Source organism: Patagioenas fasciata, chromosome 4 (genome assembly GCF_037038585.1).
Source record: "Patagioenas fasciata isolate bPatFas1 chromosome 4, bPatFas1.hap1, whole genome shotgun sequence".
NCBI classification, from domain to species: Eukaryota; Metazoa; Chordata; class Aves; order Columbiformes; family Columbidae; genus Patagioenas; species Patagioenas fasciata.
In genome coordinates, this window is record NC_092523.1 from 41,174,789 (window position 1) to 41,277,179 (window position 102,391).

Here is a 102,391-nt window from a genome sequence, read left to right on the forward strand (position 1 = left end):
AAAACCTCCCTTAAATCACCTGTCGTAGAGCATATGCTCTGCATGGACTTCAAAATTGCTCATCTAGAAAGACTAAAGGGGGTGCTTAATATGTTCTGAAGACCTATTTGGTATGAAAATGCAGAGAAGTTAGAGGCTCTGGCCTGCTACTTCTTGGAGGAAGCTTTTCTGAGGATAGGACTCTGAAGCTTTGGCCAAGGATGTTTGCTCAAGGAAGGCTAATTTGAATGCAGGACCCCTCTAGATAAAATAGCACAGTGCTGTGAATTCTTCTCTATTCATAAAACTTATGAACTAGCTTTGTCTGTCTCACAGGATTTGAGAGAGTGAATGAAGCTGTAGTGCATTTCTAGAAACATAAAATACAACAAAAGACAGGATCTAGGAATTGTAGACCTGACATGATGGACACAGACTTCTCCCAGTGCCTGCAACCTCCCTCCCTCTGCACAGTCCCCATGCTGAAGTTCCTCTGGCTCTCTTCAGCAGTTCCACCTCCTGCTATCCAACATTTTAATTTTTTGTTCAAATAGCAAAAATGCCAAGTATCCAGTCTCCAGACGTTCAGCTTCTTTCAGATACTTTGGTAATGAGGTGTGGTAACGAAGACTAAGTAAACTTTTATGACTGTTGAATATCCTTTATGATATTATGGTTTTGTTTATTTTAAAAGGAAAAAAAAATATTTGGGCCCCACAACTCATCTAATCTGTTTGGTTTTTGAAAGCTCCAAACATTTGCCACAATGTTCCTCAAGGATAAAATTAGAGTTTAGTCACTCCAGCCCACTATCATTTGAAGAGGTTGATTACAGTTCTGCCTGATCTCATTTGGTAACACAATCATTCTACTTAAACAATTACATGATTAGCAAGCTAGTTCACAACTTTAATACACAAATGATACTTTCCTCAAGAAAACAGGAAACTAAAAAGTAATCAAACCTCAAACGGCATTTCTGTCTCATCAGGTTTGAGATGCAGCCAGGCAACTCTTGCCTGTAACTCAAGCTAGATGCCTGGAATACAAAACAAAGATGTAAAGCTAGAAGCCAAAATGTACTGAGAGCACAACAACCCATTTTTCCTGCCTCCTCACAACGCAAGAACAGCACAGATCCTTCTGGCAGGATGCAGAAGACTTAGAAACACATTTGTGTTACAGTCATTGATTTAGTTATGACTAGTTCACAATGGAGAAACTGTAACAGGGGCAGGACAAAACCCGCTTTGCCATCAAATTGACTGGGTCAATATCAATCATGCTGAGCTTTGAGCCGCCAGAATTCCACTAACAGTAACCACAGTAGGCAACTTAAAGCTAGTACTAACTGTGGCACAGACATCTCGTTGTAAAAGAAAACAAAACAAAACACCAAACCCAAGACCAAACCACAACCCACTCAAGCCACCCAAAATAAAACCACAAGTCTTTAATGAGAAGGGAACAGTCATTGAAGAAAGTCCTTGCTCATTTCCAGCAGAAACTGCAGAAAGTTCGCCACACTTCACTACGAGCTGTACTTGCAAATATAAAGCCAGCAACACCAGCACGGCCATCCCTGGCAAACTCTTACTAAATTGCTGTCAGTGGGAGTTTTGCATGGCCCTCGAAAAGAAATCACTACTGTATCTCCAGGGGTCATTTTACAAGGAAATATGATTAACCTAGTTGGTCTGTGCTCCAGATCTATATTGCATGGGAAAGATAGGCTAATGTAGACATTATGAATGTGGAACCATCATCCTTTTTGACAAAAAAAAAAAAAAACAGCTATAAAAATAGTTTGGTACAAAGAATGCACCTTAAAACAAAAATACGCTTATTCTTCTCAGTAGAAATAATGTTGCAATTTATCCCATAACATATAAATTTTAAAAAAAGACTATGATTGCCACAAGACACTATCTTCTGTTACATTTTCTTTCTGATCAGACATAACACCTCTTGTTCCATGATTCTTATTATCTTTGAGTCTTTTACAGTCATCTCAAGATTTCAAGGATGGAATTCACAAGTTAAATAGGCATTCATATGTTTATTCTCACAGGCCAGGGTGTCTCTACTCAGTATTCAGTTACTCAGTTTTGGACAGACTGCTAACATGACGTTTTCAGGCTCGCTGGTTATCCTGCCACCAGGGGCACAGTCTTCAGGGACATTTTGTGGTATTAGAATGGAGATTGGACCTGGTTTCACTTTTCAGTGCATTATTGTATTTTAGTACGTTTAATGCTTCTTCTCTTTTAGTGCATTAGTTTACAAATGTCTGTATGTTTCAAAAGATTTGCACACTAACAAGTGGAATCCTATTCTGAAATGTTTCAAAAAGACGGACCAAATTTCAAAGACATAGTGATTAGTTAAATTTCCTAAGGAACTAGATGTAAATTATTATAGAGCACATCTGTCAGCCTCTCTTCCAATTATTTATAATTTATTGGCAAAACCTCCCAGAATATTTGTAAAGATATTAAGATTCTACAGGTTTTATGAAAAACAGTGGCCATTTACAGAAAAGATCTAAAATTTAATGTCCCCCCTACAGAAACGGGTGTAGCAAAGGTCAAGTTATCTATCTCGCCTGCCAACTTACCAATTAGCCAGTGTTGTTCAAAGCCATGCACAGTATACACTGCCTCACATCTTAAAGACAGAGGAAAAACTAAAGATGCCTGGAAATGTGATAGAAACATGAATTATTGCAGTAACATTTAAGGAAGATGAGGAAGTGTGATTGTCTTGACAGAGTGGCCTGAAGACAGAGGGAGGCCTGCAGGTTGGCTGGCCCACAGAAGACAAAGAGGGTATTGGCAAAAGGGACAGAGAAGCCCAGAGGACATAGTGGTTTGCAGCACCAAGGATGCTGGATGCAGAACACAGGAAAAAGAAACCAGGTGTTACCAGCTCCTCTACTGACATTTTGTCTTTTGCTCTTCTGCCTGTCACCCTTTGCTTCTTCCTTCCTTTACCCAACGGCTTCCAGATTAAGAGAAGAAGTATACGCTAAGAGAAAAAAATATAAAGTTTGCTGAAAATCAACTTCGGAAGTACAATTTATTACATCAAAAATGTGTAAAATATTTTTTCACAAATATGAACAAATATTAACACACATTATAATAATAGAAATCCAGGGAATTCAGTAATTGGAGGGCATCTTTGGTCAAATGTGTTTTTGATGGTTCTTTTCCCTGTGCAACTTCTCCTTAGTAAAAGTTGTGCAAGGAAGCAATGAAATGTACGTAAGAATGAAATGGCTTCAAGAGGGGGGGGTCTTCTTGTGTAAAAATGTGCAAACCCTACAGTTTCCTGCTTGTGGCTGGAAGTGAGAATGAGTAAATGCTTCGATGTAACTGCAAATCTGTTTGTTTCAGCCCTGGTGCCAGCCTATTCCAGCCGCTCCATGTCAAACACTTCATCCGTAAGAGGGCAGTGCCGTACATCAGCACATATAACCCATTTTTTTTCACAGACATTATATTTGTTTGAAAATTAACTACTGCTGCTGCTCAGGAAGTAACATATTTATCTGATACTCTTCAGAATGTTTACTGCTTTGGCTAGTATCCCAAAATATATTTAGTATTCTACAGACTTTACACAAAACACTATCAAAGACCAGCCCTGATAAAGAGCTGATCTTTTTATCCTGCTTCCCTGAACTTTCATCTTGCTGCCCTGGTACACCACATGTATTATAAATTCCTCTACCATTTTAATAAATATTTTACATTCCTTAGGCAGCAAACTAAGTTTAGACAACATTAATTGTGTTGCTTACAAAACTATGCTGGAAAGGTTGGCAAATAACCACCATCCAACCTTGAAGATATCTTTTGGAAAAGCTATGGCCAAAAGTGAAATCCAGTTGCAAGATGAACTTTCGTTTAGATTCAACAAGTCCCTGTTTTAAATGTACTGATTATCCTTCTTTCTGTAGCAGCAGCGCTCACATGGCAAGACAGAGGAATACTATGAGATGTGGGAATATACTTACGCATCAGACGTTTATACCCTTCTCTTCTATTTATGTTAAAATGCTCCCTGGAAAGCACAGACACAGACCAGAACCCCATCTGTATCAGTTTTCCTAAACTCCAGAATTCACGGGGGAGGAAACCTTATTTCTTAATGAACTGTAGATATTTTGCACTTTCAATATTTCTATTACTAAAAAGTGAGCACATATTCAGAAATCCTAATAATCACAGAATACTATTACCATAGGAAACAACCAAACTAACAAATCCAGAAAGCAAGACAGAAAAGCCTGTCATGCAATCAACTTACGCAAACCTACACAACAGATAAAAAAAGAAAAAAGAAAGGTTTTTATATACACATGAAGTTTGTGAAGAATGATAAGAAACTTGAATAGCGCAAAAGCACACACAAGAAGGAAGCTTTTGGATTGCTTTCTTTTTGAGTTGCAGCTGACAAGATCTTTAACTGGAACTTACACATTTGTCTAGATTTTTTTTCACCATCCATGCACAAGGTGCCTCATCTGATTTTAAAAGTGCATTTTAAAAAACAGAGTTTTGTTGTTTTCTTTTGTGATAGTTTATCTGTGCCTCTGGGTTTACTTCCCCCTGAATTCCAAGTCTTGTAGAGAAGTATGTCATTGAAAAAATGCCTCCAAAGCAAGCACTTCTTGCATGTGTGTGTGTCTATTTTGGGGCAGTTTCTAACCTCAGCTGATTGTTTAATTGAGCAATAGTAACAAATTAACTCTGTGTCGTCCTGAGAGAGGCACAACTCCCGAGATTATAGCTTTATTCCGCATTAAACCTTATCACAGAATGGTCTGCCAGGGCCCGGGCAAGCAGGGCCACACCCGCGGGCCCAAGGGCTGTGCCAGGACACCCACCTGTTTGCCTCCGCCGCCTCACGCAGGCCCACGGCCGCCCCAAGGTCCCGCGCCCCTGCCTCAGCCATTCCCACCGACCAGCTGCGCCCTTCGCACCGGGAGCAGAGGGCGCACAGCCGGGGGCCAGGCCCGGGTGACCCGCCGGGAGAGGCTCCCTCGCCCTACGTACGCCCGCTCCGCCTGAGGAGCGTACCCTTGGCCAGGCCGCCGCATGCTCTGGGCACCCCGGCTCCTCCTTCCGCGGGGCCTGGCAGCCGCAGACCCGCACCCCGGGACGCATTTACGGACCCAATCACCCGCCCTCCTCAGCCCCCTGCCACCCCCAGGCTTTCAGCAGGAGCCCCAGGTGCCCGGCCGGGCCTCAACCCTCAGGAACCAGGCGGATTCCCCGTCAACAGCCACCCCGAAGCACCTGGCTAGGGGGGATGTGCGGGAAGGTGCGGTCGCCACGGCCCGGCCCCGCCCTTCCGTGAGGGGAGGTGCTGCCGCTGAGGGGAGGTGGCTCGGGCTGGGGGCCGCCCTCCTCGCGGCCCCCTCGGCGGGGCGGTGCCGGGCGGGGCGGTGCCGCCCCTCGCGTCAGCCCTGCGCGGCGGGTCGGGGAGGGGACGGGAGCCTCCGTGCTGCCGCGGCGGGAGAGGCACCGGTGGAGCCGCCGGCGGCGGCGGCTTCTCACGGGAACAAAGCGGGGGCGGCGTAGTTCCTCCGGCCCGCTGCGGCGCCGCACGGTGAGAGTCGGGAGAGGGATGAGGAAGGGGGCGGTGTTCGGCCTCCCCAGGGACCCTCCCGCGCCCCCTGAGGGGCGGCTCAGTGCGGCGGAGGAGCCGCAGGCCCGACCCCCCTTCCCTTCAGCCGCGCGGGGCGGGGTGACAGCCCTCCGCCCTGGGCCTGCCCCCTCTCCCCCGCCGCGGGATGCACCTCACGGGGGTGTCGGCCCCGCTCGCCCCTGTGCCCGGCGGGCCCGCGGAGGGGTGCGGACAGCCTGCCGCGAGGTCTGTCTGTCTGCGAATCGCTTTTAAGGGAGGGAGTGGGGAAGCAGAAATACTTAAGGGAGCCGCTATGGACGCGGAGCCCGAGCGCAGGTGGGTGCAGGGGCCAGTGCCGCGACACGCGTCCGGCGCCCGGGGAGCCGAGCGAGCCGCTTCCGCAGGCCGGCGGCGGGGGCTGGGCGGAGGCACTCAACTTCTCCCGGAGCCTGGCTCCGGCAGCCCCCGGGGGGTCGGACGAGGCTGCGCGGCTGACCATGGCTGTGCCGCCGCGGGAAGCGCTGTGGCAGCGGCCGGGCCCGGGCTGGGGCTGCCTGGCTGCGCCGAGTCTGCGGGCGCGTAGCGGTGGCGACGGCCGAGCTCAACAAGCCGTTCTCTTCCCTGCGGAGCAGCCTGGCTTGACTTCCCATAGAATGTTGTGTTATAGGAGGCTTTTTGGTGGCGGTATTTATTTTCCCTCCCTTTTCCCAACCCCTCGCTGCACACGGGCTGGCCGGGGGCTCGTCCCTGTGCTGTGGCCGCACACGCAGCGCTCGCGTTGTCCTGACGATGGGGCAGCGGCGCTTCCTGCTGTAAATCACTTAGCGATAGTTTTTGAAGCGCTTCCTTAAAGGCGGCACAGGAATGAACCCTCTTGTTAGTGTCTGTGGTAAGCTTAAAGCCCTGTGAGCTAAAGGCTGTTTTCCACGCTGATGTGTGTAATGCGCTGTTTTCACAGAAATGGTATAAATGTAGTCTGCTCTTCTTTGCTTACTTTTGGCATAAATGTAATTCCCCTTGCTATGCCCCGTTGGTGTATGCTCTGTTTTGGACCAGGTTGTAGTTACCTTTACTGTCTTGTTGTGGAAAAAGCTAGTTTTAAAAAGATGTTCAGCAATACCAGTCTATTAAGCAAGAACTATGAAAAGTAAGATTTGTTATAAAGGTGTACTTGGGATAGCTCTTCATTCTGGAGTACTTTAAGAAAATAGAATTACTCAAGATTAAAATTTATGGGGACTTGTATTTTAAAATCTTAGCTGTTAGCCTTTGTTCTTATGTTTTACTTAAATAGATACTGTAGATTGCTATTATTATTGCTATTTTTATGTCTCTTGTTTATTGAAAATATCTACTGAATTAGTCTAGGGACTTTTTATTTTGCTCTTTGTGTGAACATCTTTATATAAGATAATCTTGTTAATTCCTTTTCCCTTTGATTAATGCTTTTTTCCCCTCAAAAAATTTCAGAGCACGGGTAGAAGAGGAATGGATGTAACATGATATCCTTGGAGTGCTCAAAACACACAAATTCTTCAAAGATTTGTTTTTTGGTTAAGTAATACAGAGAAAATGGATGAATCAGCTTTGCTGGATCTGTTGGAGTGTCCTGTGTGCTTGGAACGCCTTGATGCTTCTGCAAAAGTCTTGCCTTGCCAGCACACATTTTGTAAACGCTGTCTCCTGGGCATTGTGAGCTCTCGAAATGAGCTTCGATGCCCGGAGTGCAGGACTTTAGTGGACTGCAGCGTTGACGAACTGCCCAGTAATATTTTGCTTGTTAGACTACTGGATGGCATCAAACAGAGGCCACGCAAACCCGTTGCTGGTGGTGGAACTGGTAGTACAAATGCTTTAAGAGTCCCCATCAACACTGTAGCTAATAGCGGATCAAAGGACCTGCAGAGCTCTCAAGTTGGACAGCAGCAAAGGGTGCAAGCACGGAGCCCTCCTGTTAGGGTAAGTACCCTGTGATGATGATGTTTTGTTGCAATCATACATTTCCCTGCCCTGTTTCAGAATAGTTGGTGGCCTCTGCTTCAGGTTAAGGGTAGTCCTTATGTAATGGCAACACAGGGTAGAATTGGTTTAGAATTCTAGCAGCTTCAGCAGCATCAAAACCAGTCTAGCCTTCTCCAGAACCTTAAGATGTTTACCATGAAACCTTGCATTTGCAAGAACTCTTCAATTGAAACCAGAACAAAGTACCCATATGACTTGTTTAGGTATTTTTGTGTCAACTGTTGTAAATAACTGTATTTCAGAGATGACTTCCCCAGAAAGGCTTCTGGTGCAGCAATGTACTGCATATGTGTATGACTGCACTTCAGAGTTTCTCCAAGCCTTATTAGAAAAAATAAAACTGAATATGGAATATTCTGTCTCTTCTTTTTTTTTTTTTCTTTCCAAATGTTCTATAATATCCTGTTGTGCAACATTTGCATTTCCAGATGTTGTAGAGAGTGGAAAGTGATAACATATGGAATGTTGCTTCAATTTATTAGTTATGCTGTACCGTGTACCATTAAAATTGTGACCATGTGCATTCCTCATGCAATTAACTGATACTCAGTGTATATTAGTGATAGACTTCAACATTTGACAGTAAGTCTGAATATATCTTTGTTCCTGGGGTTTCATAACCATTCTTGTTTTCTTTCCTTTGGGAGACAGGGAAAGATGATATTCTCATCTTTTCTCCACTTTGTCCGGAGCCTTTTGTACTAGGAAGGCAGTATTTTTAAGAACATGAGCTTACTCTGAGGGATTAGGAGAGAGATAACATGAACGTTTATTTTTCTCTATGAAAAATCTTCTTATTTAAAAAAAAAAAAGTCCAGAAAGCAAAATACTAATTTAATGGACAGCGTTGGAGTGAATGCCCTTTGTGTTTTGCTAACTATAACATCAAGATGGTTGCAAATACGGTTTCTTTCTGGGAATTGGAGAGGAAAATCTGTTTCTAGATGAGTGGCAGAGTCAGATTTCCTAAACTAATTTTGCTGAAGGGGAACTAGTAAATGAAAGTTGCTGTTATGTTAAATGAAGTGAATGTGGATGACGGCTGTCAAGTCATAAACATTTTGCTTATACCCTGAAGTAATACTAAGCTCATAATTGCCCTTTCAGAGGATGCCATAATTTTCAGAAAAAGTTAATACAGCATATACTGCAGCGTGACTTCCTGAACTGTATCAATGACTATGGAGCTACCAGCCCTGTTATTGCACAGTGCTATGTACATTGCATTTTCTATATATATGTGGTGACACATGGCAATAGACAAACAAATGGTTCCTTGAATCTTAAAACTAATGAAGCTGGCTGGGTGGTGGGGATTAAAAAATGCTGTGCCTTATATCTCCCCCACTGCAATAATCCTGTTTCTTCCTGTAACCTCTATAATCTTTCACTCCTGTAACAGTGGCAATTTCTCCCTGCAAGTTCTTAACCTCTTTCAATTCCCTGCTATTTTGATGTATAAAGCCTTCTGCTCTACCTGATGGAAAACTCTGATTGCTGACTGCCCAGCTCTTCTGTTCTGAGCAGCCAGTTTGCCTGGGAGAACAAATAATAGTTACGGTCATGTTGCAGCTTTCTCTCTGTTACAGATGCTAATTTAATGCTTTTCTCTCTTTTTTTTTTTTTTTTTTTTTTTTTTTTTTTTTGTTCAAGTGAAAACCTTCGGCTAGGTTGACAGTTTGGAAGAGCTGTAAGAACAGCAGCCTGTGCTGTCAAATCTGCTTGGGACTGGTCATCAGGAGCAAGTTATTGAGGGCTGTTGAGGGACTGTGACCACATGAGTTCTTGTTTCCTTCCAAGGAGCTTATGAAAATTTTAGGGAACTTACTTTGAAATTTATGCTCATACTATTCATCTTGTCATTTTCACAAAGTATGTCAAACAGGTATTATCTTAAGTTCCCTATGGCAGTTTTATAAAGGTATGCTTATTGCAGGAGTCTCTGACATAGCTGTGTGCATAAGTTGATAGATGTTGGAGGGCTGTTCTAATTTCTCTGCTGGAGGATAGATTTAAGGTGATAAACATTTAACTTTTCCCTTGAATTTTTATGTGTCTAAGACATACCAGTTTTGCTAGTTTATTTATAGTTGGAGTTTCTGAAGTTAGGGTTGTCTTCTCAGCAGAACTTAGAGCAGAGTTGTCTAGAAAGTCTGAAATCTTATCACTGTTGAAAATACTTTTTATTAATGTTTTCAGCTGTTCACTGGACCGAGCGTAGGCAGGAAAAGATAAGCAAAGGGTTCAAATTATTTCCCTTTCCAAAATAAAAGCTTGAATAGCTCAAAACTTGGCTATGCCTAATGGAGTTGATGCTTATGCTGAGTAAGTATTGATGGTGTAATTTGAGTATATTATACTGTATATCAGTGGAAAATCTTATTGAGAAACGATACAGTGCAGACAATGGAGAAGTCCTAAATATTTTCCCTTTTTTCTTGTTTTTATTCTGGAAAACTGATAGAAACACCTGGTAATATCACTTGTCGTGAAGTCGTCTTGAAATGAGAGGGTAAAAGAACATTAAAGGCTATTAGAAGATGCTCATTTAGGTGTTAAAGAGGGCTTTCTGACTGCTTCAATAAATTCTTGCTCTGTGCATTCCTAAAACTGTTTTTCTGTCGAAAACTACTGCCATCTGAGATGTTTGCAATTAATTCTTTTAAACTGAGGAGGAAAGAAAACCACACAAACAGAAGATTGTTCCGTGAGTTTTCTGCTAATGCTCAACTGTGTTGCATTGTAACATAAACCCACATGTCCATGTTCATGCTTGTGTAACACAGGAAAGCAACAGTAAAATTTTAAATTCTCACATCCATAGTGCTGCAGCAGCAGTGGTCATTTGTGACCCAGTAGGCTTGCCTGGACACTGCCCAAGTGCATCTGGGTTCTCCTGCCCCAGCTGTGATGTTTGAGCTGAGCACACAACTTGGGACAGCAGGGATAATGGGCCACCTTCTGGTCTGGGAGAACTTGAGCAGGTCAGTCTTCGCTGGCTGTTGGACTCAATGCATGATGTTAGCAATTTATTTTATGCTAACCAACCTGGAGAAATCAGCTCACACAGTTTGACTGTCTAGCAGGATTCAAAAACCTGGTAGGACCTAAACAAGTGCTGCTCTTATAGCAACGGCACTCGCTACCCTACTGAGATCCTAGCAGAACCTAGTAATCAAACGAAACTTCTTAATGATCAGAAGACATCAATGGGATGGAAAATGTGCGTTCATAGACCAATAACTTTATTAAAGGATTGAAAATAAATATGGAGATTGCCGAGCATAACAGCAGGTGTAGATTAGAACAGATATTTAAATAATCTCTGAACAAGGGTTAGCACAATAAAGCAGTACATAGAAATGTCATATTAATAAACATCTGCTGGTCAGGTACTCTTAGAAAAGGCTTGCTTTGTGATAAGGTAAGTCTTTCTAAATCGCATACGCACGCTTTTGTTTCCTCTCATACTTTCTGAAATAGCAGATTCTACTTCTACATTTACAATTGCTTGTACAAATTTAATTACTTCTCTGTAACACTTTTGTATCCTATGTTAAGCTAGATAAAATTTAATGGAGATTATAAATATAAAAGGAAAATAGACCATCTCTCATGGTGTTAATGTGTTTCCTCTCTGAGATAAGTAATTAAGTAAAGAGAGGGAGGATAAGCAAAAGGAGGAATTGTCTCAGTATCCAAAGGCATTGGTCTGGGACTGAGAGCTTCCGGGCCCGATTCCTGGCTCTGCCACAGACATCCTTTATAACCTTGCACAGAGGCATTCAAAGCTCTTTGTGCCTCTGTTTCCCATCTGCAGATATGACTGATAGTACTTCCTTTGTTTGATTCTCTATTTAAACTGTATACTCTTAAGGGCAGAGATTGACTTCTTTATTTTGGATGGATCTGTAGGGTATTTTACAATGGCTCCACAGTCTCAGTTGAGCTCAGTAGATACTGCTGCTCACTCTTTTAATTGTCGACTTCCACATTACTGGTGAGCTGTTCATAATCCATTTCCTGTACCAAAGATGTGCTTAGTGTTACATAATTAAAAGGAGTTAATTTTGTGTTTGGATGTTTAGTAGGAAATCACACAAATACCTCAGTGAGGAAAAGCCAGACACTTAAAAAATCTGTGCAACTGATGTTCCATTCTACAGCTAGAAAAGTCTGCATCCAACTGGCACACTACTGTGTAGATGTGGACTTGGATGGGTTTCGAAAAGAATAAAAAGAGAATATCTAACATGAATGGTGTTGGTAGTACATAAATATTTAGTTCCATACTTTGAACCTCGATAGCAATTTTTAACCTGCCAGCTAACATTAATCTGCTTGATAAATTAGTTGTGAAACTAGTATAATCCCTTTATTTAGAAAATAAATAGGTTTTGAAGTAAGTTCATTTAAAAACTAAAGCCCAAATCCACAGCATTTGTGATACTTAAATATTTTCTTCAATTTTGTTTCCAATAACTTTTTTCTGGTGTATTAGTGGAAGATACTATCGTATGATTACTTTGTTTTCAGATGGAAGGGGCCGGGGGAGGGCTGGTTTTATTTCCTTTCATTTTCCAGTTTAATATTCCTTCATTTCTGTAGATTTGTTTAAAACGGCCTGCCTGAAATAAATTGGTGTCTTTTTTTTTTCCACTGTAATTTGGCTGATGAGTTACAGGTTATTGCTCAAAAAGCTTTGATCATTCAGAAAATTTAAACTTCTACACAAAAAGGAAGTTTAAAGCCATTACTTTTTAACAGGCTTGTGAAGGGGAGCAGGTTTTTTTACGAGAATAAAAATATTTTAATTTTTCTCTTATTGCCACAGAAATGAAGTACCAATAAAATTACCTTACATAGGTGGTTAGCAAAGTCAGTCAGCAGTGCTGTTGCTGTGTTTCTGTAGCGTGGTGCCTGGCCTTCTACAATGGGTACCTCTTGCTCAGCGGCTTCACAGCCATCCTGTGCGGCAGGAGGAGCTGAAGGGCCTGGTTGGGCTGGGGTCAGCTGGAAATCCTTCTCCCCTCTCCTTTACCTGAGTGAAATGGTTTCCACATGGTACTTCCTTTTCTTACCCGTGTTCAGTGTATTGATAGCAACTGTGGAAAATGGCAAGCCTGAAACTGCAGCTGTGATAATAAAGCTGGAAACTTGTTATGTTCAATTGTTTGTCTTCCTTTTGATGGACTTGCCTTTGTAGTGCATTTGGCCTTCTCCTTATGATATGCTTAACACCTTCCTTGGTCTTTTCCTTGGCTCTGTTGTTGTTCTGTATTCAAACATTCTCTTGCCTCTGATCTTAGTGTACTACTTCCAAGAAAAAGAAAACATATCTTTCTTCCCACTTGTGTCTAATTTGTCATTGACTGTGTCAAACATAGGGGAAAATAAAATACTCAATAAGAAAGAAAATGGTCTATTGAAGTATCTGGACTACAGACACTCTTGTGATATTTATGACTAAATCTGCTGAATGAATGAGGAGCATAAAGTGTAGGTTAATATTACTGTATTGCTTAGCTTCCTTTGGTTCAAAAGTTTATTTTATTTTATTTTTTTCTTCTTTAAATTGTTGCTTATATGCACATTCTACTATGGGTAAGAATGCATCTCTGTAATTAAAGCTGAAAAGTCATCTGGTCATCTGGTCAGCCCTGTTCACCTTGTACACCTTGTTACTGGTTGCAGGAAGGAAAAGTGTACATCTGTTATGTCTCAGTTCCTGTCAGATGCCTCTTTGTTAACAGACAAAAAAGCATCACCTCAGAAAATCAGCAGTAAATTCTTGGGTCAGTTGTATTAGATCAGTTTCTTTGCTTTTTGTCATATTACCGAATCAGGATCTTTTTGGAGATCAGGGCTTTTTGGACTGAGAATGGCTGCTTTGAGGTGAGCTGGATAATTTTAGGAAGCAAGTGGCCTTGAGGTGGGACAATCGTGCATCCCAGGGAAGTAGTACTCCTTTCTGGTCTTTTCTTTCTTCATCGTCCAAACTCATGAAGATTGCTTCAGCCTTTCTGATCTGCCTGAACAAGCAAACAGATGCCTTGACTCTGGCATGGTGATGTCCTGTGTGTTACTTACGTATTTCCACCTTCCTATAGATCTAAGAGGGATGGGGGAAAAAAGCTGCTTCAAACGCAGCTTCTGAGAGATGATGTGTGCTCTGTTAGGAGCGCCATGTTACGATTTTGTGCAACTAGTAGACTTCAGTTATACTTCAGTGTCTGCAGTCCAAGCCTGAAGCGTTAGGACAAGGAAGTAATAGCTTCACTACCCTAGAAGTCATTTGTTCTGCTCTGGTTTCCAGCTGTATCAAATTCTGGCCCAGCAGTGCTGACAGTTGAAGTTATCATCTTGGCAGACATCTCCTAGACACAGCACTGTCTGTGCAACCAAAATCCTGCGTGTAGAGGGGGAGATGGCAGCACCGTCCTCTGTTTGATTGTCAGACTGAACAGTGGGGCTAGTTCTAGTTAGAGCCTTGCTGGCACTGAGAGTGCCTGAATAACTGCTTTCATTTATCCTCATCCCATAGATGTTGCTGGGGCTGCCATGCAGTTTGGACATGAAGCCCCTAGCTGGTCTTGGTCAGCACAGGGGCAAACAGTTAAGCCTGTTTTCTCTTCTGCATGCTCTTAAATGCCAGGAAATTGTCAGGACTGGGAAGATGCTCTGGAGATAAGGCCAATCACTCCAAAGAGAGAATTTGGAATTCTTTGATATATGATGCTTATATGCATATCATTAAAATGTCATTCAGTGTTTCCTGGAAACGTGTATTTGGATTCTACAGTCAAGGGGAAGATGAAACACAGAAGTCAAAGTCAACTCTTCATGTTTCATTTACAGAGACTGTTGCCAAATTGTCTCAGAATCTGAGCCTGCTAGGTACATGAAAATCAACTGTGGCACATATGAGCAATCCACCATGGAAATAACTTATCCTTGTACCCTTAGAAGCTTAGGACTGTGACACTCATTTGACACTTGTGGCGCTCAAGCATGTGATTTGTTATCCAGAGTTCAGTTGTTGTAGCATAAGAGTATGAAGACTTCAGAATTTTAAGTAATTTAATTTCTTGTCTTGGTCTTCATTCCTGTCTTATTTGGCCCTTGATTAATTCCTCACCGTGAACAACTATAGTATATGCACTTAAACTCTCAAGTATAAAAAACCAGAACCTGCAAGAAAGTGTCTGGTGTCCTAAAAATGAGAACAAGATTCTCTTGTCCACGTGTGGTTGCTTTTTCTCTCTTGCACAGTGACTTTGTTTAAAACAGTACTGATAGACTCAGCCTTCCATGTATCATTTTTAAATTTTGGTGTAAATTGGTGTTTGCTTTTTAATTGAACTAAAAATTCTGGTCTGATATTTAACTGTTTTTTCCATCTTCCAAGTTGCCATGATTCTTCAGAGTGGAATATAGATTGTCTGGTTTTATTTTCTGTAAATATGCAAAGTATAATTTTACAGTTCCTAGCTGGGAAGTATGCTACTAATCATAAATGCATTTTGATCAAAGGTAAGTATTTCAGTGTTGCTTAAAAATTAATACAGATCTCATTTTCCTCCTCTCTGAAGTGAAGGGATGCTCCTAGTATTGCACAGAAGATAAACCAGGCATCAGAGAGTGTTCTGTTGGACTTCTTAACACCTGAAGTGCTCATTCCTCAGTCTTCAGTGTTCCTTTCCTAATAACACTGAGTTTGTTTCGTGGCATTAGTGTTGCATTAGGGTGAGGCAACTCTGCTCTTGTTTTTATGAAGAAAAGATGTGCATATTACCTTCCTCTTCTCGCACCTACACTTTCAAAATATACATGTGCATTAAAAGCTTTTTAAAGAACTGAAGCTCTGTTATATCTTGTGTGAATCACAGTTTTATAAGATGAGCTTTTGAAAAGCTCAGGTTAAAGGAAAAACTATTCACTCCTACCAGACTTCCAAGCTGCTGAACAGAAGGAACATAGTCTTACTTACACAGAGGAGCGAGAAGATCAATACTGAACAATTTGAAATAAATCTTTTTTATTATTCTTTACTAGTGTGCTATTTTAGATCTTTAGGCTAAAGTCTGCATTTTGTTTCTATTAAAAAGCTGGGGAAGAATGAGGCACTTGTGACTGATTAAAAAGTGTTAAGATGAAAAGTATTCAAAGATAATCAGATGACAATCTGAATTGGCATATATAGGTCATAGCTGTTCTAGAAGCTTATTTTAAACGAATCCAGTAAAGGTGAGTTCCATGCACTGTGGTAATGTGCCTCTGAGTAAAGATGAAGCTTTTATTGTGAAGCTGAGAGCTTGCTAAACGAAAATCAACATGTCATGGACCTCTACAGGTTCGTGGAGGTCAGTGCTGTACTATCTCACGTGGTCTTCTTTTTCATGAGTTAGATAAAGATTCGAGAGGAGACTCTTAAATCTTATCCACACTAGCAGAGGTAAGCCATTTTCAAAACCTGTTTAATTTAACACAGTTTAAAATCCACAGCCTTATTAAGTAAACAAGCCCTCAGCCTTGCTGCCAGGTTCTGTAATCTTCTTAGATCTTTGGTCTAAGCAGGGCAGGGATAGTCAATAAGTAGATGAATAGATAATCTTTCAGAAGACATATAGCTCTTCCAGAAATACTTGTTGATATCTACACTGAGTTTTTGAGAAGTTGGGAAGTGCTGATCTGAACTTTCATTGTGTACAAGGCACACTACCACAGTACCTACAACTAGAGAAAAAAGTTGGAAGGACTATCACTTCGTTGTGTTGAGGGGGGAATGAAGGATTTTTATTTTTTTTTTTAATGCATTAATTTCTGGTTTACAGTCCAATAAAATTAAGTTTGAATTTTAATAAAAATAATGGTTTGTTTCCTTGCCATTATGCATATGAAGACTAAAAGCTGCTTTGTGGTTGTTTCACAAGCCATCTTTGAGAATCTTTCAGGCAATCAGTAGTCTGTGGACCAGAATTAAAAGACATTGGTGCAGATAATGTGGTATTGGCCACCTCTATAGGCTTGCATACTACTTCTGTTCAGTTTTGGCTCTTCCAGTTTTTTTGAACTTAAGCTGTGTCAGTCTCCTGAGCAAAGCTGCTGAGGTAGCAGAGCTGAAGGAAGGGAAAAACAGTTTATGGTGGAAGAAGGCTAACAGCAGGATCCTTGCCAAATGGGTTCAACACAAGCATGGGAGCAGAGGAGGTGGATGTGGGGTGCAAGCCAGGTCTGGGAGTTGCCAAGGGTGACCTTTGGGTGGAGAGGGAGGCAGAAGAGCTGAGCACAGAGCAAGTAGGTGACTGCTTTCGTGCCTCATGTCTCATCGAAAGAATGGGAGAAGGCCTCTGGGAGGAGATGACTGAACAGCAGGGAAACTTTAGTAATGATGGGTGATAAAGACATGAAAGGTCAAGTAATAAGGGAACAGAGGATAGTGAATTATGTTGAAAGAAAACTGTGGTAGGAGATTTGGGACATAGCAATGACGGATTGGATAGAAAATGATAGAGAGGGAAAGTGAGTTGAGTGAATGAGTTTCTGCTCACTGGAATTGAACTAGAGACCTGATGAGGTGGAGGTCCTGAAAGAACAACTTGAAAAGATAGCTTAATGTTTGAGGAAGGTTGTGGACAGCATCAAATAAAAATGTTGATATTGAGGAGCTGGCTAGACAAGAGGTGAGAACAACAAAAGTTAACTGTGTTGACTCACATGCTGTCTACATTCCTCCAGTATGTGTGTATCTTAATTTCAAAATCACAGAATCACAGAATGTTAGGGATTGGAAGGGACCTCAAAAGATCATCCAGTCCAAGCCCCTGCCAGAGCAGGAACACCTAGATGAGGCTACACAGGAAGGTGTCCAGAGTAGGAGACTCCACAACCCTCCCTGGGCAGCCTGTTCCAGTGTCTGTCACCCTCACTGTGAATACAGTGTATTTTATTTTTCATTGTTTATTTTGAAATAGTGTGTGATGTATTATGTGACACATAGAATATTTCAGTTCCAAAATGGTTGAAGAACTTCCTGTTCAGGACTGTGGGGATTATTTCTGGCATATTTCTCAAGCACTTTGAGATTCTTCACTGGATTCTAAAAGTATGAATTTTACTGCCAATAAACTATTCTCACAGTTTTTATAGAACCAATAAAGCTACAAATTTAGATCTTCCATTCAATAAAATAAAAAATATTATAGGAAAAGGCAGGCCAGTCTCCTTGGAATTGCTTGGAAACCAGAAAAGATTCTCAAAAACGAAGGGGAAAAAAAGAAAAAGAACATTTGTGATTATTCTGATTTGGTGGCATTTTCTTTCACCTTGCTTCTGTGTTTCCTCAGTCTTTTGTGTAGTCCTTCAGTTAGTAATAGCTGAAAAAAAGGATGTAAACATCCTGCCAGCATTACAGAGAGAACATGGCTGCAGTCTTACATACCGGTCTTCAGTTGTGACAGAGAAGAATAATAAATTTCGTGGGGCAGATTCTCCAAACAAAATAATAGATTATTTTCAGTATGTTTCCAGTCCCTTGGAGCAGCTCACCTTTCTGTAATATGCTTAAAAGGAGAACTATCTTTCTAGAATTACTTTTTCAAAATACATTGTTTTTGTTCAGTAAGGGAGATTTTTGTTTATTTTTACTTTTGCTAATAAGTGAAATTGTTTTTTCAGTGGAGAAATAGAATAGCTAGTGGGCTGTTTCTGGAAGCAGATTCCCAAAGCAGTTTCAAGAAATGTTTCTCTTCTCATATTGAAACCTCTGAGCCCAGGAAGAAACATAGGAGTCAATGAAAGCTGATTTCCAACTTCAGCTCCTGTTGTGGGTAAATGCTCTTCACTCAAGAAATCGTGCTTTTTCATATACTCAAGTCGGAATTATGTTGCTTGCAAGAGGGAGCTGATGTAGTTTATACTTCTGTGTTTGTTATTTTACCCGCTCCTTACCTTTATAAGGAACGGCATAAAAAGCGGAAATGGATTTTAAATGGCATAGAACCATAGAATTCTTTTTGTTGGAAAAAGTCTTTAAGATTGTAAAATCAAACTGTTAACCTAACATTGCCAAATTCACCTCTAAACCATGTCCCTAAAAACCTCATCTACTTGTCTTTTAAACACCTCCAGGGATGGTGACTCCACCACTTCCCTGAACAGCCTGTTCCAATGCCTGACAACCCTTTCTGGGAAGAAGTTTTTCCCCATATCCAATCTAAACCTCCCGTGGTGCAACTTGAGGCCATTTCCTCTTGGCCTGTCACTTGTTATTTGGGAAAAGAGACTGATGCCCACCTCACTACAACCTCCTTTCAGGTAGCTGTAGACAGCAATAAGGGTTATTCTACTAGAGTATTACGCTAAGAAACAAAAAAACAAGCAAAACCCACCACCAAAACACTAACAATACTATTGTTTCAAATTTTATGAATTTGCACTAAAGGAATCCAAGAAAAAAGAAGATGTGTGTTAAAGCAGCACAATTGACGAGAAGTGTTTGTGCCCTTTTTTTCCAGCATCAATCACACAATTTTACGTGCACACTCAGATGCCATTTCAAAAATACTCTCTGAGTAAAATTTTATGTGACATGGCATCCTTAGTCCTTTAAAAGCTTTTGAAATGTCTGCAATGCACATGCAATTAGGCTATACCACACAATTCTTCATTTTTTTAATGTTGTTGGGAATTGCAACAGTTCATGAGAGAGATTGGTTGATGGAATTTATGCCCTTGTTGGTTGGTTTTTGTAGGCTGTGTTTGAGTGGATATATGTTTTTGTCTGGAGTGTACTGCTCAGTTCACACGTAAAGAGATCAGATTAGAAATGGTTAAAAAAGAAGAAATTATTTTAGAATAATAGTAGGGTGTGGATTTATGATATTCAGAGGCACAGTCCTTAGAAGAACCCATATGTGTGAAATTTTTTCTCTGCTTACAAGAAGATTTTGGTGCAGCTGCACTTAGAGAATAGTCAGGTTCAAGCCCAGTCACATGTAGCCAGAATGAAATCGAAGGTAGTTTATCTGGGCCGAACAGAAGCACTAACTTGGTCGTTGTGATTAGGCACATCTTGTGGCTCAAAAAATTTTAGTCTAATATGCAGTAGTTGCAGCAAATGTGATGGCTGGGTTTGGTTAGTCTTGCCTATAGTAAATGGAAAACAAAGTATTCCAAATCATGTGTTTCAAGCAAATGTTAAATAGTTACCTTCAGGAATTCTTAAGTTTTGTTTGCATAAGATATCTTATGATGTTGGAGAAATCCTCTTCATGCTTGAACAGATAACCTCACCCTCAGATCTTGATGCTGGCTCCAGTCTCTCTCCACTAACTGCTATATACAATGTCAGGTTAGGAACCTACAACTTCCTAGAAACAGCATTTCATTCCTGGGAAGTCAAATACCTCTGGTTCTCAAAGCTAGAATATTAGTAAGAATCGGAAAGATTTCAGATGAGCTGAATGTGTTTAAAAACTCTGATTCACCTTCTTTCCATGTGTTTCATTTTGGTGAAAGAGCTAGAGTCAATGGAACTTTTGGTAGAGTGTGACTTTCTGGCTTGGGGAAAACCTTTGCTTAGTACCAAGGCAGACCGAACTGGGAACAGAATTCCAGGGGCAGGGCTTTGTCAGTGCCACAGAGCTCTGGTTTGGGGTGCAGACTCCAGTTACTGAAGTCTACCCTGAATATACTGTTAGAGGCCACACTGTGCTTTGCTTTTGGAGAAGGCTGTTGATTATTATTACGGTAAATGAATCTGAATGTCCTGGTGGTGATAATCAGTGGATGAAATGACATTTGATTTGTACTGTATTTTGAAAAAATAATATCTTTTGCTGTCTTCTTTCTTCTATTTAGCATATTAAATTTAATAGAAGAAATCTGTTCAAAGTGGTCTTATGTAAATGCTCACTGTGTTTATAGTTTTCAAGGTCTGGTGGCTATAGAAATAAAATTACAGTTTTGAACTTTGCTATTAAAATATACATTGAAAAATATTCCGTTGGAATACAGAAGAGTGTTAATGGCTTCCATGAAAACAGATCTTGTAAAAATGAACAAGAACAGTAGCCAGCCTTCATAGAGGGACACTGGTCTTAGTGTTCTTGTGGTAGCTGGAGCAATAGAAGCTGCTGCTAATGGCACTGATCAGCAGAATAAATATGGAACAGGGGAGATGACCATATGAGGACTGATAAAACAGACCATGAATACTGGAGCTGGGTCATGGGTTAGTGCCTGAAGAATGGTGGATTTTCTGAGAGAGGGTTAAAAAGAAGGAAGAAAATAAGCTGAGCTGTGTGTGACCCAGCAAGGCAACAGTCAACACTGTGGAGAGCACAGGACTTGCTGATAGCACCGACAATTGCAGAGTATGTGGGTGCTGGTTCTTGGTCATGTTATCGTCAAAGAATCATGATTTTATAAACGTCATCAGTAAATACTATTTTGAATTCTCATTTTGTCTTTCTCATGAATGTAAGCCAGCAAGGACCTATGGATATTGGCTAGCTGTTGAGATCAAGGGCTAGCAAATACTTTGTATCTTACCTTTTTTGCTTTTTGTTTGTCTTTGCACATAAGGTTTTCAAAACATGCTGGAAAAAATATAATTGGATGCTGAAGTCCCGTGTTTTTTTCTGTTTTGTCATTTTGTCAGTACGCCTTATTAAATCACCTTAATTAAGGTAATTCAGCCTTTGGTTCAGTATTTAGCGTACTGTGAAGGTTGGTACTGGTGATCTTAGTGGCTTAATCATGTAGGTTTGGGCTCCTTTTTCTAAAACGGAACTTGTTCTGCTCTGTGAAAATGAAATATCCACTGGAAAAAGAATGAAAACCCGGTTACCCACATCCCAAGTGAGTGCTTGGGTCATTGGGCTGGCGAGTTTTTTTGCTGTCCCTTTCTGGGCTGTAACAGAGGTCAAGGGAAATCCATTTCAAAACATCTGTGCTTTGGTGTTTGGATCTTATGTCATGTTGGATCATGTATTGCAAGTCCTAATGACACTTTTAATGGAAATAGCACCTTTTTTTTTTTTTTTTTTTTCTTAAATCTCTTTGTTAGTGTCCCCAGTGAATTGTTTTGTGAGATAAAATAATTCTGGTTGTATATTTTGTCTGGAAAGCACAGAATTAAGTATGGCTTGAAGTGTGGTTTTCCACTGTTTTTTGACTATCATATGGGGAATGCAACAGTTGTTTGTGTTGGCTTAGCTGTGATATTTCTCTTCTCATTTTCCTTTGTAATTTAAAGATTAGATTAATTTAGGAGAAAATAGTTTGTTTCTGACTTCTGTTTTTAATGAGAAAGTTGTATCTCTTGGGATACACTTTCAGATGTCGGAGCATTCTTGTTTTGAAAGAAATTGATGTTTATCAAAGCATAAATTAAGGTTTTTTTCACAAGTTAAATTGCTTTTAAAAAGACAGCTTTAACAGCATACATGACTTTGAATATTACATTTCAGGTTAGCTGCATCTCTCTGATTTTGTCAGGATTATATGTCTGCTACTGAATTTGAAGGAAAAATAACAAAAATAGTAATTTCATTGTAATATTATTCCCTGAAAAATAATAATAACCAGCAGATTGCATTGAGATGTATGTGCCCTTCAGTTTTTCATATGACCTAACACATTGTATCTAGCCTCTCACTTTTTCCAATGCAGTGTTCTTCTCTACAATAGGAAATGAGTGTCGGGTATGTTCTTTGTAGGTGGTAGAAAAACTGATTAAATATTATGTGCTTTATGTGGTAGCACAAAGTGTTTGGAAGCCCGAGTAGTGAATCTGTATCTAAAAAGAATCACTAAGCAATGTAATATTCCTTTGCTTCCTTTTTTAAAAAAGCAAAATAGAACCACAGACTTCTAGCTCCAAGGAGAAAGAACAACTGAGGCTGTTCAAATGTAGTATTACTGGGAAGTACAAGGATGTGCTCGTATTACGGCTCTAGATGAAGACTAACTGTTCTACTTGACGCATGCAGATGAGGGCATAGAAGTGACTGTAACGTGCTATATGAAATATTGGCATTAGAAAGCTGAACTGCTGGTGTGTAGAAATCATCCCTTTGTGCTTTCCGCATTCTTCATTTACTCTGTGCAATATTTCAAATAGAAAGCAAAACTAGGATTTTTATGGGTGTATTTTACTGTTTGCTTTTTAAAATAAAACTACTTTATATGTATCAGTTGATTATTTTATATGTAAATTACTTTAATGTATTGCCCAAGTTTATTTTTTTAATCTCTTTCGTATTCAAGGTGCTTCAGTGATGATTGTCTTATTGCAGCTATAACCATTCTTGAAGTCATACCTTTGTTGCAATTTGTGTTGGTGTCAACCATTTAATATAATTTTGAATTTAGGATTGTGCTCATCCAGCAGACCATGCACAGAAAGGTCTGCTGGGCTGGCTTGGCACCCTCTGGTATAATCTATTCAGCCATAATTAGTACAAGCATTATGGATAGTTCCAGCCAGGCAGCATTAACACCAAGTTTCTAAGAAACCTCTCGCGTCTGGTTGTGTTTCATTAGTGTTGGCAGCGCTGGGAGCAGAGGAGTGAGCTGCCGGGGGTGACCCAGGCCGTTCTTGGCTGGAGGGAACCCAGAACACTAGAGTTGAGCTTACATCAGCAGTCTGCTTTAGATGTTCCTTAGACCAAGGGACAGAATTAGGAGAAATCCTTACTGTAAATGAAGTTGTGCTGGGAGCTTCTCTGAACCGAATCATCCCTTGAATGGACAAGACCATTAAATGCCAGTTCAATCTACCAACATTTTCTCGTGTGTGTTTTTAGTGTTTGGATTTTTCAGTTTGTAACAATAACACTGAAATGAAATGTGCCACCAAGGCATATCAAAACTGCTGTGACTATCAAAAACTAAGTGTAGCCTTTAGCACTTCAACAGTAAAAACAAGCTGTTCATTTATCTCTTAGTCTAATGTGTTGCTGAGATGAGAATGAACTGTTAATAAGCAGTGTAGTCTTTGTGGGTATAGACTTAATACTAGTAGATTTAATGATAAAGTTTATTAATGGAAGTCTTGCCCCATGCTTGGTCTTGTTAAAATTCAGCGTGCTTTCCATGATAATTATTGGTGAGAGAGATCTTAATTTAAATGTTATTTTCTGAAACTAATTTTAGACACTTTTTTTTTTTCAGCAGACGTATGTTTATCTCACATACTGTTCTGCAGAAATCTGTTGCGGTCAGGTGAACGATATCAAATTTGGCTCTCACCCAATTGTTTTTATATTCTTATATTCTTTTGCTAGACTGACAAAAAATTGGCTGTTAAGATGCTAGATACTGCAGCTTTGCTTGTATAGCTGAGCTTTGATTTACGTTTCCCAGTGACTGGTATTCCAAAAGGGACCCACTGCGGGTAGCCCGTAGGTAGCACTGAAAAGCAGCATGTGTCTGAAATTCTGCCCCTTCGTAACTGAGTGGGCTAATTCTGGGATGTGGAGGACTATTTCACTGCTATTGACAGTTTGAAGTCTTCTAGAATTGAATGGTTATGTTGATGATTCCTTCAAAAGTTATTTTTTTCTTTAAGAACAAAAACTCCCCCCAAAATAGGGCACTCAACGACAGCAAAAAAACCCACCCGACATTTCAGTGATGTGAGCACTTCCCAAAATAAGTTGATCTTTTCTCAGTTTGTGGAGCTGTAAGCTCTTCTGCTCCTGCTTCTGGAGAGTGGGCACTGTCCACCCACCTACAGGCTGAAGAGCTGTAAAGTGTCTTGTTTGGGTCATGGCAGAAAAAAATATTGATTGACTCGCTTACTAAAGGTCAGTAAATAATGAACAGGCAGTAAGGCAGCTCCCAGGGCTGATACGTGTCTCTGCTCCAAGAAGATCTTAAACATTTAATATTGCTTGAGAACAAACACCTTCAGATCAGCACAAGAGATGGTATTCAGTCCTTGATTTCTCAAAGGTAAAATCAAAGTTTGCTTTCATGTTCAGTGTGGTGAGTGTAGTAAGTGCCGCTGGTGGCAAGCTGATAAAATTCTGATACAATACAGTTGGAATAGATATAAGGCAGTAAAAAGTGGATTTTGAAATCAGACACAAGAGCATGAAACAGCCATAGCTAAAGATTGCCTGTAGACCGAGTACTGTATTGTAGGTCAAATGTTACCAAATCACTTGAATGTTAAGCGGATCTCCACTCACAGTGAGAAAAGTATTTTCCTTGAGTTTCTACAAGTTGTTGTTGTTGTTGTTGTTTGTATCTTTTTTGCTTCTTAAAAAACATCTCGGTTACTTTTAGAGGTCAGAGTTTTAAAAACAAATTTTAAATTAGTGCCTGACAGTACTTAGAGTAACCTGGATTTCCCAAATGAAAATCAGTTTATTCGATTAGCTCAAACAGAAGGTGGAAGGGAAAGAGGTGCCAGCATGCTGATGAGAGTTGCCTCTAGTCACTTCACCGTCTTAGTTTTTTAAGATAACTTGTATTTTCTTTTAGATATGGTGTTTGTATTCAACAGTAATGTTTTGTTTCAATACTCAAAATTTTGACTGAAAACATATTTTACTATTCACCTTTTAAAAGTCAATACTGGATAATATAAAATAATGTGACATTAAATATTTATTGGCATAGATGATGTTCCATGCTACTAGTGGTACTCAGCTTCCTTTCAGATTGTGTGAGAGAGAAAACCTAATGTGTCAGAAGCTTAGAGAGTTTAGGATTCCAAGCCACTGTAGAAATTGCTGCTTTTAGTAGCATTTCTGACTCAGGAATTATTTGGTGAATTACTGGGTCAAAAGCTAGGAGCTATTCTGTCATTCCCGCCCCTAAATCATTCTGAGGTGTGGCAGTGATTGAACTATCCACATTGCTTTCTTCATCTTGATTGGAATGGTCTCATTTATAAATTAGTATGTGGATGAAGGAGCCTGGAACAGTAGGTTAAATTGTAGTCTTAAGTGGTATAAATAAGGGAAGAGCTACTGGATCTATCAAAATTTCAGATCAGTGTCACGTCTTACTACATATCTTAAACACAGCTCTTAAAAATATATAACTTGAGTAGTAAGATTACAAAATTATTAACAATTAATTTCTGCTGTGACAAAATAAGTATTTCTTGTTTTCTATAAGTGTATAAGTGAAGATACTGAAAATAGCATTTACTGTGCTAGTACTGCACACAATTGTTGAAAAGGCACAATAAGCTGTTATCCACTTGCTGGATAAACCTATGATAAACTACATTTCTTTATAGAAGAGGTGATGCAAACATTCCCAGGGTTTTTGAATTGAGGTGTAAGAAATAATATTTTACTAGTTTCACTTAAGAATACATCTGCATCTTAAGAATGACCTTTTTTTCCTGGTGTGTTTGTTCGTTTGGTTTGGGGTTTTTGTTTTGGTTTGTCTTTGTGTTTTGTTTGTTTGTTTTTTCTTGCCATTGGATTCTCCATCCTAGTCTGAGTCCTTGATAGAAAGATCATATTATGATACCAAAATACTTTACAAAATATATTATTTAATGAATTGGATTGCCATTTAGATTGTGTTTCCAGCAGATGGGGAGATGAGAGCTGTAATTCTCAACAAGTACCTCCAAAGAAAGTCAGATTGAATGTGATTCACAAGACTGTGCCCGTAATCAAGATGTGTTTTAAATACCAGTCATTTTTTTTAAATTTTCTTTCTCTGTTAAACCTTCTTATCAGAGTAGTTTATCTTACTGTCCATTGTGGTAAGTATAGCAAGCTGTGAAAAGAACATGTTGTTTCAGAGATATGATTGAAACCCATTATTTCCTTTCAAACAAATAACAGATTGTACTAGAAAGTTGATTTCACTTCAGTATGTGAGTGAAGGTGGAGGCACAGTGACACGGTCAGCTTACTCCTATACTCAGTAGTCAGTGTATCCATACATTCATAAATATTGGCATATTTTTGTTTTCAGCCAACGTTACATATTCATGATACCTGTTAATACATTATCTGTCCTACACTCATGTATTTCTTACTATATTGGCAGTTACCTTTGGTTTTACATACATGCAGAGATCTTTCTAGTGCTACACAGTGTGGTTGGGATCTTTATAAGGTGCTTTTTTCTTGTATCTTTCACTGAGAAACCAATAGAGGTGAATCACCATCTCCAGTATACTTTTTGCTGTGGTAAGCTCAAATACACATACTGAATAAATGTGGTTTGTTTTTTGAGCAAATAATGTTATATTGTGAAATTAGATCGTGTGATCTGTTTATCACAAAAAAAAAAAAAAGCTGTGCTTTTTATTTCATGGGCAGATGAAAAGAGAAATACTGGGCAAGGTTAATCTCTGTCCAGTACTATTTCCAACAAACTCTTTCATGGTGGTTGTATAACTTCATTCTGTTTATTCACAGCTAAGGTTATTGGTTCTTTTTGGTTTCTATTTATCAGTTTTGTTTTGTTTTCATTTGCTGATGGACTTGTACTTTTGAAAGGAAAAACAAATTAAATGTTCTACTTTGGGGAAAAGGAGTCAACTCCAGCTGAATTTGCTGAATGAGATGGTCTTCTATTGCAGCTTTGGAGTGAATCTCACAGTATTCTTTCAGTTCAGGTTCATGTGATCAAGGTTGCTCAGCCATATTAAAGTATGGCAGTGCTTGAATTTGATAAAATTTGTATCTTGCAAGAGAGAGTGTTCTGGGTAAGCTGTGGAGGTTTTGCAGCTGTTTGAAGGCTTGGGTGGAGTTCTGCATTATGGAAAAGACAAAAAAAAAAACCAACCTGGAAGCACTTACAAAATCTGAAAATTATAGGATGAATTCAGAAACATTAATTTTTTTGCCCTCAGTAATAATGAATGTCATGTTGTAGTTAAGACTATGAGATGCTGTTAAGTTCCAGCTCTTAAGCTGAAATGTGATGTGGGGCAAATCGCTGAGTCTCTCTGTGAGCTGAATCATGATCTTTGACAGGTTTATCTGTGGCAATTTAAACTGTTATCACTCCTGCCTTCTGCTGAAGGTTACGGACAAAGGCAATTCAGGCCCATTGGCAGGTTATGAACTATGCCTGCTGATGAGCTACCACAGGGGCTTTTTTCCTCCTGTCCTTGCCAAATGTACAACAATCTTCGGCAGGGAAGTGAAGTAGAAGATAGAGGCAGTAACATCTTAGGTGCTGGAGTTATGTCTTCCAGAAGGGATGAATTAGTCATTAGTTCTTGATCTGAGAAATTAATATAATACGTCTTTTTTTTTTAACTTTGTCCACTTCTTATTTAATTTCTATCCAAGATCGACAGTGGCCAGAAATCTTCTTGTGCTGCATTTAGCTATTGGAGTGAGGGTACATCCAGGTGCCCTAAAAGATAAATAATGCATTTCTTTATCTTTTGCAATTAAATCTATCAGTTGTTGTAATTTGCAGAAGGCTTGCTGAAGTCAATTATTTTTCATTTATTAAATACATGAAATGTGCTTTATTTTATGCTAAACTTTTAACCAAAAAATGATGACACCCAAAGCAAGTCATAAAAGTAGTACAGTTTTACATAAGAAGGTATTTGTTACTGAAATTGTAATTTACTGATGGCAATGGTGGACTTGCATTGCTAAAGCAATTAATTTCATTACTAGTAGGAGCAAACGGAAGTAGAGCTGGTTTGTTTGAACGTGATTTTTCTAATTGTATTTTGAGGTCTAACTTGATTTTTAAAAAAATCTTTTTCCAAGTAACAAGTGGGGCAGATCGTTTTCTATTGGAAATTTGTCATTCAAAAGCCCCTGCATATCTCTTTCTCTTTTTTAATGAAATGAGCACATATAATTTGTATACTTACAAAACATTTTGTTTCTAACGCATTTAGATTTCCTTTGTGGGTACAATAGATAAGAAATCTCAAACATGGAAGTACTGCATATTGATGGTGTTTATGCTAGAATATTTTGTGGTATTTTTCAGATTATATATCTTGCTCTTGAACTCTGTAACACAAGAAATTAAGGTTGCTTACTCATAAATGAGTTCTTAAAGATTGTATCTACATGCTTGTTGAAATGGAAACCCTCGTACTGATGAAATGGAATGAACAGAAATTTCCCAATGGCAAGCAGTTTCAAAAGAACATAGGCAAGTCTTGACAGAATTGGTTACAAACCCCTTGTAGATTATAGCAATATAAATCAGATTTTTTTAGCATAAATTAGATTAACTGTATAGGGTGCTGTGTTTGTGAATGACTTTGTAATTAATGTTCAAGTATTTCTATTATACATTCAGTAAACAGAAAAATGGTCTCATTCTTATTCTAGCTGTATGTGTACAGCTTTGCTAATATGCAGTTGAGTATTCACCTCAAAGTTTTAATTAAACTTGCATATGGTCTTGTCTTTGGCCTTTTTCCTCTGTAATTCTTAGTTTCTTGCATTATGTAATCTTACAGTACAGTTTTTAAAACCTTGGATACATGTGTGTTTTGATTTACTCTGCTTAGATTGGTAAAATCTTAATTAGTCACATGACAGGTAGATAATCACTGCAGAGCATGCGATGGTTTAAGTAGGGTACCTTACAGTAGCAGTAAAAATCTGAAAACAGACTAGCAAGTTTTGACATAAAGTTTTCTGTATGTTATAATACATAATAGCAAAGAATCAAATTTCTCTGCCTGGTTAATTTCTTTTTTTTTTTTTCTTTTTTTAGGGTTTAGCTGTACAAATTTAACTTTGATTGTTTCCTAAGATATGTGGTAGATAAACAAGTTTACTCTAATTGGTTTGCTACCATTTGCAAAAATACGATTTGTGTTTTAATTCCCTTGGCATTGTGCTTTTTTGAAGGCCAGATATTCTTGAATTAATCAGTAATAACCATGATTTACCCACAGAGCTTGGTGCTTTATTTGTGGCTAGTTAATGCAATCTGGAGGATAAATAAAGATAGATTTATCCTGTGGAAGAGAAAGAGTTGAAATAACTGTTGTGTATGTTATGATCTTAGTTTTAAAAATTCTATAGTATAATCTTTCATAAAAGTCATTCTGTATTCATTGTTCCACAGTATGGTATTAAAGATGATACAAAATTTTGCTCAAGTGACCAGGGAGAGCACAAGAAACATGATGCCTGGTCACTACTGATGATCCTGGGACTGATAAAATTCAGAGGTTTTGCTTTCCTTATTTGAAGTGTAGCTGCTGGTATCTCATGCTATCATGAATAACTACAAATATCTAAAATAGGAAGAAGAGTGAATGTTTCGGGTACCTCTAGGCAAATTTTGATGTGGTAGATGTTTAGCATGAGCTGTGGCATCCAGTATTTTTGTTTAAACTGAGGGTGTTTTTTCTTTAAGCTCATTTGCTACTTGAAGTAAAGCCCCTAAATCCCCAAAGTCAGAGATTTCTATATTATGTGAGAACCTTTTAAATGACCCCCTACTTTTTTTTTTTTTTTTTAGATAAATTTCACTGTTGAAACAAAAAACTAAAAAAAAATAAGGATTTTTCTTGAAATTTCCTCTTCATTCTTCATTGAAAAATTGGAAAAGTCTTTTGGCTGTATGGCCCATACTGTCATCTTGTCCTTCAAAAACAGACTTCTTTCCTAAGTACTGGGGACTTCCAACAGGCAAGGCTAAAGTAGATTTACTTTTTAGGGGTTTTTTTTTGAGTTTAAATTTGTTAATTGTTGTAAAACGGCCTGACACAATACAGTTTATTTTTACTTCTGCCCAGTGTTTCGCCTAACAAAAGTACCTGTTCTAGTAAAGGACTAAAGCAAATTGATGGGAGTTCCTTCATTTCCCAGTTCTTCTTAATTGACATTCTTGTGGTTTTAGTTTGAATTATTTGTCATCCGGTAGAAGGCAAAAGTCTTTCATTGTTAGAGGTAGTTAAAATAAATGTGGTGCTATAATGAGAAAACTATATTAATTGGTTATAGCTTTTGCAATCTAAAAATTGAGTGTAGTTCGAATCACACTAAATACGATTAGAATTACTGCTTGTCTGATGTACTCTGTGTGTGTTACCTTGTGTGTAGGGTTGTGCTGAAAATAATTAAAATTATTTTTTTTTAAAGTCCCTAATTTTTTATTAAAAGCAATCACAACGTGTAAGCCATATCAGTTTGTAAGAGCAGTATTACTCAAAGGGAGTTTAGTCCTCCCTCATCTCCATGCCAGAAGGACTAACACTTTGGTTTTAACTAGTTAGGCAGAGTTGTCTTTAGTGGAGGAGTGGGTATAAACCACCTCCTGAACCTCCCTCCTATGCATCGTTTGCACTGTTTTGCAAGCATTGAGGTCTGTGCACATCTAACCCCAAATTTTCATGTATGAACATAAAATTTAAGACTGTAACTGTAAAACGTGATTTTTCCTTGGTTCCTACTAATTTGAAATGAAACGATGCCCTCGAAGAGCGTGACTCACATTGTTGTGCTACAGCATTAAAACGCTGAGCAGTTTTCCGGAGAGAAAACTTGCAGAAGAGCAGGTTTGTGTGCTGGAGAGAAGCTGCACGCCGCTGTCAGGCTGGTGGCTGCTGCTCCTCTGAAGTGGCTGGAGGTTTTCACTGTTGTGTCTAAAAGATTAAAGCTACGCTTACGTCGAGTTTTGGTGAATATGTAGGAGGCTATTTGAATTTTTCCCCTGAAGACAGTGGTTCAAATACTCCTGTTGGAATGGGAATTGATCCCCTTTTAACTTGCGCTGGTGTTTGTTGCCCTGTGATTGAAGAGTAAGACGGTAAATACCACTCACCCCGGCGGGCAGCTGAAAGGCAGACAAGAGGAGCAGCTCTGCAAAACTGCCAGGGGTTTCAGGCTGAGGAATGAGGAGCCGGTTGGCAAAGCTGTCAATTATTTGGGCTGATCTTTGCACCTATTTGTTTGCAAAAGCTGAGATGTTCTGAATGGATTCTGGATGGATTGCAGGGGGCCCATTTTAAATCTCAATGTGAGCTTCAGCAGCGGGAACCAGCTAACGCGGTTGTGTGGAACCCTCTCACTGGGGACTCTGATACATTGACTGGCAGCTGTGTTATTAAGTGAGATTGAAAAAAGCAGAACAGAAAAAGGATAAAGAATGAAATACCATGTTCAACATATCCTTTCATAAGAGAGGACTCTGGTTTTCCACAGCAGGCGTTTTGACGTGATATGGAAGTACCTTGTTGTGTGATTTGACGTGATGTTGTAATGTTTCCAGTGGCAGTTCTCATTGCATGAGGCTGCGAGCTTTTAGAGCCACAGAACTATAAATAAAAGGCAAATGGGAAACAAAGACTTCATTTTTCTTGCTGGTGTGTAGCATAGACATGGGGAAAAGTTATCTGGAGAACTGAAAGAAAAGGAGAAGAAACATTTTTCCCTCTGGGGTTGCTGGTTCACAGTAGATGGTTGTAATCCTGATTCTTTTCAGTGTCTCCTCATTCACATCTTTCTTTTTTTTTTTTTTTTGGCACAGATTTCAGTCATGCCTTTCTCACTGGGTTGGCTAAATGTCAGTGCGAACAGTGTTGTTAATAATGTTTTGTGTCATTTTTTGTAACTGTATGTAATGTTTATTTTTTTAAAGGTTTATTCAAAACACTTACTGCAATCTTTATATCCCTACTTGATATATTTCTGTTAGTTAGGTTTGATTACTGAAGGATATTTCAATATGTAGGAGTTCTAGGCTAGTTTAACATTTTGAGCTTTTGCAGCTGCCATTTTCCTCTAATCTCTGGATGTTTTTGTATTTTAGTGCTAATATCTTTACTACTCTTAGGCAAAGAACTGTGTTCAAGGAGAGTTTTATTAGCCTGTATTGCTGGCTGTGAAAATGGCATTATTATATAGTAGCTGAGGAAATTGGAGGTCATTTGTATTTTGAACTCTTAAGTTAAAATTATTCCTTTCAGGTACTTTTTCAAAGGCATTTTCAAAGAAACACGCTGTACCTCTCTGTAGATGAGGAGTGGTTATTAAAAAAAGTTCGGTCTTTGCTAATACTGGCTCAGCTGCATCAGTGTGATACGGAAGCAGGAGCTCTGCCTTTGTTCTTCAGTGCCAGTATATCCAAAGTAGCAATAGCAATGGTGCAGATATGTTGTGAAAATTCTGTTAGCGTAGGTAAGGGTTATGTCTCTACTAAATAAATTTGGAGTTCCTAAGGAAAGGTGTGAGTGTTTGAAAATCACATACAGGTTGGTCTGGGATTGGTGGGGGAGCAACCCTTTATCCCTTAAGAGTGTATGATGAAATGTTGATGAAAATATAGGAACAATGGTAAAGAAGAAATAGAGAAAATAGAGATATGCTTAAATTTTGTATTTTAATGGGGTATTTCATTATGTCTATGGTTAGTTCATTAACTGCCTTTGCTAAGTTTATGAGTAAAAGCTCGTTCAGATTACGCTGGAGTACAACACGAATATTCGTCTCTGAGCGTTCTCCCAAGTCCTAATGATTTCCTCTTCATTTTTTTTTGTCTTAGCCTGAAAGAGTGTGTATGTTCTTTTTTACAGACCAGAACAAAAGTGACAGGAAAAAATAAGGCCATAATGAGTTGCAACGTGTTACAAAAGGATGAATGACATTCCTAAGGGAAACAAAGTAGGAGGGCAGGGCAAAGGTCATTTAAACGCTGGACAGTAGCAGCAATTGTCTGCTGGGAAAAATGAGGACCAACAAAAAGGCATATTTCTTCTAAAGAGCCTATATTCCCTGCAACAAATATTCTGAGAAAACAAAGTCTAACTTTCAGCATTCTCCGAGTGCTTCCTTCTAAGATTCAAAGTTCTTAATGTGTTTACTAAAGAGAAACCTATTCCCAAGAAAGTTAGTTACATATTAACTTGTGTAATTTTTTTTCTGTAATGTATCCTCAACAACATGCTTTGAGGGATCAGAATGGAAAATTGTGCATTTTCTAACTCGTTAAAATACACCCTCTTTCTGCTGTGTCCAAAACACACTTGGTATTCAAATAGCACAGTAGGTCTTTATTGCAGAAAGCTGCTGTTCTGCTTTAACTATGAAGATTCTAATGACCTATCTTGTGCCAAAATATGATTGAATACTAACACTTGTTCACCTAGAAGTCAATGTTCTGTCTGGCTTCAGGTAACACCAGCTAACTTCTAAACTGTAACCTTACATTGCTTATTTATTTTGAGAAACAGAAGAAAAAGAGTTAATTTGTTTTGTATGTGTGAGTAGAAGGAAGGAATAAACTACACAAAATCTGCTGTGGTAGGGATGCTGACTACCCCTGTAATAACAAGCAATTTCTAAGATGAGTCTGTGTGCATTGCCATAAGTATAGATGTGTGTGTGAGCATTTTTAAATCATAACTTGTGATTTTAAAGAGCATTTTGCAAACTATAGTAACATAGTCATTAACCATTGCATTAAATATTTTTTTGAAGCACTGGTTAGTTTTTCTTGGATTTCTTTTTTTTTTTGGGGGGGGAGCAACCAGAGTCCCACTGTACATCTGGAGATGGCTGATTTCTAATTCATAGATCCTTTGAAATGCTAATATACAAACAGTATATAGAAAATAGCTAGACTGATAGGCATTAGCTTTTCCGTTTTCAGTTGCCTGTCTCAAATACTGTAATCATAACTGTTAGTCAGACTTCAGAATACTCTGTCAGAATGGGAAAGTATTTAACATAATGAATTTAGATAGTCCATTTAAGAGGACTATTTATCTATCTATCTATCTATCTATCTACCTATATATATATATAAAATGTTAATTGTAGTAGTTTTCTGGGTTTTGTTGATTATTCAACACTGGAAGATATATTTGCAGAGCATAGTTTTTCAACGACCTTTGCTGACAAGTAGGGTGTGGAGGATGAGGGGAGGAGTGTGTACATTCACTTTTTTTACTATTATTATTTTCTACAACTAGGAAGTGTACCACAGTTATAAAATTTTTAACTTTTTGTGCTTAGACTTTGAAGTTTAGATCACACCTGAGTTTGTACTGATGAAAGTACAGATACTGATGGTGTGTAAATCCAGTCACGGTATTTGAATCAAGTCTCAGTTGCCCACATGAGGGAGTGGAGCTCAGTCGGCTTTGAGGAAGGAAAGAATGAGATTCTCCGTAAGAGAAAATGAAGTATCTTGGCTGGGAAGGGAAAGGTAGAGAATAAGAACATAAAAAATTTAAGTCGGTAAAAATTGCGTATTGCAGCTGGTTGCTCCTGGGCAAGCTGTATTTATATGAGGTTATTTATAGCTAAGTAAAAATAAAGTCTTGAAGTCAGGAGAAAATAGATGTTATAGGTCTCAAAGCAAGGGACAAATTCTATTATATAATCTGATATGTACCTATGGGATGTAAATGTTGCCTTGTTCTAAAAACTTGTGTTTGTGTTACTTTAGTCACGCAGGGGCTTGTAAGCTTCCTTTCCTCTTCTCCAAGGTATTGAAGTGGTAACTTAGCTGGTCCACTCAGGCAGGCAGGGCCAGGAAAATGCTGCAAACCATAAATGCAAGGAAGAGACTGTGTTTGTGTTTTGTTTTGTTTTGTTTTTTCCTGCAAAGGCCAATACTTTCTCCTCTCTCTATTGTCAAAGAAGATTGAGCTTAATAGCTGCTTCACTTTGGACAACCACAACACCAAGGTTGGTATGGCAGTACTTCTTAGTGTGGACCCGATCAAAATACTGTCTCAAGTGTTCTAGATAAAAACTGCTTTCCTCACCTCTTTTGGTTTTGAATGTTTAGCAAGGAAAAGCGATCCTCCAGTTCACCTATGGATATAGCATCATTTGGTCTCTTGGTAGCTACATGAGTACTTCAGGTATTCTGTCCGAAGTAGTGGTTGCATTATGTTTTTTCTTTTCCCTGGACTTTGTAATCAAATTTCAATATTAACTCATAGCATGGTATCCATTCTTAGCCATGCAGTAGTTTCCTGTATGGAAAAGTGTGCGTTTGTGTGTTTTAGCGTGTTAATGTTTGCCATCACTGGTACCTATAGTATGAATTTCCCAAGTACAGAACTACACATCTTCTGCTCCGGAAAGGATTGCTAGAGAGAAAGGAACAAACCAAATAAGCTAGAGGGAATGAGGACTTTTAGTTGTTAACCTTTGGCTGCTTTTGCCGCTACCTCATCTCACTGAAGTGATTTCGAATATTTATGAGTAACTATTGTGCGTAACACAATTAAAACCTTAATAAGGGAAACTGAAAAATAAGTATTCTGGGTTCGTCAAATGAGTAGGACATGGAGACTTATCACTGATTAATGATAAGAAAACAATGTAACACAGTCTCATCTCTAGAAAGTTGAAACAGTGATCATGTAATTAGAGACTGCATTATGTTACATATATAGGGAGATAATGTAAAGTTCTGCAGGCAATTTCAGCTCAGCGTTTACTAACTTCGAGGACTTGAGTATATAATGTTACTGACTTTTAACAGAAGTTGTATTTGAAAGAGAGAAAACAGTAGAAGAGCTACCTTCTGTCTAAATATCAGCTGGTTCCACTAACAAACTATAAGACTAGCTTTTCTGTATTGTTGGAGGAGCTGCTGGGTTATTTGACTAAAAAGCTTTTCATCTTCAAATCCCAGTACGACACCAGTAGGTAAAGTATGATCTCTGCACTGTCTGCTTTTTCTCTGTCTCCAGAGAGAAAACTTTTTTTTTTATTATTAGTTTTCCACTCTTGCCTGGATGAATAAAGTTAAACGTGATATCTTACAGATATTTTTTTAATTAAATTTTTTAATTTTTTATCCTTTTGGTAAAAAGGGAGTGAGGAAGAAGAGCTACTGAGATCCTCCATGGGATGACACTTGTTGAGCCAGTTATGTGGCTGTGAGAAATCTGGGATCTTAGTTTATGAAAATTATTAAACGTTTGCATAATTTGTATTTCACTTAGTAACCAAGGCAAAAATCTAACACCTTGTGAAGCTAATGAGAAAAGTTGTCTTTAGATTGAATCTTAATTGTGTTGCAATATGTCTTATCAATAGCCTTCCATTTGAATCTGAAAATGCTGTATTTGTGATGGGATCTCCTAACTTGCACAGGGCATGCCTTTCCTGCCTTCACCCTGTCGTTTTTCCATACTTCCTTTCCCATCTTTCATTTCTTTACTCAAGTGCTGGATGAAGTTCCTTTATTGTAAACATTTTAATAAAATAAATTAAAATGATGTTTGGCATAACACTTTCTCTGTTCATAGTGCAGGTTTCTGTGGCCCTGTAACATCACTGCTCCCTCACCTTTGGACAAAACACAACAAAATAGAGCTTTGATGCTTCTGGAAGGGACCGGTTAAGCAGACTAATATCTGTCACTTTCTTTATCAGAGGTATTGCTGAACTCCCTGAGGAGATGGCTTGTTGCTCAGCTGATGTGGGAGGTGTAGGTCTGGGTATGGAGCACTTGTGCTATGGAAGCCTTTTCAGAAGCCTTTTGTTCTCATCTCAGATAGACTGCTTGTCCAAAGCCTTTTCCCACTCCACTTAGTTTGACGTAGATACGTGCGTGGAAACAAATCAGGTTTCAATGGATTTAAAGAAATAATAGTTGTAGGGAGTAATAAATGCAAGGTGGTAGGGATCAGCTAATGTTTGGAGAGTTAATGATGTGGAATTGTTGTCTTTGCTGGAATAAAATAATTGCTGGATGTAGTTAAACAAACCTCAAAATATCGCTTTAAGAAATTGTTTGGCAAATGCTACAGAAAAAAAAAAGGGGGGGGGGAGTTAATCCACACCCTTAAAAAGTAGAGAGTTAAACTAACAGTCCTCGCAGCTAGGAGCTTTTTTTAAAGAGGCTGGATTTGTAACTCTCTATCGAGGTAGACAGTTTTATATAACAAATATATAACAGGTATGGACATTACTCAGCGAATGAAGAGAAGTGGTTGCTGTTTGCTGGGTTAATCTGGAAGCACAGGTCTGTTCTTTCCCTAGAGAGACGAGGTAAATCCTATTGCCTCAGTTTGCTTTGCTGAAGCTGTGGTTATGCTGTAACTGTTAGTTTGGTATCTTTCCACAATGTTTACATTCTAGCAATTTTCCATTTACTGGCTGATTGGTCTTTGTTCCATATATTGAATATTAGCTAATGATAAGCTGCAACAGTCAACCCATGTACTCAGGTAAAAGAAAGTGCTGGTTTTGTTCCTTTGATTCTTTAGCTAGGAGAGAGTAGAAGACCTTCTACATTATTTCTCCAATTTGTGCACATGTAACTTTCTTGACAGACATTCAAATGTGGAAGTCCTCTCTGGTTAGGAAGGCTGCTTATTTTCATTAGACGAAGATTTAGGCCTGTACCAACGCTGCAGTGATCTGTGATGCCTCTTCATGTCCTCTATGTTAACTGGTCCCACAACCTTTGGTGTTTGCTTGTATCCCTTATCTCTCTCATGTTCCCTCTCAGCCAGCTGGAAAAGGGATGCCTGTAGCTGGTGTCAAATTGTAATTGTCCTCGGTGAGCAGCCAGCAGCCATGGAGAACCAAGCGGAGGATGGCACTAACATGGCACTCTGCCTTTTTACGTGCCAGCTTGTTTTAATGCAGCTTGATAGAGAGGGAAGTGGAGCTGGCCAGGACTGCAGGGATTCCTTTTCGAATGTAACCAAGCTAAAAATTGCCTTTGGCTCCATAGCAGACATGGAACATTTCATACAAATTGAATTTTTTCCGTAAAGATATGATCAGATCTTGGAGTTTTCATTCGCATTATTAAGGTTATAAACCTTCTAGCTCATGTTTAAAACAGATGTTAACAATAATTGTTTAGAACAAGTTTCCAAAGTATGTGAGGCTTTTGTTATTATTGTCTTCAATATTTTAAAAGAAAATCAATGACATGATTTTGAAATATGTGCTAATTTGTAATGATGACAATGCTGATCTGAAAAATACAATTCCTTCTGATATGTTTTTATGTTAAGCTCCTCTGTACACTGTCCGAAGACTCATGTTGAATTTAAGTAGAAGACTTGTGTGCATGATTAATTCTAGGGGCAATGTTACAGATGTTTTTTAGTAGTTTCCTATATTTAAGTAGCGTTTCACACAGAAGCTTGCAAAGAGAATTTAGGAAACCAAACTGTACTACATTTTACACATCTGGGGAAGCTTTTACTTGTACCTAGTTAGTAGCGTATTTGCAGAAGCCGTTTAAGCGAGTGCTGTGTTTACCCTCACAAAACTATTTAAGTGCATTTTTTTAAGCAGAGGAGAGACAATGCCTGACCTGTAATAACATCTAAATAATTTAATTGGAAAAACCAGCTGTCAAACCTTATGTTACTAAACTATTGAGTAGTATAGCTGTGCAGAAATAAATAGAAGCATGTATTTAACACTCCCAACTGGAAGTTTGGGAAAAACAAAAATAGTGTGATGCAAGGAAGACTGGAGACACCATCTTGCCAAGGTTGACCGTTTTTATGTAGAGCTAATTATATACTGTTCATCCGGAAGTTTAAACTAAATACAAGCTGCTAATGAAGATTTTAAAACTGCAAGGAAACTTAATTTGAGCACTTGAATAATGGGATAATAGGTCTGATTTCCTGTAGGCAATGTAATAAATATGCAATGTATTTTGTTTGGTGCATGGATGATAATGAGGTTTGCAGAAATGTGTCCACACAACACAGCAGTGTACTTCGAAGTGTGGTGCCATACACATTTTTTCTGAAGGCTAGAATTTTGTTTGTGCTGCAGGATGATCATGCTAATGCCTAATCAGCATGGAGGCAGTTTACAAAGCAAATGCCTTCATATGTACCAGGAGAGACTTTTCTTGAGGATTGCTTTAGAAATTATTTTAGCTTTTTTCTATGCAAACTTTGTACATTCTTAATTTTTTAAATACTGTTAGGAATTTCTGATGAGTAGTCAAGATACAGTTTAAAAAATCTTATGCTTCCTTGTATTTGATTTGATACTTTAGAAAAAGAGCTGCAGTAACCTTGCTTTTGCATCTTAAGATGCATTTAAATAGATAATCCATAATTAATTTTTTTTTTTTTTAATTTAGATTTCCTCAGTCTGCAAAATTCGCAAGTTGAATCCAGGGAACTCAAAAAAAGTAGTTGCACGTGGAAAGTCTTAGAATTTTAGTGAATAAGGATTCCTGTGTTATGATCATTATCACAGAAAGTTATTCCTTTGGCCTTTCCTTTCTAAATTAAATAAAGACTATTAAGGGATACAGAGAAAACTTCCATCAAGCCCATTAATAGGGAAGATTTGAGTTGCCTATAGAGAAGACAAAGCATGCTTTGAAAGGTACTGGGCAGTATGTGGTTTGCTTGTTTCTTTCGCTTTCATAAATAATGTTAAAGACTACTTAGTCTTTGTTACCAGCAACTCAAAGCGCTCAGGATGGTGCGTCAGAGGAGGTTGATGACTTCCAAACTGATGTTTATAAGAAAAGAAAGAAGTCAAGTTTGGAGGTAACTTTAATTTAACTTTCATATTTTGAAACTGCAGCACTACCTTTTTGGCCTTTTTTTGTAGCTAGAAGAGTTTTACATTTATTTGTGAATATATCAAAGCGTACATTTAAGTAACTGTAAAGTCTGGAGTTTTGAAACAAATACTAAAATCAGTAGACTGGAAGTCACAGAAACTGGAAAAATGTGACCGAATTCTGGAAGCACATGAAAACTGGCACAAGTCTAATAATTCATATGCCAGTTCTGTGTAAATGTTGTGGAGCTGCAGAACTTGGGCTCATGTGACACAATATTTCTTTGATATTGAGATCTTTCTTCGATCCAGTACCGTGACATTAACGTAACCATTCTGGTTTGGCAAGTCAAACTTCAGAATACCTTCTCAGAGTTTGTTACTGATATAGAGAATACTGGAAATATATTTCTTTAACTGGACTTACTTGCAGATAGCTGTAAACAACAGCTTGTTCTATTGGAAGGATTTTTAGTGCATTTAGGAATTGACCTTCACAGGCTCTCTAGATTTATTCTTACAGTCTGACTTGTCTCCTTCAGGATTCATAACTAGTATAGGTGATGAAGTAGGATCAGTGGCACTTTCTACTTGAGAAAAGTTCATCTATTGGGAAATGTGAGAAGACCTTAAATGGTATTGGAAGGAAGGAGAGAGCAAAGAGAGATTACATGCAATTAGCTGTCAACTCTTTAAATAATTTAAAAAAAAAAAAAAGCTTAAAAAAGAAAAGAATTATTTATTCCTCAAGCACTGAATGTAATATAAAGGAAGAAGTCTCTCAAACTAAAATTCTTCTGTACAATAGTCTTATTCTGAAGATCTTATCCAGCTTGTATTAACGTAATATGAGTTTCTAAAAATATAGGTAATTCTTTTCCTTTGCAGAATACATTGAAATATAAAAATATGTTTGAAGTATGATTTCCTATTGCAGGAATGTAGTCGTTTTTGGCTGTCATAATGAGGTTCAAGACAAAGTATTAGAAAAACAGTCAATTATGTTCGGTATAAGTAACCCCTGATTTATATGTCCTGTGATTCAAAAGGGCTACTTTCCCAAAGCTGAAAAAAATAACAAGTTTAGCAAAAATCGTCTCATATAACAAGTGGTGGAAAAAAAAGGAATACAAATTAACATGAATTATAGCTTTATGTAATCAGAAGAGTGGTGGTAAATAATGGGCTAAAGTTACACAGAGTTACACAAGTACTTTGAGTACCATCTAAATCTTTGTAATGCGGTAAGCCAGTGGAAACCTCCTAATGGGAGGGTTAAATCATTCAACTGTTGATAATTTCAGTTTAAGGCTTTGTGCATCTCTGGAGTAAGTGATTTTCTGCATTGCAGGCTTCATGGCCTCTTTAGAAACAACCTTAAATGCTGGTGTTCAGGCAGTGCAGGGACAGACTCACAAGCTACCTCTGTTGAAAGCAGCAAATATTGGACAGAATATGTTATGTTATACCTCAGTATTTCCATAATATGCTTTCCAAAATTGTGTCTGGGGTCACATCAGACCCTAAACCTCAGCCATCCTGAAAAGAGAGGACAGAGTTCAGTGAATAAAGAGGAAAAACTGGAACATCAATAAATCTTGAGAGGGGGGACAGTCAGGAGAACCATGAGGCCTTGTTGCTTACAAGATAATTTATTTCATTTTGAGTTCAAGTCAGTGGGTTGAAGTGTGTTCACCTTACAGGAAAGTTGAATGTGTGTGACGAGAGTATGTACAGTGGCTTAATATCAGTGTTGTCGTACCATGTGCAAATTTTGTACCTACATGACCTTATTATATTCAGGGCTTTTTATTCAGGACAGTATTTCTGTGTCAGCACCAATTCACAGAAATGTGCTGAGCAGAAGAATTAGAAAGCCAAGGGCCATGCCAATGCAATTGTGATTCGCAAGGCTTTTACTATACATTTCTGTTTCTTTTAAAGGCAGTTGATTAGTTTGGTTCTGTATAAATAAGACACAGTCTCATACAAGACCTGAGAAAGACCAGCTCCATTTGTGGTGGACTTTAAGCTACAAGCCCTCCTACCAAGGTGACAAAAAGGGGAGGAGTTGCAGTTTATTTGATTATCCTGCTCGATGAATTATCTTCCATCAGCCTTTGCTAGAATCTGAATCAGAGAACTCTGAGACAGGATGAATGAATTCTGCTTTCCAAATAGATCTCAACCAGTTTAGTAGCATGAATAGTTAAGAGAGAGAATTAAAGAGCTGTCAGCTTTTAATTATCCTATCTGATTCTTAACTCTTGGCTCCAGAGCAGTGCTTTCCCATAATAATACATTATGATTGAACCACATAATTAAAATACTTTTTATCTAAATGAGAAAGTTGTACTTCTTATAAGTTCTTCTTGAGAGTTTATTTGTGGAACATAATTATTCTGTGCATTCCCTGTTCATGTAAGTAGGTGGTTATTAATTGGCTTAGTGTGGAGTCTCAAGGGCAGGAGGTCCTTATGCAGTGGGAGCTTACAGGCTCCTTCAAGTTTGAGAAGTTAAAACTGCCCAAGAAATGCATGATCTCAGCCCCCTGGAAGAGCTTACTATCTACTACAAAAGAATTTCTGATATCTAGTCCCTTGTTTGTGATTTTATCTGAGCAGTTAGGAGGCAGGTTTTGGAAAAAAAAAAATCTATCTGGATATCATGGAATTAACTTTCATGGAATAAACCTTTAGTGGAAGTAACCTGGCTGGAGTGAGAACTGTTTTAATTATGTCAAAGAAAACATTGAGATCATGGCATGTATCACATTTTACAACCAGAGGACTAAAAAGGTTGGGAAAAAGGTTAGTTTGGGAAAGCTTTGGTTATATCTATGTTAGCAAGATATCTGCAGTGGGAATGGATCCATAGAAGAAAAACAGTGGGTGCTGAGGACTTGGTGGCCGCAGCCTGTATTTTTTCAGAGCTTGTACTTTGAGTGGACTCTAATTCCAGGAAATGCTGGAACAGTAAATCATTTTTGGAGCATGTATTCCATGTTGGTTTCATCAAAAAGTTGTGCAGTTCATATACTTTAAGCCTGTTCCTGAATGGAAAAAAAAGCCAACAAGAATATGCTACTTATTAAACTTTGTCATACATATAGCTATTTGATTAAAATAATTATATAGAAGTATATGATTTCATTTATGGCATGAACACATAAATTAAAATTATGAGCAGATCTGAGACAGTAACTAGTATAAGATATAAACAATTCCCCTTTGTTGGGGAAGGAAGATGGTCATTTTCCTTGAACTGGATGAAATAATGGTTTGTTTCTTTTGTGTTTATATCCAAGACAAATGGAAGAACGTTTCCAAATACATGAGAGTACAGGAACTGGTAAATTGTGGTACAAGTCCAAGAGATACTTCAGATGTTGTTTTACAAAATTGCTATGAAGTTTTCATAACATTTGGGGAGGCGAAGGGCTTTCAGGAAAGCTCATATGCCATGAGGATAGAATTGCTATTAAATTTTTGTTTGAAGTACAAAGGATGTGTATTTTGAAATAAAAGACTGCTTTCAAGAAGCAGCTTTCTGCGTATGATACTCAAAGCTTACGATTTTGAGGCAGTGTCTACCAAATATAAAAAAAAGATGTGGAAAGAGTTCCAAATTAAATCACCTGTAAACACAGGGATTTAATCTGTGTTATGACAGCACAGTAATGATCGACTTGTTACTTTCAAATTTCCTCTTCTTTCTTCTGTGAAAGTAAATGCAGTTATTGAAAGACCATTCATTTAAGTAGTTTAAATGCATCTGTGTTCTGAGACACAGTGAAATTTGTTTGGTTTGTTGTAACCAACTGATAACATAATGTCAACTGTACAAGTGGACTAGAGGAGCACAACTGCTGTAAGCAACACAGACCAATTAGACCTCCCTGGACCTAAGCTCTGGTAGCTTTTCTGTGGTAAAATACTGAGAGGTAAACAGGTTATCCTTTCAATCTAAGCCACTTATTGCCTGGCATTTCTAACCCTTGCTCATCTGTCTTGCTTAAAAACAAAACAAACCTCTTGGATAAACAGCTGCATTTGAAAGCAAAATGGAAAATCCTTTCCTTTCTATCCAATCTGGTTCTACTTCGTGTATTCCTTGTGCAACTCTCCCTGCTTCAGACAGTGGAATTACAATAGTAAGACATTTCACTCTATGTGAGCTAGTATGTTTATAAAAATTAAACACTCTGGTACAATGAAGGACAATCTAGAGCTGGGTAGCTAGGGAGAAAACTTGGCCGAGATCTGCTGGGGTTTGACACCTTGCTGGAGTTTGACACCTTGCTTAAGTAATAGCTCCCACCTAAAACCAACAGCAACTCTTAATGGAATAAGGGATAATTACCATAAACAGGTAAAATATGGTTTTCTGCACAACTTTACGGAGAGGTAGTCACATATTGCTGGAAATTTGTTTGCCAGTTAAGGGGCAGAGTAATGGTGGATCCCAGGAGAGCCAATTCATCTTCAGGGCCAGCCGGAGGTGGAGGGCAGTGGAGTGGCCTTGCATGGAGGTTGGGGCGGACAAGTGGGGAGCAGAAGGGAGAAGCAGGGAAGGTGGAAGTAAGGGCGAATGAGATGGGAGGAATTTAGAAACACTGAGCATGTAGGCATGGAATTAAGAAAGGCAAAGCTTGGGCAGAATGGAGGCTGGGGAGGTCATGGAGACCAATGGGAAAGGCTTGTAAAGGCACAGTGACTGTGGGCGGAGCGTGGTGATGTGAGCTATGGCTAGGTAATGTCTACATACCAATTCAGGCCCAATAGACTCAAGACACATGGACCAGTTTTGTTTTCTACACTAATACATTTATGCTAAAATGTATTCATTTGAGCAATATGAAACGTGAAGTGTAGTACTCTCTGTAGGCATCATGGGTTCAAGCCTGTTCTGGCAATACAACACTGAGCGGAAGGCTCATTTGCGTCAGGCTGGTTGTCTACTTGTCGCTGCACAAGAGATTGCATTCTTCTGGATCACTCAGCTCTTTTGTTATAATAAAGACTATACAGGAACATTTATCTTACAAGAAATTGCATCATTTCAGCTAGGATTAGTTGCCTTTTCAAAAGGCTAACCAGCTGCTTCAAGTAGAGTACCATAAAAATGTTTTGGAAAGAAAATAGATACTCCAGGAAATTGTGAGGCATGAAGAATTTAAAGGATAGGTAAAAGTAAATAGCAAATGTACTTTGTCATTTACTCTGTGTATGCAGTGGACGTACATCTGTGTATACTATAGTGACAGCCAAAATCGGCATCTTTTCCACAGTAGGCAAGGGGCTGTTTGAAGTCAGGATATTAAAGGAAGTAAATTGATTCCAAAATAATTTCAGGGGAGTGAGGGAGATGCGGGAGGAGGAGGACACGGTACCAGTCCCAAATCAAGCTCAGCGAAAGTCCCTGCAGATCCTGGCAGCAGGATTTTGCAGGAAATACCTGAGAAGTGTGTGTGACAGGGGTGTTGTGCTCATCCAGAAGGTTGTACAAGCACCTAAACTTTTACAAAATAGCAGAAGTGACAGAAAATAAACCTAAACCCACTTTTTCAGCAGGTAGTGGTATGTCAGATGCTGTTTCAGATTTTTAGAATCACATTCAGATAGGAGAGCTGTGCGTGGTTACGCTCTTTTTAATATATCATTGTCAGGGTAATTTTAATTCTGGACCTTGCCCTGTTTTGACAGGGAATACATTAGAACTCGACGATAATTGAAAACCAAGCATGCTCAGATGAAAAGTCCTGCCTGTCAACCTTGATAGTTTTTCATCAAAAAGTGCAGCAACCTCTTCATTTGCAACTCTGTGTTTTGCCATTGCCCAATTTTTGGCAGCAAAGTATTTGAGAGATTAAAGGAACGTTTCTTCATGCTGATCTCATGAAGAGTAATCTTCCCAAGTCCCTCCCTTGTTCAGTCATTTTCTGGCTTTGCTCCTGCTGTATCATGTTCAAACTCCTCACCTTCAAAGTGCAGTAGGAGTTTGCTCTTGGCAATCTCATTTCTCATTTATTCTTTTCCATTTTTTTTCAATCTGTCTGCTCACCTGGAATTCCCTCTCCTTTTCTTGGTACAACAAGTAACGTATTCATTTTCACATCACAGTGAGAGAAGCTTGTTTATGTTCATTTTCAAAGTGTAAAAACCTTTAGAACAATAGAGAGTATTACTCAAACTTTTACATTGTTGATAAACCCTGGGGAGCTTTTGATACCTGTGTTAAAATATCAGCTCCCTGAAGTAGGGACAGGGCCTCCTGTGTTCCAGTGTTTTGTTGATAAACCAAATGTTCCAGTCTTCCGCACTAAGTAGATTAACCTTTTTAAAGGAGCAAACAGAATGTGTTATGTAAAGTGGTGTTATTAAAGTGCAGATTTGTGAGAGAATTTTTAACGTGGACAGTAGAATAGATCTGCTTTTTCAGTATTGATGGCTTATGTTTAACGCAAAAAATGAAAGAGAATGTATGTATTCTGATTAGCATATTAAGGCTGGTGGACAGCACAGATATTTCTACTTATTTCTTACCTTTGTTTCTCCAGCATTGCACAATCATGTGTACCACACTGGTAATGGGATCTTCTCTAGCTCTTAGCAATAGCCTCTGGGGTTATATGGACTCCCTTTTACTTCTTTTTAATGCACTGAGGCATTGTGTTAATGTGTTTAGAAAAAAAAATGAAAGAGACTTTATTGAATAAAAGAAGGGAGATGTTTCTTGCATTGCAATGTGTCTCCTTTCTCTGACCTTGCTGTTGACTGTGTCCCTCTATCTTCATCAACTACGGCATATGCTGCAGAAGTTATCATGAGCTGTCATGTAAAATATGTCTGCCATACTGGCTCTAAAAATTACAGCAAGATGGTTTTTGAATATTTTTCTTTTTCCTCCTGGTGACTGATAAAAGTTGTTGCAGGTTTCAAATTATAAAATTATAGTTGCAGTATTGATGCTTTTTTTTTTGTTTGAGGAAGGGTATGCAAAGGCCTGTGGCATCTCTAGCTGTCCACCATTAAGCCGATGGGAAAGCAGAGTATTCTGAGTTTACGTAAAATTCTGTGTTTAATCTAGACTTCAAGCTTAGAATGGCACACATCTTGCTTGGAAGTTATTTTTTTTTGGCTCTTTAAGCAATTAACACATGTGGCTTTTGGCAGGGAGAGTGACTTCCAGATAACTGTATTAGAATGAGAGTATGACTTTGGGGAGCAGCAAAATGATGCAAAAGATGTGTAATTTCCAGTTTGTGTGGACACTAAAATGTAGAGTGAACAGGGAAGGCCATGCAATAGCCAGGTAAGAATGAATTTAGGGAAGGAATTTAACACTCAATTATGGTCTGTATTTTGGTAGTTTTCAGAGGGGTGTTTTTGCCTCTTCTGTATTACTGGTTTGTGATTTTATGTTCGTATAAAAAGCAAAAAAACCCAAGTGATTCTTAAGAATCTGTATCGGCACAGGAAAGTTGCCACACTTTGCGTAACAGATTTTGGATGTGGAACGAATAGTTACGAAAGGTGTTTACTGGGTGACTACGCAAAATGAGCCTTCTTGCTAAACTCAGAAGTACTATCTACAAAATTGGTATTTTGAGCAGTTGAATAGTTCTGTATTCTGAGCTACAGTGATACCTATCATTGAAAACTACCTGAGATGCATCATTTCTAAGTCTTTTATTAGGTCTCTGACAGGCTTATACTTAATATTATGTGATTTTTTAATTTTTTTTTTTTTGTTTTCATTTGCTTGCTGATTCTTTTCTCTACATTTGCCTGATTTGCTTTCTTCGTTTCCTCCTGTCCCTTCTCCCCAGAGGGGGAAAATAAACAGTCTTATGATTATAAAGATAAGTCACTTTTCTCAAGCTGGCTAGAAAAATCAAAATACACCAGTGGATCAGTAATGTACTGCATCTATTTTCCATTTTCCAAAGTACTCTTCAAAAAGATAAGGTAAATAATGCCTGTGGGGTAAGATTCTTGCATTTTATCGGCGTATATAAAGAAAGTGGAAACAGCAACACTTTCCAAAGCACTTATTTTTGACCTCCCATTGTAACTTTGGGTGTCCATAGGGATTATATTATTGACAGATTGGATATGGTTGGGGAACACTAGATAAATTTTTGAAGTCTCACCCCACACTGAGACTTCTTCAGGGATATGCAAGTGATGAGTAGCACTTTGTAGTAGTCCCACTAAAAAGTCCCACTGCCTAGTCTCACAATTGTACTGCTCCTCGCCGAGAGGGGTGAGTGGCTTTCTTTTGCTTTCTCCTTGGGGTGTGCAGTATTCTGGTCTTAGAAGCCATAGGCGGTGTTTCGTGAAAGCAGAATGCATTGGAAAATTTGCTGGTAGAAGAGTTTAAGGAAAAGGGAATGAACTTAGGCTGTATAACACCTTGATGTGTTCAGAGATCAGGAGATCCTCACTGCTGTACAGTGGCACTGGGACAAGAAAAATTAACAGTTTTATGGAGACATCAAATGCCAGTGGGTTGTAACATACCAAGAGAAAATTGATGAGAATAGTACTTTTTCAAATTGACTGGTGAGGTTGGTATAACAGCTTATAAGAACAGATCTTTAAAGCAAATCATTGCTTTTGAAAAGAACTGGTTTATCTAAACATCTTAGCTCTACATAGTGCACACTTCAAAGTTTCGGTTATATTCTTACATGGATCTGATGTTTTTTCAAAGCAAAGTGGCTTTGTAGTAAACAATTAATCAAATGGTTTTCAAAAGCTTGAAATGAAATTGTTTGATATGCTTTGGCTTTCCTTTTCAAAATCAACAGGAATATCTTGAAAGTCACCTTTTTTTTTTTTTTTTTTTGCCTGTGGAAAGAAGCAATCCTAAACCTGTCAGGGGCACACAGCTAAAATATTTGGGGACATGCATGTGCAGGATATAACTATTTTTTCCTCTCAACTTTTTTCTATTTTTTTACTTGTTTGGTTATTTTGAGAACTTAGTTTAGTGGAAAGTGTTCAAAATTTTCTTTACTAAACAAATCTTGGTAAAGTAAGTATGTGAGAACTTTGTATTTCAGATAGGCAAAGGAAGGAAGGTGGCATTCTGAAGACACTATTTTTTCATTTGGAAAAAAGCTTTCAAAAACACATTTATTCAACAGAAAGAGACTGAACTAAGTGCCTTTGGAGAGCTTTGCAAATGTCCTTTTCTAACCCTCCGTATTATTAGTCTGATTGCTTAGGCCTTCAGGCAACATTTTAAAATTCCTTTCATTCTCCTGTATTCAAGCTTTTAATTTCAAAACAACTTTGTGCGAGATAGTTGCTCATACTTATATTAAACAACCTTAGATTTATTTCTTGAAATCAGACAAGAAAGAATGCCAATTTTTTTTCTTCTAAAAGCTGTTATGACAGAGGAAATAAAAAAGAACTTTCATAAACTGGCTACTTTAAGTATGTCATTGATGGTTTACCTCAAAAGAACACACAAAAGTTGTTTACATGAGGAGAGTTGCTGCCCTTCTGTTACAAAACCAAAGGTTTCTCTGAGCCTGTGCTATGAAGTTCTGTAAGTTACCACAACCAAAGTTAAGTGATAAAGTCCTCAGAAGAGTTAGGCAAAGAGCTCTAGGAGTGCTTGGCATTTCAACCTGTGTTAGATGACTGAAGCCTGGAAATTTAAAGAGTATTCTGATACGTCACACGCTATTACATTTAGAGCTAATACTGGTGTTAGTTATCATGTGTAGACATTAGAGAAATTTTACCATTTTCTATAATATTTAGCTACTAGCACAGAAGCTTTATAGGTGTACTAATTTAAATAATTGTGAAAATATCATCCCATTTCCTCATTTATCAAGAACCTAAAATTTTTACTGATTGCAGTTGTTGTATAACAAATATGTTGGCTTGATTGTGTTTTTTATCCTGCATCCTAATTTTTCCTACAGTAATCTTTCTTCAAAATTATTATTGTTATTATGTAGGTCACTGTTAAGTTATACACAAATGGATTTCAGACCTGGTCTCTTTAATCAGGGTAGCCTGGCTACCTAGTTTCTTCTCAATGCACAGCTTCTCCTACTTGGTTAAAATCCAAAACTATACCAAGCTGTGACTAACCATATTTGAATATGGCATTTCAAAATGACTGGTTTTTTTTTTCTGTTTTAAGTCAAATATGTGGTTATTTATTTTATGTGTGCTAAGAACAGTGAGATCTAGTACAATTGTATCATTACAAACTAACAGAAATGAATATACTTACCAACATTAACATTGCTCACTTCCATAGGCTAGTGAGCTGTCAAACAAAAATACTGTTTCCCTGTATTCAGTAGAGCAATAGTAATTCATATCAGACGATACCAAAGGTTTGGTTTTATGGTTATTACAGCATACTGGCAACCTGATACAGCCTCCTGACATAAAAATATCTTACGTTTTTATCATTCAGATATCAGGAACCTCAGAGGTGTTGTAACTAGAAATAATTTAGTTTGTACTGTTGACCTCTGCAGTCCTCCAAGATAGTTCTGATGGTAGAAGTATGTAATATTGATTCCACTAACAGTTTAGTGTCAGATGCAGATTAATAATGCTTGAGTTAACCTTTCTTTCAGCAAATCTGACCTAATTTGTATTGTTCCTTAGATGAGAAAAATAAGCGCAGGGAGCCAGCTTTTAGCATTCTTCTTGGGTTATGGAGACACTTTGTGTTCTAGAACTTGGAAAAAAATGGGGAGACCTTTACCTTGGTGTGTTCTGCAAAACAGAGTATTTAATTCATGTGCCAGCAGTATACCTATAGCTTAACACATGGAGCATGTTTCCTTCCTTTAGAAGAAAATCCTACTCAAGGAGACACAAGTATTAATGTAAGCAGTTTAAGAACGTCTTCGTTGAAGTGTTTTTATAGGCTCTGTGTTAAAAATATCTGAAAATTTAAGTGCGGGTGCAGAAAGTACAAAGGAGGCCGAAACAAAGAAAATTGAACTACGCAGATCAGATGGCTTGAAAGTCAGACTTGAAAACAGGTACTGGAGCCAGCAAGATGAGAGACATGAAAAAACTGTAGGTGCAAAATGGGATCTTCTTGCACAGAAGACTGGACAGCTTGGTAAGGCCGAAGAAGACAAGCAGTACATAATTAAGGAAAAAAGTAGTAAACAGTATGCAACTGAAAGTTTTGAGTCAAGAAGGCAACAATATGAGAGCGGACTAGAAGATTAAAAGAAGCAATATTGTCATTCAAAAGGTTGAGTGACTTGAAGTCTGAAGAGGAAATCTCAGGGGTACGTGTGCCTACTGAAGAATGTACAGGTGAATAACTCACTTGACACAAATCCGACTTGCAAACAAGTTGACTGCAGCATATTAACAAACTCCGTTGCTTATGTAAAGGCAGCTTTTATGGGAAACCAAGTATTCCTTCCAGTACTGGTTCTTTGGGGAGGGGGAGAAGAGACTGATAAAAGCACCTCTGTAGCACTAGACTTTCTGTACCTACAATTGCTGTATAATTGGAGCATTTTTATAATTATGTCTTGATTATTAATGTAACTGTTGATTTGATGTAGAAACTACATGGAAGGAAAATAAAAAGATAGATTAAAAATATTTCTGTCTTGTAAGGAAATTGCAAGTAATGATATTTATTACAGATGCTCTTATGACATGGATAAACATTATAGTAGCTTCCAGTTTTAGACTTTCTGTAAGGAACGGCAGAAGTTATTTAGGAAAGCTGGGCATGATAACTGCTGATGAGGTGTCTGAGCTGACCACCTTTCTTGGAGGCTGATAACACTTTGGTTGTACACATAACACACTTTCAGAAGTATTTTTTTGTCTGTCCTACTAACGTAAACAGTACTTGGGTAAGAAGATTTCTTGACCTCTAGAAGATACTCAGTGTCTGGCAACCTCAAAGAGGTGAAAACTGCATAGATATTTGGGTAAATTCAACTGTTTCTAAGGGGAACTCGTGCCACAGCCCAGTGTCCCAGCTGGAGCACAGGAACGCCTCGCTTGCTTGGGAGGGGGACAACTGGGAGCATGGCGACCGGGGAAGCTCAGAAGGACAGAGATACAGACGACTCAGTATCTGTTCCATTCATTTCCTTGGGAGGGAATTACTATTTTTGCTACTTTAGCTTATGCTGGTTCTCCAAGTGCAGTAAGTTACACAATGAACACTGTTTAATGCCAGTGTAAGCATATTTACATTTGGGCTTCAGCCACAGAAACTCCTTTTTAGAATGAAATTGGATCTCGTGTTTCTGTGCAGGCGTAAGTTTCTCTTGGCTGAAACTCATAAAAAATACATACGGTTGCATATTGTCCGTTAGGAAAAGAAGAGTAAAGTTCAAAATAAGGTGACCGAAGGCAAAGCATAAACCCAAAGAGGAAAATTTTAAGTGAATTCTGTAGGTTTCTAAGACAGAATATCTGGGCTGAGAGAAGAAATATGAGGGACTTGAGCCTCATGTATATGAATGAATGTGCATTTTTTTCATATTCTTTTTAAGCTGTTTGTTTTGATGTCATCATATGTTATTGGTTTTATTTTCTTTTAAGAAATCTAGCATGTGAGATGTATGTGTATCCATGCCTTAGGCAAAAATGAATTTTGACAGTTTATGCATCGGCAGTAGCATTAGAAGTTCAATTATTTTTGCAAAAGGATTTTGCATAAGGACCTAGGAAATAATTCTAAGAAACCTATTTTGTGTGGAGTCTTCCTGGGTTTTATATTTTTATTTCCTAAAATGTTTTTTGTCTGTGTGGTGGTGGTTTTTTTGGTTGCTTTCTCTGTGAGCTGGCAGGGTAAATGTCAGCTGTAAACCTAAGGGTAGGCTGCAAAGTTTTTCTCCCAAAGCCTTCCTTTCATGTTTAGCCAAGTGAGAGACACAGAGTGAAATGTAAACTCCGGCGCAGCATTTCCTCATGGCCTTCTCTCCCAGTGAACAGCTTGGGGCAGAAGGGGGGCTGAAGCCGCCCAAGGCTGCTGACTGCGATGGCCTGAAAGGCACCGGCCCCGAGCCGCAGATCCTGGGTTACTCAGAGGAGGAGGCATGTGGAGATGGTACTTCAGGGCCCTTGATACCGTACTCCTGAGAATGGTGTTCCCCATTGCACCAGGGCCTTCTCGCTTCATCCATGCCCCGGGACAGAAGGAAAAGGCATCGGCTTTGCTCCTGTGCAGAATTGTTTGACCATTTCTCTTTAATCCCTGGCATCTGGCTGAGAACTAAGTCTGTGTTTTGTTGAAGTTTGTTCTGTTTGAAATTATGGACTGGAACCATTTCTACTTAACGTGGGAAACAAGCTTTGCAGGAACTCAGCCTATACACTGGGAAAGGAACATCCTGTAAAATATAAACAGATGTTCGTACGTTTGAGTGGTTCGTTCGTGGGAGGCTTTGTGATAAACTGCGTAAATGTAATATCAAGTTCTAACAATGAAATTGTGGGTAATTGATGAGTTTGATCACTTTGACATGATCTGCCATGCTGGCACTCCTGGTTTGTTTTGGCTTTGTTTGGTTTTAAAAAGATATTTGTTTTCCAACTGTGTTTTATACACACAGTTAATGGAAATTCTTCCTCAGTCTGGGGATGTAGTAACGGGGTGATTCCTGGGAGAACTCCAGCTTTTCCCTCCTGTGCCAGAGATATGCATATGTCTTGTAGTAGCCATAATAGCTTGGGGCTCTTTTTCTGCCAAGTAATTCTATGACTTGTAATCACTGAAGGGCTGTACATTTTTTAGTTTGTTTGTTTTTTATTGGGTTGGAAATGGATAAGAAGGCAATTTTTCCTCTCTTGTGTAGACTTGTTTCCCTTTGCTTCCAACCTGCCACCTTCTCCCCAGTTCTCTCTGCACTTGTTCCTTCGTTCTCTCTTTTTACTCTGCTGAGAGCACATAGGACTAAAAACACATACACACAGTATATTTTCATTCTTATGTTGTGGCTGTGAATTCCTCTCTCAGTCAGCTGGGGTCCAGAAATTCTCTAAGTGATGGCTTAGTCTTTTTCCCTATCCAGGTTTGGTCAGAGTATGCCGGAGGTGTTTGCATTCTGCACTGGTGAACTTAAGTGTGATCATGGAGAAAAATACTGTAGTATTGTTTACATCAGTCTGAAGATCAACAGTTTTTGTGAACAATTGCATGGATCCTGCTAACATAATAGTTTCAGTACTCATCCCAGATGTAATAGAATGAACTGTGTTCCTCCTGCATCCATATGTACATCATGCTCATTTGTACCTGTGTATATACATGTGGTTATCCTTTGACTGATATGGAAAGAAAATTATTAAATAAGCTAATCTTTAAGATATAATTTATCCATTCATGAAAATTAATCTGTTTATAAAACCATACACAAAATTAAAGATGTCCAAACAAATTGGATTATAATGAAAGACAAAATTTTAAGTGTTAAATGTGAAATAAATTGTCAGGCACTCTGTCTTCTGACCACAGACTTGAAGTGCTAATCCTTCTGAGAGTTTCCTTGTGTTGTGTGCCTGCCTTTTGAGATACTGCAAGTGCAACTGCATTTTACAGTCTGAGCTGGTAGAAGACTTTAGAGACATACCAGGGGGTACATGTGGTGAATAATATCACCAACATTGAATTTCATTTAAATTCACCTTTTCCATAAGGGATAGCATTAGGGATGTGAAATACTGTGTCTAGTTGAGTATAAATGCTGTCTTTGCTGTGGAAAGACTGTTTTAGCAATGCAGGTCACTGCTGATTACATCAGTGAGGGTGTCAGCTCCCCTCTAGGTATTTAAAGTTGGAGAAAAAAGAGAGTTTTGAAGGCAGGAACCCTAACACTAGAGTTGTAGAGTTTTATGGCTGACCCTTGCGAAATGTGGAGGCACATACTGAGCAATTAAAAATTTATACCTGCAGGGAGGATGACACAGTATGATGTTGTAATCCTTCTGACATGCGCTCCAGAGCAGCACCAGTGACCTGTAGTATTCAGATATTATGGAGGAACCAAGTGAAGAAATCCAAGGATACACACCTTCCACAGATTTATTTTTTTCTCCAGTAATTCTTTTTAGCTGTGCTTTTAAATGAATTAATTAATTTAAAGGGTTGTTCCAGGATGAAATATCTCACATTTAATAAAATGAGATTTGTTTTTCAAACTGGAAAACACCTCCCTTATGTCCACATCCTTAGCATTCTATACCTGTGAAATAAATAAAGTGAGGAAAATAATAAGTTGGACAGAAAACATGCCTTAAAGGCCTTATAGCATGTTTGTTATTCTAGTGCTGTGTTTTCTTGCAGCATTTTTCTGTTAGATCTCTCAAGTGGTCAGGATACTTTTCAGTTAGTTTGGGTTTCTTTTAATGTTTAAGCTTAGTGAGTTAGTACATTAAGATTAAAGTGTGGTTTGCTTTTTTTTTTTTTTCCTGTCTTGTGTCTAGCAACATTGTAGCATTACTGAAGATCATAATGACTGTATAGAACCAAAGCTCTTCCTACATGTTTGAGTAAAATAAGTAGAATCATTGCAATAAAATAATTTCTTGTGTAGAATTTTACTTTTCAATTTTGTATAGTTTCAGTCATCACCTTCAAAAGAATGTAATATGAATTCTATTTACTAATACTGATCTAATTTTTGCTTTTTTTTTTTTTTTTAATTCTTTAGGGTGTACCTCAGTTACCATGTGCCAAAGCATTGTACAACTACGAGGGAAAAGAACCTGGAGATCTTAAATTCAGTAAAGGAGACATCATCATTCTGCGTCGACAAGTGGATGAAAATTGGTATCATGGAGAAGTCAATGGCATCCATGGCTTTTTTCCTACCAGTTTTGTTCAGATTATTAAACCTTTACCTCAACCTCCGCCACAGTGCAAAGCACTTTATGACTTTGAAGTAAAAGACAAGGAAGCTGATAAAGACTGTTTACCATTTGCAAAGGTAAAAACAGAATAAAATTATTTTCTTTCAATAATTTCCTTCACTTGGATAAGAAATAATAAGATTGTTGTGTAGTCTAGTCTGCCTTTTTTTTTTTTTTTTAATGGAGCTGTACAAATATGAAAAGGACAAGTAATTCTGCAGGTATTTCTCCTGTGTCGCTTAATTTTGCCTTCCATTTCTGCTCAAATTACACACAGTTTCTCTGAGGTTTTATTTTTGATAGTGCAATTTTTCTTAATTGCAGTAGTACTGTTCTTAATTAATGAGAAATAACCTATGTGATGAATGAAAAGTGTTCCATCTTCTAAAGAAACACTTATTTTAAATTGTTGAAGTTGGTAGAAGTTGGCTTTGCACTTAGTAAGCGACATTTTTAGGATCTAGATACTAGACACAAAGTACTACTAAACTTTGTAAATCTATAATATTACTAGTAGCCTTTTGAAAAATAATACTTTATTCTTATATTGTTAGTTTCCTGTCTTGCAAGGCACATAATGATACAGAGTTTTAACAGGAATCAGAGCTGGTCCTTTTTGTTCAATTTCTGATTCTTTAGTTTATCAAATTGCGCTGGAATGTTGCAAGATCAAATGTGAGCAAATCTCTTTTCTACGTTGTCTATGAAAATGAAAAGGATGGTAAAATTCTGAAAAGAAAGGATATTAATATATGGATGGACAATGGTTATTACAACACCGAACAGCAATACTGTTGAGGAAGATTTACATTAGAACGTGTATTTTGATTAACTTGTTGGCAAACTGTTGAGGTTTTTTTCAGTCTGCAATCTCACTTGAGTAAACATATGTTTCCAAATACTTTAAACTTGCATATAAAACAACTATGTATCTTGGTATAAGCAAGAGCAATGTTTAACGTGCATGGAATCCTTTTTCATGTAACGTTCTCAAAACCATATCTAAACCAAATGCTACATGTAGATGTGAAAGAAATCTTATCACTCACCAGCATTTTTAAGTACTTAAGTAGAAAAGCAACATGTAGGGAAGGTTAGGTAATAAGTCAGTTGTGAAGGAAAAAGATTGCGGTTCTCTCGATTAATGCCAAGCACTTAAAGGGAGGCTGATGGATGCCCTGGGCTGAACTTGGCAGGAAACCTGGCACTAAGAACCAAGTCAGATGGCTAAAACTGGCTGTGGACAGTTAGCTGGACTCTGACAAAACAGGAAAAGGAGTAGCTGGAGCCACCTTGAGCCCCAAAAGTGCCGTGTTCCTGTCACGGAGTGCCTTCTCTGCGGTTTTTGTCCATGAGCCGCCTTCTTTGATTACCTGTGCATTATGGAGGGAAATTAAATTACAAGTTTAATTAGAGCTGGGAGACATAATCACTGCATGTTCACACAGGATGATGTTCTGACTGTAATTCGCCGCGTGGATGAAAACTGGGCAGAAGGAATGCTGGCTGACAAGATAGGAATATTTCCAATTTCGTATGTTGAGGTAAGTAAAGCTGGGCCCTCAGTAAGGTTGTGCCCGTTGTATATTTCATTTTCCAAAAGGAAAAATGACCAGTACTGGTGATGATTCTAAAATAACCTGAACTATAAATAGTCTAAGATCTGTGTGCCTAGTATGGGAAAGTTAATTACCTCAGCAGTTGAAGTGATTTTTACTTAGCCATTTGGTACCTGTTTTCATTGAATGGAATTGGAATGAAAGTACTTGGAGGCAGTCACTGTGGTTTCTTGTTAATAATGGAGTCATGCAGTCAATCGCAAACTACACTGAACTGCAAAATGAAGGCAATCAGCAGGTCAGAGAAATAGTGAGCTTTGCACTGTCCCTAATACCTGCCTATCAAAACTAAATTAGCACAACTTGAAAGTCAGAGAACATAGGTTGTTCTTAAACAGATAGAGCATTGACTTTTACACGTGAAAGACCCTTATGTAAAATCTTGTCTATTTTCCTGCGTATCTCATATCTGATATGAAAATTTACAGTGAGAGGTAGCAGTTGAGGTTTCTCCAGCCTTCTAAGGTTTGAGAGCTGTATCTTCTGTACAGAAAGATATAGGTGATTAAGAACAGTGTGTACAGCTGCAACAATGATTATTAAAATTTGCGATATATAAGGATATAGAGGTTTGGAATAGTGTTTGTCTTTTTCTGGTAGGTATGCTATGGATACTTGGTAAGATACACTTCTCCTGCTGAAGAGATTTTTTTCAAATGAGGCAGAACGATAAAAGAAAAAAATATTTTCCATTACCTGTAGGATATGTACCTCAGGTCACAGAAGATATCTGTAACCATATGAAGAATCAAGTCAGGTTTTATTAGTTCAATTTCTGAATGCTCTGATGAGATAGGAACTTTTTAAAAAAATGACTCTGTTCAACCAACATACAAGGTGGGTTTTTTTCAAAGGGAAATGATATATATTCATCTTTATAGGTTGATGTAAGGGTCTGTATATCTGGGGATAAAAAATTTCACATAACTGAAAAAACAACAACAAAACCAAAATAGTTTCAACGTGCTTAGTGCAATTCTGGCTTCAGTTTATGAAGTTTTTAAAAGCCAATTTAAGAAGTTATTGCCGCTGGCTGTTCATTCCTAGCTCCTTCAAATTAACTGCCCCTTCACTTCAGCCGGTAAACATTTTTGTGGTGCTTTTTGAAACTTAAATCACTTAACTTAGCCAACTTAGAAAAACCACTTTCCTAGGCCTGCCACTTGAGCTAACTATTTAGGTAACAACTCTATTTCCATCTCTACAAAATTTTGCAAAATGGAGATACACTGTTGAAAAAAATTATACTCAATCACAAAATGTATTTCACCATTGATGTTTTCAGACAAATTCTATCAACTAAGGAAATGTATTTTCAATTAACTCTTTTAGAACAGGCACGAGAACTTTGGTACGTGCTTGTAAATCCCCACTGAAATGATGTGCAAAATCTAGAATGATAAATAATACCCAAAAAGGTACTTCAGGTCAGATAAGTGGTTTTTTTTTTCAGTATGTACTTAACTGAAACACATGCTGTGGTGAAGAGCAGTGAGATATTCAGAAAATACCAATTTGTATTTTGAAATAGCTGTTCTCTGAGATTTATATAACTGATGTTCTGGAAAATATACATGCAGTTGATATACATAAGTACATAAAAACTATTCTTACGTATGTATTAAAGACACCAAAGTTGAGAAATAATTCATATTTTTGAGATATTTTTAATATGGTATTTTTAGTTATATTTCTCAATCTTGTGATCATTGCTTGTTTTTGTCATAATGATAGACATATCTTTGCCTTGTGCATGTTAGTCCACGTTTTTTTTTCTTTTCCTTGAATAAGTGAATCGGTAGCTGCATTTACTGGAGATCTTCTAAAGTTGTTACCTTTGAAATGAGCATAGTCTGTGGTGTTTATTCTGTAGTACAGGTCTGATACTTGCAATGTCTCTTGTACGATGAGATCACGGGAGAAAATTTTAGCTATGTTGTAGTCCATGAAAAACTCTGGTTATATTTGAGGATAACTTTATTCTTGGAGGAACATTTTATTATTCTATGATTGCTAGTCTGCTCTAGTCTTTTATATGGCCTTCATTTATTAAATCTGTGGTAATAATAAAAGGTAAGATTCAAAACACTTTAAGAGGAATTTTAATAGCGATTCCATTAAAAGTAGAGTTTGTTAACTGACTCACAAAACATTGTTTTTATCTGTAGACCTATAGCACTGCGAAATAATTACTTCTTTCTGCAAATGAAAAATAAATAATGCAAAACGTTGCAAGGAATGAAATTCTGTTTTCTAAGAAGTGCTAATACCAAACAAACCCTCTAGTTCTACTTGAGTAAGACCTCATTAACATATCTAAATTACTAGACTTTTGACTGCTGAAATTACAATGTGCTTGCATCAAAACCAGGTCAACCAGGTTCTTACACAGTGACAAAATAAAATGCAGTGTGTCTAGAAACTGTATGGTTAAATTCATGACACTAATGTTTGTCTCTGTGCCAAAAAGAAAGATTAATCAGAACTAAACAGATATAATTTTTCTATATAAAATACTTTTCTGGCTACAATACACGTTTCTTAGGAAGACCTCAAATTTGGCATTTTGATCTGGTGTAACACTTAGTAAACATATTCCAAATATAAAAAGTATTTAAAATTTTACAAGCTAATTCAGCACTTGTGCAGAACAACTAGAAAAATACAAACACTCAGAACAGGAAAAGAAAAATCAGGGGAAAGGAATCACTTTTCAGTCAAAATGTCAGTAGAAACTAATGGCAGCTTTTGTTTTCCCAAGTTAACATGAACAACTGGGAAACATCTCTGTATTAATCCAGCTCCTCTAGCTTTACTTATAAACAATTTTATAGAAATGTAGGGGAAAAAATACCCAAATGATCTAAAATGTTCACTGTAGGAGAATTTTAAGTTCATTGCCATTTGATACTGCTGCATCCATCAGTTAACACTATATTTTAATCAATGAGTGAGATTTTATGTACCTGATATGTTGGTTCTTTTCTTTCATTAACATCTCCTCCTGTACCAAACAGTAGTGTTTCAAAATATATTTACCTTTTATTGTGTCTATGCTTTTTAGATTGGATTTTAGGCTGGATTTCTATCATGGTCTTTTCATCATTGTACTTATGAGGCTAAACTTTTTCTATCACTGTTTGGTAATGTGATCTGATTTAAAGCACTTGGAAAAAAAAAATCAGACTTCTGTAATAATACTAACTCAGAAGAATGAGGTAAAACCTTTCATGGAAGTTTTCATCTACTTTTTGACTGTTTTGCCTGCCCAGAACTTAAAACAGAAAATTTATGCGAAATGTGGATGTTGTATATTACATCTGAAAATATAGAATGTTAGTTTTGAGTTGAAAATCGTAGTCTCATCCGCACTATATTTGAGTGAAATAATCTCAGTGTTAACATTCCAACAACAACTTCTGAGTGTTATAGTTTTGATTAATTTTCCTAACAAAAACTGCAATACAGAACTATTTCATTTGTTTCAAAAACAGATATAAAGGCAGCTTTGCTCATGATTGTGATCTGTTCAAGATTTGCGAGATGATTCTTCTACTGGTTAGACAAAATGTATTTATTCCAAAACTTTGATAACAAAGCTGAGTTTAGGTTTCTAAGCTATTGTCAATCCTCCAGGATGATGTGTAGCAAAAATAATAACATCAAATAAAGACAACGTTGGTGTTAGTTCCACTTGCACTTTACTCCTTTGTTTCCAAATATACGTGAAAGTAAACTGCTTCTAGAAACTGGAATTTGACGAATAATAGTGTTGGTAATGTGGGAAAAGAACTACTTGACAAATGTCGATGAAATCAAATTGCATAAATAAAAATTTTGAATGAACATAAACAGAAAGATCTCTTGTATGTATGGTTTTCACTTAATTTCAGGAAGTGATTACATTTGAATTCTAACTGAGTGAAGGATGCCTGAATTAGTATGTAGAATAAGTACAGTAAAGCACAACTATAAGAGACCTTGGAGCAGATCTTGCACAGGAGCCTGCTTGATAATTTCTCCAGATGGACACAAGCAGATGGGATCCCGTGTGCTGCCCTCAACCCCTGCTTGGTGCTGCTGCCTCTGCCTCCCCCCACTTTGGAAAGCTGTTCTGTTTCCAGGGGTTTGTTGGGAAGGGGAACTTCCGGGCTCCCTGTTACAGTGAAGATTTTGTTGAATGGGAAAAAAAAAAAAAAGTAAATGTAAAAGTTAAAGAAGCTTTCATTCACATATGTCTGTTTAGGAAAACAACTGACGTAGAATGTGGAAACAGATACAGGGGTATTTGTTGCAGCAAGGAATGCTGTATTGAAACACTTCATAGCAGGAGTGGGCTGCATTCCCACGGTGACCTTGAATGGTTTCTTGCCATTTCATTGGAGAATGCATGCAAGTTCTTAATTTCTGTTCTCAAGGAAGATGTAAACTGCACTCTGCAAAATATTCTGCAACTAATGCAACCCTCAGGTTGCTTCTAAGAAAAGGCCAGTAATCAGTTCACTTCCACGTTTAGGTTCATGCTCCTGTCTTATGCTTACTTTCCTACGTAAGAAAGCTCAGTACATTGCTTATGCTTGAATCGGTCTTGAATCAATCCCATGGGCAAGTCCTCACTTTTCTGTAATAGGCTGTTCACTGTACAGAATTAGCCAAATTCTACAGGCATTAATAGATTCAGGAGGTAAACAAACACAATTAGGTGTAACAGGTACCTTGGGCTTTTAGCAGAGTGGCTTTTGGGTTTGGTTTTTCCTCCTGGGAGATCACTTAACTTTTCTGATTAGGTAGTGCTTGTTTCAGAAATGAGTGCTGCTTTTTTTCCTCTGATCTGTGTGATTTGTGAAGAAGCTGTTTGCTGAGTAAAGAGGTGTATTAGATAAGAACAGAAGTGGCAGCAGCCATCATATAAAACAATATGGAGGACATAGATTCTCAGAAACAATGTGAAGAATTTCAGTCTGAGTTGGAAAAAAAATATGCAAAATACATGAAATTATTTGTCTTTGAAAAGCCTGCTTGTTTTTCCATCATGAAGGATAAGATCCTGACAGGATGAGTAGCAAAGTAGGCTTTTTTTGGTCTTATTTTCTACTTGATTCGTAGAATTGTAGAATCATTTTGGTTGGAAGAGACTCTCAGGGTCATTGTGTCCAACCATAACCTAACTCTAACCTAACACTAAAATACCATATCCTTCAGCCTCATATTAGTGTTCTGTGATAATATAACATTGTTTTTACTAGTCTGTTAAAAATGTTTGCTCTAAATTTAAAATCTAATAATTAAAACCCAGATAATGGGCTTGCAAGTTAATTGGAGAAATCTGGATGGTTTTGTCTTCCGTACTACACAAGTGGTACAAAAGTGTTTTGTCTGTATGATCCATGTCCAGTGTTAGCAGAAAGGAAAATCTGATGTCCACCTTTTTCTTAGGAATGTTTACTACTGTGATGTTGTCTTCTCCTATCCTTCCTTTTCTCTTAGCTGCCTTCTAAAGGACCAACAATAAGAACACTGAGGAAAAAATGCTATGTCCTCATCTTAGTGTCCTTTTTCAAATCCCCTGCTGTGCCCCTCTTCCACTGCAGTGTGTTCTAGGTAGTGCTTCCTCTTCAAGCATTTCAGAATTTGAATTTTCCTGCTGTTACATCATAGTAGGTTTTTTACATCAATTCCTCATTGTTTCAGTAGTTCTAGTTTTGAACTTCTTGTATTTTTTTGTATATGCGTGGAATTTCCTTCCAAGTTCTCATCTTCCAAATACTACTCAAAAACCGTTTTTATATTAAAAAAAAAATAAAATTTTATACCGCTTTATACATATCTGCTTGTCCTCAGAGATAGGACAGTATTCAGGGTATAAGCTGTTCTTGTCTGTGGAAGCTGCATTTAAATCAGTATTGATGCTACCATGATTAATGGCTTATTATTTGTCTGGTAAAGTTTTGGGGTAAAATACTGCTTTAAAACTGCGTAGTAGATATCTTAAGACTTGTGGAAAAATGGATAAAATAAACAGAAAAAATAATATGGTGAAGAACAGAAATAGTACTTCAACAGTAACTGATTCTCTTCATCCTGATGTTCTTCAGAAAAGATATTTCCCTTCTTCATAATTGGCTACACTTATCCAAGTAACAGTATTCATATTTAGCGCTACATATTAACATTAGTTAACTTGTTCAGAAACCTGGTGCTGGTTTTACTTCAGCTCATGCATAAATGAGAGTTCTGACATTAATATTCCCACCTGCTCTAAAACATGAATAAGATTTTCTGGAAATAAAGGCTTTGTGAAAAATGTAGGACTTTTTGCTTGTTTCCCACTCCCTCCCCCTTACATAGTTTACATTTCATTGTAAGAAGAAATTGTGTGTGATTCTATATTCTTCCATTGGAGAGGAAGGATTTGTTTGCATTTAATATAATATTGTTGTAACAAATTAACAAATAGAAAATTTTGTTGTGAACAAAAAATTCATTATATAAGCTTAAAAAAAAAAACAAAACAAAACATTTGAGTGTTCTTAGGCACAGAGATGCTACCTCTGCATTAGGAAATTCAGAAGCTGAGGAGGTATTTCCACAGAATTGCTGATATATGTTTCTTTTCTCTTTATAATGTCTTATGCTTGTATCGCTACTCGTCAGGCAGTATATTGGTATAGCTGGATCTTTAGTCTGTCCTACTATGTTCTTCAATCTGTGCTTAGGAAGCCTGTTTTTTATTACTGGCAATGATAAAAATGTGTGCACACATACCAAGGGATACTAGGAGGAATGTCTTCAAGAGCCCACATGCAAAGGTGTGGGCTTATGTCATACTTGAAATCAAAACAGAAAAGGCTTTAAATGAAGTGAACATTCAAGAAGCTTTGTAATACAGACTTTTATAATATAAAGTCAAAGGGAAACACTGTGATTTATCTGACTTCTAGATAACATAGGCAGCGGATATTGTTGAATTAATCCATGTCTGGGCTAGAGCATGATGTCCTTTCTTGATGGAAATTTTACCTTTGATGGATAGCCCGTGCCAGCCCAACAGTGTGTTGAGTTTGAGCTTGTAGTGAGAGAGTAGTCACTCTGTAATGATTAATTTATAGAATAGGTCAGTATGTCACAATTTTAAGTTGCAGGGTTTAAATTCTTTTATGAATGAAACAGAAATTTTTTTTGTTATATTCAGCTGATTTTTATAAATACAAAAATCCTAACATGTGACTGTCTTTTGTAGTTTAACACAGCAGCCAAGCAGCTGATAGAATTGGATAAGCCCTCAGGTTCTGCCGTTGACTCTGGAGAAGGTACCTCTGGGACAGCCCACAACAATTCAACCCAAAAGCACACCGATACCAAGAAAAACACCAAAAAAAGGCACTCTTTTACCTCCCTCACCATGTCCAACAAGTCTTCGCAGTCCTCTCAGAATCGCCACTCAATGGAAATCAGTCCTCCTGTCCTCATTAGCTCCAGCAACCCAACCGCAGCAGCCCGCATAAGTGAGCTGACAGGTCTTTCCTGTAGTGCCCCTTCTCAGGTAATTTACATGAAATAAAAATAAATCATGTGTGCACTTCTTAAAAAATAACTATAAAGGCTTCTTATCTTGTCAGATTACTTCAAATTATTAGTTTTATGTAATTAATACTAACATTATTTCACAAAGTTTGTCTTCCAACATGAGAACATGTAAGGAAAACATTTTACAACGCCTCTTATATAATGACAGCAAATATTTTTGGTCTTGCAAGCTGATTTTTCACAGTTGTTGACCTCTTAAGTGCAACAAAGATTTTTAAAATGCGGAAACTAGAAACTGGAATGGTATAATTTATTGTTGTTTTTTGTTTTGTTTCTTCTAAATTGAATATAATAGTGGATATTAATAAAGTGCATGCAAGTAAAAGGTAAATTTTACTTAAAAATTACATGATTTTGAGAAATGTACCATATTAATCTCAGTGTGATAAGTACCGATATTTATCTGGCTTTATTTATTTGTTAATCTCCAAAGCTTTTAGTTACAAGCTACAGAAGTTGGTGAAAAATTGTCTGTTTCACATAGGCATTACATTTGAGGAGAAGAGAGAGAAATGGAGACTAAGAAGTGTTGGCATTATTTTATGTGAGCTAATAAATATGTTTTATTTGGGATCTGACAGCCTTTTGTGGAAAAAAAAAAAAAAAAAAGACATTGGTAAAAGTGCATTTGACATTGCTAGTTCAATATATCTCCTAAGTTTCTGAAATGTCAGGAAAAAAAAGTGAGCAGTGTGATCCAATACTGTAAGTAACTAACAAAAAATTACTTGCAGTCTGAAGTTACAGATAGTAGAGTACTGATAATTTTGGCTATGAAGCTTACAGCTCTGTCAAAACCAGCTCTTATTAAATTACTCAGAACTGACCCTGTTTTGTTTATTTCTTTGCCAGGTTCATATCGGTACTACAGGGCTAATTGTGACTCCACCCCCGAGCAGCCCAGTCACAACAGGGCCTTCATTTACCTTCCCATCAGAAGTTACCTACCAAGCTGCTCTTGGTGTAAGTACCGTTTAAGAAAACTCAGCTTTCCCATTTATCTTTGGTCTGTACAATCAGTTTTTTCTTGAGTTCTGATAACACTCATTTGAAATTATGGGTTTATGATGATTGTCTATGTGATACACAATAGTAAAAATTGAACTATAACAAAAGCATTGCTTCCTTCCAGAACAGTATTTATTTTCAGCATGAATAGGAGAAAGATTGTGCTGGGGGGTTGAGAGGGGAGGTTAGGGGAAACAAGCAAGATCTTACAAAAAAATATCAACTTGAAACCACAACTGCCTGATATTTTTGTCTTACTTAATATTATCAAGATCCTCCAAAGCAAGTTTACAAACTCCGCTTCCTTATAACTGAATAAGGTTATTTTAGTTGTGTGTATGCCTGTGGCCTAAGGTGTAAGTTAGGTTCTTGGAGATAAATATGAAAAACTGTTGCAAATGACCATCTTTTAAAAGAACAAGTACATGGGAATGCTGTTTCCTTTGGACAAAGAAAATGACATTGTCTTCAAAAACGAGCAGCATTTCATTCCAAACCAAACTGAAATTCTTTATTTTGCTGTGCTTGTGGTGGAGAAGCTCTGGAATGTCCTATATCATACTGCACTTAGGAGAACCTGACTTTAACTGAAGTAAAGATTGTGGATACCAGTTTTCACAGATCTTCAAGATAACTTAATGAGTCTTTATTTTGAGCATAGGAATTCTTGAAATTTCATTGCTGTTTCAAGTGCAAGAGTTGTGCCACTAACCTTTGGGGGATGGGAAGATAGTTGAATAATAAATCTCCACTTAGTTTAAAACAAAACAAACAACCCAAACCCAAACAAAAAACCCCAAGGCTTGATCTTCTTTATGTGTCTAGTTATTCTTGCAGTCTTCTAAGGCAAGTAAAACATGATAAATAGTCTTTCTGCTAGATATGTCTGGTTTTGTTTTCAGCTTTCACACTGGCATCATTTTACACATTTGTCTGCAAAATCAAAGGCAGAATTGTCTGTCTTCTATTATCAACTTTTTGTTGTTCCAGTAAATGCTTAGGTGTGGCTCAGTCACAGTTGACAGGTTGCATTTTGACAGCTTTCTTTAGGACTCCGAATTATATTCTTTCAGTCCTTAAAATTATGATGCTGTTATTTTCTGAATTATCTCTAGTACTTCTGGCATGTTAAGCACATGGTAAGCGTGTTCCAGAACTGGGTACAGTAATGCACAGTCATTTTTAGTGATGAAAATATTGATAGTATGAGCTTTTTACTTTTATCCTGTCAGTCTTGAGAATTTGAATCCATTCATTTGGCCTCAGTGTAGCACAAAGTTTATGTTCAGCTAAATAAATTTTCATCGTCAGTAGTGATGGAATAATTGCTCTAATCCAAATAAATGTATTTCGCGTTCTTTGGACAGATGACCTTGTTATTGACAATTATACAGTGTGCTTTAGCCCTGCCTTATGGAGTAATGCACATTGCACTGTAGCAATGCTTTATTCTTTCATTTTTAATGACTCCTGCAATCTGTGGGTTATTTGTTGAGTCCTACTGTTGAATTTATGTTAATCTGGAATGAATTAATAATCTCCTGATATTTACATTAATATTTTTGTGTCATAGAGTGGTTGAGGTTGGAAGAGACCTCTAGAGGTCATCTAGTCTAACCTCCCTGCTCAAGTAGGGCCACCTAGGGCCGGGTGCCCAGGATGGTATCAAGGTAGCTTTTGGATTTCTCCAAAGATGGACTCCACAACCTCTCTGGGCACCCTATGCTAGTGTACAGTCACCATCACAGTGAAAAACTGTTTCCTGATATTCAGACTGAACCTCCTGTGTTGCAATGTGTGTTTCACTGGGCACCACGGAAAAGAGCATGGCTCCATCATCTTCGTACCTTCCCTTCATGTACTTATATAGATTGATGAGATTCCCCTGAGCCTACTCTAGGCTGAACAGTCCCAGCTCTCTCAGCCTTTCCTTAATTATATTAATGGCCCTGTGCTGGGCTCTCCAGTACATCCATGTCTCTCTTGTACTGGGGAGGCCAGAACTGGACACCAGACTCCAGGTTTGGCCTCATCAGTGCTGAGGACAGGGGAAGAGTCTCCTCCCTTGACCTGCAGGCAAGACTCTTCCTGATGAAACTCGGGATACCTTTGCCCTTCTTTGCCACAAGGACACATTCTCGACTTGTGTTCAACTTGGCATCCACCAGGAAGGACTCCTAGGTCCCTCTGCATGTGAAGTGTACATCTAATACTAGAAACAATTAACTGCTTATATACTAATCCATGTAGTCTTTTATACTTCTTTCATCCCGTCCTTCAGAAAATTCCTGTGAGAACAGAACAACAAAATCAGTTTTGGAATCATTTGTGCCGTCAGGCAGAATACAAGTCTAGCTAACATATATACTGCAAGCATTGAGTAATTGGTTTGATTTATGGCCAAGATAAGTTTTGGAGAGGATGGGGTAGGCAGCATTCAAAGCATAATTTCAAAAGTTCTGTCAGAAGTTGCCTTTTTTTTTCCTCTCAGTAACAAGCAGTTTTGTTTGTTATTAAGAATCAGTAGTTCTTTGATGCCAACATAGAGAAATACTTCATTTTGGTGTTGGTGCAGAGTCATTAAACCACCTCGGGTGCTTTAGTTGCATAAGCTTGTTCAAAAGCAATCTCACCATTGGTACCCACAGGAATTAAATTACAGTGCTAAATGCAGCATGGAGTGCAACTCCTGCCACCTGATCATCCTGTATCCTGGAGTGCTACTTTCTCTTTGTGATAACCATGTTCCTGGTTGTGTTTCCAATTAGGCTTATAATTCCCATTGAGAATGTGAATTATTCTCTACTACCCTCTTGAAAAGTCAATAACCTTCTGTACATAATGTTCTCTTTCTTCTTGACTTGTTTTCAGCATGACTAAAATACAAGCTACTTGCTCAGGCTACAATCAGGTCGTTCCTGTGTTTGTTTGCTATGGATGATATTAGATGATGATGCAGTTTATAGTCACAAACTCTGAAGTGTATCTTTTACATACACTTTCCTCTTGCTTCGTAAACTCTTGTTTTCATTTTAGAAATGTGCAAAATGGTTCTGACAGGTCAAGGGAGAAAGGAATGTTCTTGTCTCTCTAGATGTTTCCCTTCTTTAAATACCGTCCCTGACATTTTGAGCATTAATTTTAAGCGATGGAATAACTGTGGTGGTATGACTTAATACATCAGAAGTGGTTGGCTTGAGTCCTGCTTTTGTATAAAAATACGAATGTATTTTGTATGAAAATACAAACGCAATAAAATTAAAATATATAAATACAGATGCTTTTGTGAGCATATACTCCTTCATTTCCCTAAGCTTCTCCCTTTATATTTTTCTTAATTTCTGAATACTAAGCAAATGACGAGGGAGTTGGATTGTAACAGAATTTCTCTTGAGTATGAAGATGGATTAATTGTATCTTGTTCCTGTCAGTCATTTTGGTGTTTACAACACTATTTAAAGTAATGGATTGTTCTATGAGAGCAAGCCATTTATACAAATTTCACTTCATGCCAAACTCAGATTAAGGGAGAAAGAAGTAATCAGAGAAGACGAGCATGATTCCCCATCAGCGAAGAAGAGAAGAATATATGCCTTCACAGTAGTCCTGAAATTATGCAACTTTGCATTTTAATGTCCTGAATCTAGAAGCAAAGAAAAGCGAGTGTCTTCTCTTATTTTCTGTCAGAAAGATAACTGCTGCTGTTGTTGTTTTTAAGAGCAGATATTTTGAGCTGTCTTAGTGGGTAGCAAGTTTCTCTTAAGACAGTGGAGATTACTTCCTAGCCCAAAGGAGCCTGTTAGTCTTTTTCTGTGTTCATGTGTAGGATCACATTTTTAGTGTGTTACGTTATTTTGTGAAATATTATGGTGGTTCAAAAAAATGACATTTGTATTAATTTTATTTTGTCCATAATAATATTTTCTAGATGCTATTTGGTACCAGATGTTGTATGAAGTAAGTAATTTGCAGTCAAAATCACACAAATAACACTTGGGAATGAGAGTGCTTTTGTTGAGTGACCAAATACATTATCTGTCCCTTGTATCACTTAAGCAAAATTTAATTTACATTCAAAAAACCTATGACAATTTATTTTAAAGTTTTATTTTACAGCAGCAGTTCTTTAGCCTAGTTCTTTAGCCAGCAGTATTCTTTTTTTTTTTTATGTTTTGAGGTTTGATTCTTTGATATTAAGGAAGCTATGAACCAAGACAAACTTCTCACAGCTGAGGCTGATATTATCACATACATTGTTCTCTGGGACTTCAAATAGTAACTTTGCCCTTAATGGGGGCATTAATTGGTCTGCTCTTCTTGGCCACTGACAATTTTGAACCTTGTAGGTCCTTAATATATTTGAAGTTCTTCATCAAATATAAATAGCAGATGTCTAGTTCAATAGTTGTTGGGTGAAAATATGCACATGCAATTTTGTAAAGCTCATTTACCTGGAGGAAATTCTTGGATGTAATTTATAAGGTAGTTATCTAATGGAGGAGATCTAGTTTCCATAGATTTTGCTGAATAAACTCTTAAAGGAATTATGTGATTTGAACCACGATATGGGAAAAACAGAGACAAAATATACCACATCAAAGTTAGAGTTACATTCAAAAGCAGCAGAAAAAAAACCAGAAAGTACCAACAACAGGTAACTTTCCTTCAGTCTGCCTTTACAGTCTCTTGATAAGTTAAAAGCTTTTTGGACTGCAGTCGACCTAGATATCCATATTTCTACTTCTGCACATTGAATATGTTGACTTTTAAATAAAGTCTTGTTATGTGCACTTAACTAGCAGAAATAGGTGGTCTATATTTGGATGGTTTATGTTCACTTGCATGCTCAAGGTTTCAAAAATTAAAAAAAAAAATCCTGTTTTTTCTGGTCATACTCTCTTGCCCACACACACACACACACACACACACACACACACACACAAAATTGCTCTTCTATATTAAAGCATATAAGGTAGTTTAATTTATTATTAATGAGGCACAAGCTGTGAGGGTTATAGTATACTGATGACATTTAACTCTCTTTCATGTAGTTCCAGCTGATTAACTAGTGTAACTCAGGAGGAGGTTTAAATAAGAACTATCTGAGTTTTAACCAACAAAAATTCAAATCAGCTTTTGTTGGGAAGAGGAAGCAACTGAAAGAAAAGATAAGGTTTTGTATGAGAAGCTTGTTCTTGATAACATATAGTTTAGGAATTTTGTTAAACATGAGCTTTAATTTGTTATCCCTCAGGGGATTTTGCAAGTCTTATATTTTTTCCTAGACCTTGTGGGAGTGAAGACAGTGAATTAATTTTTTTTCCACTGCTGTACCTTTTGTTATTCTTTGGGTGAACTGATTATTGATCTTCAGTTGACTGATACGGGAATGTAGCCTCATTATATTTAAACTTAGTAATATGTATGAGTTTCTAGAGCATGAGTGTAGGCACTGTTTGAAGTTTTTACATAAATAGAGTATAAAATTATGTAATATTTCATCTTTCATTAAAAAATATTACTTGTTTGCTGATTTATATGCTTGAAAGTACACTTGTCTGAAAAGTAGCCATAGAAACTTTCAGTTTTCCCCCATCAACTACCTAAAATAAAAATACTCCTACTTATTTTGATAATGTTATTTTACTAAATCACATGGGATTTGCAGATATTCTTCCACAGAACATTGAATATGGGAACCCTCAAAACTAGCTCATGTGCTGGAGATAGGTGTGTTTCTCAATAGCTAGAAAAATGGTTGCATGCTGGAAAACTTCTTGAAAACTTGGCTAGAGCATTTGGATCTATTTTATCAAGTTGTAGCAGTGCAAGCTGAGGAGTTAGTCCTCTAAAGCCTATCAGGTAGTTTATTTAGATTTCTAAGTACTTGCCAAGTCTTCAGGAGTTTAATTGGGCTGTAGCTCACTGCAGGTTTCATTACCATAGTAATAGACACAAGGAGGGGAACAGAACCTGAATAAAGCAGAAGAAACTAGAGCTGGGAAGATGCCTGTTTTGCAGCTAAAATTTCAATGTCTGTTCTGTGTTCAAATGAATAAAATACAACACCCAGCATTTATATCTTTGGAGTTGCTCGAAGTGTGGAATCGTGACAAGCTTGATGTTGTGCATGAATAGGTTTAATTTTAAAGTTTCCAGCTAATCGTCTCCTAATGTGGATTTACAAGTTCCATCATGTATAAAGGAATCTAGATGCCTAAAAAAAGTTTGAATTTATATTCTGTAGACAGGTTGCCTAAAAGGTAGATGCTCATGTTCAGCTTGGATTCAGCTAAGACATTTGTTGAAGATGACTGGGAAGGGGAAATAACTTCTGCTGTAAAGCAACTGAAAAAGAAATGTTGGTATTTTGGTATGAATTATCGATATATTTTAAAGTTTGTTAGATGGATAGTGATCTGGAATATGAAGTAAATGCAATTGCTGTTCTTGTAAATAACTAAACTATTAGTTTCAGAGCTTACAATGATATTTCTCAAGCAGGTCATCTCTGCTTTGTGTTGGCTACAGGAGGGCTGTTTGGTCTTAAGATATTGTTAAAGTACAATCAGAAAAAAACTTTACGAAACAGGAGTATTTCACAATATACTGTGCCATTTCTGTCATAAATAAACATGAATTTTGACTGAAAAACTGTAAGAGTTAATTAGTTTTTTTCTAGATTTGAAAGCTTTTGATCATGCCTTTTTTACTGTGTCCTGGCAGCGTAACACTAGTTCTGAGAGGTGCCTTTTTATTAACATTTTCACCAAGTGCAGTGAGGTAATAGTCACACAGTGTAGAACTAAAACTTATTTTCCTGTAAGGATTTTGTTTAGAAAACCAAACAACAACAACAACAAAAAAAGCACAACAAGAACAACAGAAAACCACAACCACCTTTAGAAGCAGAGTATGTGAGGGGTATTAAAATGTCTTTCAATTATATTTTCCAAACTGATAATGTAGTGTTGTGCATTTATATGCTGATGAAGAGCCAGGCAGTACTTCAGGACATTTTATTAATTTATATTTTTGTTATGTGGTTTTTAAACCTGAAGAGGCATGGTTTAGAGTTTTGTTTCAGTTTCAAAGGATTGCATTAAATTCATGTTTTAAATTATTTCAGTTTTACATTTACAAATGTTGGAGGTTTTTTATTACTCTTTTGGTGTGCATTGTAACACAAATAATTATTTTTGGAAGGGGGGAAGGAAAAATTCTCCTTTTGTGAGAGACTTTTCCCAGGAGTGTCAGTACACAAGGTTCTAAAGAATTGTCTGTGGCTTTACAGAGCAGAAGGTAACAATTGCTCCATTGATTCTCAAAAGGCATAAAAGCCTGTAGGCAGGACCCCCATTATGATCTGCCTGTAAAGGAACTGTGATTTTTTTTTGCTGGGGTGTTTGTTAAAGATTACCAATCTCCAGAATACTGAATTTCAAAAGCTAACTCTTTAAACTAGAAGAATAGAAGAAAGTGGTAACAATAGCTCAGTGACTATAGTCTGGTATTGTGCTTGCTTTTCTAACCCATACATCAAAAGAAAATTTCCCTCAGAAAGGGTGGTTTTGGGTGCACTGCTGCTGAGTTGTATATTATGTTTCGGCTTCAGGTTAAAAAAACTATCATGTTTTGAAGTACAGTCAGCAATAGGATGCAAAATCTGCCTCCTGGAAGGCTTCTGAATTTTTGTCGAGTCCTATCCTAAATATGTTATAATTAGAAACAATGCTTTCTGTTTTTCCTGTGCTGAGAAATTGCTTGTCATTTGCTTAATTAGCTGCCAAGTCTTCAAGATTTTAAACTGGAAAAAGAGAGTTACAGACAAACCTAACTCTCCAGTTCTGTAGTACCAGCAGGCAAAAGAATACTGAACTCCGCTGTTTTTTTTCACATTTCCTTAGACTATCATACATATTTTTTTCAGCTGATTCAACTCATCAAACAATATTGATCATCTGTTGCTGTTTTTTCTGTTCCCATAAAATCAGAATATGAATCCCCCACTTCCGCCACCACCTCTCTTGTCTGCTGCAATCATTGCATCGGCCTCTGCTGGGCCACAGTCTGCAGGTGTAATGCAAAGGCCTCCATCAGGATCAGCTGACCAAATGGCACATTTACGACCACAAACTCGTCCAAGTGTGTAAGTAAAATTGAGACTTTTTGCCAGTCAGAAAAATGGAATAAGATCAGGAACTTCACACGTGCTTATATTGTGCCAGCTGGCTGTGTTCCGCTAGAATGCCCAGAAAGCTAAGCATACAACCCAGAGCAAAAGCAACAAAAGATACATAAAGGTGATGACCCCTAGAAGCATTCATACTAAGGGATATTTATGTCTCAGGTAAATATAATCAACTGTTGCTGTGTATGGAAAGGACTTGCTTCAAAAATATAAAGTATTTATCATGCAGAAGATGAATGAATCCTCAAGTTAGTGATGAAGACTGTGTAACTCACAAGTGGCAAACTCTGGAGTGAATTTATTCAATATTTTCTATTATGTATGGAATGAAAAGGCTATTCTCTTATGCCAAAACACAGAAAGCACTGTATTTCATTTAGACTGTTATATTAGCATGTCATTGTCAGACTGCTTGTGTAAGTTGCATTTGAAATCTGACTGAAGATTCTACAGTTCAGTTGATTAGTGGGTGCCAATTTGAAATGAAGGCAGAAAGCTGCTAGTTAGCATTTTGTCTTCACACTTGTAATATAAGCAAATGTGCGTCATTCTTCTGGATAAAAATATTTTATATATTAACATGTGCTGCTGACATCTTTCTTCTTGGAAACTTCTTTGTGTGCAGCTTGGAGAATAAGGCTGATGAAAGAAAAACTAAAATTCAGGAGTGGCTGAACCATCTAATAGGACACATTTGAATAATACAGGGACCGCTTTTGTTCTGTGTCTCTATTTTTACCTTCCCATCAGGTTTCCTCCCACTCCAAAAGAGCGGTCTTCTTGTGTAGCAGGTGCATCTGGATTTGAGCTGTTCCTTTGGTGTCATGCATTTTAACACTGCTTCTTATGGATTATTGTGCTTAATGCAGTTAATCAAGTTCCCATCTCATTTATTCCCATCCTCCATCTTCAAAGGGTTGCTCTATATGAGGATACTAATGAAATTTGGAATGATTTAACTAAAAGGGAAGTTAATGAACACCAATTAAAGCACATCAGTTGCTTTCCCATAGAGCTTCAGTACGTGGCTTTGTAGCTCTCCCCTAAATCATGTACCTGTAAAGCCTTTTGTTGGTAATGTGTCATATGTTGTCTTTACAGCATATTTTGGACTTGCTTTACCAGGCACCTATATTGCCTTTAAAGCATTTTTGCAGGTAATGCAAAGTTTCCTGGGTGGACGAGGAACAAAAATATAATGCAAAAAGGAGAAGCATAGAGTTAATGCTGTCATTACTGTGGAGCACAAGAGACAATTTTGATGAGAGGAGGTTTTGTAAAGCCGCATTTTTTACCTTTGGCATAAAAAGAGGAGTGGGAAAGACTGGCATTTTAAGTAATTGTGCATGCTTTTTAAAAAAGGGGCTATTCTACCTGTCTGCCCTAGTTGATTACTTCTTATGAAAAGTATATTCTTTTTGAGAAAATGTGATTTATAAGGATGCTATTTCCCATAGGTCTGCATCTATAATTATGTAAACATTTTTTTCTAAATGGTTTAAATGTTTGTCTTATGTTCAAACTGTGACAGAAAATAGAACACTGTCGTCGTTAAAACAGTATCACTTTTTAATGTGATAATAGGAAATTGTGCAATCTTGTTTGAAGACTTCCCTAGGAATACTCCAGCATGCAACTGCAGGAGCTTTGGTTTTATTTTTACTTTTTTTTTTTTTCCCCTAAGAATATCTTTTTAAAAAGAAAAAATATAAAATGTTTCTGAACTCTCACTATGATTTCAGATGCACTATGTTATGCATTAATGCTGCTTACAAGGAGAAAAGGAAATAACCTTTACAAGTGAATAACTGCTAGCTACTTTACCCATAGACTTCAGGTTCTAGTAATGTATCTTTTTTGGCACTGCAGTTGCACAGGATGATTCCAGTTTTGCACTTCGAAAAGTAGTTCTGATACTGATCTTCCACTCCCAACTAACAAAACTTCTCTGTGCTCCCCACCTCTCCCAAAAAACAAATAAGTTGACATGTTACAAAGCATAAGAGATCCCAGAGCAGATGTAGGGAGAGAGAAGTGGGATATGCTGGGATCTGTAGCTGATAAACACCTATTTAATTAAGTTCACTAACTTAATCTTATCAGAAGCATTGTACATTACATTAAAGTGCAGTTAGGACGTTATTCTTAATGGTCATTGTTTTTCTTAATAATGCCATAACTTTGGTTTTGATATTTTAAGAGTATGATGGATCGACTAACACATAACCTTTTCTGCCACGCCTTCTCATCTCTGGCTGTACTTTCTGCCAGAAAACACAAGTGGTGTTTTCAATGGCTTAGGTTTATCAATTGCATCTACTTTCTTGTCTTTCAGGTATGTTGCCATATACCCTTACACTCCTCGAAAAGAAGATGAACTGGAACTGCGGAAGGGAGAAATGTTTTTAGTGTTTGAACGCTGTCAAGATGGCTGGTTCAAGGGAACTTCCATGCATACAAGCAAGATTGGTGTTTTTCCTGGAAATTATGTGGCTCCAGTTACAAGGTGTATTTTTATACAAGTGTCTAAACAGTTTACCTAGTTTCAAGTCTAAAATCATTCTGTTCTTGTATTTGATGCTAAAATTGCGTAATAGAAGAGCTGTGAGTTTTAGCAACTAGCTCGTTTTTCAGTTGTGTTTTAGTGTTTTGCTTTTAATTTTGGCAGGACGGTGACAAGTGCATCACAAACAAAAGTTCCAGTCTCTACTGCTGGCCAAACGGGACGAGTGGTAACTATGGTCAGCCCTTCCACTGCTAGTGGGACATCTCAAAAGCTCCAGGGGAATGGCGTGGCCGTGAACTCCAGCACAGTACCCACAGCTGTGGTTTCTGCAGCGCATATCCAAACTAGTCCACAAACCAAGGTCCTTATGCACGTGACAGGACAGATGACAGTCAACCAGGCTCGCAATGCAGTTAGAACAGGTAAAAAAAAAAAAAAAAAAAGAAAAAAAATCAAGCTCTTTCTGTGTGGTAGACAAACTGTAGGGTCTGTCTGGGCAAGTGGCTGGAGTCAGGGAATATGTAAGTATGTGCTGGGTTTTTTAAAGGCAGTTTTTATGTCATTCTTTAGAGTGGAATGCTTTCTGAAATGACCATATATCTCTAAATTGTTGAATCTTTTATAATTATCCTCTAAGCAACTGTGTGTATATGTATACTCCTATTGCTGGGAATTTATATGCAATAACTTTAGGTGGAATTTTTTTTATTCCAGAAGTACCTGGGATAGGGGCATTCTTTGAGTTTCCCCACTCATATGCAATTGATATAGTAATAAAAGTGATAAGAACATCTGAGTCATAGCTTATTTTTTCATGTTAACTGCATAACAGCTACAGATTGCTCTAATTTAGCATTCACTTTTAAATTCTATCCTAACATCTTTGAAGATCTTTAGCATTCATTTCTTCTTCATTTTTAGGGCTCTGGCTCAGGGTTGATTCTTAGGCATTCCAGTTTGTTCTCTAAACCTGACCGCAGCTTCTTGCAGCTTTGACTCTGAAACACTAAGGCTATACTGGCTTCAAGATCTGTGCCATCTCTGTCATAAAAATCTGTATTTCTCTCAGTTATAATTCTACCTTTACTGTCTGGGGCAGGCCACATCATAGTGAAACATGCCTTCTTGTTATTTAAACCCAGATCTGAAAATATTGATAGTGGTGTTTTCAAGAGTTTTTGTTTACCAAATCTATGCACTCCTCTGTGGATTTGCCAGCCTAGGAAAATACCACACAACTGGAGCCTGGAGCCTAATCTGTTCCAGTTGCTTCTAGGGCCTCAAAAGAAAAGAAAAAAATAGCCCATTTTAACCCATCCCAAGGTTGCCTTTGACAGCCTTAAGTTTGGAGTCTAAGGTATCTTGGCTGAGAAGGTCAAGACAAAGGTTGGGTTTTTTTTTATCATGAGATTCTTACTGACTTAGCAGAAGAGAAAGCAAAAGACACAAATGTTATCTGATATCCCCTCAAGGATGATTGTTTCTTATGTCTCAAGATCCATGAATTAGCACACTCCCTCTTCAGAGCCATGCATCTCCTAAAACACCCTGTGCGTGTTCAGATGTCAGCACCAGGTTCCTTTTGGAGATAGGTAGGATGTGTACATATATCTTAAAATATTTTGTTTCCTTAATTGGCCCCATCTCCCTCCAGCCTGATCTTAGGCTGGAACAGATGCGATAGTCCTTTGCAACAACTTTATGTTTTACCTTTGAAGATAACCAGGTGCTATTGGCAGCTAGTAAGAGAAACTGAGCAAAGCATCTGTACTTTCCTGCCTCTCGGGCACAGGAGGTTTCACTCTAAATTCTTCTTTTGAGCTCCCTGGAAGCTTGCAAGTGACAGCAGAAAGGAGAAAGCTCCTGTGGGCTCCAGAGGCCTCTCTTGCCCCTGCATCTCTGCACGGCTGTCAAGATGAATAAACTCTTACAGTTCCATTCAGCTGGAAAACATAACAACATACTTCCCACCAAATTTTCAGGTCCAAAATGGAAAAATCAAAGGGGCTGCACTCTCTTCTTGGGGAGTTTAGCACTGAATTGCAGTGTGAAGGTGTACTGTTCAGTCACAAATACAGATCTGTTCCTTATAAGGGCCTGAGAGCTGAAGCAATAATGGTTGCTTTATGTTCAAATGTTACAGAGAAGTTTGTAGTCAGCATCTGAAATGTGATCATCTGGAGTTTTCCCTAGCACCTTTGCTGAGTGTTAGTCTCTTGATCCGGCTTCACACATCAATGCTGTGTTTTGCAGGGCTGTTCTTCAGTTTCGGTTTAGCTCAAGACTTCAAGGGCGCTTCTTCAAATGATCTTAGTGAGACATCACTTGACATGATCCTCACTGAGGGATTATGTAGTGTTTGACTGAAAGAAACTGGGAAGAAAATGTATATTCTGCCTATTTCATTAAAGGATGAACTGTATGAAAATGGGGTGACTTGAAGCATTTTTCCTATGGATTCCATCAGGGATAAGAAAACCAGAAAGCTATACCGTGCTTGTACTTCACTGATTGCATAGAAGTGTAGACATATCTTGAGGAATAGCAGCTGCTTGTAAGAAAACTGATTTTCTCTCTTGAACAAAAGGCAGTGTTAATATTTGGTTTTTACCAAAAAATATCGCTGCGTTCTCCTTGTCTTCCTTTTTGAAATCTTCGTGGTACTCAGGAAGTATCTGCTACAGGGGAAGAAGTTACATATAAAAAAATAGACATCGCATTAAATGACGCTTTCTTTTTAAGAAAGAATTTGTGTTTCTTATCGTAGAGATTGTAATTGGGTGTAATACTGTAGGATTGTTACATCAAATTAGTGAACTTTGTCAGTCTTCTCTAATATACTGTTGATGCAATCTAACCAAATTACCAGGGGAATTTGTTGAGAGCAGAATAAAGAGAACATGTGCTGGAGGCTTGATTCCAGGATATCACTTGTAACAAGCCTGAAAGTCTAATTGGTATCTGAAAAATCAGCGTGAATTGATACATTTGAGATGTGCTTGCACCAAGCTAGAGGGGTGGCCCCTCATTAGATACTAAGTTTCAGAGTATTTGAAAGAAAGAGGCTGTGCAGCCCTGGGATGCTGCATTTTTCTTCACATTATTCAGGTCAGATGTCTGCACTTCATACCACTCAGTATTGCAGAGATACCCAAGCTGTTGAAATGACCCAAAAGCCTGTATGGTTGACCATATAACTATAGTGTTAATAACAATGTTGCTTCTTGGGAAGGATAAACTACACTTTGCTCTACACTTTGCAGCTAGGCTGCAGGCCAGGTTAGTGTATTCATCTCCTTGCTGTTCCACAGCTTCCAGGGTAGATGTTCCTTTTATTTCACAGGGGTATGAGCAAATCCACTTCTGTATTTAAACATCCCAAGAGACAATAGCTTACGTTTTCAGAGAAACCGCTCATAGCAGTAATTGCCACTGTACTTATTGTTTGAAAGACCAACTAAATCTGTTGTGGATTTTGTGAATAGTTTAGGGAAAACAATCCAATTATATTTTTAGCAGCTTCTGTAAGGAGTGCTTGTTCCTACATTGTTTCATGTGCCCTGACAACTACACAGCAAATTAAAAGGAACAAAAAAGTTCCAGGCAGGATTTAGCTAGCTCTTACGAACTAAAATATAATCTTCACTTTGCATCTCTATCTGCATGTGAAGCATTTTACTTAGCAGCTTGGATTTCTTCACAATAGTTGCAGTGCTGTTATTTTTCTGTTGTATACTGGTACAAGTAGTGTGGCATACACTACTTCTTCATTCTGGCGAGATAAATTTGATGCTGTGAAATATGTTGTTATAGTAATATAAATTGAAGTAGAAGGTAGAAAGGAAGCTTCTTATGACTGATTAGCTATAACACAGTCACTGTACCTCATTTTGTGTGTCTTGTGAAAAAATGAACTCTCTCACATTTTTTTCTTTTGTTCTAGTTGCTGCACACAGCCAAGAAAGACCTACAGCAGCAGTCACACCCATACAAGCACAGAGTCCAACATGCCTTATTCCTGCAGCTGTGATCATTCCCCACCACTCTGTTGCCTCCCAGCAGCTCCAGCCGCAGCTTCCAAATACTGCTGCTTACGTCACGTCTGTGAATGTGAACCGCTCAGCCATCCCACTGGCATGTGCAGCAGCTTCTTTGAATTCTCCCAACGTTGCTGCTTCATCTTTGGAGGGGGATATGAGTGGGAGAACTGTAAACACTCACCCTGTAGCTCCTGCATCTCCAGAGAGTGCTTTAGCAGCTGCTGGAAATGCTGCTGCCAGTAAAGCAGACAAGGATGGCAAAGTGAGTAGAGAATAAAACCACTCCTTCGAATTATCACATTTTAATTGTGCAAACTTTTAAGAGATCCGTATTATTTTTCTTACCTTTGCTGAATAGCAGCATTGCAAGGTTTTTAAGACTGAACCTGAACCCAGGCAGCCATTTTGTGACTTCAGCTATGGGAAAATTTATTCTTGGCCATACAAGAATAATTTAGGATAAAATCTAGAGCAGATCTTGGAGAAGGGTTAAAACAGGGTAGCAGGTTCATGCCTTAAGTAGAATAAACAAAAGGTGAATGGATAAAGTTCAGAAGAACTATTAGATTGGCTGTTGGAATTTGAAGTATTTTGTTTTTCTTTACCTGCATTCAGTTTCCTGAGTGCTTTAGAAAGTTGTATGGTTAGCAAATGTTACCAGTAAGTATCCCTAAGTACACTAATAAACCTGTAATGCAAAAACACCAACAACAAACAAAACCCCAAAGCAACCAACCAAAAAACCACTAGAAACTTGAAGAAACATAAGAAGTTCAGTCTAGTAAAATAAACCTGATGTTTAGTGAAAATCAGTGTTCTTTCAGGTTGCGTGTCTTATTAAGCAGACACACTGAGAGATTATGAAAAACACAATACCAGCAACTTTTATCGGCCAAAGAGAAGAGGAATGTAACTGTCTTTTCTAAATGTAGATCAGTAGAGTCTGTAGTGATTCTGCTTTCATTCCTTCTATTTGAAGTATTTTCCTCTCTGTCTAAACTCATTCTCACTGTCCAACAAGCCCTGTGACTGTTATATTGTGGGCAGAAACATTCCTCCAGTTTTCTAACTGGTTTTGTTTTACAATTGTGGTGCAGTTAGAAAGATATTTTTTTTGTCCTTTTGATAATTTTCTTTACATCTCAAATGTTTTATACTTTACTACTTTTTACCCACATGCACTCCTTAATTCAGTTTGTGAAGATTTTAATCATAGGCTGTACAGGAATCTCACCCACTTTTAAATTATTTGTGTTGATTATTGTTGAATGGAGGTACCTAGAACTTCATTTTTCAATTATTTTAGCCATAGCCACTGAAATCAGACTGAGCTGCCCTTTGGCAGGGTTTTTAGAAAATTTATTTATACTTGAAGGTTAAAGATGCTAACATATGTGAACTCTGTTAATCTGAGTTTCTCTTTTTCTTTCACGTTTGCTAGGCACCAGTTCTTTGCTGAAATAGCTTGAAGTTGCTGGAGACTTGGAAGAAGGGCAGGGAATTTTTCATTCACAGTTCACCAATTCCACTGAATCTCAAACTACAATAAAAATATCACATTGCCCGTGCTTTTCTCTTTCTTTAGTTAAGCAGCTTATTTTTGTCTCCAGGGCTTACAATCTGGCACCCCTCATAAGCACGAAATTCACTCAGTCAAAGGGTTGGTGAGAAGATCACTACCACACCCCTTAAAAAAAAATACAAGAAACACAAAAGCTACTTAAATAATTCTCTTCAGGGTAAGTAATAGTCTTCAGGGATTCCTGTCTGGACAAGCAAAAAGTATGTTTACAATTCTTCCCTCTAGCAAAGTAGCAAAACACAATACATTCCCCTTATGGCAAATTTCTGTTAAATCATGAAGGTCTTCCTTACTGAGGGAGGATAAATAAAAGACACTTACCTAAACAGCAGCCTCCAGGGCAGACTTCTTTTCCTGCTTGGTTTGCAATTACTCTTTATGCCTTCCTAGAAACTTCCCTTGTTAACAAATGTTTTACTTCATAGATTCCTGTTGTGGGAATCTAACTCCTCACTCCCTTTTCTAGACAACCTTTTGGGCCAGTGCCTTGGCTTCTAAGGTAGGCTTTAACTAAGGGAAAGGACTTAACCAGTTTATGGTCTACATGGCTTCATGTTTTTCTCTTCAGAATTTTAATAATTATCTTTCTCTTATTATTTTCATAATTATCTTTTGTAATGTGTACAATCTCTAATATCTCCTCATAATTTACCACGTCCTGTCCGATTGAGATGGCATCTGTCAGAAGGAGGTGTTTGACTCTTCACTGGAGACTTTTGTTCTAAAATGAGTCACTGCTTTTGGTTTACAGAAAGAAAAAAAAGGTTTGCTGAAACTGCTTTCTGGAGCATCCACTAAACGCAAGCCGCGATTGTCACCTCCAGCATCACCAACGCTGGAAGCTGAGCAAGCAGCCGCAGAGCTAGCACTGCAAGGTGCAGTCGGGCCAGAGGTTCTGTCTGCAGGAGGCCACAGCAAAGCTGGATCCTGTCCTACCGACAGCGAGGTCTCAGGGCCGGCACAGGACGCTCTGCATCGGAAAACAAGTGCCCTGGACTCCTCTATTCCAATCGCGCCGCCGCCTCGGCAGCCTTGCTCATCCCTGGGCCCAGTCCTGAACGAATCCAGGCCTCTTGTCTGTGAAAGGTAAATTACGCAACATTGCTAGACTCAGGAAAACCAAAATAAAAAAAAAAAATCTACTCTCTGACATTTGCAGTGTCTATTAGAACTGCTTGAAAATGCTAAGATTGTATAGCAAAATGAAACTTCTTTTTTAACAATGCTCTATATGCTTTTCAACCAACACTCATGTTTATGTTTGTTTACTTTTTGTGTTACTCTGAGGCTTTGAAATGAATAAACACTCTAATACGGTGATCACAGGCCTGGTATGAGAACTGATGTAGATAAAATAGGCTTCCTATTTAGCAAAACATAAACACATTGTAGTATTGCATTCGTGAATATCAGCTTTAAGATTATTAGCAGTACATAATTGTGAACCTATATATACGGTGAACAAGATAGTTATCTATTGGTACACTTGATATGTGATTTCTTGAGATGTTGCAAAGATACTTTTATTACCTGAATGCCCTGTTACTGTGCACTCCATGTAGCCAGCTGTAGGGCAGCCTCTGCGTCATGGCAAGTGAGCCTGAAAAACACACAGTCGCCTGGGCTCTGAAATGGCCAGGCAGTTGCTTTAAAATTCTGTCATTTTTTCTTTTGTGTTCACCTATTATTTTCAAATTTCCAAGGCCTCAGCAGATTGCACAGACTGTTAAGGAAGTGGCAGTTTTCTAACTACTGTCTCTTTATTATTCCTGGTAATAGACAAGCAACATGAAGAGTGTCATAGGATTTCTTCTGCAGTAGCTACAGGATTCTGTGGTGTACAGAAGAAAAATAGTGGAGTTGCAATGTTAACAGCTCTAGGACTGAACTGATTCATGCTGACTGTTGTAGGCTTTGTTCTCATACTATTAACACATGGTGTGTCAGCATACTGTTAGATTTCCAGAAGCCCATTGATCTTAAGCTACATCTATGTATTAAGAGCCAGACAGTGTATGTTTCTACTTCGTCTTTTATTTGACTTACCTTCAATGTTTTTAAAAGATTATTACTGCTTCTATGCAATTTCCTAGCAGAAAATGTCTATTACCTACTGAATTTCTGAAGTAGGTCTACACTTACAGATGGAAAATAAAAACTGACAGACTTTTCTTTAAGAATAACATAATTTATTTTCACATTATCTTATGTCTCTTTGGCATGGTAATATGTTTTTATGCTTAGAATGTGAAAATAGTATCAAATTCATTCTGGCGTGACCAGCTGATATTTGTGCAAAGCAATTTGTAGTTTCAAAAAAAGTAATTTTTTCACTTCTGTGATGGAGATATTTTTATTTTCCTCAGAACAACTTACAGAAAACGATGCTGTATGTTTTTATTGATCTAGTAATAACATACACTCAAACATTCTTTTTACTATATCTCTGTATCCTTACTGTTATTTAAGTAATTGCTACCAGACAAGTACTACCATAAGATCACTCTCCGCGGTATTCATGCAGTGTATTTAAATAGAATTTCATCTGAGTTCTCTTTTTCCTTTTCAGGGCAGGGTTAACACTTTTTTTTCATGCTGATGTGCTCTTGTGATGTTTCCATTTCTTTAGGCTGAACTGCTTAAAATGTGTTGTTTAATAATACTTACCACTTACATTGTAAGTCACTATCTTCAAAGTAATTTATAAGCATCAATTAATCTTCATGAGTCTGTAAGAACAGGTGGGTAAGAAACACACTGATGATGCAGTAGTGTCTGCAGTGAAAATTTGGGGTTGAGGAGGAAAACATTCATGACGATAAGCTCAACAAAAAACTGAAGAACAGAGGAATCTCCTGCTAAGATTATTCTGCTCTCAGGTGTCACACAGGCTACAGCCTGTTCGGAAAAAGAAATGGTGTGCTATCTGTTCTGACTCTGGCTTTGTAGTATAATTATTAGTGTTCAGGTTTTATCTTCAAAGGTGACTAGAAGATTTAGGAGTCAGGTTCTTCTGAGTATTCTGCATTAATTAGGAGCAAAGTAGCTGGCTCAACTCTGGATAACACTTGAAAATTTTCCTGGTTTTGGATACGGAGTTTTCCCCGAAGTCCTTCCTTCAAGACACAACAGCAAATTCTTATTCCAGTCTCACTGTTTCTTCATTCACGAGAATTGCAGGTCATCTTGGACTGCGTCTTTCCTGTATGTTCTACAGAAAATTGGAAGTAAAAATTACAAACTTGTTACTAGTCATACAGAATAAATGCGTGGACGTTTGATTTGTTTGATAGCAAACAAGCTCCTTGTGGCATAGATTTGCAGATGTATACCTAATACTGGTGGTCATTTCTCTAAAGGAAGGGAAGATGATGACATTCCCTTCTATCTTACTATTGCAGATCTCCTCTGTAGCAAACCAGTAATTTAGTTCCATTTCTATATTCACTTCTCCCCTGTGAACTAGGCCATTTGCTCACTGTGGTCCATGGTCCTTCATATCTTCCTCGTACAGAGGGAACAGAGAAGTTAAAAAGAAATTTCAGCTAAGCCTTGCTTCCAGTTTGGAAAATTCCTGTCACCTGAGACATTTCAATGGTGTTCAGTTGTTTCTTCTGATTCCTCAGCCAAGACACAAGTTGTCTTGGGGTGTTGTGATTTCTTGTATTGATGTAGCACTGATGGGGCCAAGAATCACTGTCTTTTCGTTAGAAAGATAGACCCAAATCCCTGCAATTCCTAGAGGGAGCCATGTTATGCTATGAAATCAGTGTAATTTGTTTATCTAAGTGTTTTAGTTTTTTCCATGTCAAGAGAGAGAAAAATATTTCAAGTTTTTTTCATGAGCTCTCTCTTTTAGAGGGAAACATTGATCAAATAGCCTCAAGTTTTACAGTAAATATACAACACCGTAATAATAAACTTGCCAGCACCCCACAGTGGTATTAAAGACCTGAAGTTGAACCTAAATCCACATCATTGCATATCCCAAACTATCACATGAATCCTTCATCCAGTCACAGTGAAGCACAGCAGTAGTTTAGTTTAGTGATTAAAGAGACCTGAAGTCATTTTATCCACCACAAACTGGCTGGTGTTAACATCTGCTTCCAGTGAGCAGGGCAGTGGCTTTGGAGGGCAGCAGGTTTTATTGCATCTGGCAGCATTTAGTGCTGTTAATTAAATGCCAGGAATCAGTCTGCCCTACATGGGTGTTGAGTATCTGTAGGAGTCAAGGCACCTGCTCCACAGGCAAGAGAGCTGCACAACAGCGGGGCATGGGCGACCCAAAAAGTAAAAAGTCAGAATGTAAGAAAAACTAAAGCAAGAAGTTGAATAATAAGTCTCAATTTAAATTGTGTAGTAATTCCAACTTTCTGTGGTTTCCTCAGCTAAAATTTTCTGCACGCTAGAAAATATTTTTATCTACTCGGTGATCAGGAAATCCACACATAATTGTCCAAAAATCAACTGAAAATGGGTGGGAGGTATTTTGTGTCTAGTGAAACACGGCAATGAAGAAAGGGAGAAACACATGAAAGATCATATTTTTCATGCTGCTGAAAAGTGTGAGAAATGCCAATATTAAAAGAAAAGCAGAATGAAGAAACGTGAAGAGAGACACATTAGGGGTATGAGGAAAGGACTGATGGCAAATATAGTGGCTGCTTCTGGGAAGCCAAAGCACTTTTATTTTGATAATATGAATATTTTATCACTAGCCGATTACAAAGCATTAGGCTAATATTTTGAAAATTAACAAAAATACTGTAAGACAGTCAAAGAAAACAGAAGAAAATTCACACTGTGCAGTTGAGGCATATGTAAAATATTGTAGGTTAGGTGATTACAAAAGATCTGCAAATTTGACCTTCAGACACTGGAAACATTGCAAATACTAAATAGGAAGATATAAAGGAAGTGTCTTGGAAGATTGGAACATGTTGGAATGAACATTGTTTTCCAAAACATAGGTCATGCTTAGTAAATGTGATTATTTCACTCCAGGGACCTGGCAATGAACTTCTGAGGTGAAGCATAAGCTTTTTACTCTGCATGAAATCGGTAGTTTTGGCAATATGTTGTAGATGATGAAATGGGTAGTGGAAAAATAGTTTTTGTTCTGTAGCTGATCAAAGCTGATCTGAATAGAAAGCTGTGTGAATGTGTGATGAGTCTGGATCTGATCACCTCTATTTGGGCAAATAGAATTCATAAAATGTGGCATAAAATTTGATGGTTTGTCTTTACAAAATAAGGAGGTGTCATTTAAAGATGCAAAGCCTGATGGGTTTCTTATTAAACATGGAAAAATATAGTAAAATAGCATTTTAACACCAGGAGTTTTGTGCTTTGTTTTAGACATTAGATTACAAGATGGATATCAATAATAGTTGGAAAGCTTAAAAATTAACAAGAAGGGCTGAATTACTGCAGTGTTGATGAGTTCAAAACTGTACGGGAAGCTCAGGAGAAGAGTATTTCTGCACGAGCTGGTGATCCCATAGGGAGGGCAAAGAAAAGATGGGTTTTTGCAAAGCTGTCGGTTTGAACTCTGAGGAGGCAGCACCAGAAGCAGGTAGGGCAAGAACAGACTGGTCTGTGGATTTAGAAGGCAGAGGTTACTGACAGGCAGCATGAGAAACCAAAGCCAAGCTTGTTTCAAGTCAGTTGTTTACGGGGCAGCATTTGACAGAATGCAAGGTATGTAAGTCAGGTGTTCCTTCTTGAAACCCCTATTTTTTAACAGGCTTTCTTTTGCATAAAACTAGTGCCATGTGTGTGTTATTTAGTGTGCCGGTTTAATTTTCAGCCTGAAAGCAACCTGTTTATTACAATAGTAGAATTCTTCATAGCTTTATTGCAGTTCTTTATCTTTGGTATATTGTCCTGCCTGAGTAGAGGCTATTGTTTTATCTCAAGTAGTTTACAGTCTTAATTAAACTTGCAGTCTATTAAAAGTGTTGGCTTCTTATGTCCTAAGTTGGCATTAAAACCCAAGCTGCCCACAATAGAAATTAGCGTGGCATCTGCCATGCTGCCTAGTTAAAATGAGGAGGATTCTGAAGCTGTACACTAATAAATCTTGTAACTGGCTTGGTAACTTCTAGGAAGCATGAATCTCATAATTGCAGTGCTCTGAAATCTAAGAATTGTCATAACTGAAATAAAGTCGTAGCTTATAAGTCACCAATAAATAATATTTGACAACTGATTAAGTCTTAATATGATTCGGTATACATGGATTTCCTAAGAGACTAATTATTTACACAGTGCTGCTACTCTTTTCTGAATACTTTTAACTGTATGGACAGACTTCATTTTTGGGTTTTATGTTCTTAAGCAAAATGTACTATTATAATATAGTATCTTTCTCTGTTTCAGTATTGCAGAATTAACTTGTGTATTATGTGTATTGAGCTACAGTTGGTATTCCATGCTTTGCTGGAAGTATACTGTTATTTTGTGTTTTCATCGGATTGTTAATTTATTATCTTAATCTATTAAAAAAAGAAAATCTTTTAAGATTATTAAGACAATAACCCAAATCTATTAAGTAATATGTAATCTTGATCAGTGCAAAGTGAAATGAGTGGATTTTAACTGGAAATTAGATTTTGTCCAACAGATCTCCTAGAACTGCATTTAAGGTTCTTAACCTTAAAAGCTTTTGAATTCTACAGTCAGACATGGATTCTATTTGATTTCAACATGCAGACATTATTGGTTGCATAAATAGACACCGAGTTTTAAGAAGTTGACACAATTGTCTACAGAGCTGTAACACCTACATTTTAGGTTTATGTGAACTCAGACTATGATGGAAGAGATTGAGTGGTGTTATGCATGTCTAAAAATACAGGTAGAAGAGTGTAGCCTCTTTTTAATGTGCTCATATTTGAAAAGTGTGAAAAACTGATTTTTTTTTTTTAATCAGGGGCTTGAGAAAATTGTTGAGTTGAACACTTTTAAAAATGTTTATTTTTAATACAGTAGAACAAAAATTGCGCAACTGTGTTCAAATAAGATGGCATGCATTCTATCCTGAAAAGCTGGTAAGATAAACAAAAGCAATTTAAAACAGCAATGCAAATTAATAGGTTTTGTTAGTTGCTTATTTTTGTTCCGTTGCTTTTCTTAAGATCCTTCCCTGGGATAGCATCACACTAAACATAGCATACAGTTGTAAAATTTTGCCAAGTTACTTCTCTGAATGCTGTGATCATTGTTGAGTCATGCTGGCTGAAGAGTCTGTAAATTTATATCCATAAATATCTTTACAATTTTCTCCTGTTATTTAACCATTTTATGTATTTTTACAGGAATCCGGATGAAAAAAAAAAAACCTACTCGATAGGAGATGCATACATTTTACTTGCATTCATTATGTTGCTGTTGTTATTTTCCGTTTAAGATGTACTTAAGTTTTAAGTTGTTACGTACTCAGCAAACGGTTCTAGGCAGTTCTCTGGTTTGATAAATTGTAACATGCACAGAAATATTTTTAAAAGCATTGCTTTAAAAAAAAAAAGCAGCTAAATCAAGGTGTCTTTTCCTAATTACACAGGTACAGGGTTGTGGTATCCTACCCTCCTCAGAGTGAAGCAGAACTTGAACTGAAGGAAGGTGACATTGTTTTTGTACACAAAAAACGCGAGGATGGCTGGTTCAAAGGCACTCTGCAGCGAAATGGAAAAACGGGCCTTTTCCCCGGCAGCTTTGTAGAGAACATTTGAGAAGATTCATCCCAAGAGCTTCAAATCCTACTGTACTGTACAATAGCACAAATATTTTACCAGAAAAAGCACAGTCATAAAATATTTTCAAATGACTGTAATGTAAACAGAAATCTACGTATTTTTACAGTGTCTATAGCACAATTACACCAGCGAACAAGGAAGGTGAAGGCATCTGCTGGTTTTATCACTTTGGATTCTTAAGTGTGATGTGTGCCTTGTACTGTCTGATTTATTATATAGAAGAACTTTTTTTCCCCCAAGTATGTTACATAAATGAACAATTGTTTACAAGGCTGTAACTAATTTATTCTTGTTTTTTTTAAAACTTGAATTTTGTGTAATAGCTAAAATTCTTGTGACTATGATTTTAACGAATTATTAATTTATGAAAGAATAACTAAGGGGAAGCTGGATTCTCTCCTTATGAGCAAGCAATTATATCTGATAAAGAGCCTCCCATTTATCCTCTGGACATTTTTCCCCTGCTGTGTCTGACAGTGGAGTAAGTCTCTGTTTTATGAGTTAATGTTGAGTGCTGGTGATGTGGCGTCAAATAGAATTTGCCAAGTGGGGAAAAAATGTGTTTGTTGTTCCTTGGACAGAGAAAAAAAAAAAAGAAAAAAAGTCAGTGGTCTTCTTGAGTCTAGTTCTGCTTCTTCATAAATCACCCAAGTAGAGTAATGTTTCCAGGAAGCAAAGATGTATTTGAACAAATGAATAAATTCAACCATCTCAAGGTTAGGATCATCTCAAGGTTAGGAAGGAGGAAATTTAGGAGTGCCAATAAGAAATTCCCTATACCTTCTGTTTATGTAAGAACTTGGCTATTTGAACAAAGCTTAGCTTTGTATATTTGGCCAGTTCTTTGGGCATTTAGCGCTCAGGATCCAAAAAAATGGAAAAGAATGTTAAAGCCCAACACTTAGAATGATGATATCTTGCAAATATCTGTTTGATAAGACTGAATTTAAAAATAAAGTTATAAGTTGTACTAAATGTCTAAAAATGCCTAAAAAGTGTAATTTTGCTGTGTTTTCTTCTCAAACTGATCTGCATGGCCAAGAGATGTTTTAAAATGTCTGAGCAATAGTGGTGGTAAGTGATGCACTTGTGTTAAAGTAAAAGGCTGTATGAAACACTGTGAAAACTTTACTAACTTCTTAACCATTGCTACTTTGCTATGTTCTGACCATTTATTTGTCTTGCATGTGTTACTCAATTCTTGCAGTAATATGACTGTGCATGGTTGGCATTTTCCATTCCCGTTTCCTGTTGCTGGATTATTTGGCTCTGGAAGTTTCCCAAAAGCCACTTGACCAAAACTCGTGAGCAACTCACCTTCAACCAGAGGAGGTGTCCAGTGTTTAAATCATTGATAAAATATTTTAATGTCCTTGCAGCTGGTGGATATAACGAATGCAGCCTGCAAGAAAAGTGCTTTTAGTCTTTCAGGGTTTTGTTAAAAATTTGACACTGGTGAACACACACGCTACTCAGCTGAACTTGTTTTTTATTCTTATTTTATTATGTGATTATAGCGGTTTAGTGGTCGTTTTTGCAAGACACTGAGCACCGTCATCTCCAGTTAAATCTGATGTAATTTGGCTGTTATTCAGCACTTTACAAAGGGAAGCCAGTAGTGTGATTCCGTGTCACACAGTACACAGTAAGTGATGAAAAAGTACACAGCGATGTGTTAAATCCTTATAATTTTTTTGAAGCTATACATTGAAAATATAAAATGTTAATGACAAGGATTTCTTGCAATATCAGGTAGTATAATGATGGTCTTAAAAATAAGAAAAAATATATCTATAAATATATATAGTTGGACATGACAGCATTCCCAAATTAACCATCTCTCTGAAACACTGTATAATTCAGCTTTTGCATTTTTAAATATGTTTAAATAGTTTACTTGAATATTCATGTAATATATAAAAGTTTTGTGAAATTAATTTTAGTTAGAAAGAAGCTGATATCAGCTTTTGTCAGCATAAATTGGCACTAGTGTGTCATAATATCCTTATTTTGGAGAATTTAGTGCATTTTATATTAAAGACTACTAAAGGTTAATTTTTTTCTATCTCTACTCTCCATATTTTAAACTAAGTGACTAAGGTACCTCTATTAATAGAATTTAATGGTGTAAAGTCAGTTAAAAATCAGCTGTTAATCCAATAGTTCTGTTAGATGGCATACATTTTTAATTGATTTTTTTAACATTAAGTAAATGTTTGTAAAAAGGGCTTTTTACATAGCAGTACAACAATGACAAAAATGCAGTTTCTCATGCCTTTTTTGTGATCTTTTATCAATTATTTTTTGGTTTTGGCTGGGATTAATTCAGTGTACAAACAGACAAACCCTGTGCATTTGCTTTGTGTAATTCCATAAAAAGTTTTGTAAGGTATTTTATATCTATGTTTGAAGTCCAGTGAATGTTAAGTGTTTGATTTACTATGTTAAACTTCCAATCCTAATAAATATTTTCTTAGCAAACAGCTAAATCAAAATGTGTATGCAAACAATAAACATAAATTACTTGTAAAGAATTTGCCAATAAAATTACCTGAACTGAATTTCAGAATTCATAGGAGGATATTTCTGCTCATAGAGAAAAGGTCTTCAGATTCCATAGCATTAGAAGTTTGGAAAGATGAATATAATGCAAGAACTGTAGAGAGAACTGAGGATCTCATCTCCTTCCTTCTGCAAGTAGCTTCAGAAGAGGTAGGTAACTTCCATCTCAACCTGATCATGACTGACTAGCTTGGTCTTGTCAACAGCATATCAGGTGCAGCAGAGCTGTAAAGTGCTTTTCCTAGAGGAAGAAGCATCTGGTGTAGTGGATGTGCCGTGTATATATTGAGAGAAGAGTCCCCAACCCTGTGGGTGAAGCATCTACCCAGTCTTTCTCTGAGGGCAAAACTGGTGGTAAGAAACTCGTTTGCCCTGAAGAAGTTTGCTGCCTGTAACTAGGCAGTAACTGCCTGACTGGGAGATCATGATTTGAATGTGGTTATGTGTCTACTAAATACGTGTGGCTGCTGGGAAAATGGTAGAAAGTTAATCCTAAAAGTGTTTGCAAAAATGTTTAGGGACTGTAAATGTTTCAGCTGCTGTTAATAGGCTCCTTGTTAGTTAAGACTGACCAGGACCTAGATTCTGCTAGCAGTGAGTGCCGCAGCATTAAGTCCTCTGTGTAAAGAAGGAACATCTAGTCTAATTTCCCTTCGTTAAGGGGGAAAGAGGGAGGGGGAGGCAACATGATTGATAGAAATGCAGAATAGAGAATATAGAAAAGCAGCTTTATTTGTTTTTCAGAATTGTGATCTGACATCCATGTGTCCGTAGGAGAAAAGTGTGCACAAACATCATGGCTGTGCAGCAGAAGAAAGGCTATTTATTTGTGTAGGGCTTTTTTGGGGTATTGTAATTGTTGAGTAATTCTAATATGTGTCTAACATTTGGCTTGCCAAAGATACGTGCAATGCTGTTCACACTCACTTCATTACCTCTGCCTTATAGCAGTAATGACACTTGGGATAGTTTCGCATAGGCTGAAAAACGTGGCTTCTGAGCATTCTGACTTTTTTCACAGGGCTGGCAAAATGTCCTAACTGGCTTGTTCTTTCCAGTAGCTTTAAGCAAATGTGTTTAAAGGTGTATAGTTACTTTAATGAAACACAAGAATCCACTTGTCTAGTTAAAAACATTTGTGTCTGGCATTACTAAAACTCCTACAGTATAGTCCTTCATATATATGCACAACAATAGTGATGCCACTGTTTTCTGTAGGACATGCCAATGCACACATCATCTTTGGATTTTTATCACTAATCCGAAATGTTTATACTTCTCAGATCACTCTCAGGTGCTCTTTGCCTGCATTTTGATAAATGGTTAATGGCAAATCTTACTGCAGGTTTGAAGTTTGACTTGAACAAAATCACACAGTATCACAGTATCACAGTATATTTGGGATTGGAAGGGACCTCAGAAGATCATCTAGTGCAATCCCCCTGCTGGAGCAGGAACGCCTAGGAGAGGTCGCACAGGAATGTGTCCAGGCGGGTTTTGAATGTCTCCAGGGAAGGAGACTCCACAACCTCCCTGGGCAGCCTGTTCCAGTGCTCTGTTACCCTCACTGAGAAGAAGTTCTTTCTCAAATTTAAGTGGAACCTCTTGTGTTCCAGCTTGATCCCATTGCCCCTTGTCCTATCATTGTTTGCCACTGAGAAGAGCCTGACTCCATCCTTGTGGCACTCACCCTTTATATATTTATAAACATTAATAAGGTCACCCCTCAGTCTCCTCTTCTCCAAACTAAAGAGCCCCAGCTCCCTCAGCCTTTCTTCATAAGGGAGGGTGCTCCACTCCATAATCATCTTTATTGCCCTACGCTGGACCCTCTCCAGCAGTTCCCTGTCCTTCTTGAACTGAGGGGCCCAGAACTGGACACAATATTCCAGATGGGGTCTCACCAGGGCGGAGTAGAGGGGAAGGAGGACCTCTCTCGATCTACTGACCACCCCCCAAAAATCAGTGTCATAATACTTCAAAATTACTTAATCATTCGTAAGTGGGCTACTCAAAATATTGGATATAGAAGCAAAATAGCTGAGAAGGGTGATGGTGGATGGTGAGGACGTGGACATTGAATGTGGGGAAAAACTGGGAAAGAGAAAAGGATTTGGAAAACCTGTATATGGGACCTGAGTCTGAGGTAACTTGTTTGTGATCTTACCTCAGTTGCCAGAGTAGAGTCCAGCTCTGTGAAAGGACCTAAGAGGAACTTTGATGTCTAAGACTGAAAATGCAGCCCTCAGTCTTTACTCAGTCTCTTAAGCTTTTATTTGTTTCCTGCTTGTGTCTATTAATAGAAGAACTGCTGTTGTGGTAGACCCGAGCTGCATCATTGTCCTCATGTCTAAACACATCTGAAATCTGCAACTAGGCATCTGTATTCCTGAATTACCTGAAAGGCTTGACATGATGGGTGTGCTTTGAGAAGCACCGAGTTAAATAAAAAACACAACAGGAGTTGCAGGTTTGCATTGATAAACCGGGGTAGTGTCCACTTTTTATGTAGTCTGTGCAGTAACACTAACATTAGAGGGCTGTCTTGGGAATGCAATGGAGTGGATGCAACACATTTTCTTTCCACAGTGTTATCCAAATTGCTCTTACCTTCTAGGAGACAAACTTGTTGAGAGCCTTGAATTAGCAGCTGCTCTTGGAAACCTGAGGTCTCACCTTTTTGAGCATCAGTTTCCTCATTTGCCAAACTGATGATTCCTGTTCTTGTGAGGTATGTGATGTAAAACCTGTTTTGAAAGTGAAGGCTGAATGGTTTTCCTGAATTCACAAATAGATTCTGATGGATTAGACCTGCATCCAAATACAGTCAACGTCTGGAACATCTAAACCCTTGCCCCAGAGAAGTCTCCTGGAGACTGATTTCTGTGGGTGAGAGACTTAGCTGATGCATATGAACAGCTGAAGTGTACTTTGATCAGGATCAGCCTGATAAAAGGAACAACAAAAAAATGCATTTGCTCTATCCAATCTGCAATGTGCAAAAGCCATTCAAAATGTAACACAATGAGCATTTCATGCATGCTTATCAAATCATAGCAGTTACACTGAATATAGTATTAGTAGATGTCAGAAATTGCTATTTATCTGTTCCTTCTACGATACTTATTCCTGTCAGCACTATTATTTTACTGAAAAGAGAAGTGGTGAAATCATTTCTTGACTGCTCTGCCATTCCTACTCAGTGGAGTAAAGACAATTTAAACACAGCAATGTTAGCCCCAGATTTCAATTATTCACAGTTCTAACTAGCTTGTAAAAATTCCTCGTAGCACGTGTAAATGAATAGCACTTGGCTGCAGCCAACTCTAGTGCCCATATTATGGTTCTGTTTACGTGGCATGCAGAACCCAAAGGCCTTGTGATGTTTGCATCTAGTAGTCATTTAGATCAAAACCAATTCACTAGCTACATTCTAATTTTGGAGTGGTGGGAACAGCCTGTACAGGAGTGTAGAGAGTGGAAAATTGGCTAGCACAGTGAGAAAGAAAACCACTGTAATTACACAGGCAGAAAGAAAAATGTCAGGATTCATAACCATGTGTACAGATGTTCTCTTGTCCCTGCTATCTTAGACGGAACCCCATTCCACAAAGCAGATGGACTTTTCTCCTCCCCCTGCTTTCCCAAAAGGCAGGCAACAGAACCCTTTTAAATATCCAGATTCTTTGGCATTAGAACACATGGTTGGCCTCTCAATTACTGCAAATCAGTGCTACTTCATTGATTTCATTAAACTTTGCTGGCATACACTGAATATGCCCCCTACTGTTAAGTCGTGAAAGAAAATATCTCATCTGCCCTAGAGGAATGACTATGTCTGAAAGAAACTGAGCTGGATGGTTTTCATACTTTGAAAACACAGAACTATTGGGGTTGTGTTATCCTTTTCTCAAAAAACGTTTGTCCCACTGGTACGGCCAAGGCACTAGATGAAAGATTATGCTGTTTAGCAGCACTGTAAAGCATGGGAGACTTGTTTACTTTTCAATCAAACCTATAAATTTTCAGATCCACAACTGCAGAGTAGGCTTTGGTTTGCTGACAGCTGCTAGCCCCAAAATCTTTTGTGGTTAGTTGCTGCCATATTTTCTCATGGTGTATCTGCGGATGCTCGAGAGAAAGGATGAGTCAGCAGCAGATGACTTTAAAGTGGTCATTGACTTTGTTCTCCACAACAAGAGACGTGCCCTAGGTCAAATTTCTTATTTCAGCTGGGTGAACTTCTCAATAAGCTGAAGAATGCTAGCTCTAAAAAGTTTACAGTTCAAAGGATTTTTCTCCATTCTTCTGGAAGGCAATCTCAGTGTGTCTTTTGAATACACACAGATCGGGAAAATCTGCTTATTTTTTGCTCATTATCAAAGTTTTACTGTATGCCTCCAACTTCTAAGTTTATAGTACACAAGTAACTATTTTCCCCTGCATATCACGGAAATTATTTGCATTCAATAATTTAAAGCCTCTGATACACAATGTAGCTTTTTTACGAGGATGAAATTTAATAGCATTTTAAAATAATACTGGGCTTTGTAAAGATCAGCCTTTTAATGGGGGTTAACAACACATGCAAAGAGATAAATGCTTTTAAGCTCTTAACAAAATGGGTACTCATCCTGCCTAGGTGTTCAGTATTCTTAATTACTTGCACCTAATGCACATTCCCTAATACTGAATTGGTGATTTCTGACACAGACTGCTAGACATAATTCTCAGAAAGCTGGAGTGTTTCTGTTGAGAATGTCTTTGGTGAATTGGGGAAGGAGACCAAAAATGAGAGGGCCTTTGAATTCTGTCTGAAGAACCAGAAACTGGTTCCGGACCAACTTTCAGTGGTCCAGTTGTGCATGCCAAAACCATGTTGCTATTTGGAGGTCTGCTACAGCTGTGCTCAAGAAAGCTGCAGAAAATATTTCTCATTTCTTCTTTTTCTTACCTAGAATACTTCTTGATAAGGAAATCCAGGTTAACCTGGTGTCAAATACAGATAAAATTTGTCCAGAACTGCAAAATAGTGCTCTTGTAATTTGTTTTCTCTAATTTGGTAGTGTTAGTGAACACTTAGATCATCCAAGAAAAATTAAATTCTAAAATATAAAATACTGTGGGTAACATTTTTCAACTGTTCTCCATGGCACAGGATCAGCCAGGTTTGAACATCAATTTCTGAGTCTGGGAAAGCTGCTGCAGTTCTCTTGGTAAGGACTGTCGTGTCAGCAGTGAATGTGCCGGTGGGGAGCGGGTAGGAGGAGAAACAACCCTGTAATTAGAGATCAGTGAAACACTGACTGGTCCAACAACAGCTTTTCCGTTTTTTGACACTAAGCTATCCCTTAGTAAATGATGCTAATGCTTCTCTCCCACAGTAGGTTGGTGAGGTTTGTTATTGGACGTGACTAAGTGTTTGGGTGTCTTGGAGACAAGGACCACAACGGAACTCAGCTGGTGACGTGTCTGTGGGCCCGCTGCTGTGTTGCCAGAGCCCCCAAGTGCAGGTGCAGTCTGGGCTGACGGCTGGAGCTGCTGTCAGAGCCTCACAACAGCCTCGGACAGCTGAACCAGGCTGTGAAAGCTCTCTGCTCCCAGAGCAGCTCCGGCTCTTCAGAGGTCATGCTGGTGGAAAAAGATCAATCAGTAGGATGCATCTGTCTTTGCGCTGTAGTATATTTACGTTGACAAACCTTTGTTGTGCAGACTCAGCGTGAGCGTGTTACTGGTGAATGAGATGATGTGGGGATTTTTCCATCTGCTCTCTTAGTACTTTTGCTGATCTGTGCAACAGGTTTGGTTTAGGCTGTGAAGTATGGCACTCTCGTAGCTGACAGTAACAGCAGACTCACTCAGCTGTGATTTAATTAGCCTACCACCCTGTGTTTATTGAGTAATGGCTAAACCCACCGGTACAGGAAGTATAATATATTCTGTCAAGTACAAGAACTAGTTTGGAGAAAAAATAGCAAATGTGTACTTTTGAGCTTTTTGGACTTTATCATCAGATAATGGTAGCAGAGGCTGGAACTCTTTCTAGTTGTTTGTGTCTGAAGTTCTGTCTGCATGATTTCTCCTTTACAATGCTGCCAAAAGCAACATTTTTTAACAAAACAGTATTTTTTTAAAAGGCAAATACTAGCTTCTGGACAACTTCTGGTTCATGTTTTTTTTTCTTAAAGCTGTCAATGTGTCTGACATTGGAAAAAAACACAAATAGAAAGCACTATTGACAAATCTACAATAGCTTCTAGCTCGCTTATGTTCCTGCTATATTTAGGAACACAATATAATGCTTTTGGAAAAGATATTAGATGCTGAAATAGCAATTCCAAATATAAAAGAGGTCCCTAAGGCATGAATGTTATGTCTTGCTTATAACTTTAAATTACTTTTTTATAGCTAGAACTAGCACGTCTAGCAGCTAATTGTAATGTAGCCTCATGTTATACCCAACCACCACCTCCTCTGTCTCTTTCACATGCACCACTTAACCTCCTAGACCGTCATTTCATAAAAGATTAACTGCATTGGACTCATACAAAACAAAAAATGAACAAAAAATGTTCTTAAGCACTTTACAGAACAGGAATGGATTGAAACATGATATTAAGATTTAAATGTGTGATGAGGTGTGTTGCTGAGTCATAGGAGTTTTTTTTCCCCTCTGGACCATCCTGGAAATAAAGTGGCGTGGTTCTAGGGAAAAAAGCGCAATGTGACTTACAAATAGAAGTTATTCATACTTTTCTAATCTAGCAAAAATATATTAAATTGATGTTTCAAACCTGAAATTGATTTCTTGGGCGCTGTAACAGATACGAGCGGAAAGTACAGCACTTTGGAGAGCTTGGGTAGATGTTTTCTGTTTTCTAGTTTGAGATTTAATGGTCATGGTTCACTGAACCAGCCTAGAATACTCTCTCTCCCTTCCTCCCACATCGTGCATTAGTCACCGTGGCAGTGATTTGGTTTAGTCCTTTGGAGCATGCACCACAGCTACACTGACCTCAGTGGGAGTTTCAGGTGCTTGTGAGTTTTGCAGAACCAGGGACTTAAATTATGCCTTGGACCATGCTTAAGCAAATAATCCCAGAGACTTCACCAGCTGGGTATTTTAAACAAGTGTGCTGGCACACACCGAGAGCTGTGCATGTCCCCACTGAAAGCAAGTACAGAGCCAAAGCCTTCAGTTGCTGTAATTGGGCAGCTCAGCACGTGGATCGAGACTTGCTCCAAGAAATCCTGGCAGTGCTGACAAAAGATGTGATCTGCTTATACATGTCCAGTGATCGTCATGTGGAGTCTCCTCTCACTACTGCTGGAAAACTGTTGAGGTCTAGGATGAGAATTTCTAGATGGAGAGTTAGAAATTCAGAGAGCAAATGCTTTCTCTTTGACAAAACAAAATAAAGTGGTAGGTGTAAGCTACACCTTGGACCAGGGATCTGTAGTATAGGTGCACAGGTTTGGTTTTGGTGGCTAGAAGGCAACATCTGTGGTACCGGGAGAACTATTCACCCAAGCTGTTGAAGGAAAAGTAAGCTGAATGTTATCTGTGCTGACAATTTGAAAAATGAATGTTTGAAAGTGGGAGGTGGGAGAGGGACATCTTTTTCTAAAACAGAATTGGGAAGCTCTTTGCTTCAGGATGGTACATCCAAAGGGTTGGAGGCTGTGACACTAGTGCATATGCTTTTCTTTCTTCCTTTCTTTGCTCTATTTAAAAAGCAGAGCATTTGCTTTGGGGGAAGAGTGAGGTAGCACTGATTCCTCACCCTACAGGCAAACTAGAACTGGAAGTGTATCAGTTAGGGGGAGCACTAATTCTGGGATTGGTACTGGTACCAGATACCAGCTGCAGGAAGGACTGCAATCATCTGACAAAATTACTGTGCTTAGAAATTGAATGGCTGCACACTATTTGACTAAAATATTTATGGTGACAGGATGTCGTAAAGGTACAAAAATTAAGGCAAATGTGTAACCTGTGTTCGTTAAGGTGTGTAAAAAAGATTATGACCTGCAGCATGACAATTCCTTGTCCTCCAAAGAAAGATTCATGGATGAATACTATGCTATTAGTATTTGTATGGCTGCAGTTGCCATTTATGTGTTAATGTGGGTGCTCTGAAAGAACTGAAACATGCTGTACTGGAATAAATGGATTTTATTATCTAAAACAGAGCTGATTTTATTATAGAAAACAGAGCTATCGATGGAGCTCTGAACCAGGCTGATAATATCCTTGTTGTACCTAAAAACTCTTCTGTCAACTTGTGTGTGCTTTGCATAACGCATATATATACGTTACAAATAAACCCTGAAAATTCTTACTTAGAAACAATTCTATTTAGAGGAGTGAGAGATGCAAACAGTAACGTTACTGTGAGAGAGCTTTAGTCAGAGGGTAGAACGGGGCTTTGTTTGGCATTTGTAATTTACACGAGTGTAATTCTCCCAAGTTTGGAAATATTTGGAATGCTGATACCACTAGGTAGCATACTGCCATGTATGTTTTTTACTTTTGACAGAAGAAATTAGCTACTAATTTAATTTCTAGGCTGACAAAATACACAGAAACGGTTCGTATTAGTGGCAGCTGCGCTTTCTCAGCTGTTATAAAGATCTGCAAATGTGTGCTGCTTTTTAAGTTACCATGAGTGGAATACCTACTGTATCCTGCCCTTTATAGCATATCCATTTTATCAGCAAACGCTTCTCCGCATGGCTGCCCTGCACATGCCAAGGGAGGCTCATTAGGAGCTGCTGCCCAGCAGTGGCTTGTCTTGCATTCACATAAATTTGCCAGCACAGACAATGCACACTAATTCCATATATTCCACCATTTTCTCATCCCTTTAGAGAGCAGTCTGTCTTATCAAAAACAAAATGACGCTCTTGTCAGCATAACAGATGTATTAACTTACAAGAATCTTGTTTTGAAACCTCCTGCTGTGTCGTAAAGTTCCAGATGGCAAAACACAAGAGTGTGGCGGCAAGTGTGTTTGTTTATGGCCTCCTCCCTTCACCCTTCATTGACGGACTTGTGTTTGCCATCCTAATTTCTGCATGTGGCAAGTGCAGAAGTCTTAAAGCAAAAGGCTTCCTTTTACAGCCAAACAGTGGAGGTCAGTGCCTTATTTATTTCCCAGTGTATCCTTTTTTTTCAACTGCTTAAAAAACCAGCAGCCCTAGATGAGTTAAAGCTATGAAGGATGTTGCAACTGGATGCAGCATTACAGCCAAAATGGATTATAAAACATTTTGCAGAGTTCTGCTGCCAAAAATAGCTATGCATTGAGTTGAGAAAATTCAGAGAGGGAGGATAAGGTCAGCTGGAACAACAGTGCCCAGTTCTTACAATGGGGAAAATATACCCACCGTTAGTCCACATGTTATTCAGGAGATGATGTCGGGCTGTCTACTACACGAGGCTTTACTGTTTTATTTCTTCTTATCCCATTAGGTTATCTGTTTTTCTCCTTCCCTTTACTCCCTGGGCTATTTTCTGCAGGATTGCAGCTTGTTCTGTTCTCTTGC

At 37.9% G+C, this 102,391-nt stretch overlaps 1 protein-coding gene across 3 annotated transcripts; it reads left to right on the plus strand.

The window, feature by feature from the left end:
* Positions 1-5,439: 5,439 nt before the first annotated feature.
* SH3RF1 (SH3 domain containing ring finger 1) lies at positions 5,440-92,841 on the plus strand. Of its 3 annotated transcripts, none has more exons than XM_065837497.2 (12): positions 5,440-5,598; positions 7,087-7,575; positions 55,789-56,064; positions 57,436-57,531; positions 64,847-65,149; positions 66,046-66,156; positions 74,196-74,350; positions 76,728-76,898; positions 77,061-77,320; positions 80,842-81,200; positions 83,272-83,606; positions 90,088-92,841. In XM_065837497.2, exons 2-12 carry the CDS (start codon positions 7,189-7,191, stop codon positions 90,254-90,256), a joined length of 2,622 nt encoding a protein of 873 aa, XP_065693569.2. In that variant the 5' UTR covers positions 5,440-5,598; positions 7,087-7,188; the 3' UTR covers positions 90,257-92,841. The 3 variants fall into 3 exon arrangements, with proteins under 3 accessions (XP_065693569.2, XP_065693571.2, XP_065693570.2); XM_065837499.2 differs by lacking the exon at positions 5,440-5,598 and adding an exon at positions 5,733-5,862; XM_065837498.2 differs by lacking the exon at positions 5,440-5,598 and adding an exon at positions 5,844-5,952.
* Positions 92,842-102,391: the final 9,550 nt, after the last annotated feature.

Excerpts from the sequence above, each read along its gene's own strand:
- SH3RF1 (XM_065837497.2), top strand. The coding sequence starts at position 7,189 with ATGGATGAATCAGCTTTGCTGGATCTGTTGGAGTGTCCTGTGTGCTTG. Across the intron at positions 57,532-64,846 it reads TTCCAATTTCGTATGTTGAG|TTTAACACAGCAGCCAAGCA; the intron begins GTAAGTAAAGCT and ends TGTCTTTTGTAG. Across the intron at positions 81,201-83,271 it reads AAGCAGACAAGGATGGCAAA|AAAGAAAAAAAAGGTTTGCT; the intron begins GTGAGTAGAGAA and ends TTTGGTTTACAG.